At 46.6% G+C, this 144,179-nt stretch overlaps 1 pseudogene; it reads left to right on the top strand.

Annotated features, from left to right (window-relative positions):
- The first annotated feature begins 57,983 nt into the window (after positions 1-57,983).
- Positions 57,984-109,260, top strand: LOC144146712 (uncharacterized; annotated as a pseudogene).
- Positions 109,261-144,179: the final 34,919 nt, after the last annotated feature.

Here is a 144,179-nt window from a genome sequence, read left to right as displayed (position 1 = left end):
GCTTGGCCACTTTTTAGTAGAAGAGACAAACCAACGCAGGTCGAGCGGCGCTTCGTTTGGGGAGTCTGCTTGCAAACCCAGCCACCAATTCGGAGTCAGCTGAGAGAAGGGATGTCTAGTTACCTGCGTAGATATTCAGCCAATACGCCGAAGTGAGTAATCAATGGAGGCCCACGCTGGTGGCAGCATGAAGAAAATTGCAACCCTGAAAACACAGACACATCTCCCTGTTCACGGGAGATTTTGAATATAACTATATTGCATACCCCTTTTGCTGCATGGGTTTCACATAACAACCATTATTGCATGCTCTCCGAATAAGCTGCACCGGTACTGGACGATTTTCCTGGGGAGTTTTAAATTTCAACCTAGCGCCACTCCAACTTATGTTTGAGCTTTGAAAAGGTTCGGCTGGGTCTCGTCGACACAGATCTCAAATAGACCATCCAGCGCCTGTTGTAATGCTGAGATCGACCCGATCCGCTTCTTGCGGCCGCCACGCCAGCTTTGACACTGAACATTTAGCACCGTGGTTTGCACAGCAGCGCCTCAGAGTTTCAAAACACACGTAACCGGGTTCCACAAAGATGTTTAGGTGTGCCTAGCTTTGCTTGAGGATAGGGTGTTGAGGATTATCTTCTGTAGGCAAGCCTAGAAGACTATGATGGGTCCTCACAGAAAAGGTTCTACCTGCCTTTCGCCCAACAACCCACTACACCTGACTACGTTTAGTAACGAATAAGAACACTCCCAGTTGCCACCGGTATGAATTACTTTTTTCCCGTCCACACGTGCCTGCTAGCCCAGAGAGAACGCTTGGAGGATTGGGGAGTCTTCAAACATAACGGCGCAGGTTGCCACCTATGCGGCCGGCAGGAAACTGCGGACATTTCCTAATCGAGGGTAATACCATAGTCCTTCAATGCTTCTCTTGTGATGAAACCCCCGGCCAACTTTCGTACGGAGACAAAGACTACCGCGAGTGGCGCCACCCCAGATCGAAAGGTATCGGGCGACCGCTTCTGCTCTGAAGCCAGACCGACAGGCAGGAACGCAGTAGAAGCATGCCCGTTTGCACCAAATTTTTTGGCCACTCACAAAATGAAGAGTGAATTTCAGCGGCCTACGGAACATAAAGCGAAATCGCACTGCTGATAAGGCGGCGATCGTCTGTTTTATCTTACTCCGAGGTCCGTTCCTTGCGAAAAACGCTCTGACAACGTCCCCGGTTGTCCTCCGATCAACACCAGCGCCGCGGCGCGGCAGCGTATGACGCTCTTCCTTAGCGTGACGGCAAAGTTTCATGACCATAAAGGTATTGAATGACCCTGGTAATACTGTGAATATCTTCTGGGACGAATAACTGGCAGCTTTTACCGAATGATGGTACCTGTCATGGTCCGCCCTCCAGCGTCTTAGTTAACCGGCAATTGAGAAGGCGCCTCGCCACTGCATGCTCGGCTTGATGCTATACTCATATGGACAGCTCAATTGGATGCGACAGACCACGCAAGAGCTCAAGGCCTGCTTGGTGGCCCTTTATGGGAAAGGCCGAATGGGGCGTGAGCGCGACGCGACCCCCACAGGCTGAGACATACCACCGCGATTCACTTCAAAAAGGAAGCCAAAAACGGCAGCAATAAAAACAAAAAGACTTCCAGCCCTGGCAAGGGTAGTGACTAGCTGGTTGAGATACCGAAGCGAATTACAAACCTTTCCTTCCACTAGGCCAGACGGTTTACATCTCCGCCCTACGCAATTTTGTCAGCCCACTTTTTTCAGCTGCGTAGATTTTACAGAAGTATAGAGATATCAGTTTTGTGTTGTGAAAATTGAGACGTGCAACAAGTGAAGGCTCACCCGAATCCGGTCGGAGTTCAAGTTGTGACAAGACAGTTGGTTACCAATCACTCTCTGTATGTGCTACCAGATCATGTATATATGTGGATATTATTGCGTATTTTTATTTTGTTGTCGGGTATACATATAATGGCGTGCCGGCAGTGGGCGGGGGAATGTGATACGCGGGTTGCCAGCGAGTCATTTTTTTGTATAACAGTGTTTTTTCGCACAACAGTGGCCACGGTTTCTAGCCGCCAGTCGTCTGCAGATCTCTCCTAAATAATCGCTCCATCACCCCAGAAAGATCCGGCCACCCTCGTGCAGGAGTTGGCGGGCACCTAATAATATTTCCAAAGAACTTTCGGCCCTCAGTCCTCAGCACCTGTTGAGCACCCAAGCACCGAGCCCCCCACCCCCCCCTCCCACCCCCCCCCCCCCCACCCCTTCCCCCCTTGCTGTCCATTAAGGCATTGATGCTAAAGCGGCGCATACCACTAGTTAAATCCAATAGGAATCTCAGGATGGTCCATAAAGCAATTTTCGTAGCCTTCGGACGTGTCGTAGAATACATGATTTTTGTTTTAATGAACTGCTACAACCATATCAAAGTAATTGTGCGCGGATATTGCATCTTCGAAAGGACACAATTTTGCACGCCAGCCAATCAGTGTTTTCCCTAAGGATACGTTGTAGAAAAAAGTATTATCTAACCCGTTATTGTGCAGCAATTTACTAAGTATGTGTGGAGATCCCGCTCACCCATGGCTTATCCAGGAGCGCCTTGTTAAAGAACCACTAAATTATGGTACCCTGTTTGACTGAGATGGACCATAAGGCATCGCAATTTGGTGGTTTTATTACTCGATAGCAACCTCGTAAATCTCTGTTAAAAACCCGCAACTGCTGTTTTTTATTTTATTGAGGAGTTATGTTTGAAAATAGAAACTTTAACGATGCGGATTATATATAATTCACACCTTTGTCCGTCATAGTGGGTTTTCGGGTAGGTTTATTTTCTTTAGCGTTCGTTTCAAGTACTGTTTCGTACACTGTTGTGCTTTTTTTTCTTTTGTGCTGGCGTCAGCAAACTTTTGGGAATATTTTTTTACGCTGTAATTATTTTGTCTTGTTTTTTGTGCTTTTTTTGTGTTGGCTACGGCTACTTTATCGGAATATTTTTAATCTGTAATTTTTGTCGTGTTGAATGGTTTTCCCCTCACATTTATTTTTCAATGGCGATGCTTTCTAAACTGACAGTTGAGCCGCAAATGTGCATAGAAAAATTTGATGCTCGGGCGGGACTCGTGTTGCCATATGTCGGGGCTCAATACACAGGCTACAATCATAGCTTTGGAAAAGCGTCGTGGTGAGGCGCGATACAATTGGCACGCACAGCTTTAGAAACGCGTCGCGGGATAGTTCGCTCAGTCACTGGCATCGACAAGTGGTGTAGTTTTGTCGGTGCAAAGTGAATAATGAAGCCAAATGAAAGAAGCCAAAAGGCTGTGAAGCGACAACGTTATTCAACTTAGTAATTAGCGGCCGACACGCCAGACCACAGAAGCCCAATCGTTGGCACCGAAGAAGTTCAAACCGTTTGCGCAAATGCTCGTCCCGCTGCACCCTCCGCTACTCTTGCAGCTTCTATGCAAACCGGGTTCGCAAGCGTACATTGTACATACTTGAATGGCCGAGTAGTCCTTGCGTTTTGAAGGGCTAACGATGACACTACGAAGAAAACATGACGCAATCTCGGAACACAACCCCATAAAAAATGACGAAGCAGCAAAAATTTCGTCATTCTTGCGTATTTCGCTTTGTTTACAAAGCAAGAAACGCAAATTCTTGCGGAGGTGTTAACTAACTAACTAACTAACTGACTGACTGACTGGCTGACTGACTGACTGACTGACTGACTGACTGACTGACTGACTGACTGACTGACTGACTGACTGACTGACTGACTGACTGACTGACTGACTGGCTGACTGCAACGGCTTACTTGCACGAATGCTTTGCTGTGTGGACAGCCAATGCACTCGCCATTTGTACAAGTGCGGCACGCACACACACAGCTGGCTGGCGCTGCATCTTTTCAAAGTGCTACGAGTTGTGCCGCGCCTCCGCCAGATGGCACCACGGGTCCCGCGACCGAGAGAAGACGCAGTGAAACATCCCCCTCGCGAGGGTCACGATCAAATGCAGAGCATTTCCGGGGGCGCAAGAGGTTAAGTAGTTTGCGTTACGTTAATGTTGTTGCACTTGTGGCAATTGCTGACGAGAGAGCGCTCGTCAGCAGTAATTTGAATGAGTCAACGATATAAGGCGCGTTCGTAGCGGCCCATTCTGTGTCGGCTTTGTGGCGCAGTGGGTAGAGCACCATGTACATTGCGTTCCGCCCGCAGTGTCGAGGGATCGAAACTGGGCGCCGGATAGTACTTGTTTTTATATAGTAGGGACAACGACGGTGCGGACTACGGACGTCAACGCGGGTGACATCGTGTGTTACTGAAATGCTCTGCATTTAAAAGGCAGCGGCTTAGTTCAGCTAACCTTGGATATGCAAACCAAACTTGGCTTAGTATGGTTAAATCTTGGTTTCGCGTGGTTCACATTTGATGTAGCTGTATTGCTGACCACCTCTCAAAGGCGTTCGCTCCTGTGCAACGCTCACAGAATAAGTCCCGGCGAACCCGGCATTAGCCGAGTGGAACGTGGCGAATTCATTCACGGCCAACCGGCCGTTCCTCTTCGTCAGGCGCGAGACGAGTCACGTAGCCCGAGACGACCCAGTCACGCATGCATGGGAGGCTGCGGGGGTGGTCAGCTGCCGATCAGCTGATTGGCCGCAACGGCGGTGGCGGCCTGAGCTGATGCTGAGCAGAATGACGGAAAAAGGTGCCTTGAGCGCAGCACCGAAAATACGCCCGGCGAATCACGCGATACGCTTCGAGGGGTGTGTCCACAGGGAGTGTCCCCGGCGGAGTGCCTCCTAGCAAAAGCAGCAATTGCGCACCTGCAGAGAAACAGCTGGACGAAAGGAGGAAAACTTTGCTTTAAGATTTGGCCGAGTCTCCAAGCATAGCCATACATAAACTTAGCTGAAGCAAGAATAAGCTAAGCGGCGCCGCCAGCATGGTTGCAAGGCTGTTTCAACAGTGTGAACATACGAACTTTTTGTGATTTTCGTGGTTTCGCCCTGTTTATGTAGGTTTCGGCTTGCCACACACAGTAAACCTGGATATAACGAAACTCTGTGTAACGAATTCCTGATTTTAACGATGTTTTTCAAATCTCCATTGCCAAACAAATTGAAGCCCCGGTGTTTTTGACCTCTTTGTAACGAAACGTCGCAGCGTTTAACCTGGATTGAACGAAGACGGCAAGATGAGCAGGCATCGTTTCTGTCACTTTACTCAAAACTCGGAAGGAGAAATCAACTAACTTAGCGAATACTAGCACTAGCGGAAGGAGCCAGCAGCAATAATAACGTCTGGAATCGGATATACACGAAATTCGCAATGATGATGAGGATGATCATGAGCGCAGGAGCTAGCTCCATCCTGTGGCTTACGTAGGAGGTACTTCTGGCTGTGGATGTGCCGCCCGAGGTCAGATCATCTAGCAAGAGTGACTAGCTTTCTCGGTTTTTTTTTCCATTTCACCCGTACCACTAAAGACCCTGCGATTCCATGTATGAGTGAGGTTTTGGTTCCAGACTTAAGTTTGGAGGTGCTAGGCCGTCCTGTCGGCGTGTAGGTGCTAGCCCTCCTGTCGGCGCTAGGCCGTCCTGTCGGCGTGTTTGGAGGTGCTAGGCCGTCCTGTCGGCGTCTTTACTTCTATCAATGGAATCGGTTCGTCGGTGACGAGTGGTGCTGCTCGAAAACGGAATGTCGTCTTTTCGAGAAAAGTGCGCAATTTTAAATGCCGTCTCCACTGGCGAGAAAGAAGAATGTTGCTACTTGGTATAGTATCAAAGCCGGCACCCTGTCAACAATCCTGAGTGCAGTAAAGAGCCCCAACATTGCAAAAAGCACCTTTTCGGCATGAGTTTGGTTTTTGTAACGCGTTAAGGCACCGAAAGTGCCAAAGGGCGAAAGCGATGTTTACGTTAGGCTTGTAATACGGCGGTAAGTGACGTTGCTTCTTTGGAGCGCCGTGTAGTTCCTAAGCTTGTGCGAAAGCAAGAGGCGCAACCCAAGCAGTTCTCGCTGTGACATAAGTACATAAAGGGTAAGTTCACGTGAATTCACTGAATTCTACCATTTCGGCTTCACTTTTGTTACATTCCCGCGAGTCTTCGGTCGAAACCTGCTTCTAACAAAAACGTGAATGTAGCGAAAAATTACGAACTTTTGTCAACTTCGTTGCTGCCAGGTTTAACTGCAGCTAACCAAAGGCCGGATGAGATAACTTAGGCAAGCGTCGGCTACGGTAATTCTTTGCAGTTGGGGTTGCTTCGATGTTTAGATTGTTTTTTGATGGTCTTTTATTTTATCTTGGGGGATTCTGTAACCTTATGCCGCTTTCTGCTCGGAAAGCTAGATCATAAGATGAGGGCCTAAGCTCAATAACAAACGCCTATACGTGGGTCATTTTGGGAAGCGCGCCAGCCGCACAAAGTAATATTAAACATTGATAGCATAAAAACCTATAGCCTACGAACGTGGGTATGCGTGGGCCCTAACTTTCATGAAACGGCCCGACGTTAGCTTTGAAGATAAGATTGGCAATTTAACCACGTCAACTGGAACCCGAAGCATGACGTATAATGGCGTTAACGTTTCTTCGCACTTGCTTAGCCCAGCGTTAAAATTACATAAAGCTAAGTCTGAATATGTGACAAAAAAATCTCGCATGCCCACGCAAGAAGATTTGAATATGACGATAACAGAATCCTCAGTAAACTCTTGCCTGGCTTATCTATTCCGATTTTGCTGCTAATTCAAAATTGCTTCGAACCTTTCGTAGATGCCTGAAAACAAGATTCACGATCCTTTTTTGCCGATGTCGGGCCAGGCCGTGATGGGCACCTTGAAAATAGCGAAATGATGTGCACGTAACAGTTGTACAAAAATACATCCTCGTGTCTGCAAAAAATTTACATAAAACATTTATTCGGAGAGGATACTGCAAGCAAATGACTGCACCTGGCGTCGCTTTCGATGGGGTTGCACTGTTCGCTAGACATTTGGAGGTAAAGTGAAAGTCCGCGCGGCACATTCACTTTGTTTAACCCCCATCACACGTATGGTGATGCACCAATTGGCGCACACCGAGCGGCAACCTCAGACACGCAGGGCGGGTAGTTATTTTGACATAGGCGCCAAGAAGGCGACCCGTGGTTCCTGTGGACGCCATTATTCACTGGCTAGACATTCGCTTTTCAAGACCACCCCGCTGTCTCATTCGCTTGAGGTCTATATGTGCATAACAAAAAAGGTGAAAAAACAGAACAAGGGATAAAATAAGTGTTTAAATAGGTAATGTCTCAGCAAGCAAAGCATCTTTTGCTGCCGAGTAAGGAATGGAAAGAGTACAGGGGTATCAAACTTCCGCCTCAACCCAACGTGGGTTGCTGCTTTCAGTGTCCCTGTAGGTTTGGGTGAAAAGTATTTAGACCAATTGGAAACGTGAAATATGCCTTCTTCGGCCAGAACGCAGAATTTGTAAAGCCAAAGGCACAAACTCCCTTCAAAAGCTACATGTTTCACCTACGTCCTTGTAAAACAGCTCTGCTAAATAATATTAACGCTAACGGCTTAACCTACCCATTGTGCGAAAAAGGCCAGCAGTTGGTGTTGCTCTCCAGTCAAGAAAATGCCCGCCGTGGTAGCGAGTCACGATCATCAACATCAACAGCCCATTAGGTCCACTACAGAACAAAGGCCTCCACCATCGACATCCAGCCTGTCCTATCTTGCGCCGCTCGAGTGTATTCCATCCTACGGAAGTTCTTTATTTTGTTGTTCCACCAGTATAACGGCCTTCCCCTTCGAGAACCGTCTCCCGATATCCCCATTGTCACCCTGGTAGTACACCGATTGTCATTTTACCTTCCTCGCCAGATTAAGTTGATTCTTTTTATATTTTGCTGTATCTTCTACTATAGTTTGCTCTCTCACCCAGGATGCTAGTTACCGCCGCCTTACTATATTTTTACCTTTCTTCTTTCCACCGCCCGCTAAGCCGAGCTAAGTTTGCTCTCAAGTAGTTTATTGAGGCGCCATGTTTGCGATACACAAATGTCGTCCCCAGCAGGACGCATTGGTTGTATATTTTTCTTTTCAGTATTATAGGTGGCTTACTTTTCATTATTTTGGGGTGTTTGGCGAGTTCACCCTACCCCATACCTCTTCTGAGCCGGATCTCTTTCTCGAGGCTAGGATAAGGGCAGATGACATGACCGTGGTAGTTTCAGTATTGTCACAAATAACATTTGGGACTTAGATTGATGAAAGTTATAAAGAAGGTGTATTGGGTTTAAACTCAAAGCTGCAGCCCAGTGTTCGTTAGGACAAGCGCCTGCCCATGGTTATCGTCTTCTTGGCTCCCTCGCTGATGGTGGTAATGGCGGAATTTCTTCCCTGACTTGCAGGTGATGATAGTGGCGGCAATAATATACTTGTTCTTGCGTTTCATTACAACTGCTGAAAATGGCGCTTTCAGCATGTTGGTTCATGAGTACTTTAGTTTTACCCACAATTTTAAGGCCCATGGCCTTGCTGTCTCAATTTAGTTCCGGAAGCTTTTTTTGCAGGTGTTCTGCAGACTCAATTAGCAAGACTATATATTCTGCAAGCCTCAAGTGGCTTACGCCGTCTACGTTTATCTGTACTACTGTGTTTGCCCAGTAAAGCTTCCTGGATACCGTAAAGCTTCCTGACAAGTCGTGAAGAGTTCTGGCGAGGTGGTATTGCCCTGTCCTACAGTGTTACGGATCGGGAATTTCTGCTTGGTTTGTGGAATATTACCCTACCCCGTACACCTTTCATAAATGTCGACTAGGAATTTCATGTAGGTCTCTTATACCCACTGGTCTTTCAATGCTTCCAGCAAAGTTTCAGTGCCAACTGAATCTAGCGCTTTCTTGCAATCTATAAATGACCATTTATATGGTTTACTATATTCTGCAGATCTTTCTATCTCTTTATAGACGGCATAAATTTTATCCGTTGTTGTGTATCTTTTCATAAACAAGGTCGGATTTCAGGTCTTGTCTGGTCTGTTCCTCTTCTTCTGAATCACGCATATATGCTGGCCTTTTCCGTCAGGACACAGAGCTCCAGCTAAATTAGACTCGCAATGTAAATGGTGACTAAATAAATAAGAAGTTTGATCTTGTTGGCACTTGAACCCATGGATTGACGTTCGCACAGCTGCCCGATGCCTTGCCGATTGTGCTATGAGAGCACGTGGTGAGCAGCGCAACAACAAATTGTTCTTGCTTTTTTCGGGGCATGTGCCCCCTTGGAGAACACGTTCGGAACCACGAGCGTTTAGGGATTGTCAGCCTTTTATAGAATTCCAGTAATTATGAATTGGGAGCGCAAAACTTGTATAATAGATTGTGCCCCGTTTCACCTGAACGTGAGAACACGGGAGTACAAGAGGTAACCACTGGCTCCGCGGTACTTTGATTCTAGAAATGTAGCGGCCTAAGAATGCCTTGTTCATGATGCAATTCGCGCACCAAGATAAGGGAATGCAATGGAATAGATAGGCGCAAGTGTTTTTTGCGCTGTTACTACCTGTTTCTGATATTGCACTCAACATCACACAACCACACAGTATATAAGTTAAAGCTGATAGTATGTCACCAACACTACTAAAAACATTTACTGATGGAACAGGTAATGTGCCTCCTTCCCATGAGTCGGCGGGATTAGTGAATTAATTTCTGTAAGTGTGGTGATGCAAACAGGGGTGTTAAGAAAGAAGCCGGTGGAAGTAATTCCAGCCAAAGGAACTAGATATGAAAATGAAGAAACAGACATCAACACCATGAATCAGTAAAGCACTTATTAACATTTATTGCCAGGCTTTCGCATTGAAAGCTTGTAAGCACACTGAGGGGTCCCGAGCGAGGTATACTGTGTTTTAGGGTAACCATCGGGGTCTTGCCCTCGTGCCATGGACATGACCAAGACAACGAAGTGAATTTGTCACACTTCTGTTTTCATTTCCACTGCATAAACTGGTTTAAGTACGCAAACTTTTCATCGTTTATCTCAACGTTGAAGCGGCATTTATTCATGAAGTCTGAAAGGAGCAAATTACCATGCGAAATTCGCGATCAATCACAGCAACAAACACCAGGCACGCGCACTTGAGATGACATGTGTTTGGACGATGTTAAAAATTCAAATTCCAACGAGTTTGCCGTTCGGTTCTGTGAAACGACATGCTTGGAATCCAACGCTGTTATTGGCTGGTCTTTATCTATATTTCAACAATAGGCATACCGCGCTTTTGCAATGTCGTCTGCGGGAAGCTTCAGATAAGCCTGCCAGCACCACCTAGAACCGTAACCTCCGCTAGCCGAGACGTACGCTGTGGCTGGACGCCCTCCACGTCGTCGGGCACGCCCATGCGCGATGCACTTTGCTCCCACATTTGGAGGCTACCTAGCATATCCTTGTGCATTAAGAGACCTGTTCGCACCAGGCCGTGAGTTGGCTGATTCGGCGTTGTGCCCGGAAGCAGTCCGTGCTTTTGTCAACGCCGCGCCAACGAGAACCAGCCGGCGCATGAGTGCCAGTCTGCCCGTATTCTGCCACGTCGCTCGTGGAGCAATGCAGGTTGCAGTGCATAATTGTGAATTCAATAACAACAACATAACTCAAGTACCAAAAATCACTTAAAAACATTCCACAGACATCTACGTTTGAATTCTAGATGTAAGGTGCTATAGCCATTCTTCGACTCCCAAGGAGGGTTTTTGTACGCAGTTCTGCATTTCCGATCTATGCTTCGCCAGCACTAAAGATCATCGAAAAGAGAAAGACTAGCAGCGAGGGATTTTAATCTCCCTTGCCCAGGAAAGGCAAAGGCTCTAAACGCTTCGGTGGCTTCATATATGAGCGTGGAATGTTGCGGATGCGAGGTTTTGGTAGGTTTTAGCGAGGAGGCGTCAGTGTCAGTGAATCGTGTTTATTCGGTGGTGCTACGTCGGTTAGAACAATTTTGCATTTTTCGAAGAGAGAGAAAGTGAGGGAGAGAGAGAAACTTTTGGTCGGAAATACATAGTTGTCGTTGGAAATTGGGGTAAAAAAAAAGGCAGGTAGCTCAAAGGTGCCAGCTGAGTCTACGGCACCAGGTGTAGCAGCTCCTTTCTTTGCACTCTCAATCAGTTTGTGGTTAACTTTAACGAGCTGGTCAAAGCTGCCTCCCGTGTCTCGAAGAAGTAGAATATGTTATTTGTTTTAGTTGTTCTACCCTAATCATACCCTTGGACTTGGCTAGGTAGCGTGGAAGAGGTACATGTTTCCCCAATTTTAGCGCAGTCTTAAGGTAATATCTGGTGTTCCCACAGAGGACCTCATTGAACATCGATTTTCAGAATCTTGTGTTGGTTTTGGTCCACAGAGACTGCAATTCTTCAGTATTGCGACCTCGTTGTACCTAGGGTAATTATGCTGTTCTTCAGCATACGATGAGGGTTCGTTCTGAACGTTTTTTGGGGAGGGCAGTGTGGTAGTTACGGTCACAAGGAGCACGGTATGTGAGTTCATGTGCCTTTTTGTAAGTGCGTCCTCCTCTTCCCGACCATTAGGTCTGGGTTCCAAGGTGACGCTACCTTTCTCGGTTGTGAATGTAATATGTTACCGAAGCGCTTGGCATACTTCTTTCTAAAAACAGTATATTGTCCTTTGAGAGTCTGAAATTTTACGCTTCTATTCGATACTTCCGCTTTTCGGATTGCCAAGAGGATAGCGGCAACTTCCGCTTGTTTGTTCCTGTATGTCTGAGGGTGATGCAGTCTGAAAGAATGCCAGAGTAGTCAACTGCATCAATTGAGGCCTCGTGCTTTTGTGCATGCCGGGGGCGGTGTATACATGGCCCAAGGACTTCAGACAAGAATATGCCGAAGTAATCCCACGATGTTTAGAAATTACGTCAAAGTCCCGTTATCGCACAGAGCATTTTATTTGGTGGGCCTTCGTTTTGTCAATTTTTATGCTGTTCACTGCCTTTCTATCTTAATTAGCACATTGCATATATCCCGTTTTCTGTTGACCTGTGTACTTGATCACTACAGCGGGTCGTAGCTCCTACTTGATTTAGTAGTTTTTTGTGTTTTGAACGAAGCTTTGGGGCCCCGATTATTTTTAAACTACAACAAAGTATAACTTAGTACAACTTACAGTGATTCATTAGGCTATGTTGGCTGTTTCAGTGTCATGACAATGGACCTTGTCGAACACCTGGATGCTATTGCCTTATTACAGTTGGGAATGGACCTTACCCATGTGTCAAAGGTGGTAATTTAAGCGAAGACGCCTTCAATCACTGGAAATAAATAAAATTAGCTCTGGTGACTTGACATACCACATATAAACACATAATAAATCTGCGGTGGTACTTTGAAACAAACTGAAATGTCCTATAATAATGGTTTATATCCACATCGTTATTAGAAGTGCACACTTTACTGGCTACATAGTGAACGTTGGCGCTTCGGGATACTGATCCGATATTAGAACGTTTTGTCACTACAGGGAGTACAAATGTGTCTATAGTGTGATATTGGTAGACCAAAGTTCAAAGTTCTTTACTTTGTGTTCGTTTTCTTGCCTATCGTTCTTCACCCGGGCATTCGCTGTGTTTTATAAAGTAGCTATTGAATGTCTAACCACAATGTAGTATTAGAAAATAAATCGCTCTTGAGTGGTCGGCACAGCACGCTTTTCGCGAAAATAACCCATAATAACCTTTTCTAGCGGTACACAGGTAGATTACATGGGCTAAATACAGCTGTTTCTTCACCTTGCTGAGAGTATCCCTAGGCCTGTAAATATATATGGCTCAAATTAAATATGTACATCAGCATTCTGCAGAATGCATTTGTTCTTGTTAGATGTAAGCAAAATATGCGCAAAAATGCCTTTCAGATTTCCATCTTTTCTTGCCTTTTTATTGTAACATAGTACAACTACTTTAGATGTACGTGTATTTGTATTTTTAAGATGTTGTGTGATATCATTCAGGAAGATGTGTTTTACCTAATTGTAAATACCATCAGACCATTAAAACTACAAAGGAGAAACTATTCGAATGTCTGTATTTCCCATGTAAGATAAGCATCTCTCCTGCAACCACAGCCTCAACAAGGTGACACGGTACGTTTCTCAGATATCTGAATACTCATTACACAACAATATCATCACGGATAATCTGTAGTGCGCTTTGTTCGAGGTGTGTGATATTGCAGATGCATGGACTGCAGATTCCACGGTGCGACATTTTATTACTAACCATTTTTATCAGGTGTACATTTGAACCATATAATATATTTCTCAGTCATTTGGAGATATTGTCAACCGCACAAGCTTTTCTTCCACACCAAAACAATTTCAAACTATGTCTCAAACTTTGCGCCTGTTTTCAGAATACCCGCTTAAACCGAAACCACCGTCTTTCGAGGAATTTTTAAAAGGTGTACTGTTTTTTTACTCTATTGTTTTATGTGAACACTGGTAATAGATGAGGGCGCTTCAGAAGAAGACGGCAGGAGTCAAGTATCGGCAAATCACCCGCCGCGGTGGCTCAGTGCCTGAGTCATTGTGGTGATGAGCACGAGGACACGGGTTCGATGCTATGCCGCTGCGGCCGCGTTTTTGATGTTGGCGAAAAACAAAAATGACCATGCGTACGAGATGTCGGGTACGTTAAAGATTGCCAGGTAGTCATTATAATCTGTAGCTCTCCACTAGAGCGCGCCTCATCGCCTGCGTTGGATCGGCGCGTTAATCTCTACAATCAATCAAGTAGACGCAAATCTTTTTTCTGTGCGGTCGTGACGTCAATGTATAAGAATGGGCTCTGCGATTTCTCCGATGGCCCGGATTGAAAGAATGCGTAAAAATGCGGGCAAGCTCGTGTTTACAGCTTTACACGTAATTGCAACAGGAGTAAACACCAACTCTTTACGTCACGTTTTTATTGCTTAGATTGATGCCTAAGGGATGAACTATCATAACACAGTAGTTTAAATACATCACCGGACGATAAATTAGGAACTCTAACGCAGCAAAAACCGCCGTCAACGGGTGCCCTATCAAAAAGCCCAGAGTTCGCGGACGGCCAAAGTACGCTACGACGTGATGGTTTCCGCGGAACAGGGCCGGCGCTATCACGTGGGTATGCGAAAACAAGTGACGCACCTACTTCGCGCCAGACGGTTGCGCCTTGCCATTAGCCTGGTGCCGGTGTGGACGTCATGGATTATGTGAACACGCGGCTGCGTCACCTCACTTGCTCTACCACACCATGATGTCACACGATGTCGATTTCGGTGGAAGCCTCCAGCACAGCAAGTCTCGTCAGTGTGACAATTGCAATCAATTTAGGATAACTTCCACGTAACGCATCCTCTTCATACTTTACGCAGCGTATCCTGGTGGATAAAGGAAACGAACTGTACAATAATATAAGCCCAAAAAATTGATGTCAGTACAACTTTAGGATTTGTCTTTACATTACCCTCGGAATTCTGGCAGTGTCGTGCCTCCGCGTAAATCTGCAATAATATTATAGCGAAATGGACGAGAGGGCGACCAGCAATGACGATAGCTGATCAAGAAATTTGCCCAATGTAGTCTCAACCCAAAGGTTGACACAATGAGAGGTTTTTGCCTCATCTGTAAAAGGGCCGGTTGGGACCACCCACCCTTCGGAAATCACAATATACCGTGTTTAGACCACCTACCTCATCAAGAAGCGAACGAAAAAAAACCCGGGCTGGAACAAAAGAAGTCAGATAAGTCAGAATGGTTCAATCAGTAGCCATGAGTGTACTCCCTGACGCCATTATTAACCTAGGACTGAAATCAATAAACGATAAATTCCTAAATACTCTAATTAGCGAAACCTACAACATGGCACTTTGGCAACCCATAGTCAATACAAAAGCTGGTCGAACCAGAAGTGCCAGATATGTGAGTCGAACTAGCAAACCCTCGCAGGCCAAGCCAACTGGAGCCGCTCACACTTTACCAACTGGCAACGTTACATCGCGCTAACTTTTTCGCAATGGTCTATTGCAAATGCACAGTCAAAGACAGATCTCCCGTGTAAATTTAACTACACAAATGGAACTCGCCAGCTTTCCGCGAAATTAGCACGCATCCATTGAAAGAACAGACGTGGTTTCAAAGCAGTTAACGCCAAAGCGGCCAGATTCAAAGCAGTGCACCATTCGTCAAAACCCATTACATGTTGAGATTTATCGACGGCCGCGCATCCGAAACAATTATTTACCGAGCAGATAGAATGTTGCCGCAAAGCGTGCATTGGGTTTGTTTATTTATGTTTTGGTCTTGCCACCCGCCTGCACCGGATAGTGTTATCGATATTATCTGCGGGCAAGTGATGCGCGTATTCTATTCTTTATTTTTTAAACCGCAAGTGTTATCGCCTTTGATAGGGACAGTATTTTCAACTAATATCACCAGCCTAGAACAATATTCGTTGATATACAGTGTTCTGGATGTAATTTGGCGGTTCGAGAAACACTCGCTCCGAAAGATAAACGCTAGCATAGCGGATGCGGCGGCATTCAATTCGCCGACCGTCGCATGCACACGTCACTTTGTTGACTGCTGCTTCGCTGCGTCTGTATTCTTTGAGTTGTTACTGGAGTACAAGTTCGCTCTAAGAAGCCTGATTTCCTTCAAGACAAATGTGTCGCCTTTGGCTACGTGACATCTGGTAGAGGTGCTAGGTATCGATACCAGTACCTGTCGCATCCGCTGTGCTGCCACTGCTGGGAGGATGACCGCATCTATCGTCCCTGCCCATAGGAGAGATTCGGATTGCGTGATTTTCCCGTCAACGCACCTCACCCCTTCTCTATTCAAAGATATCGTGAGATGGACGAGTATCTCTCTCAAACCAGACGTGGCCCAGCCCGCTTAAATCAGTCGCCGTTTCCCTAACCATACCAGTCGCACAACCTACGTAGCAATGCTGAGCTCACACGTGAACGGTCCCCCCGTTCACACAGGGAAAGTAAAAGCAGCAACTTCTGGAGGTGAACTTGCACATCGGTGGAAAAACAAAACCCCTACAACGACGCACAGACGCGCCGAACACCATGATTCGCGACGTTCCCTCAGCCCGACGACCCGATCTAACCCTGACGTAAGTACCGAACTCGACGGCAGCCACACAGTGCAACGCGTACCCGACATGACCGAGCCTGCTGGTTGGAAGTCGACGACAACGACGACGGATAGTTCCCGATTGGGAAAATGGATCACCGAAGAACGATGGTGTACCACCCAAACGAACGGACTAACGGAACGTTTTAACAAGAAGATTGCGGAAATGCTGTCTATGTACGTCGACGTTGAACATAAGACGTGGGACGAAGTGCTCCCGTATGTCACGTTCGTGTACAAGACGGCCATGCAAGAAACTACGCGGATGACGCCGTAGCAGCTTGTCTAAGCCGGGCCGCCGACTACGACGCTTGACGCCATGTTTCCGCACATAGAAGACGGCGAGCTCAATGCCGACGTCTAACGATACCTTTTGCACGCGAAAGAGGAAAGCGAACTTCGTACAACGAACCAGCAGCCAGTGGATGCCAGCCGCTACAATCTCCGACGTTGAGACGTCGGGTACCACCCAGGGGATAGTGTGGGGGTTTGGACTCCCATCCGACGATGCGGACTCAGTGATCGCCTTCTGCGACGTATTTCGCATACTACCCGATTCTACGATGTGTTGGCTGACTTATTTAAGGAGTGATCCCCGGCGGCTATTCCGGAACATCACGACGACGCACCTGACCCGACGTTGCCCACGTTGTTTACCTAAAAACTTACAACGCAAGATGATGGACTGTTTTAGTATCGGGTCGATGCACTCTTTGAGGAGGGTAGTGCAGAGAAGTGTTCATTGGATGTGTTTATTTATGGTTTGGTTTTCTCCGCCCGGCTCCGCCTGGTAGTGTTATCGCTGTTATCTGTGGGCCAAGTGACGCGCATGTGTTGTTGCCTGTGATAGGAAGAGTATTTTGAACTAACTTCACCAGCCTAGAATAATTTTTGATCTACAGTGTTATAGTTGTAATTCGACGGTTCGAGAAACACTCGCTCCGATAGATAAACGACCTCAGAGCGGGTGCCGCGGTATGCGATTCCGCGACACTCGCCTGCACACGTTACATGGTTGACTGCTGCTTCACCGCCTCTGTATTCTTTGAGTTGTTAGGAGAGCACACGTTCGCTCCAATAAACTTGTTTTTCCTTTAAGCCAACTGCGTCGTCATTGGCTATATGACATGTGTGTTCGTATTCGAAGGTTTCCACGTACGTTTGGCAACAATCAGGACGTGAGACAAGCACTCGGCGGTAGAAGGAGCGGTTGCGCTTGCAATCACTGCAACACCGGAAACCAAAGGGCATATCACAGTGCTCACAGAATCGCAAGCGCTCTGCAGAAATATCCAAAAAGAATGAATAAAAAGGACGACGCTTTTTATAATATTAAAAATACTTCAAGCACACCGAAACACACTAGAAATCTACGTAGTGATGACACCGAAGCAAAAATTTCTAGAGGGTAACGTAGCAGCCGACGCCAAAGCTTAGGGGCTCCATCAACTCGCCCGAGAAATAAAATACCGGACAGAGGAGTAAGAGCCACGCGCCATCACCAGCTATAGCGACGTAACGCACTACTCTAAAGAACAAAGAAAGCGGTTCCCTGACCCACACAAGTCACTGAACCGAGACCAACAATCAATATACAGACAGATACAGGCTAGGTCCTTTCCACACCCTCTCCTTCAAAATAAGGTGTTTTCTGAACGCTACACCCAAAATTGCCCCTTTTGTAAAAAAGATCTCGGCACGCTCCGCCACATATTCGGAGAATGTGATTTTACCAAAAACACCCCTCCACCCCTCAACCATTCCCCCACTACCCCCTCCCTCACCGAGCGATGGGAGACCTTGCTGATCAGCCCCCCTCTGGAAGACCAAATAAAGCTGGTTGCCAGGGGACAAGAGGCCAGAGAGGCATATAGGTCTCAAGAATAGGAAACCACTCCAATCACCGACGCCGGGAGAAGACGTCATAAAATCGGTTCAATAAAGTTGTTTCTCTCTCTCTCTCTCCATGTGATTGCGTTAAAGCGAACACCCATCCTAGATATACAAATAAAACTAGATGTACAAACTTTGGGGCCGGGAAAGCATTCTCTATAGAAAAAATTCACGATGACTAACGATAAGAAATAATGAATTCATCTAACCTACTATTACAAAGCAAAAATGGTTCCCCAAAACAAGACATCTCGTAGCCCCTTTTGTACACAATTATATGCATTAAAGATGTTTTTATGCTAACAAGTGCGTTAAGCAAGTGTATGTGCTTTGCAATTAAAAAAATTGTAATGAGTTTATCAAATGCAGTTTAAATTCAAATTTCCATATTGTTACGTACGATAGAACACCAAGGTAAGGGACTTGTATTTAGGGTGAACTTGTGCCAGAATAAGACGAGAGAAAAGAGAAAAGGAACCCTAAGTCTCTCTCGACCAGCGAGAACACACCCCAAGGACAGCGTCGTCGCCCTGGTGAAGGCTTGCCACGCGTTCTAAGAAGCTCAACCAGTCTTCGTCGTCTTCGAACAGATTACCTTGGAATGCTCGCGGCGTTCACGGCAGGTAAAGAACGAACTGGCCTTGCCCGCTGCTCAGGCTGGTCATGGTGGCTGAGCTGAGTGTGCTCCATCGCTCTTCTTGTTGCGGTGGGTACAAGCCCGAGCTCAGGTGAGGCCCCTTGAAACCGGTGACTGCCTCGCAAGAGGGACGGGTGTGAACTCGTTGGCTGCAGTCCGACATCGGGTAGTCGTGGCGATGTATGTAGATGCTTCACAGGAGTCTACCCTGCACCTTCACCTCAATTTTTCACGTATGGTTGAAGACAATGGTGAAAAAAGGGCTTATATTTAGGAACAACGTGTGCCAGAACAAGACCAGGAAAATGAGAAAATGAGCCCCGCGTCTCGCTCGACCTCCGAAGACACACTCCCGGCGTTCATGGGTTGATCTCTTGCGCCATCTCAACCTTCGTGGTGCACGTGCGCGTGTGCCTCTGTTGGCGAGCACACACAAGTTTGCGCTTCCGGCACCGAGTCTGCGCTGCCAGTCGCTGCCAATTCTTGCGCGTAGAACGCGGTTCACTTTGCGAGATCTCCGAAACCATGCGGCATCAAGCCCTCCTCAAAGCGGCATCGTCTTGAAGCCTTTAAATTTATTCAGAAATCATGACATAGCACAAAGACCAGACGTGAGGGAGTGCGTGACAGAAGTAAAAAAACGCTACGCTAACAAAAAGAAGGAATGAAGTACATTTATTTGAGCAGTCAATGTTGTTGGGTTAACCACCCGGTGGGGACTTCCTTAGTCCAGGAAGCCCTGGCTCTTGCGACCTGTCTCGCCCGGTCTGCGAGATGTTGTTGGTGATCCGTGTTGGGGCTGGTCAACCCACCCTCCCGGTGCTCAAACTCACGAAAGAAAAAATAAAAGTTAAGTTTTAAAACAAACAAAAATCCCTTATCATTCGCTTGAACCACAATCATAATAACATTCAGTGTTTGTATACAGTAAAAATACCAGAAACTAAGAAGTGAGTAACAATAATGGTGGAGCGGTATTACCGAGCAGAGTACGGCTCCATCCGTACCATGTGGACTATATCAGCTTGTAGATGGCGTCGGGTCGCCACAGCCCCATCTGGGATGGCCTCGTAGCTCACGACGCTGAGTCGGCGTAGCAAACTTTACGGTTCGAAGTAGCGGTGGAGTAATTTTTCGAAGGCGCCCGGGCGGCGGAACGGAGTCCCCACCTAACAAGATCTCCCGGGTTGTACTTCACCTCACTTCGACGTAAGTTGTAACTAGCTGCATCTGTCGTCTAATGTCTGTCAATGTGATCTTAAAATTAATGTATTGAATGTGATATTGAAAGTTGCTGTATAAGAAAAACGAACTGTTATTATTGATGGCCTTCAGAAAACAGTGGCTTTGCTTGAAGCTAAAATAACTGATATTGAGGACAGGAGCAGGTGCTCCAACCTGGTAGTTTTCGGCATACCCGTGGAGTCAGAAGAAATCGGGGATATGTTGAAAGAAACAGTGCTGACGGAGATTTTCGCAAACAAGCTTCATGTACAATGCAAATTAGTGGGCAGGATTCATAGGATTGGAAAGCCCGGTAGAAACCGGCCAGTTACCGTATATTTCCAAGATTATGACGAAAAGAAGCAAATCAACTCGAATTCCCAAAAGGTAAAAGCAACAAACATATCGGTTCAAAACGATTACTCTAAGAAAACTCTTCGCAAATGGAAGCTGCGTTGGGATAGCGCGGAAGATGAAAAGAAACAAGGCAAACAGGTCAATTTAGTGCACGACAAACTTATCGTTGATCGAGACAAAATTGTATGAAATGATTAAAAAAACGCACGCAGCATCGTAAATAAATCTGTACAATTGGAATCTATTCTTCTTGGCAATAGCCCGAATATGGTTATGATAGCGGAGACTTGGCTGGGTGACGAAATCAGAGATGACGTTTTTTCCCCACTCTTGTGGTGTGAATCGTCGTGATAGAAACCGAAGTTGGGGGCGGTGTTGCTCTCGTCGTAAAACTAGCTATTTATGCGACAATTTTGCATCAGATCGACAATCACGAAAGCATTACTTTAAACGTGTCCTACCGTGGGTGTTCTTTCCTCATTTTAGCTGTTTAACGTGCTCCTGATTCGCCTCCTCGGTTTCTGCATGACTTACACGAGCACATAGTATCATTCAGGCATGATAGCGTATTTCTGGTGGATGATTTTAATCTCCCTGGTGTTAATACGGACTCTTCTTTCCCTACTCTCGTACAATCCCCGCGCGCTTCATACCTTCTAGATATTATTGTGTGTCATATTTTGTGTCCACTAGTAAACTATCTTTCACGCGTCAACATGACATGTACTTCTATAATTGACCTTTTTTTCTCAGTAATTCAATTGAAAAATTTGCTGTCTTCGTTCAAAATGGCCTCTCTCATCACTGTATTGTGTCATTTTTATTCCCTGTTGAAGCTCTTTATACTGCTGATCGAAATAAATGTAGCCACATCAAAGATGTTTCGCTTGCACATGATGAAACTGTATTAGATTTCTATAACTACACCAGAGCAAATTTTACGGTTGTGATGTCCTTCAAATGTGGGAGATATTCAAACAGTTGTGCTTGCATTGTATCGACCATTTTATTCCGGACAAGGTGAAAAAGACGTGTAAACCAGCCCCTTGGGTATCTTGTGATTTACATTTGAAAAGAAAACTAAAACGCCTGAAGCGAGGAGCGTCGTCTTATGACGTTATGAAGCCACCTAAGTAGCCCTCATTCAAGCCGGGGTAACTGCTAAGCGTAAATATTTTGAATACAAGTTACCCAACCTTATTAAATCTTCCCCACAAAAATTTTGGAATTTACTGTCCAGCCAAAAAAACAATTGAAAAATTGCGTAATAGTGACGCGCTTCTCGTTGAGAATTCGTATATCGCTGATCCTTTGAACACCTATTTTTATATTGTATTTCCCTTAGTTTCTCAGCCAACGCCCGACCTTGTTCCTCTTTCCAGAGCTAATACTGATATCGTATCCACGTCGTGTGTAATTTCAATGCTTCTTAACCTAAAAACGAAGACATCAGCTGGCCCTGATGGGATACCGAACGCTTTTGTTTCTCGATATGCTGAAACGCTATCACATTTTCTTGTAGCAGTTTTGAATGCTTCATTACCTTCTGGTGTATTACCTTCTGACTGGAATGTTCGACGCATTGCCCCTTAGTTTAAAAATGGCGACTTCATGTTTCCTGGTAATGATTGTTCGATTTCCAATACCTCATCTTGTTGCCAAATTTTGGAGCATTTTATGGCTAACTACATCACTAAATTTTTTTAACGACAACGGTTTATTATCTCTTTCCCAGCATGGCTTCCGAAAAGGCTTTTCTACAGCCACCCAGCTAACCTGCATTGTTCACAGTTTTGCAAGCGTTCATGACAAGTCCGGCCAGGTTGACATAATTTTCTTAGATTTCCGTAAAGCTTTTGACCTTGTTTCCCACGCACATCTTATGCGTAACCTGCAGTCAATCGGACTTCCTGTGTTCATAACAAACTGGGTTTCTCCATATCTATCCAACGGCATGCAATATGTCAGTGTTAAAAATAGCTGTTTCAAATCTTTACCTGTGACATCCGGCGTGCTGCAAGGCAGCGTATTAGGTCCCTTATTGTTTTTATATATATCAATGACATTGTTAATGTAATGACTCACCAAGTTCAAATCAGATTGCGGACGATTGTATTGTGTTTAACAAAATAACTTGCCCCGAGGACAAAGTCAAATTAAATTCGAACCCACTTAACGTTCATACATGGAGCAGAAAGTGGAATATGGAATTAAATGCAGAAAAATCTGTATGGATGAAAATTACCAAAAGGAAACATACTTTGTCGTTTTCTACGAGCTCCCACAACAACCGCTTTTTGAGGCCTGTGCCTATAAGTACCTTAGTGTAACGATTACAAACAAATTAGGCGGGAACGAACATGTTTCTAACATCTGTACTTCTTCATTTCACAAGCTCTACCTTCTTAGACATAAACTTAAGTTGGCTCCTCCAAGTAATAAACTACTCGCATACACATCGATGGTAAGACCAAAACTTGAATACGCATGCTAAGTCTGAGACCAGCACCAGCTAAAAAACATTCAGGCTCTTGAGACAATACAGCGCAAGGCTGTTCGATTTATCTACTCGAAATATCGCATGACTGACTCTCCAACTTATCTGATTAAAAAACTTGGCATCCAAGCATTGCAAGCACGTCGTAAAATTGAGAGACTAAAATTTCTTCACCAGCTGAAGACCCAGAAGCTTGGAAGCAACCCTGACCGGTATATAATTAACTATTGAAAGGTGGACGTACACGGCCTCGACACAGTGAATCAATTACCCCCTACAGTGCCAGGACAAAAACATTTTGAAATTTGTTTTCTTTCCGCTCACCATATCTGAGTGGAATGATCTGCCCATATCTGTTATCAGCTGCATAGATGAAATCGATTTGTTGGAAAGTTGAAGTGATGTCTCTTTGTCTGTGTGTGTGTGTGTTCTTTTTCTTTTCTTCTGTTGCTATATTTTTACCCTATGTGTCAGTGTGTTACACTGCAGTGATTCTGCCCCTCCTGCTTGGACCCCTTCTGGGGTCTGCAGTATGTCATAAATAAATAAATTATTAAAATCGAACAATCGGGCAGGCTTTTTCAGCGCGATAGTTGAATAGCTCGGCTTTTATATTTACTTCGTTGGTGATTGAACAAGGTAACATCGCATCCAGCATCGTTCGCGCGTCACGGCCATAGACGACACGGAAAGGGGTGAATTGAATTATCACTTGCACAGCGGTATTTTAATCTAATGCTATGTACGATAGTACTTCATCCAATGCCTTGTCCTGGACATCTACGTACATGGAGATTACGTCAGCTATTGTCTTATTCAGTCTTTCAGTTAACCCGTTGGCCTGTGGGCAGTAAGCCGTCACCTTGTGTATGCGAGGTGCCGCCCCGTATGAAGGTGTTTTGCCTGAGTTGCGCCTGAAGGCTACGCCCCTGTCCGTGATGACCACAGGTGGGACGCCCTGTCGAAGCACAATTTTATGTAGAAAGAAGCTAACTATCCCGGAGACTGTGCCTTTAGTTAGTGCTTAGGTCTGCGCTTAACGTGCCAGGTAATTGGTTGTCACCACAATCCACCCATTGCCCGATGACGAGAGAGGGAAAGGTCCGAGAGTCCTAAGCACCTAATTCGGTAATGGCCAACACTACCACAAGAACCTCCCTTTTAGTCGTCGAATAATTCGACTCTGAACGTGAAAGGGTTAGGCTTGCATAGGCGATCACTCTTTCGGTACTTTCTTGCTGTGGGACAAGCACGGACCTACTTGATGTTGCTGGCATCCGTATGAGGCTCTGTTTCTCCATTCACATTGAAATGCGCCATACAGGGTGTGACTGCAACCGCTGGTGCAACTCGTCGAACACTTTCTGTTGATTTTCGTGCCACACAAACTTGACGTCTTCCTTGGTCAGCGACGTAACAGGAAAACACGCGACGCCGGCCGTCTTTTTGGGGTCAGGCCGAACTCCCTCCGCAATGATGACACAACTAAAGCTCGGTGAAACCAAAGTGTCACTACCCCGGTTTCAGCGACAGACTAGCTAAGCGCACTGCTTCGAGTAGTTTCCTGAGCCTGCTGCGGTGCTCTTCAAATGTTGTCGATAACACAACAATGTCATGTAAATGCACAAGACAAGTTTGCCACTTCAAGCCGATAAGTGCGCGATCCATCTTTCTTTGGAATGTGGCTCGGGTGGCACACAGGCCGAACTGAAGGAGCTTAAATTGATAGAGACCATCCGCGTGACAAATGCCGTTTTTTCGCGGTCGCTATCGTCAACCACCATCTTACAGTAACCGTTTCGCAAGTAGATGGACGAAAAGTACTTAGCCCGCCGAAGCCTGTCCAGGGAGTCATCTACGCGTGGCAACGGGTGAACGTCCTTTTTTGTCACATTATTCTGTTTCCTGTAAGCAACACAGAAGTGCGGTGTTGCGTCGATTACTAGATGCTTCGATGACTGGATGACGTCGTCGTCGAGCACGGTTCTCACTTGGGTTTGAATAGAGAGTTATAGCAGATCGGAAAAACGGTTCCGGTACGGTAACGTCTACCGTCTGGACGCCACCGCGCATGCGCAGAACCCTACCGTATACCGGAGCGACTTGGCCGCGCGGTACCGAGACATACCGTGTCCGTCGTTCGGAAGCGGGCGGCCGCTTTGGAAGAGTTTAGGATACGTACGATTGGCTCACGCCTAGTCGAACGGATTGTAAATATGAGATCGCTTAAGAAAAATGAGGTTGCAGCAAGTGAAATCTACGCGATTCTGACAGCTCAAGCAGCAAGCGAAACACGGTCCCGGCCCACCTGCCGTGGCTTGTGTCGTCGAACGACGCATGTCCGATAGCTTCTTTTAGGTTAAATAAAGGCGATACGGCTACTTAACTAGTATTAACAGCAACATGGGGCCCGTCTACAAATCGGCGAGTGAGGAACAGGCGGTATCAGTGCGAGGGACTCTCAAATACAACGAAAAACTAGAAACAGCCAGCCGTATGTACTGAGCTTGACCTACTGGCGCCATCTATTGAAATGGCGTAGAGTTAAAATTCCGCTCCATGTTCACGCAGTCGCAGTTCGAATCTCCGTAGGGGCGTTGGATGTTTTTTTTTTTTTCTAATACTGTCTTTAGCGCTTTTGAGAATTGAAAACTAATATTTGAGCACAGGAAGCGCCACAGACTCACGAAAAATTGCCAAACGACGTACGACACAAGTCGCTCCCAGTCACGGTAGCATGGCCGGTAGTTACGGTCTGCTATAACTGTAAAAACGAGCCTTCCCGGTACGGTCCCGTAGCGGCTACCGTGTACCGTACCGGAACCGTTTTTCCGATCTGCTATAACTCTCTAATATCTTCTTGCTCCTTAATTGATACGTAGTACAGCTGCTGCCCTATGCGCGTATTCATCAGTAATTATGCGGTGCTTAGTAATTTTTGTTCGTCCTACTTTCGATGAACAAGTAATGTATTCCTAAAATTGTTGCTGGAGTTCTCGAAGCTGGTCCTTTTATTTCTTTCACAGCCGTATATTGATGTTTACATTACGGTTGAATCGCTGTTTTCGTTTTCCACAATACTGACTTCTCCAAACATATAACATTTCACGACCTCTGTTTTTTCTCCGCGTAAGGTATGCCAGTACAAGAAATATATGATGGTGCTCGCTGCTAAAGTTTCTGACGAGAACATGCGTTCGTCTATTGCGCAACTGGACAATGCCTCCCGCCACACACAATCCCAGCTTGAACAGGAGAGACGTTGGAGTCGGCCACTGTTTCGCCATAGGGCATTCCCTCACACAAAACTTCAACCAGCAAGTTTGATCGCGCAGGTATGGTGACGTTGTCGCCGGTGATACGTAGCACTGGCGTACGATCACAATCGCATTCCTCGGTGGTCCATTCCGTGGCGAAACGATCCCGCGATTTAGAAAGTTGATGACGGCCTTGTACTCACGAAGTCCTTGCAAAGGATTGCATCTCGAGCGCACTCACGGAGGACAAGAAAACTTGCGACGAAAGTTGACCACTGAATATTTATCCGAGCAGTATACATACCAATCAGCGTTACATGTGCAATTCAGTTGTACAAATATTTCTCCCTGAACCTAAACAAGCCATGTTTAAAGGAGCCATGAGGAGAAACTACAAGTCTCTTTTATTAGAAAGATTTTGTGTTTTATAGTTCCCCAGCGCTTGTACGGATACAAAACATGCTTTATTCACTGAGAAATATATTGCTGCGAACCATACACGTCCGGGCTAAAATGTCGCCCATACGTGTATTGTAGAGCATTCAAGGTTGTCACAGACCACCATGCGCTGTGTTGGTCCGCCAAGTTGAACGACCCCTCAGGCCGTCTTGGGCGGTGGAGCTTGCACCTGCAATATATCGACGTTACAATCGTCTATAAATCCGGTAGGAAACACTCCGACGCCGACTGCATGTCCCGCGCTCCCGCCGACCCACCAGCACAAGACTCTGATAAAATACAGCGTCTTCTAATTTGTCAGGTATGCCTATATTTTCATTCACTGCCGTCAAGGCTGAAGACCCTTCCCGACTCCGCATTCCTAGTTAACAAGAGCAGAATCCAGCACCCATCGAAGACTACAGAATAATACGTACCCCTACCCCCCCAGAACCCTAGTCCATGCGATTTACACTACCCAATACCCGTCTACCCGCAATTTCTGACCAACGAGGGGAGTGCACAAAAGGGGTCTCAAATTTTTTCATAAGCCAAGTTGTGCTGCGACATGGATCCCCGGACGTCCTAATCACAGACCGCGGAACGGTCTTTACTGCGGAGCTGATCCAAGGAATATTACGCCACATCAACACGGATCTCCGAAGAACGACGGCGTATTACCCCCAAACGAACAGACTAACGCAACGTCTGAACAAGACAATCCCAGATATGCTGTCAATATACGTCGACGTTGAACATAAGGCTTAGGACAAAGTGGTCCCGTATATCACGTTTGCGTACAACACGGTTATCCAGGAAACTACGCAGATGACGCTGTTCCAGTTTGTCCACGGAAGACGGCCGACTACGCTGCTTGACGCCATTCTTCCGCATGTAGAAGACAGCGACCTCAACCCCCATGTCCAAAGATACCTTCAGCCTGCGGAGGAGTCCCGCCAGCTCGCTCGAGTTTGTACAACGGACCACCCGCTGGTGGATGCCGGGCGCTAGAACCTCCGACGCCGAGACGCCGAGTACCACCGAGGGAATTGTGCTTGGGTTTGGACTCCTATCCGACGACGCGGATATATTCAGAATATTCTGCGACGCTATTTCGGACTCTACCAGATTCTATGACGTGTCGGCCAACTTACCTACGAGTTGATCCCCGATGGTGATTCCTGAACATCACAACGACGCATGCGGCCCGATGCCGTCCACATCGTTCACTTGAAACCTTACTATGCAAAATGAAGGACTTAGTTTTGTTGTTTGCTCGCATTGTCATTTTTTTGAGCATCGGGTCGATGCCGCGAACCATGTATTGGTTTGTTTATTTATTGTTTGGTTTTACTGCACGGCTAGGGCGGCTCTGTTATCTGCGTCCCAAGCGAAGCGCGTCTTTCATTCTTTATCTATGCCGCACGGGCTATCATATTCAGATAAGCAGACTGTTTCATCTTAACGTCGCTAGCCCGGAATAATCTTCTCTGATCTACATGTTCTTGATGTAAATCGACGGTTCCAAACACAGTCGCGCCGAAAGCTAAAAGCCTGCAGAGCAGACGCCACGGCGTTCGAATCGGCGAAACTCGCATTCGTACGTCACTTTGCTGACTGCTGCTACGCCGCCTGTAGTCTTTGAGTTGTTAGGGGAGCAAAAGGTCGCTTCAATAAACTTGGTTTTCTTGAAGACAACTGCGTCGTCTTTGGCCACGTGACAATATATATATATATATATATATATATATATATATATATATATATATATATATATATATATATATATATATATATATATATATATATATATATATATATATATATATATATACATATATATTTATATAGCGAATAAGAAAATGGGGGGCTCGGTGAAAATAAGGCAGAAAATAAGGTTTGGCAGTCAAGAAAACCTCGGAAAGCAAAGGGGAGGTCGTGGTGGGTCATAGAAACAGATGAATAATTTTTTGAGAAAAAAAGAAAGTGGTGAAAAAATGCCCTCCAGGTGAGATCCGAAACCACGACCTCCAGAATACCGGCCCGGTGGGGTAACCACTACGCTACCAGCGGGGCTATTTCCCAACCACTTTCTCGGGTATTTATATTAAGGTATTTTTGTTTCCTGCACTTGGGGGTGGTAGCCAGCGCAACTCAGACTACTCGGGGTGAACCTTTCTGTGCAACGTTTCGCTCCATGGCCGAGCGGTAGCCGAGCGGTAGCTCGGCGTTCTCCCTCTTGGAAGTGCTCACCACCACGATGTTCTGCTGCGCGTTCAGACAAGCGACGTCTTTTCTCGAGCGGTAGCTCGGCGTTCTCCCTCTTGGAAGTGCTTGATTGATTGATTGATTGATTCTGGGGTTTAACGCGCCGACGCAACTCAGGCGATGAGGCGCGCAGTAGTGGAGGGCTCCGGATTAATTTTGACCACCTGTGGATCTTTATCGTGCGCCGAAATCTCGTAAACACGGGCGTTTTTGCTTTTCGCCTCCATCAGAAAAGCGGCCGCCGCGGCCGGGAATCGAACCCGCGACCTCGTGCTGAGCAGCGCAACGCCTTAGCCACTGAGCCACCGCGGCGGGTCTCTTGGAAGTGCTTACCACCACGATGTTCTGCTGCGCGTTCAGACAAGCGACGCCTTTTCTCGATTCGATGGCGGGGATCTGTGCCGCCGACGTTAGAGCTCGGCTGAGCTCCACTCGGGTAACGTCACTGACGCGGAAGCCTCCGCTTCATATCTTCGCGCGGCATGTCTGGCATGCGCGCTCCTTTCAACAGCTTGCCCTTAGTTATACGTTTCTCCTTGGGGTGACGTGCCCCACCGTTCCGGGCGCCCGCTCCCGAGCCGCGGCTGCCGCTGCTGCTGAGGCCGGTGACGTGATCCGTGTCCTTAGCGCCTTCTCGACTGTTGCGAAGTGCGGGCGTAAGGCTGAGGTTGCCTTCGCCCGCCCGCCGGATTCTTTCACTGGTAGTCTTCCAGCCTTGCGATCGCGTGCACTGGGCCGGGAGAATTTGGATGCCGTCCAGTTCCACTCCCAGGAGGTAGCCGTTTTAGGTCAATGTTCGCACACGTGAACACCGAAAAGCACTCGATATCCCACCGGCGAACTTCACGATCTCTGGCGAGGCCTCTGGCCAAGGCCGTGGTCGTGGTTAGGCTTAGCGGCGTGCTGTTCTCGTGGGTGCGAAAAAGTTTCTCAAAATCGCCAAAAATGGGCCCCTAGCTCAACATTTGGGTTGCCGACGATCCTCGCTACTTCACGTATCCCGTCGATACACTCTCATAAACGTGCGACTCAATTAACCGCCACAACGGGAGAGAAAAGAGCGGAGTCACGCGAACATGCGAACATGACAAAATGGCGCTCGCACGTGCCTCTCAATACCCGAGAAAGTGATGGGAAAACAGCCCCGCTGGTAGCGTAGTGGTTATCGCACCAGACCGGTATTCTGGAGGTCGCGGGTTTGGATCCCATCCGGCGGGCATTTTTTCACCACTTTCTTCCTTACTCAAAACATTCTGCTGTTTCTAGGACCCACCACAACCTCCCCTTTCCTTTCCGAGATTTTCTTGAGTGCCAAGCCTTGAATTCCAAACCTTATTTAATAGTTTCCGAAATATTTATAATTGGTCGGTGCACCGCACGCGTTATGCGGAGGTGTGGGTTCGACTTCCGCTCGCGGAAAAAACGGCGGTTTTTTTTTCGACATATGTTTTCGTTTCTTTATGACTCTATCAAACAAGCATGACAAACACACGTCATTCGGCACTATTAAATATATCGGAAACAGCCGAATAGCACTGGCAACGACGACTGCAACCTTCATATATGTCCTTACCGAGTCCCCCATCCCGTATCTTTCTGTTCTGCTACACGCATTACGAGGGCTCTGGATCCAGCAGTTCCGATACGCCAATTGCTTATCCCGACCTCCGACCACGTCTTACGTGGCGGCCGCTGGGAAAAAAGACGTCCTACGTCTCCCGCGGTGGCTGAGGGGCGGCGTTAGTTGTCCGTCTTGAGAGCACTTGTAGATATAAACCCCCGCTATAAAGTAGTGAGAGAAGCCGCTGCGGGATAGCATAATTGGTCAGTGCACCGCACGCATTATGTGGAGATGTGAGTTCGACTCCCACTCCCGGAAAAAACGGCGGCTTTTTTCTGGACCTATATTTTGGCTTATTTATCACTGTATCCAAGAAACATGACAAACACACGACATTCGGCACTATTAAATATTTCGGAAACAGCCGAATAGCAGTGGCAATGACGACTGCAACCTTGATATGTGTCCTTACCGAGTCCCTCGTCCCGTACCTTTCGCTTCTGCTATATATATATATATATATATATATATATATATATATATATATATATATATATATATATATATATATATATATATATATATATAGGGAGTAGTAGAACTTTGAAGATGGTAGAGAACACAAGAGAAGAAAAACTTCGAACAAGGTAAAAGCACGATTGTGGCCTACGTTTCAGCAAAGAGAACTTGCTTTCCTCAGGGCTTGCTTTCCTCAGCCCTGAGGAAAGCAAGTTCTCTTTGCTGAAACGTAGGCCACAATCGTGCTTTTACCTTGTTCGAAGTTTTTCTTCTCTTATATATATATATATATATATATATACGTGGCGGCCGCTGGGAAAGAAGACGTTCTACGTCTCCCGCGGTAGTCGAGGGGCGGCGCTAGTTGACCGGCCTCAGAGCTCTTGTAAATATAAACCCCCGCTTTAAAGTCGACAGAGAAGCCGCTGCGGGATAGCGTAATGGCGAACGCACCGCACCGGTTATGCGGAGATGTGGGTTCGAGTCCCGCTCCCGGAAAAACAGCGGATTTTTTCTCGACTTATATTTTCGCTTATTTATCGATGTATCAAAGAAACGTGAAAAACACACGTCATTCGGCCCTATTAAAATATTTCCAAAAAAGCCGAATAGCACTGGCAATGACGACTGCAACCTTGATATGTATCTTTACCGAGTCCCTCGTCCTGTATCTTTCTGTTCTGCTACATGCATTACGAGGCACTGGCTCCAGCAGTTCGGATATGCCAATTGCTAACCCCGACCTCCGACCACGGTCTACGTGGCGGCCGCTGGGAAAGAAGTCGTTCTACATCTCCCGCGGTAGTCGAGGGGCGGCGCTAGTTGACCGGCCTCAGAGCTCTTGTAAATATAAACCCCCGCTTTAAAGTCGAGAGAGAAGCCGCTGCGGGATAGCGTAATGGCGAACGCACCGCACCGGTTATGGGGAGATGTGGGTTCGAGTCCCGCTCCCGGAAAAACAGCGGATTTTTTCACGACATATATTTTCGCTTATTTATCGATGTATCAAAGAAACGTGACAAACACACGTCATTCGGCCCTATTAAAATATTTCCAAAAAAGCCGAATAGCACTGGCAATGACGACTGCAACCTTGATATGTATCTTTACCGAGTCCCTCATCCTGTATCTTTCTGTTCTGCTACATGCATTACGAGGCACTGGCTCCAGCAGTTCGGATATGCCAATTGCTAACCCCGACCTCCGACCACGGTCTACGTGGCGGCCGCTGGGAAAGAAGACGTTCTACGTCTCCCGCGGTAGTCGAGGGGCGGCTCTAGTTGACCGGACTCAGAGCTCTTGTAAATATAAACCCCCTCTTTAAAGTCGAGAGAGAAGCCGCTGCGGGATAGCGTAATGGCGAACGCACTGCACCGGTTATGCGGAGATGTGGGTTCGAGTCCCGCTCCCGGAAAAACAGCGGATTTTTTTTCTCGACTTATATTTTCGCTTATTTATCGATGTATCAAAGAAACGTGACAAACACACGTCATTCGGCCCTATTAAAATATTTCCAAAAAAGCCGAATAGCACTGGCAATGACGACTGCAACCTTGATATATATATATATATATATATATATATATATATATATATATATATATATATATATATATATATATATATATATATATATATATATATATATATATATATATATATACAGTCTAGTCACTTATAACAATATCCAAGTGCCAAGAAAATCCCATCGTTATAACCGATAATCGTTATAAGCGGGTCGAGAAAAAAAAAGCCACAAGAGAGATCAAAACTTTTTATCAGCATGCAAGTGAGGTAGTGCAACTACTCGTTTGCAGAAAAGCCATAGTCAGTCAGCTTTGACTGCTTCACGCGAAGCTGACGCACATCTTTTTCGAGAGCATCTAATTGCTCCACATAGCTGAGCAGGAGGTCCTTCGCGAAAATGAAGTCCTGTAGGGACTGTATCATTCGTTCTTCTTCACTTCTAGAGTGATTGCCGTGCGCTTTCTTTTCTGCTGCGACGGCGCGCAACTTTGCGAAGGAAGCGCCGCAGGCGAATCGGCCATGGCGTCCGAACGTTCAGTCCGACTCCGCAGTGAAACTGGTGAAACGTTGAACGGAGGCAGATGCGGAGAAAAAAAAGCACTCAGTTCGGGGCGCAGAAAAGGCGAGGGAAACTTCCGACCTGCGAGAAGTGCGAGCCGAACTGCCCGAACCAGCCGAACGTTGGTTCGGCCGGACGCGCGGACGAGGCCAAAGCAGCGGCTCCGGGAGGGGAGTCGGGAAGAAAAGCTGCTCCTCCTCTCGCTTGGCGCAGTCGACTTGTTTTCTGAGGGGTGGATGGGATGCAAGGCGCGTCGCGTGCTGTCGGCGCCGAGTGCCGGCGCCAGCGCCGGCGGCAGCTCGCATTTTCGGCGCGCGCGGTTAGCGGATTCAATCGCTATATCCGATATCGCGGTTCGGGAGCATCGTAATAAGCGGGTTATTTTACCATAGAAAGCATACAAAATTGGACGGTGCAATCGTTGTCCATCGTTATATCCGATATATTGTTATAAGCGGTATCGTTATAAGTGGATTCGACTGTATATATATATATACATATATATATATATATATATATAGAGAGAGAGAGAGAGAGAGAGAAATAGGAGTTCGCAGTCAAGAAAACCTCGGAAAGCAAAGGGGAGGATGTGGTAGGTCATTGAAACAGGTAAAGGATTTGGAAAGAAAGAAAGAAAGTGGAGAAAAAATGCCCGCCAGGTGGAATCTGAACCAACGACCAGGTGGGATTTTCTGGAGTCGTGGGTTTTCTGTCTGGACCGGTATTCTAGATGTCCAGAATTTTCTTATTTCTCTCTTAATTCACCGAGTCTGCCGCATTTCTTCCTGTATATATATATATATATATATATATATATATATATATATATATATATATATATATATATATATATATATATATATAAATATATTTATATATATATACAGAAAGAAATGCTGGCAGTCGACAACGCCAAAACAAGGCACAGGGGAATGGTTAGAATATTTTTTACCATTAGTGACGTTACATTATTATTTATAATTATTAATTGCGTGAGAAAGAAAGAAAGAAAAACACGCCGCCAGAGTGGGGACCGAACCCACGCCTTTCGTTTGGATCTCGAATGCCTTACCAATGCCGGCATTTCTTCCTGTATTTTCTAACGAGTCCCTCATTTAAAAACCCTATATATATATATATATATATATATATATATATATATACATATATATATATATATATATATATATATATATATATATATATATATATAGATATAGATATATATATATATATAGTTGAGAAAATGGTAGACGCACGAATAAAAACAAAAACAGTGGTGTACTGAAGTTTCGACTGGAGGACCAGTCTTCATCTTGAGTAACATACCACGTAGAAGCACGAACGCTTACATAGGTTCAGAAGGTGTGCTACAGTGCACCCTTGTTAAGAACATTGGAAGGTTTAGGCTATCGAACAGGGAAGAGAAGGCACTATACATGCGCGTACAAACTTTCGCAGGGTTCGGCTCCTCACAAACTCTCCTCAGGAACAAAAATGAAGATGCGGTACCGTAGACGACAAACTCTTTTCTTAAAAGCCCAGCACTATACAACTTCATCCATAAAAAAAGACAGGGTAGGAAGCCATTGAGAAACACTTTTCGTATGAATTTCACGGATAAATGAATGGTGCAGGGAACGTCTCGACTCACGAAATGCAAAGTTCAAGATCAACAAATGCTGAACGGAGGCTACCGGTGTCACTTCCATTACTGAAAATACCAATTACCGGCGGCGTGGGGAATGTCAGGGCAGTTTACAAGTTCACAGAAGTCACAGGAGACCGCACGTGCAAGCAACGTCACCAATTATTTAGCTAGGTAGGAAGTAGCTAGGTGTGTCCGGCGTGGAACCAAGTATTAAATCGGTCGCCAGTAAGGGCCAACAACTTCCGGTGTATATAATCAAAGCATGGCAGAGCATGAAGGAGGCATGCAAAGAAGTTAGTGATGAATGAGAAATTCTAGGGTGAACTAAACTGTCGAAGAAGCGGAGGGGTGGGGGAACCGGGCTCATAAAAAATGGTGCGTGACCGCGGACGGCGCGTTCGCGATAACAGATTTAACCCCCCAAAGGGGACTGCAACTGCGTTAGTGCAGGCATACTGGGAATACAGCTACTATTCCACGAAAAAAAGGAGAGAGACAAGGCTGGGGGGGAACGTTAGGTGGCCGGCAGTGTTCGTTATGGCGAATGAACTAAAAACAAAAACAAAAAAGAAAGAAAGAAAAAATGTGAAAATGGCTTAGGTACCCACCAAAGACGATAATTTCCCCAAACTCTCAATATTGCCTGAGGATGTGGATTTGAACTTGTAAATGAGGTACGATTCGCGGATTAGTCAATCATGGTGACAGCGAAACCCAGTTTCTAATATCGTGGCTCTGAGGTCGTCAAAAGAATGCCCAGGAAGGATAACGTGTTTTGACAATGGGAGAGATGGCAGAGTTTTGGAATGTGACTTGTGATTATTAAACCTAGTTCTGAACGACTTTTGAGTTTGCCCGATGTATTGTAGGTGGCACACCGTACACCCGAGGAAATATACCGCATTGGAACTATCAGTTCAGGTTTTCTCCGATTCTTAGACGAACGTCAGAGGCTGAACTGACCGCAGTATCCGTTGTGGACATTTGCCTGCATATTTGACATAGAGGCTTCCCGCAAGGACTGCATCCGCCGGTCGCCTGAGTCCTTATTTTGGATGAGGTCCGAACATCACTAATGTTTTTGTTTCTCCTGTACACAACCCTTGGGCGGTCGGGAAAAATATGTTTTAGGCGCTCACTTTGGGTAAGAATGTTATTGTGTTTTTTTAGTATAGACGAGACTTTGGTAACAGATGCAGAACGTGTTAAGACCAAGTTTGTTTGCGGGGTGTCGTGGGAGGTTTTGGTGCCTCTGAGAAGGTCTCACCAATTCAGCTTTCGTTCTCTGTTTATAGCGTTGTCAATCATTTCAACGGGATATTTTTTTGTTTCAAAAGTGCACTGCTTAGCTCCTGACAATTATCACTGATGTCCTCTTCCTTTGAGCACATTTGACGAAAACGATGAGCTTGGCAATAAACAATTCCGGTTATGCCATATTTGACGCGACTGCTTTGAAAATGTAGGTACTGCTGCTCTTCGGTCGGTTTTCGGTACGTTTTAGTGAACAGTTTGCCCTCTGAGACGATGTCGTTTACGTCAAGAGAATTAACAGTTGACGGGAAGTATTGGTAAGAAAAAGAAATGGAGGGATGTGCAGAGTTGAAAGCGTCCAAGAATGTTAGCTGGTTCGTCTGCCCGTGGGTCAAAATCAGGAATACATCCTCAATGAAACGCTTTAATAGAGTGGCTTTGAGCTGTGGCTATTCAGAATTTCTCCCTCTAGGACGCCCATAAATATGTTGGCATAGTTTGGCCCTACGCTTGTTCGCATACATGTGCCACTTATTTGGAGGTGGTGTTTTCCATCGAAGTCAAAATTGTTAATCTCTAGATTTAGCCGAAGAAGAGTGCTTAGTGTATAGCCATCAACAAGTTTGTAAAAGGTTGCTTTCCTGTAAGCGTGAAGTACTGCTCGGAATCCATTGTCGTGTGGAATATTTGTGTAGAGTGACACATCTTCCGCTGTAACGAGGTGTGAATTGCTGGGAATATCCAAATTTAACACGTCCGAAAGGAAGTGGTTAGTATCTTTAATGTAGGAAGGAAAACTAGGTGGTATGATGCGAATTATCTAGTCCACGTACCGACAAAGGTGTTCCGTGATGGTGCTTATCTCCGTGACGATTGGGCGACCGGGACTGTCTTTTTTGTGGATTTTTGGCAGCAAGTAAAACCTGCCGGCTACAGGATTCAGCGGAACAAATGAATGGCCTGTTCTTTCTTTCATTACTGCATCCTTCACCGATTGAGTGAGATGTTCTTTAACCGCTTCTTTATGTTGCGGGGCGTACTTCCCCAGCACGCGCCCGGCTAACCACGAACACACACTACGCCGGTAACGCGAAACTGACCCCAAGGCTTTATTTACCTTTGAATATATAGACATGGGCAACCGTGGAAGTGGAGCGCTCTCTCGATCGGTAGCCCACACATCAATGGTCGCCGTGGTGCCATCTGTCTTTATGAGCACACCACACCCCTCCTTGTTTAGGGATGAACACAACTGCCCTAAGAACACTTCCCTACACTTCACCACACAATCACAAGTCCAGTCTTCTGGGCCTCCGGATCACTCTCCCATACCTGGACAAACGAATAGACGAACTTTGAGACTGGGACTGGGTGAAGTCGCAGAAGACGGCGTCGGGCGAATTAACTCTGACCCTCCTGCGTTAGTGTCTCTCACGGATGGCTCACTCTCGGGTTGTTCTTCGGAGGCAGGCTCGAACAGACCCTTCGGCACTGGGGTGTTGAACACTTGGAGGTGGTGTAGCCGATTACGCTGGATAACTCCCTTCGGGGTCTCCACGACGTAAGAACGGGGACGTTGCGCTGGCCCCAGAACCAACGCAGGGCTATTTATGTCTCGATCCTAGACTTGCTCACCAGACCTGAGACGGCGTTGAGGGTGAGCCGCATGCCTTCGGTTTAAGTCCTGGGATTGCTTCCTTCGATTGGCTTGATCGCCCAGGTTTAAGAACCGAGATGAAGGCCACTGTGGCTCGAGCTGCTACGAAGTATTGGGAACTCTTGTTTGCAGACGTCTGCCCATGAGAAGTTGTGCAGGGCTTACCCCATTAACGCCTGGAGTGTCCCTGTAGGCGAGCAGTGCGAAGTAAGGATCATCCGACCTGAGCAGCAGGTCCTTGACGGTCCGCACCGTTCTCTGCATTTCGCCGTTCGACTGGGGGAACCGGGGGCTGCTGGGGACATGCTCGAAGCCGTAAACGTGTGCGAATGTAGAAGAGTCCTTGGATGAGAACTGTGGCCCATTGTTGCTTCGGACCACCCGTGGGATACCATGGCGTGCAAACACGCTCTTGACGGCTGCAATGACAGCCGGTGCTGTGGTCGAGCGCAGACTGATGACTTCAGGAAAGCGCGAACTGTCGTCGACCAGGAAAACAATCTTGACCTTTCAGGTAAAAAATGTCTACTCTAACCTTTTCCCAAAGAAGACTTGGAGTTTGAGGAGGCATCATTGGCTCTGCACGTTGAACGCGGGTTTCAGCACATTGGGCACAGTTAGACACCCGCGTCTCGATTTCGCTGTTGACTTCCGGCCACCATACGGACTCCCGGGCAAGAGCTTCGCATCGGTTGATAACCTGGCGCCCGTCATAAATGAGATCAAGCATAGAACGCTGAAGACGTACAAGCACCACAATGCGGACACCTTTCAGAAGTAGCCCCTCACAGACACTGAAGTCTGCCCGATACTGCCAGTACTTCTTCACGTGAAGTGGCAGCTTCGACTGCCATGGCCAGCCTTGGTGCAGTACTCAAGCACGACATTGCACTCACCATAGCTGGCTTGGGCATGGCACAGCTCGTCTTTCCGTTAGAAGATGAAGTCTGGGAAGGAGTGAAGCAGCTCTCCAACAAAGAACTCCACATGATCAGCGAGCTGTGGCGGAGGACTATTCTGTGGTGCACGCGAGAGTGTGTCCGCTGTGGCTAGAAGCTTTCCAGGTACGTAGAGGACATGGTACGTAAACCGCGTCAGCTTCAGCCGGAACCGTTGAATCCGAGGAGGCAGCAAGTCCACATCCATGGTCCCCATGAGCGCTAAGAGTGGCTGGTGATCTGTTGGAATTAAAAAGTTCAGACCACGGACATACTCATGAAAACGAAGCACAGCCCAGCATGCGGCAAAAGCCTCCTTCTCGGTCTGACTTTAACGACTTTCCGTTGGCGTGAGTGACCGTGTGGAAAAGGCGACTGGTCGAAGCTCCCCGGAAGGCTGCTCATGCAGCAGGACGGCACCAAGACCGAAGGAGCTGGAATCGGCTCATACTGTCGTCTTGTATGCTGTGTTGTACCGAGCCATGCATATGTAAGAGCAGAGCATTTTCATGAGCTTGGCGAAGGCAGACTGTTGAGTGTGTCCCCAAGTCCACTCGTATTGGTGCTCGTATTGGTGCTGTGGTTTCTGATACATGACGCAGAAAGCTTCCGATGTGGTTGACAAGGCTCAGGAGGCTACGAACACCTGAGACGTTTTGCGGTGCTTGCATGTCTTTTATGGCTGCCAGCTTGTCTTGATTAGGAGAGATGCCATCTGTACCAACAATGGCACCGATGAACTTGACGCTGCTGGCTTCGAAGGTGCACATGTCAAGGTTGAGCCTTACTCCTTCGTTTGTTAGCCTGGTAAGAACTTCTTGCAGGCGACGGTCGTGCTCCGCGCATGTCTTGGCGAAGACGAGAATATCGTCGATCATGTTCACCACCCCCTCTTGCCCTTCCGGGATCCTGGACATATGTCTCTGGAAGTACTTTGGAGCTGCCGCGATCCCAAAGGGAAGCCTGAGGAAACAGTAACGACCGAACGGGGTTCTGAACGTGGTGAATTCCTGTGATTCGTGCGACAGCTTGACCAGGTGGAAGCTGGACGTGGCATCCAACTCGGGGAAAACTGTGCCCTCCTCCCGCAGACCAAGGCATTGGTCAACTGTGGGTATCATGTGGCGTTCCCGCAGAATAACCTTGTTGACGCGGGTTAGATGCCCACAAAGCCTGTAGCTACCCACGTCTTGAGGACTGCTACCATTCCTGCGCACCAGGGCGTTGGTGTGTCAACACGACGAATCACACCGTCCCGTTCCAGCCTGCCCGACTCCGCCTTGATCGGATCCCGAAGCGGCAGCGCCAGGCGTCTGGGTACGCTTAACGAGAATGGAGTCGCATCTGGTATGAGGCGGATTGTGTATGCTTCGGGAAGAGTTCCAAGTCAATGAAAAAGGGTTGGGTCGAGGCGTGGTTGACCGCAGGTTTCTGGTGCCTCAGAAACATGGTCCAAACATTTGCAGACGCCAGGCGCTGAATGGCCGGAAAGCCCAGCAGAGGAATCTTATCAACTGCCAAGACTTACAGCTGCTGCTTGACGGACTTGCCATGCCACGTCAAAGTAGCATCGTACGTGCCTAGAACTGGTAGGACGTTATTTCCCGGCCCCTTCAATTTACCCTCGGGATTCTGAAGCTTGGTCGGAATGCCAAGACATGCACTCGAAACAACTGAGACCTCGGTACCAGAGTCCACTTTGAAAGACAATGCTTGTCCGTCTACGAGCACTTCAATGAACTTCACGTTCGGGCGACGCCCCCCCCCCGCGACAGCGTGAAGTTCCACCGAAGTGCCCGAAGGCTTCTGTTTTTGCTTCCCGCCCACTTTTTTTTTCCTTCATGCAGACCACCTCCAAGTGACCACTCTTGCCGCAAAACTTGCAGATGGCACGACGGGCGCGGCACTCTGTCCGCCGATGCGATGCGCACCAGCAGAACGAGCAAAGACGGGCCGGCCTATCGCTTGACGCTAGCTTCTCTTTTTGCACTCGCGTAGCCTCGACGGCCAGCACAGGAGATTCTTGCGAGTTGCGAATTTTACGTTCGTTATCTGCGTCTTCGTGCGGACGCGCCTGAGTCAGGGCTTCTTGCAAAGTTAACATTGGGCTTCGGCATAGCTGGTGCGATAGCTTGTGCTCGAGCAACCAAACTACGAAGCGATCCCGAACGAGCCTATCTTCAACAGCAAGCGATGCATAGTTACAGCGCTTTACCATGGTACGAAGCGCAGTGAAAAAGCATCGGCCGTCTCACCCGGTTGCTGTGTCCGCCGGTGGAAGCGAGCAGACTCGTACAACTCGTTGACGGGGTGGACGAAAAGGTCCGTGAAGGCCTTTTGGACAGCCGACAAGTCCTTCGTGTCGGCTTCTGACAGCGTTGTCGACGCAAGAACCGCTGTATGAAGTCCCGTTGCATAGGTGAAGTCCTCAAACTGGAGCAGCCACGCCGGCCAGGTACTTGAACTGTCGAAGCCAAACGGCGGCGGCGGGCGTAGCGCAGACCCGAGCGAGTAATGAGTGGCGGTGGAGGCAGCGGCGGTGGCGTCCATGGCGAAGAGCGACGGATAAGTGCCGTCGCGATCCAACTTCTCACACCATTTGGGGGGGCGTACTTCCACAGCACGCGCCCGGCTAACCACTAACACACACCACGCGGGTAACGGGAAGCTGACACCAAGGCTTTATTTACCTCTGAATAAATACACATGGGAAACCATGGAAATGGTGCCCTCTCTCCATCGGTAGCACACACGTCAATGGACGCAGTGGTGCCATCTGTCTATATGAGCACACACTACACTTTAAAGTCAGCTGTAGGATCATTTTCGAGTGGTTTGTAGAATGTCGAGTCTGATAGCTGCCTCTCTGCTTCTTTAACGTAGTCAGGCTGATGAAGTACTACAATTGCACCATCTTAGTCAGCTGGTTTAATTACAATATCAGTGCGGTGAGAGAGGGTTTTTAAGGATTTTTTTTCACTGTTGGAGAGGTTATGGCGGAAGGTAGACTGCTTTTTGTAAGCTTCAAGGTTGTCCTGTTGCAAAGCTTTGATATACATATCTAAGCACTCATCCCGCTTGGAAGCAAACATTTTTGAGGCGGTGCGTGAGCTGAGTGGAGGCATGCATCCCATACGTACATCAAGGCCGTCTGCTGAAGAACATGTGCCGCATGATGGAACTGCAGCTATGTAAGCGTGCATGCTCCTACGTTGTATGTTACTTAAGATGCAAGACTGGTCCACCAAAACCAGTGGAGGAGCAAAGCGAAAACTCAGCGCAGGTTAACGATCGCCAAGAGGTTAAAATTATTCCAGATCTGGGGCTAAGGCGCACCCCGTAGCCCAGGTGTAGCTTCGCTTGACTGCGTTAAACATGAATAATAAACTAACAAATAAATAAATGAAAAAATAGTAAATAAATTAGTTGATCCAACGAAAAACACACGCCTTATTCTGGCACTTAGAATGCTATGTGATGCAAAACCATTCGATAAACAATTACGAGAGACCTTACAACGGCCTACCTTTTTAAAGTGCGAAATAATTACTGCCGGGAGAATCAGGATGGACGCTGTAACGGTCGCGGTCATTGTTAGAGCTCAATGTCCCTTAAGTGAGTTGTGAAAATTGTTGGTGAGTGTGAAATATCTCTGCGAGATCACAACTGGCTAATTGCTTTTATAGGGTGCGTGCGAATGCTTTTCAGCTAACGATAACACTAAGCCACACAATTTCCCCAGCCAGGAAAAGCGTATTGCAGGTACCAGTTATAAAGCATGTTTTTAAATAATACCGCTAGGCCTATTGTTGAGCTGTGGCATGCGCAATGCAGACATAAGGCGCCCTGATCTCAGTGCTAATTAGTGTGCGCATGTCTGTCGTTTTTTTTGTGAATTACCAGCCATAACATAATTCGAAGCTCCTAACGAAGTGTCCAGGAGTCGAATAACGTAGCTTTGTGAAACAAACAATACACGCTTAGGCAGTGAAACAGTACCCTAATGGGAAGCGGTAATGCCTTTGCTATCACAGAGTAACGTTTGTCGCTTTGAAAGAACTCTTTAGAAACGGATAAGCCGCGAGGCCTAATTCGATAACCGCTTTAATTTTATTACTTGTGGGGACCACACATCAGGCGAAAGCATCTTCTTTTTCAGTATCCTCTCTTGGAAACAGATGACTGAAATTCACAAAGATTACTTTCACTGACTGAAATTCGTATATTCACAAGATATTTCCTTTGACATACAGTAGGTTTCCTGTACGTGGAAGCAGTGTGGGTCACAAATCTCACATTCGTCTGCTTTCACCGATGGTAACGTCTCTTTTATCGGGGCGCAGCGTAGACTTAGTGATGTAGTGTATTGCTGTTAAACTTTTGCTGTAGAAATGAGCCTGAAACTATTCTCCAGTAAATGCTTATGGGTCAAGAACGCTTAAACCAACATCCTGCTTTGTTATATTGCCTTTCTGCATAACAGAAGTTCGAGGAATCAAAGGCGCTATTTCACTGCTTTCTGGCCTTTAACCTCTCTCGCCTTTGCGCTGCTCGGCAATTGGTTTGCTATTTTGGATTTATCCTCACTGTCTTCTGGCGCAGGTTGCGCCTGAAATGCTAGACGTTCTATGAGAAAATAGTCTGATTTATTTGCCTTTTGCGTGATTGGCTATATCGAAGTTTCTGGCGGATTGCCAGATAATTGACGCTATGTACAGCTTCACGGATAATACAGACTATCGATAAACTACAGACTAAACTAAGCTACAGACTATCGATAAACGTAGTAGGCTTTACCTCTTGCATTTTAATTGACATGTACTTTCTTTTGATTCCAGATCTTCTGGCCTGTTTTTTTGTCGCTTTAACAAGACACCTAAATGTATTCTTTGTTTTAGTTGATGTCGATTCACAAAGGGTACAGCCATCAATGCTCTTCCACGGTAGTGCATGTGCCCCTAAACTCAGGATCATTGCTGTTATGAGCATTTTTGTCACAGAGTACTGGTGAAGCAGATACTTAGATAGCCGTTCTCTCTTTGTACTTTGTCATGTTAATGTCATTCCGGTCCGTACTGGTATTCATTTTTGTGGGCTACCATGATATTGTTTGTTTTTGTTGTTTCAATATGTGTTTTGTTGTTTTCAACTCAAATAGGACACGATATTCAATCTGCCCTTTCAACTCCCTGATCTAATCCGAACTTTGATCGACGTCACAAGATAATGTCGGTTTTTTGTGACCCCCGAAAACTTCATTTCTATTTTTACTCTTGCTATCACCAGACATCAATGCCAAATGCATCAATAACCTCTGCTTCTAGGTCGGGCATGTCAACGGCATCTTAAAATTCTCGGTTAATCTGCATCAAACAATGCGGCAATGCTCTGGTACCAATAATCGCGGCAATTTTTGATGCCAATAGTCGCGGCAAAGTTTCGTAGCGTGGCTTCGAAATTTTCTCCTTACTTTCTCGCCTAGTCTCTTCCGTATTGATGTATCTTTTATCCATCTACATGTGTGCTTTGTTCATCATTTTTCGGGCCTTCCGGTGCTGCATTTTGTAATGGACACCCTCCGTTTGGTCCACGAAGATTCCGGTTTCGACTCCTTCATCTTTCATTTGCCAATGTGGAACCGGTACTTTTCAAAAATGCTGAGTCCAGAGACGCCGGTTCGATTACCGCTTGCGGAGGCAGTTTTTCTGATTGAGGTGAAAAGTGAAAACGCCCGTGTCTTCAACAATGCGGGGCACGTTAAAGATCTAAAGGGGGTTAAATTATGGCTGCGCGGTCCGCTACGGCGTGCCCCATCACCTCTGTAGGGTGCGCGCGTTAAACCTCATTAAAAATAATTCTTTTCCAAAAAGCGGTTCATGAGATTTTTATTGTGTTTTTCCTTGTGCCCCAATGTTAAAACGGGTTGGTCTGAATTTTGCAGTACCGCAGCTTATAGTAACCATTTGCTTATTTGCATTTGCAATTTCTGGCTTGAGGTGCTTCTTTTCAGTCAGCTTAAGTGATTTCTGGGCGTTGTTCTATCTGAATGAGCTGGCTATGCAACTCTTTCCCGCGCTTTTGCGCACAGCAGTTTTGTTCGAGACGCACCTCACCTTGCTGTGTTGCTTGTATTCTGGCCGATGTTTACTGCGTCAAGACGTCCGTCTCAACTGGATTCCACTCCTCAGAGCCTTTTTTGCTAATGGTTTGCTGCCGAGACTAATTATTCAGGTGTTGTCAGCTGGCGGACTGGTCTACAACAGTGTCTGCTTGACTGCTATTCCTCGTGCTCTATTGCTCTATTGCTCGCATGCAGGAAGACCGTAGAAGGTGTAGCGATAACCCCAATCTTCGTACTTACCAGGCTGCTGACGTTTAGCGAGTGCTGGCGATGTGTCTCCACGATGAGTGTTCTATTGTCGGGTGGACTATTCCTGTTGTCTCAGTTGGTACTCCAAGTATAGTATTTATTAGGGAATAATGTCAACAATCATTGCCCGCCCATTTTGTCCCAGATGGAGACAGCCCGGATGCACAGAGCACGTTTTAAAACGCACTGAATATTTTCTGGTGGGCTCTTGCTTCTACAATTTTTTCGTATTTTACCTGGTGGGATAGGGCACAGACCGCCGGCTACAAGCAGAGAGTCCTAGATTCAGGAATCCACTCACTGGTTCGCAGTAACCATAATAAAAACGGGTCGGACGAATAAAGTTTTTTCTCTTTCTTGTGTGCTGGGGCACACGCTCGACCGATGCCCCACGTCGCCACACGCTTCGCATATCATATACTTTGCTTCGCTGTAGTAGATGCATTGGGTACTCTGTAGGCTTCTAAAACGATAGTGACTAGTGTGGTCCAGCACAGCCGTCTCACTTGAATTACCTTGGTGTAATTTCTGTATAGGAGACTCTTGATTACAACTTTGGCACCGCTGTAGTAAGGGCTACACTGTATTGCCGTTTCTGAGGGTCTTCGGTGGCGCAACGTTCGCGGTGGCCTGGTATATCTTTTCTCAGGTTGAGGAATTCTTTGCTCGCTTTCTACTTTTTGTCCAACTGCATGCTTGGGGAACATTTGAAAAGGACATTCTCGGTTGTGTGGATCTCGAGTACGCCCTTTGTCACTTCGTGACATGCGATGCCAGAAGCATGCAGCATAGGGTCGTACAACCCATCTATACCTTTGTCATTGTTGTCGAAGCCCTCTTGTACGGAAGCACAATCTTTATGCCTTCATTATGTTGGCGCAGTTGCCAGCGGTTGCCGGCTGTTGTATCAGCGGTTGCCTGCGCACCGGTCGTTGGGCATGTGAGCACCAGTTCCAGTGCCCTATCTCAGAGTGGAGAGCCACGTGGTCATTCTTCTATCTGCAAGAGCTCGGGCACTCTGTTGACAAATTCTTGTGAACCACCAGACCTACTCCGCAATTCCTTGAAACAAGGTGGAAACTTCTACTTCCCCGCTCCTCCCCTTTTTACGATGACGGTCATTGACAGAACGTCAACGTAAGCTGAGGTAAGGAAGCGGTATCACCAGTGCTTCATGGTGTGCCGACTTTCTGGTTAGATTTGGCTCGTGTATGCAGCCAGAGGGGACCAACCGTCAAAAAAGTCAGCCGGCCGTCCGATCGCCAAAAAGTGGTGCCCTTCGGCAACGGATGTTGAAAGACAGTTTACACGATCGCTCGTTTAGAACATTTTCTTTTCATAGAAAAAGAAATATTCTTTCATTGACAAAAAAAACATTCTCCATAGATACAAGCCGCAAAACGGTCTCGTTGCCATCCTTCCTTACTACGAGGAGTTTCATGGCAGACGCCTTAACTTGGAATTGGAGAGGTATTGCAGGCAACGCCACTACACCATAGATAAACAGATGAGACGACAGGACGCCTAAATAGTGAAGAGAAAGCAGAAAATCCCCTGCCGTCTCTAATTCGGTCATTAAACAGCGGTAGGCATAAATATACGCTCAACAGGTGCAAGAACGGTCGAAGAAACTTGAAAGCGTTATGGTGATCATAAAGGAAACCGTCTTAAGCATGCAGATCATGAAACCCTCTGGCAACACGAACCGCTAACAACGCGTCTCGTGCCTTCAATTTCGGATTCAGGCTTTAGTTTTCCCAAACTTTAGCAAGTGCTTTCGTGTCTATGGCATTCCAACCTAAATATACGCCGATCTTTGTGTGCGGCATGATCAAGGTGATTTGCATCACCCTACCGCAGTTATTTGCATCGTCGTAGGCGGCAGCACTAGAATCGGTTATTGTTATTTTCTGTTCTGCTTTTAACTCGCCGTCTCCCGCTAAGCTGCTAACAGGCGTTTTTTCTTTGTTATCAGAAAAGCCCCATTCAGCATGCCGTTTAAAATCAAAGAAGTCCTTAACCTATGGCTCTGTGTCAAAACGGTCAGTTGGGCTAGTTGCTGTTGAGTCATATTGGAAGAAACCGAAGCACAAAGAAGTCGAGGAGAAGAAGACGAGCAGCACTGAGCTGCTTATTGTCATTATACCTAAAATATGCGATAGGCGTTTTTTAGGACTTCAGCAGCGCGTGGTCATATGGGGGTGAAAACGGTTTATATAGTACCAGGAACACATCTTAAGAAGAATGTGGGGTTACGACAGAACGACCATCCATATATCAGCACAACCCTAAAAAACAGCAGCCACAAATAGATGTTCCCCCTTTTATACTACCAAATTTTACAAACTCATTTTGGGGGCCGGTATATCATAAACACTGCTTTGCGTCCTTCTTCACACTCTTTAGGGATGCCGTTTTGCATGAATGAAAAGCCGTCTTTATCTAAATCTTACATCACGAAAATGCTAGCTGTACTCATTTAGTTGGGTATACTTCGTTGACGTGCACACCTTAGGCGTAAAATTGCCGCTCACGTGTACACACATAATAAAATAATATGTCCACCACACCTCTTATGAAGTAACCTATGGGGTTACAACATAGACAACTGACTTTTTATCTGCTGTTTTTTGTTTGATGCTGTTGCGTCTTTTTATGGTGTACACTTTCAGGGATTAAGATTTTTAATATCGCAGTTTACTCTTTTAGAGTGATTTTTGATCGCTTATTGCTACGTACTCCCAACGTCAGAAATCAAAGTCCATACCTTGGAAATGCATGCTTCTTCATCTGACGGCATAAACATTTCGTACATTCCTCCGAAGACCGTTGGTGAGTCTCAACCTTAAGTCAACGTTAGCCTCTTTGTAGTTTTATTTATTTGCACAATATGCCGACCCTGGTTGGGCCCAGCAGGTTTTGTCATCGTTAAATACTCATCAGGCACGTGCAGTAGGTACATTTACACTAGAGTTGTGAAGTTTGCCTTCATAATCATTGACTTTTTTCCCCTGCCCCATACTGATATACAACCGGGTTTCAAAACGATTGTGGCATTTTGCGTATAAGTAAATTTATAGTGTGGATGCAAGTACCTGAGTGAGATTACGTAGGATTTGCGCGTCACAATGTGATTACATGTTTTACAGTGACAACCCCTGCACGTAATTCAGAAACTAAAAAATTGGCCGCCTATGTGCTCCTTTCGATGCAAATGCCGGTAAAAGACGACAGTCTTTATCGGCTTTTGCGAAGTAAATGCCTCCCTTCGCTTTCCCGCTCACCTCTCATGTTGTTCCTCTTGCGTCGCGCTCCTGCCAAGCAAAAGACGCCAAATGTTTGCTTATATCATTTTAAATTTCCCGCATTTCACTGCTCCAAACCGCGTGTCTCGATGCGAACTCTGCCGTACGGCGAATACGCGCTTTAATCGAGGCGCCCTACTTCAACGTTTATAGAACCGCGTTTCCCTACTCCGCGTGCGTTGCAAGCAGAACGTCGAACCTATCTAGTGGAACCTTGCGTAACTGTTTCCGGTTGATTTCTTAAAATGGCGCCAGAAGCTATAGTGGCGCGGGCGACAGCAGGCGACGGCGGAGTGAATTCTTTTTCTACAGTTGATGAAGTATTTATTTCGCAAAAGTGAAGCATGTTTGATTTTTTTATAAAGGAACACTGCAAATATCCCGTCTGTTTTGATTTGTTGTCTCATATTTGCGTAATGGCTTGTTCTTCTTCAACAATGTTGACAAGTATAAACATTACACCGGACATAGACGGGTACATTTAGCTGTGAATATATAAGACTATTGCGCGGGCATTGTTTTGCTGTAGCCGGGTGGCTGAATCGAGTCACAGACAGACAGACGGACAGACAGACAGACAGACAGATATACAGACATACAGACAGACCAAAATTTCTGGGTTTAAGTAGCCCGAGAAAGACTATCGTCTTTAAAACGAGAAGAAAATAAACAAGAAGAGAAAGCAAAAACCACATCTATCTATTTTAAATGTGCAGATCTGCACTTCTCATTGTATTCGGAAGAAGAACGGAAGAAAAACCTAGAGGTCTTTTTAAAGGCCTCAACGTCTGCCCTGCTACAGGCGCCGTCAACGAATTTCAGCTCAACAGAGACGTAGATAACTTTGCTAGATCTTTAAGACTAAGTGAATATTTCCTGGACAAGCCGCGATACACGGATGGCGAGGAAAAACTCCCATCTAGTCGTTAATGGACACCTCCGGCGCAAAGAGACAAATGCCTTGATATCTATATTAGGGCACTTCAAAGTGACATCGTGTCATCATATGAGAATCAAACACACTACCGCGAACACCTTTTCCGCAGGGAAGAAAAGGCACTGGAGGCTTTGAGCACCCGTACCGACATAATAATAAAGCCAGCAGACAAAGGAGGAGCGGTAGTGGTTATGAACCGATCAGACTACATAGCCGAAGGCCAAAGGCAACTGGATAACACTTCTTTTTACAGCATATTGCCGAACGACCCAACCCCTCACTTTAGAGATAAGATAAAGGAAAATCTGGACCGCCTTGTGAAAGGGCAAAAAATTACTGAATCGGTGCCGCGGCCTCCCTTACCACAAAGTCATGTACCTTGGAAGTTCTATACTCTACCTAAAATTCACAAAGAGAACTATCCATGACGAGCGATTGTGTCTGGCATAGGCACAGTCTCCGAATACATATTCAGTTTTGTGGACGGCTTGATACCAGACATTCCAAGCTCTCTTCCCTCCTACATAAGAGACACCACCCATTTCCTTGCCCAAATAATTAACCTCAGTATACCTGAAAACAGCCTTTTAGTGACCCTGGATGTCGCCTTGCTATACACAAACATCTCTCACGAAGATGGCATAAACTCAGTAATACTTTCTTATAAGGAAATCGAGCCGCTTAACAGAACAATCGATAGTCACACGCTTGGCGAACTCTTGAAAATATTTCTAGAACTGAATAACTTTGAGTTCAACAATAACCATTAGCTGCAAATTAATGGAACCTTTATGGGCACAATGATTGGTCCCAATTATGCCAACATCTTCATGGGAAATTTGGAAAACAAGTTCCTAGTTGGCTACCCGTTAAAACCGCTGTTCTATAAGAGATTCATTGACGACATATTTCTTATCTGGCATCACGGAGAGGAAGCTCTCCTTACGTTTATTGAAGCATTCAACAATGTCCACAGCGACATCAGGTTCTCTCACTCGTGCTCTGCCTGTAGCACAAACGTTTTCGACGTAACCTTGCAAATATCTGGCTGTAAACTCAGAACATCACTTTTCAGAGAACCCATTGACGACCACCAGTACCTAAACTTTCACAGCAGCCATGTTCGTCATTGCAAAACCGGAGTTCCTTACAGCCAGTCCATCTGATTCAAAAGAATATGTTCCAACCCGCAACACTTTGCCGCCAACTGTGACAAACTACGAAAAGATTTAATCCGCCAACAATATCCTCTTCCCGTAATAAACGATGCCATTGAAAAATCGAAAACACTAGACATACGCGATCTAATAAACAGCAGCAGCAACGTTCAAACTGATAAACCTCGAACCAACTTGGTTCTAATATATTCGGCCTCCGCTCCGAACATAAGGACAATTTTGCCAAAACATCACAACATACTTCTCGAAAGTGACCGAATGCGACGTGCCCTCCATGAACCACCCCGTGTCTTATATAGACGAGCATAAAACCTGAAAGACATCATAACTTCTTCAAAAACGGAAACTTCCCAATATCAAGGCTCTGGACCATGCAACAAACCCCGCTGTAAGCTTCGCCCCATGATGCCAAAAAGGCTTGTTGCTAAAAGCACTGCCACTAGCTTGTCTTTAAAATACGCGGAACCTTCGATTGTGACAGTGCTAATGTTGTGTACCTTCTTTCGGGCACTGTATGCAGCGCACAGTACATCGGTCAGACGGAAATACCACTGCGGGCACGAATTATTAATCATTGATCCCACACCAAAACGCTGCCCCACCTGCCGGTCTCAAAACGCGTCACTTGCCTGGGTCACTCTTTTGACAAATTCGCGGTGACCGTACTAAAATAGAAGTTTATAACACACCACGAAAGAGAGATGTTTGAATCATTTGTAATCCACAAATTCAACACAGTTGCTGGTGGAATAAAAGAACAAGAGCGCGCGTTTTCGTTTTTGTCCCCGTAACGCGTACATCTGCAGTCTTTTTTACTGGTACATACAACGTAAGAGTCGGTAGGTTGTGGTGATGTGAGAAATCGGCTCATTGTAATAATGTATAAACATTGTGTTACTTAGTAGTTGACCGTGCACACGTGTGTATGTATTGTGTAAGAATTGTGTAATAATGATTCTATACGTCATTCTTCTTGTTTCTATAGAAGATTGTTTCTATGCGTCATTTCTACAGAATTGTTTCATTACGTCATTCTTCTTGAGAACATTGATAATGTTTTGTCTCGCCCACTGTACCCGCGCATAAAAAAAACTGTCTTGTCACTGTTTATTTTGCTTGCTTTATCGGCCACTCAGTTGATTTCGTTGTTTGGGTTAATCAGCCGAGCCATTGGCCATTTTACTTCTTTCCATGGCCACTTGGGCGATTTTCTGCTTTGTTTGCATTAGGTTGCGCTGTTTGTTTTCTGCAAACACTTTTGAAAGGTAAATTCGATGGAGCGTCAGTTCTACCTTATCAGTGAGTTTTCCTTCCTCACTGAGGATCTACTCTAGTTGTCAGTTTTCGTGGTCAATAACACGATTCAAAAGGTGCTTGCATGCTTCATGTAGGCATAGCGCCCAACTAGCCTTAAGCTCTTGGGACATGTCGAAGGTGGCTGCTTTAACTTAAATGCGCAGCCCTTTCGGAACTACGTTACATCTGCGATACAAAATGAGGGTACTAACACGGCACTGATATCCCACCAGCTTTTCGACGATCTTCCTAGCCTTCAAAAAAAGTTTTGACACGGTTCGTCTGTTCTGACCACAAGAGTCACCTGATTTAAGTCAGTTCGTTTGGTTTTTGTTCACGACGGCCGAGGAGGGCCTTCGCAATTTGTAGCGTGGTCCAATGGAGCCTGGGATGAAGCCTGGGTTGCTGCCACTGGGTCCAATAAAGCCTGAACTGAAGCCTGGGATGCATCCGCTGGGTCCGATGGAGCCTGGCTGAAGCTGGGAAGCTGCCGCTGAGGAGGCCGTGCTGGTGCAGGGGAGGTCGGGGCCGGCTCAGCCGCTGTCTGGCCCGCAGAGTGCTGCTGCCACGTGTCGTCTGCGCGTGCGTATCTTCGACGCAAGGCCTGGTGCAAGTGGCTCGCCAAGATAGCCACACCCTTGATAACCATACCACTCTATACCCAGGATAACCACACCTTACGCATCTGCCATTAACTTTCTTGATGTTACAGTGAGAATATCGAAAAACAAGCTTGTGACCTCGGTGTACAGGAAACCAACAGACCGGCATCAAACTTGCATTTCAAAAGCAACCACGTTAAACACTGTAAACTCGGTATACCATACAGTCAGCCTCTGCCTTTTAGAAGGATATGCTCTGACCCAGCTGATTTTGTCTCCAACTGTCAAAAACTAACTAATGACCTAACACACCAACAATACCCACCGTCTATCATCAGTGATGTCATTAGGAAGTCTGAAAAACACGACCGCCGCCAACTGATAACTAACTCAAAAGCCAAATCTTTGAATACGACCCCCCACATTATTTTAACTTATGCCGCTTCGCCCTCCAACGTTAGCTGCATACTCAGAGAGCACCACAACACTTTACTTCAAAGCGAAAGGTTGCGAGCCTCCCCGCGCCGTGTACCGACGTGAGAGGAACATCGGAGATGTTGTAACGTCATCTAAGGTGAACACCCCAGTTTCACAGGCAGCGGACCCTGCAATAAGACTAAGAGCAAACTGTGACCCATGATTACTAAAGCCTCTGGCGCCACCAGCACCACGCGTTCATTCTTTTTCCAGATAAGTGGAAACTTTGTGACAGCGCAAACATTGTCTACCTTCTCTAATGCACTGTATGCCAGGCGCAGTATGTTGGTCAAAGTGAGAATCCATTTAGAATGAGAATCAACAACCACCAAGCACAGATAAAGTCTCTACCACATCTTCCCCTATCTAAACATTTATATAATCTAGGCCACCCCTTCCACGCAGTCACAGCCACAGTGCTTAAGTCCAATTTAAAAACGCATTATGACTGTGAAGCCCAAGAATCGTACCTTATATACCAGTTTAACACTGTCTGAAGACGCATAAATGAAAACACAGGCCGGTTGTCTTGCTTGCCCATTCAGGCACCGGAAAAGGCTGATGCAGCGAGCAACTGAGAAACTTTCTTTTGAAAGCGAAGCGCTTTTACTTCTTTTCTGTCTTTTTCAAACCTTTGTCTAGTGTACTGTGTACGTAATGTACTTTGTACTGTAAGTGTACTGCTTGTGTATTGTTGCCGTATCGTATAGGAACGAATTTACGCAGATGTCAGCATTGTACCCTTGCTTAATTTTTATTGGTAATATTTTGTGTCCTTTTGCACTGAACAATTGCTATTGGGAATATGATCTTTCACGAATGCTCTTCGAAAACTTCATGTGGCAATGCCTATCATCCTTTTAGATGCGAAGCATCTCTTCCTTGGGGGGATGTCGCGCATCCGTGCTACGTGCGCAGCGCCTCTCATGATTGTGGCAGGATGCCCCTCTGGATTGGCCAACCAAAGAATTCATCATGAGGTAGCTTCGCGTTCAACCACCGTCGTCATCTTCCCGTAGGAGAACCGCTGCAGAAGAAGAAGAAAAAGAAGACAAAGCTGCGAAGAGGAGGGCGTGTACGTTGCTCTCAGCCGGTGCAGCAACGTCAACAACCTTTACTTCACCAACGCCGACGGAGACTACCGATTCTACCACAGAGACGACTGTCACGTTTTGTGGCACGTCTCGACCAGCTCAGAAAAATGGACACGGGAGAATCGTTGGCACGTTTACCACAGCACACATTTATTATGCATAACTAAAACCACTAAGCAAAATAAACAACAAAGCAAACAAAGAACTCAACCAAAGCAATTCCTAAATACTGATCTGTAACAAACACCCACAAAAGCCAGCAACCCAAGCAAAATCACTACAATAAAGTCCCCAAAAAAGCAAACCGTCCCAGTTCCAGTCTATAATACGTCCATGTTAACAATCCTAGCAACAATAGTCATATGATACAAAGTCACCCGCTGCCTCTGGCGCTGACACGTCGTACACGTAGCGTGGCCGTGACACGCTGGTAGTCGTAGTTGTCCGCTGCCGCGGTGCCGGTGGTAGTGGTACCGACGTAGTTGTGCGTGGTAGTCACACGGTGGACCCCTTTTCAGCTACCCCTCGTGGTAGCCCTCGTAGTAGAAAGCAGCCCCTGGCCACGGGGCCTTCGCCGTGGAAAAAGGTAGCACCTGGGAGCTCCGGGAACGTCGCCGCGTGGCGACCGCCAAGGCGTTAGTTGACGGTGCGTGCTCGCTCTACGCAGGCGCCCGACCGTCGCCGCTGGGGCCACCAAAGCGTAGGTTGGTGGTTCAACGCGGATGTGGAAGCCGATGCCACGTCGGTCCACTCCGGCCCAGGCTGAATGGGTCTGGTCGATGGCGTCGCCTCGTACCCCTGGCTTATTCCTCGGACTTGTGCCACCTGACCTTCCTGCTGTGGCGTTCTTCTGATCTCTCTCTCTCCCGGCCTGTGCCTCGGGATTAAATAGCCTTTGCCCGGCCGTCGCGGCACTCTTGCATTCGCTGTACCCGTGTCCGCCGCACGGGTCACCACCACATTGGTCACTTCTCCACGTGCCTCCCTCGCGTCACCTCGTCATTATTCCGCTCTCTTCGCGGGAAATTTGCGTTCTCTATCTTCCTCTTCCTCTTCGTCGGCCTTTGGCTCCGGTATGACACGTCATCTTTATTCCCACGGGGGATTGCCCCCTTAATCATGACAATGACGACATAATCAAGAAAATGATGGACGAGTTTAGGTGCCTTGATACCACCGCTAACTCACCGCAAAACAACAGTACTTGCGTGCCTTTACCACCGGTGTGGACCCAGAAGCGGAATTCCCTCTGGCGCTACTAAACACCAGATCACTCAACATAACGGCAGCCCATGGGAACCACACGGAACCCCCATGATGCTTAGCATCCTCATCGGGGTTCTGCACGGGAAGATGGTGTAATTTTTTATGTTATTTACCCTTATGTCCACTTATGTTTCGGTATTTATGTGATCTAGCCTAAATTAGCGTGTTATTGCATTGTATGTTCCTTGCATTGCATGACCTTGCCTTTCTACGTCCGCCTCATGGATGGCTGTCACGTTTTACGCTGGAAAAGGCGTCCGCGTTTTCACTTTATGTAAAACCACGTGCTGTTTGGCGCGTTCTTCGAACCTTTTTTATCGAAGCATTCCCCCGCTGCGGTTCCCGCGCCCCTCCCGCTAAACCCCCCTCTCTTGCCTCAACCCCCTCTTCCTTCCTTCCTTCCTTCCTGCCTTCCTTCCTTACTTCTTCCATTCCTTCCTTCCTTCCTATTTTTGCGTCTGTGTGTGTTAACGCTTGCACTAGGCATCCGTAAATAAATCTGGGCTCTCACAACCTTTTCCCCTAACCAGTCAATTTCTAGTAAAAAAAACGAACCCCCAATTAGACCCCCACTTTCTTTCCTGCTGTGTCTACAGTGCCATTCACATATTCCTGTTATCCTAGAGCCTCGCCTGTCTTGATTACGCCCCATTTCACCTCTGTGCCCTGACACTACTCCAAATACTTGCTCCCGCCACCTTTTTGGGGCTTCGCATGCTTGTGTGTCACGTAGAGCCTACGTTTTCCTTCTTACATCTTCTTTCCCCACCCACAACTGAAATGTATTTAAACCCAAATTATCTGCAATATTGGTATACTTGAAAAAGACCGTCCCCCGGGCGAAGCATTAAAATTATACTGTTATGTCTTTCAATTTGACTTCTCTTTACTATATATATATATATATGAAATATATATATATATATATGACAGAAATAAAAATTGGCAGTCAAGAAGACCTCGGAAAGCAAAGGGGAAGGTGTAGTAGCTCAAGATAAAGAATTTAGAAAATAAGAAAGTGGAGAAAAAATGCCGGCCAGGTGGGATCCGATCCCACTACCTCCAGAATACCGGTCTGGTGCGATAACCACTACGCTATCGGCGGGGCTACTTTAGCCTCCACTTTCTGGGTGTATTTATGTTCAGGCGTTTTTGTTTCCTACGCTTGGGGGTGGTAGCCAGCGCCACTCTTCCTCTTCCTGAAACGGCAGTAAACTTATTTCCCTTTTCTACGTCTTTCTCGTGTGTCTCTGTCTCTACTAACCTTATTTTTGCGCGCTCTGTGTGAGTTTTTATCTTTGCAGACTATGTATATATAAATATATATATATATATATATATATATATATATATATATATATATATATATATATATATATATATATATATATAAAGCCAATCAGAATAGGAAATGAGGGGCTCGTTGAAATAACACTGAAATAAGCGCTGGCAGTCAAGAAAACCCCTGAAAGCAAAGGGGACGATATAATAGGTCAAAGAAACAGATAAAAAACTTGGAAAGGAAGAAAGCGGAGAAAAAATTCCCGCCAGGTGGGATCGAACCCACGACCTCCAGAATACCGGTCTGGTGCGATAACCACTACGCTACCAGCAGGGCTATTTTTCCTCTCCACTTCTGGGGTATTTATGTCAATGTAATTTTTCTTCTGTGCTTTTGAGTGGTAGCCAGCGCCACTCAGACTATGTATATATATATATATATATATATATATATATATATATATATATATATATATATATATATATATATATATATATATATACATAGGGAGCAGTAAAACATTGCAGATGGTACAGTGCACAAGAACAGAAAAGTTCGCGCACGGTGGAAGCACAATTGTGGCCAACGTTTCAGCAAAGAGACTTGCCTTCGTCAGGGCAACCTCTCGCCTGGCTGGCACGATTTATATAGGGGTAGGTCCCGACGTGAGATGAGAGAGGGAAGGAAAGAAGGAAAGAAGGAAGTGGAACTGAGAAAACGGATTGGTTTGGGAGTATGTCGGTGAAGATTAAGGGGAAAAGAAAGTAGCATCGTTTGAGCCGCGAAGTAGGTCACAGAGAATTCAGCCAGGGGTTCGCATTCCGGGAATTTTTCGGAGAGAAACGATGACAGGTTGTTTGTGGACCCACCGCACCACCGACCGAAAGGTTCTCAGAACCGCCAGAACAAGAACAGGAGGTGAGAGTAGGGTCCTTGTCAGAAACTATCTGCAAGCCTCAGGTCAAAAGAGAAGGTAGAGAAAGGGATTGTGATGAGGTCCAGGAAGGAAACAGGCGCAGAAAAGAAAACAGTGGAAGGAGACGGGGCCAATCACTGGCTAATGGGTAGGCGCCTCCAGAGAAGAGGAAGAAGAGGGGGAACGCGACCGGGCTCTAGGGCGGACGAGCGTTTGAGGTGCGCCTGCATCAGCTGCGAATACACCCATCGACGGCGCCCGTGTGACCGCGCCGGGACATCGCCAGGTACCTCGTGGTCACCAGCCGGATCCGTTACTGCACCGGGCAACAGCGCCGGGATCCCTCTCCTGATGTTTTCGCTGCGCCTGGTGGCTTCGCCTTCGTTCCGGTCAGCGTGGAGGCATCGAACCACTCGCGACAGAGTCACAACGGACTGCACGAGTGAGACTGTTCTGGTTTTCTTCACGCTTGTGCGCTTTCTCACGAATCGCCACCGAACTGCACTGCAAGGACTTCGTTGCGCTTTCCTGTCCATTTCTGTTTCGATCTTTTATTTCTCAATTTTGTTCTTTTTTCCCCATCCCGTTCTGAATATCCCCGTGCTCCCGCTCTCTGCAATATATTGCATCTACGCTTCACCTTCGCCTCTGTCGTCATTGACTCCGTGTGCTCGTCTCGTGGTTCCCACCACCGAACCCTGACTTCATCACAATTGGCGTCCACGGCAGGACCTCTTCAATAACATCTCGAAGAGGTCACGAGGCTTGTCCAAGAGGCGTGGTGGCAGAGAACCGACATGGAGGTGGAAAAGTTAGTGGCCAGCGGAAAGGAGCTGGGACTCCGCGATGCCGAACTGCGGGAATGGGTTAAAGCGGAGCAGGATCGGTTGCGCGATGAAAGGGCGGCAGAACGGGAAGCTCTGAAGGCCGCAGCAGAGCTCGAACGCGCAAAGCAGGAGAGCCTAAGGCTCAGCTTAAGGCTGCAGGAAGGCGCACAAAACGGCCCACAAGCTAAGGTCTCCGTGGCAGCCCAACCAAATCCCGTGCCTGGCATGTCGACGATCTCGCATAACTTCATTCCCCCATTTGATGCGCGCAGAGACAACCTGGACGCATACCTCCTAAGGTTCGAGAGGGTCGCTGCAGCTCAAAAATGGCCGGAAGATAAATGGGCCGTGGGACTGAGCACATGCCTCACCGGAGACGCGCTCTCCGTCATCGGGAGAATGACGCCAGAAGATTCTCTGGACTACCAAAAGGTCAAGCTGGCGCTCCTTCAGCGGTTCCGTTTTACCCCTCAAGTGTATAATGATAAATTCGGCCAGGCTAAAGCTGAGGACGGCGAGACGGGAACTCAGTTCGCTACGCGACTCTCTGGTTATTTTGACCGATGGCTCGAAACGTCTGGGGTTCCCAAGGCGTTCGAAGCGTTACGCGACAAGATGATCGCGGAGCAATTTTCCAAGTGTTTCTCGTCCCAGCTGGCCATTTTCATTAAGGAAAGGGACTGCAAGTCGACCAAAGAAATGGCTGAAGCTTGCGAACGCTTCCTTGAAGCACAAGCTCTCACAAACTTGGGACAGACCAGGGACGAAAGAAAAGAGTCGCAAGCAGGCCTTTCTTCCAAGAGAGCTCAAACCTGCTTTTTATGTGGAAAAACGAGGCACAGCGCGCAAAACTGCAGAGTAGTAGGCCTGAACATCCACTGCGGAAGCTGCGGAAAACAAGGGTATCACGCAGACAGCTGTCGCTCTAAGCCTCCTGATAAACAGCAGGTGTCGGCATGCGCAATTGAGAAGTGTCACGACAAACCGCAGCAGCACCGCGGGAATAAGGGCACATTGGCATTATCACGTGCCCAGCGTAAAAAGTAACGCCAGCTCCAAACGAGCAGTGCTGCAAGGCGTATGCCTGTTGTAACCGGTGAGATCTACGGACAACAAGTTTCCGTTCTGAAAGGCACCGGCAGGAACGCCGTCATCGTGCGACGAGACCTCGTCCCTGATAGTTGCCTTACAGGCCGTGCATCAACCGTCCGTTTTGTGGACAATACCACCAGGAGACCTGGAGAGGCTTTTACCCACATGGATACACCTTACTTCACTGGAAAAGTCCTGGCCAAATGCATGGCTAATCCCTTGTACGACCTCACACTTGGAAACGTACCAGGCGTTATGGACCCGAACACACCTAACCCCGCAAGAAGCCAAAGCAAACAAGACATCCAGCGACTCCAGCGGTGCTCGGTGGTGAAGCATATCTTACTTCGGCCGACGAGAACACCAGCCACGTCCATCACAAAGTGCAGCATAACCGGCCAGCAAGTCCCATCATGTTCGCCGGTGTTATAACAAAAGAGATGCGCCAACAGCAGCAGCTGGACAAGACGCTAGACAACTGCATGAAGATGACATCCGCAGAGTCCTCTTCGGATAAAGAGAACCCGTGCAAGTTTGTTTGGCAGAAGGGGCTGTTGTACCGTCGGTACTCGTTGGCGTCTGGCCGCCCCATACAGCAACTTGTAATTCCGTATCCTTTTAGAGACGCGGTAATGAAGAAGGACCATGAAGGAGTACCAGGTCATCATAGATTTCTAAAAACAAGTAAAAGAATTCTCCGGGATTTTTATTGGCCAAATATTTACGCCGACGTCCGAAGATTTCTTGGGACTTGTCAGCCGTGCAAGACGGCAAATCTGAAAAGTTAAGTGGGCGTCACTCCTTTGAGAAAGATGCCGACTGTTGGCCTGTGCGTAACGGAAAGTTTGTTTTCAAGAAAAACGACAAGCCCATAGTGCACATACGGGCCACGATCAGCATAAGCATCTGTTCGGAGGTCAAAGTTTTCAACCTTGTTTTGGCGTCTCTTCAGTGAGGTGTCGTGATCTCCAGACGATGCTTACTGCCAATTCGCAAAATCTGTTGACTGTGCAAACATGTTATGTTTTCTTTCCCTGCTCCACTTTTCGCCCACCGGTGTCTTCTGAAAGTGTGTGTGTGGCTTCACCCCAAAACACTTTCCAAAGCCGGGGGTAATGTGATGAGGTCCAGGAAGGAAACAGGCACAGAAAAAAAAACAGTGGAAGGAGATGGGGCCAATCACTCGCTAATGGGTATGCGCCTCCAGAGAAAAGGAAGAGCAGGAGGAACGCGACCGGGCTCTTGGGCTGACGAGTGTTCGGGGTGCGCCTGCATCAGCTGCGAATACACCCATCGACGGCGCCCGTGTGACCGTGCCGGGACATCGCCAGGTACCTCCTGGTCACCAGCCGGATCCGTTACTGCACCGGGCAACAGCGCCGGGATCCCTCTCCTGACGTTTTCGCTGCGCCTGGTGGCTTCGCCTTCGTTCCGGTCGGCGTGTAGGCATCGAGCCACTCGCGACAGAGTCACAACGGACTGCACGAGTGACACTGTTCTGGTTTTCTTCACGCTTGTGCGCTTTCTCACGAATCGCCACCGAACTGCACAGGAAGGACTTCGTTGTGCTTTCCTGTCCATTTCTGTTTCATTCTTTAATTTCTCAATTTTGTTCTTTTTCCCCATCCCGTTCTGAATATCCCCGTGCTCCCGCTCTCTGCAATATATTGCATCTACGCTTCACCTTCGTGTTGTCGCCTCTGTTGTCATTGACTCCGTGTGCTTGTCTCGTGGTTCCCACCACCGAACCCTGACTTCATCACAGGGATGAATACCTAGGTCAAGGAAAAAAGACAAAAAAAAGAAAAAAGAAGAAAAGAAAGAAGAAATACAGAGAGGGAAACCACACAAACTCACACACAAAAGAAAAAGAAAAAAACCCGACAACTGAAATGGCAGGGGTCGCCCACCGCAAATTCCTGGAACAGGCCTGTCCTGGAACGCAAAAACGAAAAGATAGCATTAAAGTTACGTACGGGGCACAAGACAAAGCTGGGCAAAAGCAAAAAAAGAAATAAAAGAAATGAAATGGATTTTCAAAAAGAAAGGTTGGAGGGATGCGCGCGAGTACTAAACTGGAAGCTGAGGAATGAAAACAAACAATTAGGTGACCAGGTAAAGATCAGAGCGAGGGGTCATATTCTTTGGATAAGGTATATGCCTGACAATGCCTAATGCTGTTTTCCCGGTGAATACCTCAAAGATTCCAAGTAGCCCCTAGACGCAATTTTTCATGCAGGTTCCATGGACCTGAAGTTGAGAAAAAAATACTATTCTCCGTATTTCTTGTCCCTAGGAGACTTAAAGTTTCACTGAAGTATACACAGCTTAAGGTCGTCAAAATTGTGGCCTTGTTGGTTTAAATGCTGCGCTACAGCCATGAAGGATTTGCTAACAGTATCGCCCGGTGACCATTAAGACATAGGCTCACAGGTTGACTTGTTTCACCTGTATACTGTTTGTGGCACATTGAGCATTCCAAAATAAACACAATGTTCAATGAAGCGGGCGTAAATCTTGAATTATTTTTGTGGACATAATTACTAGCTGTACTTTTTACAATGCAGTCTGTCTGCAGGTGCCTGCAAGTTTTGCATCTGAGACGGGAGCAGCTGGCTATGACTGGTTGCTTTCAAGGCCCTGTTTTAGCATGAACTAAATAAATTTTAGATTCCTCTTTCTCCGGTAGTTAACCATTGGTGCTTCCTAGAAAGTTTTTTTTTGTCTGTCGTCACTGGACAAAGGGGGTAGTATTTCCGCAGTATATTGTTTCCGTTTGGGAGGGAAAATCCTCTATAGCTGTAGCGCATCATTTCAACCAACTAGGCCACAATTTTGATGGCCTTAAGGTGAATACACTTCAGTCAAACTTTAGGTCTCCTATGAACAGGAAATACCGAGAATCTTATTTAATTCACAAATCCAACTCCATGTAACCTGCTGGAATTATGTCGCGTAAGTAAGCGCAAAATGAACAAGGACGAACGAAGTGAACGGGACACAGCGCTTATCAACTCATTTAATTTTCACTATGATGTCCGACTTTATACGGGAAGATACACAGCTAATGAAAGAAAGAAGGAAAGGGGGAGGAGCACAAGCAAGTGCAAAAAAACAAAAAAAGTGCAGGATGACATTTCAAACGGTCGCGTTACAAATGCACTTTTGCACGGTAAGATCTAATGATTTGATAAGTATTGCAGTTCTTTCTTTGTCAATGCTAAAGAAGCTGTGCTAACGCAGTTGTCTTTTAAGGAAACTATCTGGTGTACCTCGATGATCTCTCGTGTCAACTGATCCTCGTGTCGAGCTACAACCCTAGTCTTATCAAAAAGTGGCTTACACTCACAATCTCTGCAGTCTCTGCAGTGTATGCCCAGATGTCCTTTAATCTTATTATCTACATTATTCCTGTGTTCTCTAAGCCGATTGTTTAAGCAACGACCCGACTGTCCGACGTACTGCCTGCCACACGGTAGAGCAATAGAATAAACTGTGCCTACTGAGCAATTCACGAACCGGTCCCGATGCTGCGTTGCGCACTTGCTTTTCTTTTGTTCTTTTCCATTGACTCTGTTCATTAGCTTCAACAATTTGTTGGGAGCAGAGAAGACGCCGTGTCCCGTTCACTTCGTTTGTCCTTGTTGATTTTGCGCATACTTACACGATGAATGACCAACTCACCCAAGAAAACACTCTGAGGAATTATTTCGTCTTGGGGCAACTTAGAATCCTTGCGCTATTCACCGGGAACACAGCATTAGGTATTGTCTTGCATATGCCTTATCCAAAGAATACGACCCCTCCCGCTGCTTTTTACCTGGTCAGCTAATTCCTTTAGTTTTCATTCCTATCTTCCAGTTTAGTACGCACCCGCATCCCTCCAAGCTTTCCTTTTTAAATTCTATTTTATTTCTTTTATTTCTTTTTTTTGCTCCACTTTGCCTTGTGCCCCATACGTCACTCGAACTTTATATTTTTGTTTTTGAGTTTCAGGACAGGCTAGTTCCAGGAATTTTGGCGTGGGTGACACGTGCCATTTCAGTTGTCGGGTTATGGCTTTTTCTTTTGTGTGTGAGTTTGTGTGGTTATCCTCCCTGTTTTTTTGTATTTTTTTCTCTTTTTCTTCTTTTTTTTTTCTTTGATCTAGTTATTCCATCATTCTCTACCTTCCTTTTTGACCTGAGGCTTGCATATAGTTTCTGATAAGGGGCCTACTCTCACTGCCTGTTCTGCTTCCGGCAGTTCTGAGAACCTTTCGGTCCGTCGTGCGGCGGGTCAACAAACAACCTCTCATCCTTTCTGTCCAAAAAATTCCCGGACTATCAACCCCCGGCTGACTTACCTGTGACCTACTTCGCGGCTCAAACGATACAACCTTCGTTCCCCCTCAATCTCCACCGACATACTCCCAACCTAAACCTCTTTCTCAATTCCACTTCCTTCTTTCCTTCTGTCGTCTCACCTGGGGACCTACTTTTATATAAATCGTGCCAGGCAGGCGAGAGGTTGCCCTGACGAAAGGCAAGTCTCTTTGCTGAAACGTTGGCCACAATCGTGCTTCTTCCTTGTTCGATATTTAATTTTCTTGTATATATATCTGTATATATATATTCTTTTTATTTATTTATTCCAACGTCGTCACTTTTCTAGAAGATAACTGTTTTTTCAGCAATCATCAGCATAGATTCTGCAAAAGTCTTCCTGTGAAACCCAGTTTCTCAGCTTTACTAATGACCTATTTCTTGCTCTTGAAGCTTCTTCTATTGTTGACTGTATTTTTCTTGATTTTGCCAAAGCGTTGGACACCGTATGCCATAAACTACTACTGTTGAAATTAAGTAAACGGAATCTAGATACTAAGATTACAAAATGGATCGAATGTTTTCCCACAGATCGCTCGAAATTTGTAACGGCTTATGAATGCAACTCCCCTTACTCACCTGTAACTTCTGGCATTCCGCAAGGATCTGTTCTTGGAGCCTTACTGTTTCTAATCTACATTAAAGGGAAGCTGAAGCGCTTTCCAAAAAAATTGAGTTAGATTAACAGTTATATAGTTTCTTGCGCGCTGATTCCGGATATCACATTGAAATTTATCGTACATGAGTCCAAGTGGCATTTATCTTGCAAAAAGCGCGGCCCCGTTTGAAAGACGCGCGCTTTTCGTCTTTTGACGCCCCTGATTGGTTGCGCCCGTCATGACGTCAAAGGAGGACACCCTTCGGCAGCGCGGGTTGTCGGAAGCATTGCGAACGATCGCACGGTTTCCTTTGCGGCAATTTAGCTTGCAGTCTAGTTTTCGCACATAACTTGAAGTTTGTTTTATAATTTCCCGTGCTGTTGGTTCAATTATCTTGAAGCTTAAATTTGCTTTACACGACAGAGAACCCCAAAGCAGTGACTGTGACGTCGACTAGTGGGTTGCATCAAAATATTTTTGAATTAGGCAACCAGCATAGGGGGATTTTATACCTTATGTTAATATTAGGTACTCTTAACTGTTTTCGTATTATACAGAAAACCATTTATGCCGAAGATTAATGGGCGTTTTATAAACAATCTACCAGCGAAAAGCACGTACGTGCACTGCGCGAAAAAATAGCGTTCATGCGCTGTAAACATATATGCGAGACACATCTTGCCGGTACACGCATAAACCAACACGCAGACTCTGCTTCCGCATTTCCTTTGTTCGTTGTCGGCCACCCCAGCCCCGTTACTCATCCCCGTACACAGACCCACACGCGCGCGCCATTTCGGCAGCGGCGCTACCGCGCCTCCGCGATTGCTAGCTGCACTTCGATGAGTGGCGTCTTACTGCTTCACATGCATTTATTCTGAAAACACTGCAGCATACTAGTGCCTGCTCAACATTATTGGCTGTGGTAGGGCTTGATTTTCGCTTGTGCGTTGCGCATTCTGCTAAAATATTACGGCTACCTCGTTATAATAACAGACTAGTCGGACAAGGCAGTTACGTTGTAGTTACGTTACTTTAGGTAACAATCACCAAACGTTTGTGATAATGAATCGTTGGCCTGTTTCAGCATTTCTAGATTTAAGCACTTACCGCGCTAGTCGGACACAGGGCCGTATATTTACTCTTCGCTCCTAATTTTTTTAGTATCATCATTATATATATCACCGAATATCACTGGAGCACACTTGAGATTCAGTGAAAACAAGTGCTTGCCAGGTTATAATATGCAGCCACACGGTATCTTGGACAAAAATTAGGCCCCCGCAGTCAACACAAATTATGGCACGGTGGTGGTTCTGAGTGGTGTTTTTTTTTTAATTCCAGACAAACATCACCTTATCGTGACATGTATACTTGCAAAATAAGTAATCTGGTTGTCTTGGTTCTTTTACTTTGTAGGAATACTGTTTCCTCTTAGCCGGGAGAGAACTTCTATCAGGATTGACCCCGTGTTTTAGTTTCGCCAAAAAATTGTTTTTTTAAACACTGCCCTGAGCCCATAGGGAAAGAAAACCGACGCGTTTAACAAAACAAGTATTTCCTGAACAAATGTGACTTGGTTTCTGGAATGGAACGAAACATCCCCGGCCAAAGTACAGCAGTATTCCCCATCCTTCCTAAATCTAGAATCTAACGTCCGTCGCATCAAAAAAAAAAACGCATTGGAGCGGTTTACAAAGTATTTAACGTAGTGTAGTATATTCTCTGTCATCAAGCACACCCACCTCGGCTGTCGTTTCCGTAAGTTATCAAGCATCCCGGCGGGGCATTATTCTGCTTAGGAATACGGCATGATAACGTATGCCTCGTTTGGCGTTAGTGCATACTTTTTGAACACGAAAATTGTACAAATGAGTGCTATCAACCACAACAAGTATCATTCACAAGGAAACACGGCGAAAAGAGCATGGCCGAGGCGGCCGATCCGGCCGGAAGTCCAGGTATGACGTTTTTCAGCCGGTTTTCGCCCGCGCCCTTCGGTCTTCCGGCATCGCGCGGCGAGAGGGGGGTGGGGCATCGGGCCATTTTTGTTTGCTCTTTGCGCCGCTTCTATTGCATGTACTGCGAAAATATTTCGTACACGGGAACTATTCAATGTGTACTTGCTGCTAGTCAACTTTTCTTTTAATTCGAAAACCGCTTCACCTTCCTTTTAATGACTTACCTAGTAGCATTTCCTCTAACATAATAATGTTTGCTGATGACTGTGTGATCTACCGTGAAATTAAATACCTGCTGACCAATTTACTCTCCACTTTGATATTGATAACATTTCTTCTTGGTGTAATACTTGGCTAAAGAACCTCAACGCTTCTAAATGTAAGATTATAAGAGCTTCACGTCGAACCTGCGATATTTCTTCTGACTATGTACTGAATATTTTTTCTCTTAGCAAAGTTACCTCTTACAAATCAATATCTTGGTGTTACGATTTCTGACCACCTTTCCTCGTAGACTCACATTGACAATATTAAAAATAATGCTAACCGTACGCTCGGGCATTTACGACGTAACTTCTCTTTTGCACAGATGCAGTTAAAACTTCTTTATAAAACATTAGTGAGGCCTAAGCTCGAATATTCGGCATTTGTATGGGATCCACAGGTTAACATTCATATCATCAGCTTAGAATCCATTCAAAATCGCGCCGAACGCTTCATTTTGTGAAATCACTCGCGTATGGAAACCGTTCCTCGCATGAAATCAACTTTGATTCTACCTAGCTTATCACATTGCCGCAAAATTTCATGCCTGTGCCTCTTCTACAAGATTTAGCAATCTATGCCTTCGATTAGTAACTCGCTATTTTTGCCGCCATCATCCATTTCATCCCGCAGCGATCACCACTTCAAAGTTGGAATTCCAAGAAGCCGGAAAAATCTTCATTTTAACTCATTCATGCTCACTACAATCTCGAATTAGACCACCTGCCTGCTTCCATGGCAACAATAATCGACACGACTAACTTCAAGGTGACCTTACACGCGTACCCGTTTTGATGTTGCTCCATTTTGTTGTGTTGTTGGTGAAACGTTTTTCACGACTTCTCGCTGTAATGCACTGCCTTGAAAGTAAATAAAAAAATATATATACATATTTATAAATATATATATATATATATATATATATATATATATATATATATATATATATATATATATATATATATATATAACACAGAAATAAGGGTTGGCAGTCGAGAAAACCTCGGAAAGCAAAGGGGAGGATGTGGTAGATCATTGAAACAGATTAAGAATTTGGAAAGAAAGAAAGTGAAGAAAAAATGCCCGCCAGGTGGGATCCGAACCCACGACCTCCAGAATACCGGTCTGGTGCGATTAACAGTGCGGTCTGGTGCGATTAACGCACCAGACCGGTATTCTGGAGGTCGTGGGTTCGGATCCCACCTGGCGGGCATTTTTTCTTCACTTTCTTTCTTTCCAAATTCTTAATCTGTTTCAATGATCTACCACATCCTCCCCTTTGCTTTCCGAGGTTTTCTCGACTGCCAACCCTTATTTCTGTGTTATTTTCAACGAGCCCCTCATTTCCTATTCTGATTCGCTATATATATATATATATATATATATATATATATATATATATTTATATATATATAGGTCGGAAGTCTACAACGCCAAAGGACGCACAGGGTTGTTGTGAGGCTCTTTTTTCTACTACGATTAGAGAAGTAACGTTTTTTAGATATACATAAGAAAGAAAGAAAGAAAGAAAGAAAGAAACAAAGAAAGAAAAGCACCCGCCCAGAGTGGGGACCAAACCCACGGCTTTCGATTAGATCTCGAATGCCTTACCAATTCGGCTATCTGGGCGACTGTGTTCTGCTTCACTTTCTGGGGTATTTATATTTACTAGAACTGTATCTGACGCTTGAGGGTGGTAGCCAGCGCCACTCTGACTACACGGGGAGAAGGGGACCTTCTTTTCAACCCCTGGGGTGTGACTCGAACGTCTACAGCCCATCATGTGCGGGTAACTGGCGGGAAGCCCTCTTATGCTACCTAGGCATCAAGGCTGCCAGTAGGGCTAATGGACAGCAGACATCTTAGGACAATCTTAGGGCTAATGGACAGCAGAGGGGACTAACGTCCGGCACGCATATCCGCAGCTCCATGCACAATGACAAATACATTGCGTGTGACGTCGTGACGTATAACTTGAAATTATAACTTGAACCTTATTGTTCTCACATAAGGGTAAATCGGTAGAATATAGTAATAATAAACCAGATAATGAGCCAGAGTAATAAACTGTAGTGAAAACCCTTGATATTGATAGTAGACACAGAAAAAGCTGAACTGCAGCTGCTAGCCAGAATGAGACCTAATTATTTATTAAGTATTTTATACCAAGCATAAACGATAACGAAACTACCCATAATTAGTGACAGGATCATATTGAACAAATAAAACGCGCAGCATTGAAAATAACACTTAGGAATGAATAAACCAAATAGAGCACCCTCTAAAGTAAGTGACACAATAATGAGTGCAGTAAATTTATACACCTAATATATCAGTTTGATAAATGCAATGGGGAGGTGCATAAGAAAATAAAAAAACGACTATACTACGCGAACTTTGAAGGTTCGTCAGAAATGATCGAAGGGAACATTTAAACGCTGATGGACGAGCTTGTGTTTTAACGTACAATGTTGCTCGTTCTACATTATATTAGAAGTGAAACCGAATGTCTGTTTACCGAATTTCGGGTGCACCTTTGGAAGTAAAAAGTTATTTTGCCATAAAACGAATTTGGTTCATGTTTTATAGTGTAGTTCTACCGAGAACGTAGAGAAAGTTGGGTTTGTTGAAGAGGAGATAGGCCGTTGTGGCACCGGTAAATGCTACGGTGTCAGTAATTGAAACAAGTTTAAGATTAAAAAAAGGGGGGCAACGCGCGCATGAAAATTCAATACCCGGTTTTGAATGTCTGTAATGGTGCTATGTTGGCATTCTACCTTAGACCCCAAGACCCAATACAAGAGTTTACGTGACTTTGGAAAAACGCTTAGTACATGATGATTTGAATCCGTTCTCGAAATAATAGTGCACTTTTATCATTACCCGAACGCCATATAGCACTTAACTTTCACTTCACTTCACTTTATTTCCTTAAAGACCCCACAGGGGGGGTGTTACATAAGGGGTGGGTTGTTTAACACAGATGCAAAAGCCACAGGTTAACATTGCAGATGCATAGACACACTTTCAATAAAACGTGATGGACAGGTGATTGAAACTACATCGTGGGGAAGGGCATTCCATTCTTTGGCGGCGCGGCAGAGAAATGATGCAGAAAATGTTAAGGTGCCAGATGGGGGTCGGAAGACTTGAAGTGGATGGCCAGTGCGGGGGGAAATGCGTGCGGCGGGAGCGATGTAAGGTGGTTGGCGGAGTGAGCTGTGGTACAACTTGTAGTACAGTGACAAAGTAGCAATTCTGCGTCGAAGGGAAAGACTTGACAGGCCGGATTCATTTTTAAGGGATGAAACACTGACATCGTAAGAATAAGAAGAATGATTGAAGCGAGCGGCACGATTTTGCACTGCTTCGATGGCATTGATCAAATAAACTTGGTGAGGGCTCCAGATGGGTGATGCGTATTCTAGTTTGGACCGGATTAGCGACTGGTAGGCCACAAGACGCACGCGATACGGTGAGTGACGTAGGTGACGTTTTAGAAATCCTAATGATCGGTTGGCTGATGAAATCATGTTAGTGATATGCGTTCGCCAGGAAAGATCAGGGGTTAATGTTGCACCAAGATACTTATAGGATACGGCTGTTTCGACTGGTACGTTAGCAATTTCATAGGAAAATTGGAGTGGAGTTTTGCGGTGGTGGAAGGAAACGAATTTGCATTTGTTAGGATTAGGGCCATAAGCCAACGGTCACACCAGTTTAATACTTCATTAAGGTCGTTCTGTAGTGCTGCTTGATCAAATTTGTTGGTTATTTTGCGGTAGATAACACAATCATCTGCGAACAAGCGAAGGTTGCAGGATAAATTGTTAGGCAAGTCGTTAATGTAGATTAGGGACAAAAGCGGGCCAAGGACAGGTCCCTGTGGCACTCTAGACTTAACGGAAAGAGAGTTAGATTTGACGTTGTTAACGAAAACAAACCGAGAGCAGTTAGTCATAAATTGAGTAATAAAATAAGAAGCTCAGCTGGTAGATTTAATTGAGAAAGTTTCTTTAGTAGGCGCTGGTGTGGAAATTTATCGAAAGCTTTAGTGAAATCAAGAAAAATAGCATCAGTTTGGAGGTTACCATCGAGGTTAGCATGCAGGTCGTGAAGGAAAAGGGCTAGTTGGGTTTCGCATGAGCGGCCTTTTCGAAATCCGTGTTGAGAGGAATGAAAGAAATTGTTAGAATCAAGAAAATGCGTGATGTGAGTGGATACGACATGTTCTATGAGTTTGCAACAAACACTGGGTAATGATATGGGGCGGTAATTTACCGGGCAGTCTCTTTTACCTGTCTTGTGAACCGGAATGACCTTCCTACAGTTCCAGTCGAAAGGCAGGATACCTGAGGAAAGCGACTGGGAGAACAGCAAAAGTAAAAACTCGGCCGATATGTGCTTAGTGTTCTTTAACAGCTTAGATGTAATTTCATCGGTACCCGCCCAGAATGAGTTTCATTTTTTCCATTAAAGACAGGATACCATTGAAACCTATGTTAAAGGGTGGCATTTCAGGCAGATTAACAGGGACAAATTCTGTTTCAACAGGGTTGGATTCATTCGTAAACACAGACGAAAAGGCGGCATTGAATATATTGGCACATTCTGAACAACTTGATTCTTGACCAGAATCATTTGTAAGGGCGATGCGGGGCGTGTTATGTGGGTTTATTATTTGCCAGAAACGCTTCGGTGAATCAGTAAGTATTTTCGGTAGTTCTGTATGAAAAAATGAGTGCTTGGCGTTGCGCACTTCACTTGAATATGCTTTCTCGGCAACCTTGTATTTTTCCCATGCAGAGTCAGTGTTTTGATTCTTCGCAGCCGGAAAGAGGCGCTTCTTCTTCATTCCTTCCTTCTTGATTAGGTTAATGTGCACATACATTTCTGTAAACGGTAAATTTTTATTCCAAAGTTTGTGCATTGAGCAGTCGGAATGATGGCGCGATTATCCTATACAAGGTAGACATCGTAACAAGGCTACATGGGCAAGTTAAAATCCATGAATGTCGTCTTAGAGAGAATAAATAAAAGCTGATTTTTTGACACAAGTAAGAAATGTTAGAGAGGTAATGCTTCGGCTGTACAAATACAACAGCAACTTTTTCTTGAAATGCGCAAATCGTGATGCCGTCAGCTTACAAATTGCAGTAGGTTCCGGATGTCAGACAATTCGGCAGGTCGTTAATATAAATCAGAAGGGGCAATGAATGGACCCTTGGGCACGCCTTTGTTTATAGTTTGTTTCTCTCAGAAAGAACCTATGGTATGCTTACTGCTTGCGTACAATTATGTAAACAATTTTGGAGGAGCTGTAGTGCGGGACCATTTATGCCTAGTAAAGCCCGTTCACAAAAACGTATGTCGTGGTTAATACAGTCGAAGACCTTAATAAAGTCAATAGAAATGAACCCGACGTATATTATTTTATCAATTTCGGGTGTTAAGTTATCTCCTAATGCAATTAGGGCAACGTTAGTCGACAGACCACGGCGAAAATTGAAGTGTCATGGTGTCAAGGGGCGAAGTTTCTGGAGGTGGTTCAAAAGCAGCTGCTCCTATTAGCTCTTCGACCACTTTGCTTAGGAAGGCCAGAATCGAAACGGGTCGGTAATTACTGGCTATTGCCTTATTTCCTTTCCTAAATACCGGAGTTATTTTACTTTGCTTCAGTTTCTGTGCAAATGTGGCATTTGTGAAGGTAAGGTTGACGATGTAAGCAAGAGTATGTCAAATAATATCGGCAATTTTTTTATTACAAGATGCGTGGACTGTATGGTGGTTTTAAGATTAGCTATTGTCGTACCCACTTCACACGATGTTGTCGGATAAAGAAAAAATGACTGTGATGCATGATGCATACTATCGTCCTAACTCTTCCCTGCTGCTCTTGGTGAAAGCATTCTAAAAGCTAAAAGCATTCGCAATACCTTTGGAAATCGTAAGCACTTCTTCACCAAGTTCAATTTGGAGGTGCCACTATTTGCCGGGGTGTTGTTAAGGAAATTGTTTATTACGCTCCACTGCTTGGAAGCACAGCTGCCGTTTCCAGGATTTTATTTTAGGGGCGACGCACCTTAAGGCCAGGACTTGTCCGGCGTCCGGCGTCCGTGCTCTTCGGCCCAGCACCGTGTAAATCGAAACATCTGTGAGCAAAAGATTCAGAAAAGGTTAACAAGACCACAAGAACAGGTTCTCAAAAGGTTAGAGAGAGAGAAAAGGGGAAGGAGAGAGAAAGGGAGCGAGAGGGTGCCCCTGGAGAGCCGTGCTGCGCATGCGCGAGGAGCATTGGATTGGATTGGATTGGATTGAATAGAATTGGACTCGGATTGAATTAGATTAGATCGAAAAAGATTGTATTCAATTGGATTTTTATAAAATGAATTGTATTTGATTGAATTGGATTGGAAATTGTTTTAGAAGTAGTGAGCACTCTCACGGGTGATTTAGGGTAAGAACGATCCCCAGTTCTTCGCCCACTCGTCATGATTCACTTCGTGGAGATGCGTGAATTTTGGTTTCATGCGAGAGCGTATGAAACAGGTTGTCTAATGCTGTTCAGAAATCTCGGAGGGAGGAGCTCAGTTACCAATATATGCTGCCGAATATTATGTGATTACTACCATAATGTTATATTATCTGATTACTACCTTAATACTAATGAATTCCCTATTTCTACCGACACCAGTTCCTAGTATTGAGTGGAAGGTCATGTCTACGCTTAAATCTAATGCTTCATAACACGGAAATAGCGCAACCACCATAAGTTGATGTTTGACGGAGACAAAACTCAGGAGTATACGATTGAAAGCTGCAAAGGGTGTTTTCGGAGTCATTGAACCACGTTTTTATTAGGCAAACACCAAAAAAATATAGGGAATCGAAGAAAACACTGCTTGAAAGTCGTCGTGGTGCTTTCTGAGACTGCGATCATTCAAATGGATTACAAAGCGTTAAGTTTTAGTTGGTAAGGACAGACGCTGTTTTGCATCGATGTATGCAGTTATGGTTGCCTTGAAGTCACAACTGATCGAGCTAGGGAAAATTTCGAGATCGCCTTTGTCCCAAATTTTAAGCACTCCGCTTTCTGTTGCATAAACAGCCCTGATGACACAGTCACCGGTCCAGACAAAGTGCCATGCATTTTATTCCTTGAAAGTAAGAGCTTTGGCAAAGAGCTCTTAGTTGCCTTGAGTGAGGTGGTCGGTAACATATACGATCAGGGCGTCGGTTCCTGGAAAGCACATGTCGTTTGTTTGCAGGCGGGCCTTTCGCGCTTTAGCGATGGATGAAACGTTCTTTGGGGGAAGTGGAGCGAGCTATAACGAGTTATAAGGCGAATTTTGATGGCACTAACTGGACAACATCATGGTTGAATCTGAATCAGTTGATAGCTGAATCAGTTTGATAGCCAGGGAATAGAGCTGACATTCCTAAGCACAGTTTATTTAACTGATTTATATACTGCCCAACACGAAGGTGCTTTTATTACTTTCTGTCATTGCATTTTTATAAAACTGTCTTGTCTTTTATTATTTTCGCAGAACTCCCATATAGTTTTTGCATCCTTTCCTAAGTGCTTGTATTTCTTTCTCTAATCCACCCTTCTATAACGTGAACAAGATGTGCCTGTATTTTTTGCAAACTCCTGGAAAGTATATTATGATTTGTTTGATTTATGCCAAGCTTTGAGAATAAAGCATGTAAACTTATTTAGTGCTTGTATTTGTAAACTTTTTTTCGTATTTATTGTACTTTCAGTTGGAGTTGTAGCTGTATAAGTGTTATTTTGATGATTGCTCTCGCGTAATCTTGAATATTTCGTGAAATTGTTCATGCCGGCTGTGTGTGTTTGCTTGTGATCGTCGCCAGTCGTTGCCGCAAGTGGCCAAGGAACTCTGAAGCCGTCGCAGAACGGCTTTTACCCTGGTCACCTCCCACTTTTGTGAATACCAATAAATAAATAAATAAGGAAGAAAGAAAGAAAGAAAGAAAGAAAGAAAGAAAGAAAGAAAGAAAGAAAGAAAGTAACGCTTTGTCACAGGGCGCTCAACATTTTCCCCTGTTGTTTCTATTAGGCTAATGCAATCTTCCCTTTGGTTGCACGGCACTCTTTGTATTTCCACGTTGTTTTTACTTGAATATAGTTGAAGTTCCGCCACCGTTTCTTCTAGCGTTTCGATGCGTGCTGCCTTAGGATTTGTTCCCATCTGCTTTGAGCCCCACTTGCTCTTCCTTGAAGCTTTTCACCGTTTCGCTAAAGAACGATTGGCTTGCAATTTCCTTGTTGACGCCTTCTACAGCGAGACCACGGTTTGTTTCTAGCTTAGCTATGATGCTTTTCAAGACAAGATCGGCAACCTCATATGATTGATTGATTGATTGATTGATTGATTGATTAATTGATCGATTGATTGATTGTTTGATTGATTGATTGATTGATTAATTAATTAATTAATTAATTAATTAATTAATTAATTAATTAATTAATTAATTAATTAATTGATTGATTGATTGATTGATTGATTGATTGATTGATTGATTGATTGATTGATTGATTGATTGATTGATTGATTGATTGATTGATTGATTGATTGATTGTGGGGGTAACGCGCCGACGCAAAGAAGGTGATGAGGCGCTCCGTACTGGACATATAGGAATTAATTTTGGCCATCTGGGTATCTTTAAAACGGGAGCCAAAATCTCGTAAGAACCGGCATTTTTGTGGTCGCCGTAGACGCCGTGGCCGGAAATTGAGCCCGAGACCGCGTGCTCAGCAGTGCAACACCTTAGCCACTGAGCCCCCGCGGCGCGTAAGCAACCTCATGCAGTTTCCCGCTTAACGCATTTTCAGGGGGTCAAGCCGCTTGGAAAGCTCGATGTTCGTAATCATGGCATAAGACAACAGACGCTACAGCAGCAGTGCAGCACCTGTCGTAGCAAAAGTATACACTGAGCATCAAATAAATGCCTACCTGTGGAAGAAAGATTAACTGCTTAGCGCACGCTCCGGTGGCTCAACTACTGCTGCAAAGCGCTGATCCGTGTTTTCTGTGGGCTCTTTAGTTTGGCTGGCCGTTTGGTACATCTGGTGTTGCTCGAGAGGTCGCTCCGACATCTTTGCTTCTAAGATAGTCCTGCACAGGCGCAGGATCTTCTGCTACAGCATCCGTGGAGGAAACACGGCAGCTCTCCAAACCGAATCAAGTACGGCTATCACGATCCGTGGAACTGCGGCAGAAAGAGAAACTGCTAGTGCAGGCTCCAATGGCACGACTGCTGGTGCAAAGCGTCGATCCGTGGTGTGCGACGGCTCCTAATATTTTGGCTGGTTGTTTGGTGTAGCTAGTGTTGCTCGCCAGGTGTGCTGCGGTGTCGTTGCTTCCAAAATAATGCTGTCCAGGCGCAGGACTATCTTGGAAGCAACGACACAATGCAGGCGCAGGACAATTAAAAGTAATACATTCACGTTAGGTGTAAGACGCGAACCACTACCCAATACAAAAAATCTGCGTTGTACGGCAATCTGAGAGTAAGTGTTAGCATCGTAAAACTTGGAGGCGACATGGTAGGCTTCAGCCTCCGTACATGAGAAAGTTGTTGTTTCCACGCTAGGAACGTTATGCACAACTACAGATAAGGAAATAACCACCGCTGTGTACTAAATGCTGCTGATATGCAGCGATGCATGCTGGGCAGCACGTGCACTACAGGCACTGCCACCGGGGATGCAGTCTGGAGCCTGCACGAGGCAATGAGCGAATAATTCAAGTACGGCGAGCGAAACATAAGCAGCGTTTAAGCCACGAAATGTGGGACAGAATTATAAATGCCGTCAGAGGAGCTATGTACCCGCAGAATAGCTACTCGCCTTTATAGAATTGGGGATTTCTTAAAACGCAGGAGAGTATCATTCTTTCCTACGTTATTTTGTGGTTCACATAGCCAAACAATGTCTTGTTTTTTGTGCAAATGAGTGAGAGACTGTTGAAACACATCGCTCATTTGGTCAATAACTACGATCGGGATTACCCTGTATGTCATCGAGCTAGTATGAACCTTCTACAGCCAAGTGGTATTAGAACCGTTATTGGGAACACATGTTTTTGGAGAAGCAATTCTGAAGCGGTGAGTTTGTTGTCCTTTACTTGAATTATTCGCAAGTAAAGATCAATGACACGCCTAATTTAGACGCTAGGATGAAAGTATATTGTAGAATAACATCCATGGAGGCAAGTGAGGAGGTCACCCTCAGGAAAAGCTGATGTATTTCAAATATTTACAGAATTGTGCTCTAGGCAGCCATCTTGAACCCTCGCCTAGTCGTCGTCTTCATCACCTGTGCGTCTTTCTTGCTTTGCGCGTGCTCCATCGTCGTATTCTTAGAAAGTTCCAACGCTCTCCGCCCGACAAGAAGTTGTGTAGGTGGGATGCGTTAAATCGATGCAGCTACTATCAACAAATATCAATGTTTCGTAACTGTATCGTGTGTGATAGCCGCGCCAAGCGCGTCAGCCTACACGCGCCTGTGGAATGTTCTTGTCATCGCATCGCGGCACATGCTCGCTGTGTGCGTTCGCCTTTCCCGTGTCCTCCGCCCTCTCCAAATGTATGCCATAAAACTGGCCGCCGAATACACCCAAGGGCTCTTTTCGTCAAGCGGCGGCCGCGCCAACACAAAACATGGTGCCAGAAGCAGGGTGCGAAGCTACGTCGAACTGAACGGCAAGTAGCAGGACCAGTAGTAGGAACATTTTGAAGCCTCCCGAATTGATACACTTCAACGGCGACATCAGCACGCATTGGCAGCTGTTTAAACACAAGTTTCAATTCTTCCTGACAGCACCAGAAATCGGCCACACGTCCGGTGGAAGCCCAACAAAGACGGTCCGACTGCTGAGCCTCGCCGGAGACACCGCCTTGTATCTTTTCACCACCTTCCCTTTCCTCGATGGTGAGAGTAAAGAGGATTAAGATACAGTGGTGAAGAAGTTTGATGAATACTGCGCAACCCAGCAGAACGAAGTGCACGAGCGTTTCCTATTCCGACAACAAGTCCAAGCTGACGGTGAGCCATCGGAGCAGTTCATTGGGGACCTGAGGAAGCTGACCCAGTCCTGTAACTTTGGTGTAATGGAAGACTCAATGATTAGGGACCAAGTCGTTTACGGAACGAACAGCGAGAAAGTCACGGAGAAACCTCTGTGTGATAAAGAATTAACGCTATCCGAAGCAGAAAAAGTGTGTCAGGCGGCAGAATTGTCGGCGGAGCAGCACGAAGTGTGGTGACGGGAGGAACGGCCGGTCGACCGGGTCAAGAAAACTGATGACGAGCAACACTCTACTTCCCGGTGCGGTAGGTGTGGGCGTCAGCATGGTCCACAAACCTGCCAAGCGTTCGGTCGCACTGGCCTAAATTGCGCAGGAGAATATCATTTTGCGGAAAGATTCAAGAGCGCAAAAGTAGCAGAGGTCCAGGGCAGTGAGGAGGACTTCGAGTCTCGACGTTTCGATTGACAGCGTGATAAATCAGCGAGATTGGATCCTGCGAGCACAAGGGGCGAACGGTGACCTGACCCTGAAGATATACCGAGGATCGCAAACAAAACTTTTGCCGTACACTTATCGCAAGCTCAACCCGAAAGCGGAGCAAACACCCAGAAACGCAGTACTACGTTCCTACCTGCGAGCAGACATCAACCATCTTGCGATCATGGCGCTAAAGGTCAGCATCGGTAGCAGGACTGTCAAAATACCCTTTCATGTTCTGAGAAAAGGGCCGCAAGCGATTCTTGGCCTGCGTGCGAGTGAACGTCTTGGACTATTCACAATGTTCATATGCGAAATTACGACGAACACCAGTGAACACGTGGTGCAGGAATACCAAGATATCCTCACGTGTATTGGCTGCATTCAACGACACTATAAAATTAAAATTGTTCTGCAACTGAACAGAGTTCCCACAGTGCAGCTAGCCAGACGAGTCCCGTTGGCTCTCAAGGGACCACTGCGAGCTGAGCTCGACCGAATGGAGAGGGCCGAGATCATTGCCAAGGTGGAAGAGCCGACAGACTGGGTAAGCCCTTTGGTGACCACCACAAAGGACGGTAAACTGCGGGTACGCTTAGATCCCATAAAAATTAACCAGCGTTTGAAGCGCGAGCATTTCGAGATGCCGCGCGGTATGACATTGAGGCAGAGCTTGCAGGGGGAAAATTTTTTTCTCGTCTCGACGCCAGCTGTGGGTTCCCTCAAATGCCACTCGATGAGGAAACATCCAGAATATGCACGTTTGCCACCCCCTTTGGACTGTATAGTTTCCTCGGGCTTCCTTTCGGAATAGTGTCAACCTCGGAGATGTTTCAGAAGTTCCTTTTTGAAAGCTTCAATGCGATTCCGGGAACACCCGTGTACGTGGATAATATCCTGTTATTTGGTACCACGAGAAACGAGTACAACGACAGGCTACGGGCATCCCTGCTGTCCGCGCCCACAACGGGACCAACGTTTAATCAGGAGAAGTGCGCAGTAGGCATCAAAAATTTTTTCGGGGGGTGACGTAATATCGGGGCAAGGAATACGCCCGAGCCCTGCGTTTGTTTCTTTGGTACAACGAACACTGCCCCAACCGATAAGCACGCTGTACAAAGAATGCTAGGATTGGTTAACTATTTTGGGAAGTTTATACCAGCACTGGCAAAAAAATTCCACCGGGAGCTAATAAAAAAAGGACAGCATTTTGGAGTGGACTGCCAACCATGCGAAAGAAGGGGGTCTCGTATGTGGCGCGCTGAGTGAGCAGCCCGTTGTAGCTATCGTCTACCCCAATCGAGACACGAAGAAAAGCTCAGATGCGTCGGAAGACGGCATCGACTCGGCCCTACAGCAGCGGCATGGGGACAGGTGGAAACCAGTTGCCTATGCGTCACCGGTACTTACGAGTGTTCAGAAACGATATTACCAGATCGAAAAGAGGCGATGGCAGTGGTATACCGATGCAAGAAACTCCGCCATTTCGCATACGGCCGCAAAGTGAAGTTTGAAACAGACCACCGCCCACTGAGAAGAAAATCTCAGAAAGCGATTTTTCACATGCCGCCAAGGTTGCAGCGCTTCCGTCTTCGTCTAATAAAATGCGATTTCACCCCGCAGTTTGTGCCCGGAAAGTCCATGCTATTGACTGATATGCTGTCACGGGCGCCGGTTAGACTGCCCCGAAAGGGCGACGTTGAGCAGGACGTCGACGTTCATGATGTAAGTTTATGGCATTTCAGTACTTGTAAACGCGGCAACCTGGCGCAACCTGATACAAGAAACAAGCAAGGGCGGCTACTTGAAAAATGTCATCGAATGTCTTAAGACCAACAAACTCGTTACAGGCTAGCTGAATCTGTTTGCAGCGGAGGTTTCGACAGTTAACGGCGTGCTATTGAAGGGATCCAAGATTCGCATCCCAGCCAGTATGCGTGCCCAAGTTTTGGCAGAATTCACAACTGCCTTTTGCGAATAAATAAATGCAAGGCACGTGCCCGCCCTTTAGTCTTTTGGCCAAGGCCTCGAAACTGACATTGATAAACTCATCAGAAAATCCGCAATGTGTCAGGTGCATGTGTACAAACAACAAAGTGAGCACTTTTGATTCGTCCCGCGACCGAACGTGCCCGGTATAGAGTGGAGATGGATATCTTCCACCACGTTGGCAACGCGTATGACGCGTTTTCCAATTTCCCAGACGTGGATTTGCTTCGCGGCACATGAGCACCAACAGTCATTGAGAAACCTAGCGCAATGTTTGCCAGATACCGGATACCAGTGGGGGCATGCGCTGATAACGGACCGCAGTTCGCCAGCCATGAATTCTGGCTCTTCTCGAAGAAGTACGAATTCCCACTTACCACCTCTAGCCCCCGCTTTCCTCGTTCCAATGGCCTCACATAAAAGGGCGCGCAGGTAGTCAAGCGGATCATAAAGAAAACTACCGAAGGCAGCGATGACTTCTGGCTGAAATTGCTTAGTAACAGGTTCAGTACCTTGGAAGATAACAATTCGCCCGGCAAACTACTCCAAGGTCAGCGGCTCCGAACCCCTCTGCTGTACTTCAGTGAACAACCTCGCATTACTTTGCGAAAACATCAACAAGAACAGCCCACACGCTCCCTGTTCCCTTAGGAGAGGGGGCGTTGTTAGCATTCGTGACGGAACGTGGGCAAGAAAAGCAAATTTGATCCGTGCTGGTACAGCCTAGGTCGTACCGTGTCGTCAGCGAGGACGGGAAAGTTCTTCGCTGAAACCGGCAACATCTGCTGAAGATGAAAATACCTTTTGTTCCGCACACTTACTATGACGGACGACTCCGACGAGGAAGCGGACGACGACCGGATACCAACACAGGTGCACTGCACCACAGGAGGCTGAACAGTGGGGGTGCCGCGCCAAGCGAGCGCACCAGCATATAACCGGTATATACGTATACACCGGTATATATAAACTTGGATATAACAAAGTTGACAAAAATGTGCAATTTTTAGTTACCTGGAAGTTTTTGTTACATGCAGGTTTTGATTAAGGCTCGCGTGAATGAAGCAGAAAAAAAAACGAAATGCTCGACAACATAGATGGTGAACTCACGCTTGAAGGATTTATTTCGCAGAGCAAAACTGCGCTAGTTACGCCTGCTGCTTTCTCACGAGAATAATCTTTACACGGCACTTCAAAAAAGCAAGGTCACTTTCCCCCGTATTCACAAGGGTAACTTCAATACTACTTTTGCATTTTCACGCTTTACGGCACCTTAACCCGTTTCAAGGGCCAAACGTGTGCTTAAAGGATGCCGTTACGCGAACTTGATGCTCTCTGTGGCACTAACAATTGTTGAGAGGATGTTGGGTAGTGTACTGGCTCTGGCGGCTGCGTTCTTTTTTGTCGCGGGGCGGAGACGGCATTTTAAATTTCGAGCTCACCTTGAAAAGACAAACCTTTTGTTTTCTGGCAGCAGAACTGATCATCGACGAACCGACACCAGAGACACCAGTGAAGACGTGCGTCCACACGCCGACAGGCGGGCCTAGCACCTAACCGACACTGCACTCACACTGGAAACGCACGGTAGTTTGCGGTTTGCGGCGCGGGCGAAGTTCGCTAAATTGGGCATTTCTCCAGTCGATTTTTCAGAAAAAGCTCAAAAAAGAGCGGGCCATCAGCGTAGCAAATTTGTTACAATAAGTTTAACTATCCCCTCGCCTTCGTTACATAGAGGTCTCCAACACAAGTGTTTCAATGAGGCTGGCAATGGTGAACTAAAAAACGTTGTTAAATTAGGAATACTTTATAGATAGGTTGGTTACATCCAGGTGTCACTGTATTTTCTGGGACATGTATTTGGAGAAACCTTATCACTTCCTTTAGGAAGATAAATGAGAAGTATACGTCGTATAACTTTTGCTTCGTGGTTAGAAGAAGGCAATGCCCAGAACTGGCTAAATTATATTTATTTAATGAGGCGTCAACGTTCACTGCCCATAAAGATGCAGCACAACCGAAGGGGAAAAATAAGCATTGGCATAGCTTACGTGTAACAGCCGCAAGTTCGCGTCTTTACAGCGCTTTCGAAGAAGAAATCACAGTTACGCCTTTGTAAATTTGGCTTGCGAGGATTGCTTAGCAAGCGACAATAAAAAGTTAAAGGTGCGGAGGGAAGAAAGTGTCAATATATGCCTTTCACATGCCTTTCAGACTGCAAACAATATATTTACAGAAACTCGCTGGGAAATTCTATGGGGTTTTTTTTAAATTTTGCCTCTACTACACAGTACCACTTTAGCAACGATGCAGTTAAACCTGGCGGTTGGGCCGGTGCAATATAGAGAGAGAAGCAATTTTTTTGAATTCCTTAAGATGAAAGAGTTCGATTTTCCCGCCATTCTTTTCAAGCGTCGGCCAGGAGTAATTGACCTCTGGCAGCTGCTTCAGCTTCTTGGAACAGTAGTTACTGTAGTAGTTCATCGGAGCTAGCAGGGTAGTCTCGCATTGCTCCTAATTAAATATGTTTATTAATTGTGTGTATTTTTGATTTTCCGTGCATGCCGATATTATGCGTTTGAGGTCTGCCCTTTCACCCGATATCTTGTAAAGATCACTGACTGTGCCGGTGCAGTAATAGTTACTGTATTTACCGGATTCTAACGCGCCCCCGATTCTAACGCGCCCCTGATTTTCCTGGCAAAAAACCGAAAAAACTTGCACCTCCGTTTCTAAGGCGCAAGGAACTTTGTGAGCAAGAAAAAAGAAAGCGAGACAAACGGCCGATTTATTCCCCTAAGTAATCTCACTCATCTCACTCCTCGTCGCCCTCCGAGAGCTCTTTGTCGCCTTCCGCTGACCGCGACACGTCGTCCTCGGTGCCGTCAAGCGCGTTCGCGATGCCACACTTCTGAACGAACGTTCAACCATGTTCGATGGAATCGTGGTCCAGGCCTCGCATGCCCCTCCCGCGAGCTTCTCCAGAGGCTTACGCTTCAGCCAACCGCTCGTTGTGAACGCGTGGGAGCAGCTGGTAAGCCGCGGAAGCGGCGCACCTTCATTGCCGCTGCTGCCATTGCTGTTATCAAGCACGCAAGTGGAATAATTTGACGATTTGTGTGAACGCAGAAAGAAAAGCCTAGGCGCCTAGATCCGAAAGCTTTGGCGCCATCTTGAGTTGGCGACGGCGATGGGTGGAACGAAATTTCAGCTGTTTCGGCAGTTTCGGTTTCGTATCCGATTCTAACGCGCATGCAATTTTTCGGCCTATTTTTGCGGGAAAAAGGTGCGCGTTAGAATCGCGTAAGTACGGTACACAGAAGAGGGTTAGGGATAGTTCCTGTCTTTATTTGTCGCTAAACGAAGGCTTTGGATTTTTTTGTGCATGCTGGTACGTTTTCGTGCTGCATCTATAGTGGTACAGGATTTCTCCACACGCTGTGAGTAGCTCTCTGTCATCCGCTGTTTTCAGTGGCAGTGTGTCGTCAGGGCGTTTGGGTGCTCTGAGACTAGATCTGGAGCAGCTTCATGTGCGACTTCATTGAGGGGCATTCCGGATTGCGCTAGAGCCTATATTCATGCGGTTTCGGCTTCGGGGTCTCCTTTTATGTGTCTTATAATATTGTATGCGTTTGTCGAGATGTAGCCTCGTGAGAAGTTTGGGATTGCTGTTTTCGTATCGCTAATTATTCTGTTTGCCTTTCCGGTGGCTTTTGCGAGGGCTATTCCCGCCTTCTCTCCGGTCTGCAGGTATTTGGTAATACCAGTGCATGCTTTGACAATAGATCCCGTATTGTCCATAGCTACACATATCATAAATTTCCTTTTAAATTCTGGTCGTAGGGTCGTATCTGTGTATAGGGTGCCTTCTAGTTTACCATATATCTTGTGAAGAGCCTTCGCTCTCTCCTGTCTTCTTTCTTGGTTGTAAGTTGGAAGCATGTTCCTAGGGGTGCTGGATATGAGGAACGTTTCTCCTATTCTTGAGTCCATTTCTTGTTCGGTGTCCATTTTTTGCAGTGTTCTGGTTCTGCTGTGTAGTTTGTCGACAATGTATCTGCAAGTTTTGCTCCGTAACAGTCTCTCGTAGAGTGCTAGTTGTTTTGCTTCGACTATCTCATCCAGCGTGTTGTGTAGTCCAAGGGCCTCCAGCTTCACATTGGAGGTGCTGATCGGTATTCTTATGGCCATTCTCTAAGCTCGTTGAATCAGGTTGTTTAGCTTGGTCTTTTCTTCTGTTTTCAGTTTCAGAAACGTTGTCGTGTACGCAATTCTTTGTATTATGTATGCTTGTATCAGTCTTAATAGAGTTCCTTCTTGAGGCCACGCTGTCGATTGATTACCCTGGTATGAGCCTGATTGTCTAGTTTATGTTTCTATACAAGACGTTGATCGCTTCGGTGTTTGAACCGCTTTCGTGTACTCTCAGTCCTGATATTTTGATAGCTTTCACCTTCGGAATGGGTCTGCCATGTAGGGTAAGTGCGATTGTTTCATGTTCTCTTGGCGTTTCGTTTGTCGCTGGGCTGGTGATGGTGTGCAGGAAAAGCTCGTGCATCGATGACGTCATCGCGGGCGCCAGTACCGCTTCACCGTAGTTTCGCTTTGCCGCGCTCGATCAGGATTCGTGTCGCCACCTTTTGTAAGCCTGATACAGCTGGTACAGCAGAGATTTGAGAACGTGTGAATGGGTGGCTGCTCTATCGCCTGTTGCGACGAGTGGTGCACTTTGAACCATACGAAGAGAAGAAACAATGCCAAAAAGAAGCCAAAAGGCCAGGAATCGATAAGGTTATAAACTTCCTAATTAGTATCCAACACGCCGGACCACGCAAGTCTTACGGTGACCACGGAACTAGTTAAAACGTTTTGAAGAAATGCGTATCTGGCTGCACCTCCCCGCTACTCTTGGAGGTTCACTGCGAAGCCCATGGGCACACGTACGTTGTACTTATTTTAATAACCGAGTGTTCATTGTTCTTTGGGAGGAAGCAAACGACGAAACCATGCAGAATACATGTCCAAGTCTGGAAGTATAACAACTATAACCACAGGGAAAACTTGGCCGAGTCTGCAAGTATAACCAATCAAAAACTTAGCCGAACCAAGAAAAAGTCAGGTGAGGTTACCAGCTTCGCTGTTGGCCCCACCTTCGCACCACTAGTGGGAAGCTGCCCGACTTTTTTATGAAATCCATTGTAAACAATTGGTAGATGAACCATGTTCAACTGATCGAACATTCATTGCGGAATGCTTTGAACCTAAGCCGTGAATTTGTTTGTATTTTGATGAACGTAGAATATTGTGACAAGAAGAGGCCGACGCAGGGAGTGACGCACACCTGCGGGCCGTACCCTCTGAAGACGAAGTGCAGACCGGCGCGTTGTCCGGATCATGCTCTCGTTTTCATCGCCTCACAATAAACCATCTTGTTACCATCATCTGCCATGCTTTCTCTGAGTTGTCCTACCGCCACGTAACTATGTATTCCATGGGCAATTCTTCTGTACAAATTGATGGGCGGCTCGAATACAGCAATTATGTATTTCTAAAGATGTGTTTTATCATGATACTTCCGCAGTGTAAAATACGTTCATTTAAATAAGCAGTGCCGAATCGAATTGGCTAGCGGTGTCTTAAGCATTTTCATCTCGCCTTAACTGAAAGTTTACTTACTTGGCTTTGTAACAGATGGCAATAAATGGAGCTTGTTTTTTGTTTCAGAGCAGGGTAAATTGCGTATTCCCTGTTCTCCATAGACGAAGGAGCTAAGGGGACACTAAAGAGAAAAAGAACAAGTGGCTCTAGATTGATGGCTTATCTAACTGAGAACACCAATATAACTCTGTTACGGGGAGCTTTTCTAAAATAACGTAGAAAATAGGGAAACCGGGTAGAGTGGTGTCGCCACGACTGCCCATACTGGGCACCTTTCACCGAACCAATTAAATTTGCGTGACAAATAATTTGCACCCACCTGACAAATATTTGTTGCGAAGAAGTCTTTTTGCTTCTTCACAAGTTTATAAAACTCTAACCGCAAGTCTTCGTAATGTCATTTTTGAACTTCCGAGAATTGGCGGTGAGCGCGACCACGAGCAGCGCTACGAAAAGGAGGGTTTCCCCCGTAACGGAGAAACTACTGCGAAGACAACCAAGCCTCACGGGGAAGACGAGAATCAAGTGGTTCCCGGCACACGCAGGTACGGTGTCGGCACGTGCTCAGAACCACAATAAAACCACACACGCTCGTGCGCTCGAACTCACTAACCGCGCCGGGCAAAGTGGCGGAGAGCATTTGTGGCACAGCACACGACACCGAATGACTACCTACAAAGAAATTACTCAGGCCTATCGACTTGCCAGACGCAAGCTCCCGCCGCCCTGCAAAGGATTGAACAGGGAGCAGGCGGTCATCTGTAGGCAACTCCAAACAAAGACGGTCCCGAGCCCCTACCTAAAGCACAAGATGTACCCGGAGACATACCCTGATGCCACCTGTCGGGTGTGTCGCAAAGCTCCAGCAAGACTCTAGCACGTCGTCTGTGATTGCCTCGCATACCCGGACGAATCAAACGCAAGAACGATGCCACCTGCCTTCGAGGAGGCGGTGCGGACTGAAGACCAAAATCTTCAACTCCAGGCTGTCCAGCGAGTCATCGTGGCGCTGGCCAGGCAGGCGGACCCCGGCGACCCGGTGACGGGGAGCGGAGGACCCCTAGCTTGGTTGGGTACATCTGCGGTGACGACTCCGGCCAAGTCATGAAGACCTAGCAATAGGACTTCATTCGCAGGCCCCAAAGAAGTTTTCCCAATCCAATCCAAGGGCGTTTTCGTGACGTTGGCCTAGGGATTCTCGCGTTTGCCATATGCTCACTAGAGCTGGCTCCACCTGCTGTTTCTTAGCGCTCGGATGACGGTTGATGTTGTCCGCCCAAGGTTTTGCGGATGCGATACTTTTTATTATAATAAAAGAGCTAAAATCGCACATACATGCTCAAATCGTTATTTACAGTATAATTTTCGACACCGCTTCGTAATAATCATTGCCGACGTAATCCCAACCCTGCGAAGCCGGTCCTGGTCAGATAGTCGAAGCTAGGCTTCAGCTTCTGTATTCAGAAACCTTTAGAACAAAGAGAACATCCACTCTCTAAACTCGACAACAGCAAAAATGCAAGACCAAAACAAATTCTACACCTTCCGGGCTCCGGGCTTTGGCAGAAGGTGCTACGATTCCTGGTAATCGTAAGTAAGGTAAAACTGTTTCTCCAACCTTGCCAAACGCTCGAACGTATTGTATCAGGTCACTTTACGTTGTCGTAGCATAAAAGTGGGCCGAAATGCACTAAGCGGCGCAAGAAATCTAGGTTGAGTTCCAAATAACGTAGGGTGTGCATAGGCGGCTGCTAGAGGAGGCTTCTAGGCAGTATAAGGCTTATTAGGCAAAGTGGGTAACGTGTACGGTAAAATGAAGAATATGTTTCTTTGGAACTTGAGAGACATTTCGGCACTTTTTACAGCCATGCTTTCCCAATATTCAGATATGCGTCATAGTAACACTGCACTCAAGCGTACGAAGAAACGCTGGTGGAGGAGGAAACTTTAGCAGTAAAATCGAGCTGGTGAGTGGTCGGGTTCCTCAGTCCAGGGCAGGGAGTAAGAATAATTTACTTCAGTTCATGAAACATCACACCGAGTAGGCCATGATTTGTTCTTGGCGCATGAAGGAGCTGGAAAACAATAAATAGCTGCTTGGAGATATTCATCGGTTATGACCCTTCATAATACAGAAACCCGGCACGTACACTATCTCTTGCCTTTCTTAGCGAGTATGTCAAGCCTTCAACACTCTAATCATGTCATAACTGTTTGGGTTGAGGTTCAGTTTGTTAGTTACGATAGAAATTCGGGGTAGGAAAGTCGCCTTCGAGTACTCTGGACGACGTCGTCGGCGCCGTTTAGCGGTGGCTTAGCACAAACCTTCTTATTGAATTTGCATGTGAATAAACGCACGCTGGGAACATGCACCTTCTTGTACGCAGCCATACCAAAAACCGATTTCTAAAGAAGAAAGCGTATGCCCTACAGCCTGAAGAAAATATCCACACAAACTATGTGCGCCTCTCAAACATCTCACAACCTCCTAATTAAACGTGTGTGGCGGTGCAGAAAAATGAATGCATTGGACATACAAAAACATTCACGTGATAGAGGTCAACAACAAGGAATGAAATAGAAGACAACCGCTTTGCTTCCTGCTTTGCGATGCGCTTGTAGGGACGCGCTGCTTGCTGCGTAAGATTACAGTGTTTAATCTTCATACGAACATCTCAAAAATTCTTTAGGGGAGCCTACGCATTTTGCATGCATCGTGGAGCTCTGAGCCTGAACATCGCGAATAAGCTAGAAAGGAGGAGTTAACACACGATGATTAACCGATGCTGTGAAGAAAGTTTGTCTCTCCCCCTCGTCTGTTGCAAACTTGTGCGGAATCAATTTGAAGTTATTAAGAGTTCTCAGAAGCTGTAAAACTACCCGAAAAACTTCAAATACACATGTTGATGCCCTTAGAGATGAAAGCGGGTGATAATTAGGTCAGGCTTTGTTGCCCCTCACATGCGGGCTCCAGCGGCGCGAGTGTAGCAGCAGCGCATGTGTAGCAGACGACAGCGGCGCGAGTCCTAAGCCGGCGTCAGAGCCAGGGGGCGCCACTTAAAGATCACACCGCCAATATCATGGGACCTAAGCCGATACATCACCAGGCGACCCTATATGACATGTTCGTGGAGAAATACTCGGAGAAATACTCGGAGAAAAGAAACACCTGGAGAAATACTCGGCTCGGCCAGTACATTAGGCACACGCACTTGTAATATGACCCTCTGTGTGCTTGTGCTATGTAAGAAGGCATGTGAACGCTTATTTCTTCTGAACAGAGTATATTCAAGTGCACGCTACGTTTTTCGTACGTAACGTCTTTCCGGCTTCCGGTGTATTGCGCTATTTGTCCACACGTGCACTTGTACCGGCGGTAACGCTTGCGACCAGGTGTGCGGGGAATCATGAAGATTGGTTGGTTCGGCGACGCCGATATTACGCCGGCTTTTAAGATCAAATTAGTTTCTTCAAGAAAGCATCAATACTTACCACGGGTCGTTTGACCGGAGCACCGAAGGGTGTGGGAGTTCTGGAAAGCATGGCTGATTTGACCGAAACTTACCAAACGGCTTGAAATGTGGTAACGTTGTATTCACTTGGTAATATACTGCTTACACATCCTCGTTGCTTCGCTTGCTCCTCATCTATCGCGACGCAAGCACCGGCTACAGATCCCACTGTTTGCGTCGACCAATCCCTGCGAGGCGAATGAACAAGTGAAATACATTGTTTGATTTGAGATTTCTCGGCAGTAAAGGTGTCTCGGCACGAGTCGAAGGCTATCGGAAGATCATACTCGTTGGAACGCCACTGGATGGTTGTCACCAGTTTCTCTTTATGGAAATCAACATTCGCACCTATACCTCGCGCACAAAAATAATTATTGTCACAAGGTGATGACGAAGAGAGAAGCCCAGCGTAGCGGTATGCAGCTACCCTTTGACGAAGAAGTAGGTGTGGGTAGGCGTTGCCTACGCGCTTTTCGTCGTTTTGTCAGTACGGGCACTAGTTTGTTTAAAGTAGTACTGACACTAAATTTCTCGCTTTCAGTTTTTATGTTCTAAAGAATACCTATGAGTGGGAACGGGAGCAGTCTAGGCAGCAAGGCTCACGCTTCTCGCCTCTACGTTTTACAGGCCTTCTTTGTGCCTGCGGTGCTGCTTCGTTTGCCAAGAGCGTCTGTTTCGGCAGGCGCATCTACAATCTTTCCTGAGCTGGTGAAGATAACTAATCACCACCCCTGGGATCACAGCCGACCTTCGAACGTGACTTTCTTCATGCGCACGGACTTGGGCGAACCAACCTCACCTACGTCAACACCGTCCAGCCCGGCCTGTATAAAACGCGACCTGCCAGCCAGCCACCTCAGTGTGCACGGGAGCAGTATAGGCAACATGGCTCACGCTTCTCGCCTCTACGTTTTGCAGGTGCGTAATACTTATTCGTTATACGCAAAGAGAAGTGACAATCGTTGTTTGCTATTGCTCCCGTGCCCCGGGGCGTTGTTTGACATTATCGCCGACTCTTTCTCAATGTCGTTTTTGCTGCTATGCTCGGGTGAAGTGGACACCAATCCCTGTCCACCCAAGACTCGCTCTGCCGATCTTCTTCCACTTGAAAGTTTGCCCGATGACCCCGCTGAGCAGATGAACGTCGTGTTTCACCTACTTAACCCTTTGATGCCCAACGTTGCTCTGAAGCAACAACTCGCAAACTTTTTTTTTCGGAGACACGTAGCGCGCTTTTAAGTAGGTAGCGCCACCTCGTGTTAACGTAGTGAGTCCCTTACCATTACAAAAAAACAACAGATGGCAGCACTTATCCGTTCATGCTCACGAGAAGGTCACACACTGGCATTCCAGAAGTGCCGCGCGTGCCTCTGCACAAGGTGAGGTATTTTGCCTCTTATTCCAAGCTATGCACTGTTGTCCACATCAGTGTTGCATGCAACTCTTCATTTATGAGGTAGACAACACTCGTGTACAGGAGCATTGAAAAAACAGTTTACAGCGTCATGACGCAAACCGTGCAAAATATGATGTTGCTCAGGAGCAACGTTGGGCACTTGTGGGTGCAATGCGACAATAGGTTAGCTGAAGGCAGGGAGCTCTCACAGTTAAAATGCTGTATACACTGCACAATTTCATTCCATTCGCCGGTTTCCGGAATGATAAAAAGCTTACATAGTAAGGATTACATTCGGTGACACAGCTTTTGCTTTCGTGTTTCTATGCAGATGGACAGGTAAAGATCTCAGAGGCCTCTAACAGACGAGGAGATCCAGGAAATAACTTTCTTGCCGGATGGGGAAATATCCGGAGTAGATATCGACAGCGACCCGGATGACCCCGAATATGAACCAAGGCAAGAGAACTTTCTTGACCGTTGCCCTCTTGAATTCGTCACGAACCTTCATAACAACAATGCCCCAGAAAACGAGAACCGTACAGTGCAGAGCGGGTCTTCTGAAGTGCCGTCAGCCACTTCTTCAAATCGCAAAGGTTCTAAAAACTCAAAACAAAAGCCTCCCCGCAACTGGCAGCGCAGAGATTTGTCTGTCGTGGATACGGCGTGACGAAGTAAGCTATCTCTTCCACCAGAAGCTGTACTGAGTCCGTATGAGTACTTCGCAGCATTATTCGACGCCGAAATGATTGATACTCTCTGCTATCAAACAAACCTTTCCTCTACTCAGAAAAATGTATCTTGCATTGGAGTAACATCTGAGGAGATGCGAAAATACCTATCGATTTTTCTAATATCAGGAGTCGTACGAATGCCGCATTTTCGTATGTTTTGGCAGACAGGAACGCGGTTTCTTGCGGTGGCTGAGCTGATGTCTCGGAATCGTTTCGAGGCCATTCATCAGTGTTTACACATGAATGACAACCTGCAGGCAAAGCCAAGGGGCACAGACGGCTACGATCGCCTTTTCAAGGTACGCCCAATTTTAGACCTTTTGAAGCAAAATATGGAAAGGTAGCACCAAAGCAGCACCAGAGCATTGATGAGGAAATATTCCCCTGCAAGGGGAGATCCATTCTGAAACAGTACTTGAAGTGAAAACCCCACAAGTGGGGATATAAAGTGTTCACGCGAGCAAGCTCCTCTGGAATAATACACGACTTTGTCATATATGAAGGCAAAGGGACAACCAGCGAGCATGGATTTGGCATCTCTGGGGATGTCGTCATTGACCTCGCACAGTACGTGCAGCCGCACGTCCAGCACAAGTTATATTTTGACAATTGAAGGCCAGAGTTGAAGGCAAGAGGGTTTCACTGCGTAGGGACGGTAAAAGTTGACCGGACCGAGAAATGTCCTCTCGCCACCGAAGCAACTTTGAAAAGTCGGGGTAGAGGCTCAGTTGATTTACGGACGGACGAAAAATTAGGGATTGAAGTGATCAAGTGGTACGACAACAGTTGCGTCGTCCTAGTATCAAGCTATGCCGGAGTTCAGCCGACGGACACCTGCAAGGAGTGAAGCACTAAAGAGCAACGAACCATTGACGTTTCTCGGCCATTCGCTGTAAAAGAATATATCACTTTTATGGGCGGCGTAGACCTCGCCGATATGCTTATTGAGCTCTACCGCACTGACCACAAGTCGAAAAAATGGTACATGCGCATATTTTTCTGGTTCATCGACGTCGCCATCGTGAATGGGTGGCTGCTGTATAAGCGGCACTGCTTGCAACCGGGCATCAAGAAGAAATTTCCTCTTGTAACCTTTCGTGCACAAATTACGCAAGCTCTGGCCCTAGTAAACGCGAAACCACAGAAAAGAAATTCCACCACTGCAGCGCGAAGTCATCAAGCTCCTGCACGAAAAATCATGCGGCCTCTCACTCCACGGCCTGTTGTAGATGTCCGGTACGACGGCACACACCACTGGCCTCAGTTCGGCGACAAGAAAACCAGGTGCAAGTTCTGCAAAGCAGGCTACACATTCCTGTACTGCGAGAATTGCCAATTGCACTTGTGCCTTCTGCCAAGCCGGAACTGCTTCCACTCCTTCCACACAAAATAGTGCCTCAAATGCCCGATGTTGGCCAGGAGCAACAATTTATTACGCATGAATTAATAAGGCTACTTTTTTTCGTTCACCTGTTTCATGCTTATTTGTGTCTATTCAAACTATACTAAACATTCTGGCTTCCTAGATTGAAAAATAAAGGTTTGGGCATCAAAGGGTTAAAGATCTGCAGTCCCGTTTCATACATGCGGCTAAGTGTCAGGCCGATTTGGAAGCTGCCATTAAATCACTCCACGCAGACAAAAGAAAATTGCAACCAGCATAGAAAACATCCAAACGCGTCTCTTGACAGTAGAAGAAAAAGCTGAAGTGCGCGAGCGTATCTACGAGGATATAGCGACAGTAGTCACTAATCATGGTTCATTGCCGTCGCGTGTGGACGATCTTGAGCATAGATCTCGTCGAAATAACCTGATCTTCTATGGATTCCAGGACTCTCTCCGCGAGACTTGGGAGGAGTCTGAATCGCTCGTGAAGGGGGTCCTGACTCACGTTCTCCCCACTTTTCCGGACGACACGTTTGAACGCGCTCATCATTTAGGGTCTTTTTATTCTACTAAATCTCGCCCAATAATTGTTAAATTTTCAAGCTTTAAAACAAAGAACCAAGTACTTTCTGCACGCAAGAAACTTAAAGAAAATGACATAACGGTGTCGGAATATTTCTGCCCTGCAACGCGGGAAATTCGTAACAAACTAACTGCGTTTGCGAAAAATCAACCTGGCGAACCACTCTTTCACCTTCGATACAAAACACTCGTTCTTAACAAGACGCACTACATCTAGAATAAGGCTACTAATGAAATATCTGAAGACGTACGACGACCCTCAATCACTAACGATCAGCGTCGCTTGAACGCGCGCGCTACTACGTCCTCGTAGGGCCACGTGAGGGGAAGTGGTCAAGACCTGTCGCGTGGATCAGTTCTTTTTACTAACAATCGTAGTATCGTCAACAAGCGTGACTCACTAACATCGGCAGTTCAGACAATTAAACCAGACATTTTAGTATTAACTGAGACGTGGCTAGGGCCGCACATTTCAGATCATGAATTACTTTTTCCAGCACACCGTTTCTCTGTTTTTTGTTGTGACCGCACTTTGCGATCGGGGGGCGGCGTCCTCCTAGCCATCAATAAAAACATTCCATCACAATGTATTCATGTGCAAAGCAAACTACAAATAATATCGGCTATCGTCGAACTAACTTCCCAAAAGCTTATCATCGGTGTTTGCTACCGTCCACCTCATATTACTCCTACATTTATAAATGAGCTACACGATCTTATCAACCTGGTTTGCACGCGTCATACTAATATTTCGTTGTTCCTACTTGCTGACTTTAACATTCCAAACATATCTTGGGAAAATGAACCGCCCACATTGCAGCCTTTTTGAACCTTTGCTAATGACTTCTTCAACACGTGTTCAGTTTTTTCTTTATCATAGCTGATCAGGCAGCCAAATAGATCAACGCAAACGTCTGCCAATATTCTTGATCTTGTTATAACTTCTAGACCAGATTACGTATCCAGTATTGCGCACCTACCCGGCTTAAGCGACCACTGTATGCTATCGTTTGACATTAACTTACCACGCCCGAAATCTAAAAATAAGATTAAAACGGTTCGGCTTTACGAAAGAGGCAATTTTGACGCATTAGTAAAGAATTATCTGGTTTTCTCGACCCGTTCCTCGAAGATTTCGACTGTCGCTCGATACAAACTAACTGGGGCATGTTCTCTGACAAAATTAAAGAACTAACAGATAAGTTAGTTCTTTAACAGACATACCCACTCGCATCATAGTTTCTAATGATAACGCGCCATGGTTCTCCAATCACCTAAAACGCTTATCTAACCGAAAGAAACGTGTATATAAATTAGTCAGGCTGTCCCCTAGCTTCATTCAGTGGGCTGCCTACAAAGAGGCATCTAAAAATTACGTCACTGCTCTTAAAAAAGCTAAAGAAAATTTTTTGATTACTACTTTGCCATCGATGTTATCAACCGATACAAAAACGTTCTGGCGCGTTATTAACCCACCCAAAGATGGTGACTGCTCACCATTTGTTAATGAAAATAATACCGCTATTCCGAAGTGCTGAAGTTCTCAATCAAGCCTTTGCAGCAAATTTCGCTGAAAATACTAATGTCCCACTACCCTTACCTTGCAACTACAGTCACAAACATATGCCCCCAATTACCATCGATTCTTGGGGTGTTGAAAAACTTATTAAATCATTAAAACCATCCTCTGCTCCTGGATGCGACCTCATCAGTCCAAAAATTCTAATCTGTACTAATTACTACTCTTCCATTATACTAACAAAAATTTATCAACAGTCGCTCGATCACGGTGTGCTACCAATTGAATTTAAAATTGGAAAGGTAGTACCGTTCTTCAAATCTGGCAACAGGGACTCACCCCTTAATTATCGACCTATTTCTTTAACTAGTATTCCGTGTAAACTAATTGAACACATATTGTTTTCCAACCTAGTTAAATTTTTAGAATCGAACTCCTATTTTTCTGTGTCACAACATGGTTTCAGAAAAACGTATTCATGTGAAACGCAACTCGCATTATTCACCCATAAACTGCATACTTTTCTTAAACAGTCCGCTTGGCCGATTGTATTTTCATTGACTTTTCCAAAGCATTTGATAAGGTGTGTCACAAACTATTGTTGTTTAAACTACATCAGCCTAACCATGATTCCAAACTTCTATCTTGGCTTGAGTTTTTTCTTACGAACCGTTCGCAATTCGTATTCGCTAATAATCATAACTCTGAGCTAACACACGTCTACTTTGGTGTGCCGCAAGGTTCTGTGTTGGGTCCTCTTCTTCTCCTTATATCCATTAACGACTTACCGGCATCTGTTTCTGCTAACATTAATTTATTCGCAGATGACTGCGTTGTGTACCGGCAAATAACTTGCGCTGATGACATAGCCGTCTTGCAATCTGATCTTCATACTATTTCATCCTGGTGCAAAACTGAGCTCATGGAACTTAACTCTAGCAAATGTAAATATTTGCGTGTTACAAGAACAGCCCACCAGTTACCTTCTTATTTTATTGATATCTAAGATTTAAAGCATGTATGATCTTATAAATATCTTGGTGTTCACATTTCAGCTGATCTAACATGGGCCACTGACACCGAGTATGTAATTGCCCATGCTAACCGCATGCTAGGATACCTCCGACGCAATTTTTCAAGAGCCCCATCATCACTTAAATTACTAATGTACAAACACTCGTTCGTTCTTAACATGAGTATGCCGCATCAGTTTGGGACCCAAGTTATGATACGCTAATACAATCACTCGAAATGCTACAAAATAACTCTGTTCGACTAACTCTTGTTAACTATAATCGCACTGCTAGCATAACTTCAATTAAATGTAGCCTTCAACTACCGACGCTATCTTATCGCCGTAAAAATTTGCGTCTCTGTCTGTTCAATGAGATATTCTATCACCCACATCTACGTCATCAGCTTATTTTGCCTCCGCATTTCATATCGTCTCGTTTAGATCACGCTAATAAAATCGGAATACCATCGTCAAAGACAAATGCATTTTGTCAGTCTTTCATACCCAGGACTTCAGTCGAATGGAACCATCTTCCTGCATCAACCGCTGCCATTATCGAACATGAATTATTCAAAATAGCGTTAGCTAACCTTGTATAATAATATGTTCATTTGTATTTTGTTTTGTCACGCCTTACGCCTTGGCTAAAATTGTATACTAAGAAGCCAACCTGATATATTCGTTTTTACCTTATCATGCATTAGCTGCAATTGTATGTTTAGAAGCCATTTTAGAACCTTTTTACTTCTTTTTCTGCTTTTGTCATTCCTTTTTTGTATTTAACCACTCCCCTCACCAATGCCTTATGGCCCTGAGGGTACTGTAAAGAAATAAATAATAAATATTGGTGCAGTAATTGCAAAAATCGAACCGAACGCCATCAGCAACCAACATAAAATTAATATTAGCACTTTATTGCAACCAGTTTAAAATTCGGTCGCCGCGCGGGAGAATGGCCGTTCGAAGGCCAGCCTGCAAGCGGGCCAGTTTTACGTCACCGTCTCACCCGTGACGTCAGGGGCGTTCGCCGCATCGTCTGCTACGATCGCACATGGTCCACTCTCGCCCGCGCAGTCGACATGTCGTCTGAATCGTTAGACTCGGATCAGTCGCTGCACCCGACAGACAGGCAGACAGAAGAACTTTATTTGGCCAGGCGATTAGGTCGTCGTCCGTTTTTAATATCTCTGCGGCTCGAACCGGCGCAGACCATGATAGCAACAGCTTCTCTCTACTCTTCTAATCAATCTGATCGCGTAAAAGAAGTTCCACATGCGAGAAAGTAGATGTTAGTGAGGTGAAAATTGTGCTAGGGGTTGTTATCAGTGCTGAATTTAAAAGCGGCGGTCAGATATTTGCCGCGATGGTAAGCCTACGCTGACCGGCAGCGGAGGTTCGGCGCTCCGACCCAGCACTGCCGGCACCGTGGTGCGGCGAGCGGCCGAAAAGATTGCGCCACGGGCGCGCTAGAATCAAAACAGGCTACGCACATGTCTTGGTCACCGATCGCTGAAACGGCAATTATCGCCAAAATAAAGCTCCATATGCGAAAAAGGGGATGATAGTGTGGTGAAATGTTGTGTAAGGAATGGTCATTCGCGGTTGTACAGATACCGCCGATCAAATATTTGCCACGATGCTAAGCCTAAAGTTCCCAACACCCAAGCTGACTCGAGCAACGCCGAGCCCGCTGGCTTGTGCGACAATTCTTGCTGCCGCCGCCGCGCACGAACTCAGTCCACGTTTAGCGCTGCATGTCGTCGCGTGGAAAATAAGGCATCTTGGCGTCGTCGTCTATTTGCTCGGACAGGCTTGCACGAGCAGTACTTCGCATTCCGCGAGCTTGCCATAACACAATTATAGCACAATTTGGGCGAGCTCGGCGACACGCACCGCCGCGTCACCGCGTTGCGCGTCGACATCGCGCACCGCGCGGTTCCGGCACCGCGCAGCTATCGGCACTAGTGCAAGGGAACACCATGCGCCGGCCACGAACTGAAGAGCTAAGACGTCGAACACGCAAAGTGCCCAAAGTTTACAAGCATTGCTCACACAGGTACACCCCTGTCTCCTGCACAAACGAATACCACTGACAGCAGCAGCGCAGGATATCGTTTCCGGTATCGAAAACGATTATATGACGTCACCCTGAACCGGCCAGACACGCGGCCAATGTTTCGTCACGCCGAAGGCGATTTCGCTAGAGCTGCCGATTTGTGGAAGCTCACGGCCAGGAACAATAAAAATCGATTTTAGATGTGATTCTGGCCTCGGATCGCTGCAAACATTTCTTTGAGGCATCTGTACAAACTACTGAAGCCAGTTAAATCATTTTTTAGGCGTAAACAGTTGGTATCGGTACTCCTTTAGGCTGCTATTATTGAGATACCGCAGAAGAGATTTGGTATAGCTTGTTAGAGATAAAGTGGAAATTCGGGACCACTGCAATAAGAGTGTGATAAGAGGAAGGCGGTAGTGCAAAATCGACAAAGTGTATTTACAGTCTTTCAATACCGGTTCTGATTTACAAAGGCGCACTGCAGAAGAGACCGTGGACCAAGCAAGGGAATAAACTAAACGTGGGTCACCATTGGCGGCCTCTTGCTAACTTGATGATGATCCGGCTTCGGTACAGAGCATATACACTCCTCGTTATAGAGAATGTTCAGCAAGGATTTTGTTGGGCTAGTTGGTGTGATTCTTGGAAATCCTCGAGAAGCGACAAGACGACACAATGAAAGAAGGCAACATGATGAGCGCAACTAACATCTGATTTATTCAAGTGCTAACGTCGCCAAAATGGTAGATCTCTGGAGCATGCGCCAAATATACATGTGCTAATCGCCTGGGATACGTGAACTAACGCCATACCCTCCAAGAACGACTTTAATAAATATTAATCCCGGTAATAATATTCCAAGGACGAGTCTCTAAAGTATTTCCGCGGATCCTTTATATTCGCGCGGATCCTTTAGCAAAAAGGCTTCCGCAATATACGCAAAACATCGTCGCTGCCTCCGCCAAGACTGAACTTCATTCAGTCCAGGCCTACACCCCCTTATTCTGCAATTTCTGCATTGCTGTAAAGTCAGTTCTATCTTGATTCCCTAATGGGGGCATGTGCTCCACTGCACGACCATTCACTCAGCACTCAGTTTGGCTATTAGAGGCTTGTCTGCATGTAAGTGGAATTTCCTAAACGACGCCTTTCGCGCACAAAGTAGCGCACAAGTAGCCCACACTTTCAAAAAAAGGGTCTAATAGGTGAGGGGGACCACAGGTGTTAGAGACCTGTGGTGTTAGGGGGACCTGTGGGGCTCATGTAAACGTTGGACAGCTCCGTTCTCTCACTGCAAGCCAGAGAACCAGGCAGTGCGGTTGTGCCAAAAACATGTCAAGCCCTTTTTCAAATGCCTTAAAAGCGTGGTTAATGAAATTCCACTTCTATGCGAAAAGGGCTACATTGATAAAACTGAGCTCTGCATGAATGATCATTCAGGGGAGCATGTGCGCGCATTAGGGGACCATTTTAGTCCTACTAACTTGACTGAGCATTGCTGGAATTGTAAAATAAGCGGGTGCAGGCCTCCACAGAATAAGATTACGATTCTTGGCAAGGGCTGCGGCGGTATGGCCCATGAGATTATAGAAACGTGTTTGATAAACAATGCGCACAAGTGGCTTATTGACAAGTCTTTGGCTTTATACAATACCGAGTCAGATATTTTAAATTCGTCCTTGTAGGATATGACGTTAGTTCACGGTTTCCAGCCGTGTAGCACATGCATAGACAAAAGTGATAACAGCCACTCTGCCTGTCGTGGCTCGCGTCATCGCAATATACACAAGGCGGAACCGCTATGAAAAAGCAGAACAAAGGTAGGAGCTTTGCGGTGGTCGTCAATGTCTAGCAAGCATAATCATGCGAACTTCGCAGTTCCATATCTCGGAGTTCGGATGCGTTCCAAAAATTCCGCCAAACAAAACTGCGTCAAAACACGATTGCGTCTAACTCTTCAAAGCCAACATGCCCGCTGACTGCAGCCACTAAAAAGTTATTTATTCAATTTTAGTTTATTAAGCCAGGAACATCAATAATTACCACCTAATTATAAGTCCCCCTGGGAAAATAACTTCACTGTAGAGGTCATCTACGCTTAAATCTAAGAGCCTAATTTCCAAAAAACCTGTCTACCTAATTTTGGTCACTTTATGTACTAAACAGTGGAGAAGTGCCTCTACTTCGCTAATTATTGATTTTTTTTTCGACAAATCAAGGGCCACTGCAAAGTTTGGCCATTTACGCTTTCTACACGTACTTCCAACGTTCTTTGGCGGATTTTCTTGTTTTTTTTTTGTTTTGAGGGGAAATATATAAATACAAATTTTGGATTTGCAGATCACTTATCAAAATGTTTTTTTATTTTTATGTTTATTTATCTTTTGTATTTCAAATTTCTGTTCGACAAATTACGTTAATTTACCCTATTATAAAAATTACACTTGCTACTTCCACCAAATCAGCATTTTTTGCGGGAATGGAGGGCGTTACACGGTTTAATTTCGCCATTTTTACCCGCAGAGCGGTTCAGGCCGACACAAGTCGGTCCAGCGAAGAGAAAAAACGCCAACCGCACGTGAGCGCGTGCGTCGCGGCGACCGGACAGCGTCTTCGGTGTGAAGTGCAGGAAACGACCTTCACACACTGGCTTTATCAAAAACACAAAACTACCGAGTGCACGTAACCACTCGCCTCGCGGCGACTTCCCGGCATCGTCCAGGCTTGCGCGTCGGCTTAGGCCACATTAGGAGCTCCCGCGTTCGTTGTCATCGTGTAGCGACCGCCGCACCACTGGTTCGCACCGCCGAAACGATGGTAACGATGACCAGTCCCCAAAGAAAAGGAAGGCGCTTCAAGAGTATTTCGCCAACGTGGCTGTGCCGCCGGAAGACGGCGAACGGGAGGCCAATGATTCCTACTGAATAAAATACCGTGCATATTTGAATGGGCTTTGCTCTCCAGTGACGTCCAAACTATCTGTGCAATATTTGGGTCCAGCTGCTCCCTCAAACCTGGCATCCGCTGTCAGTGTGGGGAGAAGCCAGGTCAACCTCCCGCGCTGCTATTTTTTCATTCTTGGGCCATTCCATCTTTTCGCCAATCTAGGTCATTTTTATTCGTATTCTGAACGCCTTTTGGCGGACTTCTGTATTTATTCTTGGGTTTTGGGGGGAGACGTACAAGATTGATTGATTGATTGTAGGGTTTAACGCGCCGACGCAAGGAGACGTACAAGATGAATATTTTCAATTGTGCCAGTTCATCTATATAAAATTTTAACAGCGACGCTGTCGAGGAAGTCGACATTTTTTGTGTCCGTGGTTAAAAATAGCGAAACGTTTGCGAGCGCGGGACATGAGAGCAAGGCCGGCATTAAATACCTCATTCGGAGCCCTGTGTGAACGGATTTTTCTACAGTACCACGCACGCGCGCCTCCTCATTAGTGAAGCCTGCTGCGCAGTTAACCACACAGACAACGAAACATCGGCGAAAGTCCGAAGTGGTGGTCTTAGTACTAAAGAACTAAAACAGCGGGTGCGCTAGCTTCCGGTTTACACGCCAGGTGACACATTGACAGAAGGACAAAGTTTCAGCGTTAAACTTTTTGACAGTGGAGTGGGGGCACACTTTAGCTTTTATATAAAAACTGCACATACATTATTTCAAATCTTGTATTTTTTCGGTGCTTCATAAACATGTCTCGGCTGTGGTCTGGTGTGGGCGCACCACGTCTTTTCACACACGTGGGGAAAAGTCTAACGGGGCCAAATGATTCCTGTCAGTATGAGATAAACCCCCTCAAGTAATATTGAGGGCGTGCGAGATTTGTCAGGATAGATGGGTTAGTCAGCCTAAAGCGAAAAACAGCGTTTCTCGTTCTTTAAAGGGCATTTTTCAATCTGCTCTGTTTCTCTTTAAAAAGCTAAACCCACGCCACCGATTTAACACCTGATTTTTTTAGCAAGTAGCGCTGCTTAGAAATGTGCATACGAGGAGACAGCTGTAACGACAAGTTGCCGTAATAAAGATTTCCTTCAGTTGGTTTGCAACACGGCAGGGAGCAGATTTCAATCGAAGCCAAAGAATTCAAGATAAGCCTTCCACGGGGCGAACCCCGTAACATCAGCTTCTGCTCGATAAATAAAGATTTATTCTCTTTCTCTCTGTTAAAATAAGACCAACGCGGGTGTTAAGATAATTTCAGTAACCAGAAATACAATCTCTGTTTCCGAAGTAGTTAAACCCCTGTACGAATTTTTTTTTCATATCCATGCGCACAGTAACAAAAGCAGCAAAAAAATGTTCTGTAGCAACAGATTAAATCAATTTATTTTGTGGTTACTTCTTTCTGCCTCAGGTATAGATTACTTTTCAGGCTGATGACTTCGCGACAAGGCGCCCTTTCAGCATATCTTTGGTTCTTGCTTGAGCTTTTTGTTTCAGCAGAAGTGTCGAAAACCGAAAGTTTCACTGGAGTTAGTTTTATAAGTACGGCCTCCCGAAGCCTCTTAAGGCGGTTTCTCGGAAGCCGAATTCCACCTTCGCACCTTGTTTTGTGTGTGAAACTGTTGGCCCAGGTTTCTCGGTATATGCATCATCATTAGGGATGATTTAGATATACGCGCTTTCTCCCTCACTTCAAAGTGAACCACCGAAGTCTCTTATTTCAGTGGATGGAAGAGAGAGCAGGATGAATAGACAAGAGAGGGAGGCGAGGGGGTCATTCCGTGCAGGTCGGCGCCCACTTCTCGCCGGCGTCCTGTGTGACCGCGGGCCTCAAAGCGACCACCCGGCTGTTAACAAGACCAATAAAATGCCTAGCGCTCCTGTATGCGTGCCTCACGACGACCGCCCAGAGATTCCAGAGCACTTTTGTCAAGCGAAGCCTATCCACTTCGGGAGATTGCCTGAGATAACCCCCCCCCCCCACACACACACACACAAAGAAAACTTTAGCGTTCGCCGTAATCGTGCAACTCTTGCTTGGAACGAGAGAGACTCCAGCTTTCGCCGTAATCGTTGCAATACTTTCTCGGAACGGCAAAGAACGTCAGAGCGTGCACCCCTCTAAGTTGATATCCAATTATTATCACTGAAAAAATGAAAGACGCTTAGACTTATAGCCACAATGATAATAAAAAGGTACTTGCGGAAGGGCAAAAGAAAAAAAATCGGCTGCAATCATGGACTCAAACATTCCTGAAGCGCGAGACACATAGACGACTGTTGCACACGATTAGCATGCAACTGATCGTTAGGATTGATCGTTTGGACCGGTTTTGGCGACGTTGGCTGGTCGAAGCAAGCTCACAACGTGCGAATGGCAGCCATATGAAGTCGTGCCATCGTTCCGATTGTCGTGAGGTCAGAGCCAATGAGAGCCCGTTCAGCCGGCAACCGGCTTGCGTTGCTCGGGTCGCTCGGGTAATAAGAACTTTGGGCTTAGCATACTGGCGGATGCTAAGCCTATTCGCGCAACTGCGATTGACAATCCGTAACACAACTTCTCACCACACTACCATCCCCTTTCTTGCATGTGGAACTTTATTTTATCCTTTCAGCTATAACTGCCGTTTGAGCGATCGGTGACCAAGACATCTGAGTAGCCTGTTTCGATGCTTCCGCGGAGGTATCGCCATCTCTTGGCCGCTCGGCGCACCGGACGCCGGGGAGACCAGACGGACTGGTGAACCTCCACGGCTGGTCAGCGTAGGCTTGCATCGCGGCAGATATCTGATTGCCGCTTTTAAATAAGCCCTGACAACTGTCCCTAGCACAATTTTTCACCACACTAACACCTACTTTCACGTATGTGGAACTTCTTTTTAGCGATCAGCTTGATTCGGAAGAGCGGCGACATGCGGTTGCTACCGTGGTCTTCGCCGGTTCGTGCCGCTCAGTGTTCCGAGCTGGCAGGTGCGGCCGGCGTGTGCGCGGACTCTTTCCGAATGCAGACAACGCTTCACGATTGCCTGTTTCTTGCGAACGACGCGCGAAATCTACAAATTCCGCTCAGCGATCGCAGTAGTTGACCATGGAGAAAAAACAGTGGGCGGAGCAGCGCCGACGGCGCATCGCACGCGCGCATCGGGCCATGTGTCTCAAATTCCCGCGTACGACTAGTCGTGGCGACAGTCGTAACGATCAGTCGCATGCGATTCGCATGCACCAATCGTACATGTGTCTAGCGCTTGATGGTAGTGAAGGTTGCGTATGGCTTCGCTACCGTCCAGTCGTACGCGTTAGTGTAAGCTACCTGCATTTTTGTATTTTTCTTATTTTCTAGTTTTGTAAAGTCATGTTTGACTAATTGTGTCCATTTACGCTATTATAACTTTTACAGCTGTAACTTTGACCAATTCTGCATTTTTGTGAAAATTCAGGGCTGTTACATGGTCCTGGATGTGGGCGTACCCGGAAAAAAAATGCTTTGCAGAAATACTATTGTGTTAGCCCACTGCAAAGAATTGTTACGTGGTGGCGATACAAAGTGAAGACGAACCATGATCAAAAATAAGGAAGGATGTATTTACACTGTTTCATTTCAGTCATGAAATCCCATGCAATCTGCGCGGACACATCTTCTTCGTCATCAATGGAAAGGAATGACGAAAACTGCTACTGTATAAAACCCTGCAGCTACTCTAAAGGTTTTCACTTTGCACCACCATCCAAAACGGTTTTGCAATGCTTTGGTCCGGCTGCTCCCTCTTCTGTTGGATCCGCTGTCGGTGTTGGGAGAAGCTAGGTGTCACGCACGGTGTGTTCTACAGCCGGTATGATGTCCGATGTTCTGTTGCGGTATGTTTAACATCCCTCTTCTTGGTCTTCTCGTGGCATTACATCAGGCTGAAAGATTCCGTCCCGGTCGAGGACCCAACAGAGTGAAGAGTGCGGCGGGAATACGCTATATGATGACCGCAAATCATGAATTAGTGCCTGCCGCCACCGATTATGATGATTCCACTGGTAAAGCCTCGATACGCGAAATTACTTCAAGAAGCGGCGAAACGTCGAAAGTAGTTGGAACCACGTCAGACAACAAGGGTGGATGTAGGGCGTCTTATGTTGGTGTTGTCGCGCCTCATCTAGTGAAGGCTGGTCTTGATGTGCTGGTCACGGGCTGGGGACTGGGGAGGTGGATGCGGTGAAGCTGTGCGGCGGGGCAAAGGCTGCCCCAGAGGCGCCCGTGCCTAGGACGACTGTGGCTCGGCCGATACTTTTGTGAATATCGAACCATGATGGGGATGACTTCCTGCTCACTAGTAAAGATGTTACGTGGCAGCAATGCAAATTTGGAAAACCATGATAAAAAATATTTAGCCATTTACATACACTCTTCATATTGTGTCTATGAAAGATCCAGTGACGGCTATGGTGGGAGCGATCTCTCTCGGTTTATTCTTCTTCATTGATTGATTGTAGGGTTTAACCCTCCGGCGCGACACAGGCGATGAGCCGCACCGTAGTGGAGGGCTCCAGAATAGTTTTGATCACCTGGAAATTCTTAGCATGCGCCAAAATCTCGTACATGCGATAGTTTTAACTTTTCGCGTCCATCAGAAAAGCGGCCGCCGCAGCCGGGAATCGAACCCCCGTCTTCGTGCTCAGCAACAGAACGGTTTAGCCACGCTTGGCCTTCTTTTCTGGCCACCCCAATTTCTGCCTCCTCTTTTTTCTAATCAGCGATGAAACAATAGCTAGAAGACTTCCGTATAAACCTCCGTTGCTCATCTTCCTCACGGTTTGTCTCCAAGCTCCTTAAAACATACGGCCGGCTGGACAAATACCGTCTTGGTACTGAGGAGCAGGGAGAAAATTTAGCATGATTTATGGCGTTAAGCGACCGAAACGTCCGTTTGGCGTCGCCCAGAAGACGCCGAAACAAGCTGTGTAGAAATCTTGTAGTCAAGTCTGTGGCCTGATGAAATACATGCTAATGGCAGGTGAAGCAGAAAAGAAGCTTTTCTCAGAGCCCTGGTTGGCGAAAACATTTTATCATGTCACCCACTTTAAAGAAAAGCCAGGTGTTGCTTTGAAATTGATATTCAGAATTACGCGTATTAACAAACGTACTGGTCCGGGTTGTAAGACTACATTTCATCGTACCATTGATCTTTCATTCCAACAAGAACAGTCGACTGAAACAACCGTCCCGGTTTGGTTGTTCCAGCCAGCAACCCGGACGCGGTCCGCAACCAAGGGCAGCCCCGGAAGAACTCTTCAGAACAGCGTCCCGGCAGCTCGTCAAGGAACAGTGCACCTGGCATACAAGGTCAGCGCACCAGAGAGCAGTCCTTACGACCACTCACCCCCGGACCATGCCCCAACTGCGGTCAAGGAGCGCACCCCAGGACCTTCTGCCCGGCCAAAGCTGCGAAATGCAACTACTGTGGTTATTCCGGACATTTTGCAGTGGTGTTTCGGAAAAAGGCTACAGGCCACCGAAGGAAGGTACGACTTTCTTCTCTCCATGTAGACAAGAGGGCGTATTTTGTTGGCGTGGTGCACAGGGAGCACTCTAATTCTCGGTATGCTCAGGTCGTCATAAACGGCACTCCGGTGTTCGCTAAACTAGAGTCGGGTGCAGAAGTTTCCGTGGTGCCCTCAGCGTTTCCAGGATTGCCTACCAGGTTAGACAAGTGCGACATAACCTTAACAAGACCCGCGAATGAGCCACTCTATGTTCTCGGAAAGTTTATTGCCATTATCCAGTGGAAACAACGCACGGTCCGACTAACTGCGTACGTTGTCTCACCCTTACGCTCCATACTTTTGGGTCTCCCAGCACTCGAAGATCTCGAACCAATTAAGTTGGCTGACTCGGTCAGTTGCGCGTCAGCTATCGACGCTTCCTACCCGCAGCTTTTCAGTTCCCTGGGAGCTATGAAAGTTGAATACAATATTCGACTCAAGCCGAAAGCGATTCCCTTTGCAATTCAGGTTGCGCGTCGCGTTGACTTGCCCTTGCGGGCCCGAGTTAAGCAGGAGCTCGAGCGTATGGAGGGGGGTGATATAATCCGCAAAGTAGACGAACCTACAGAATGGTGCGCGGGTATTGTTCCAGTACTCAAACAGTCTGGAGATATTCGTATTTTCGTTGACTTGACGCAATTAAATAAAAGTGTACTTCGCGAGAGCTATGTCTTGCGAACGGTAGAGGATACCCTTGGTCTGTTAAGTGGGGCATCTGTGTTTTCAAAACTAGACCCTAACTCTGGTTTTATCAGATCAAGTTGTCGCCCGAAAGCCAATTGTCAACTACCTTCATAACGCCATTTGGGCGATACTGTTTTCAGAAACTACCGTTTGGGATAACGTCAGCACCTGAATTTTTTTCAAAAGAAAATGTCGCAGATTCTAGAAGGAATCCCAGGTGTGGTAAAAATGATGGATGATGCGCTCATTTATGGCTGCGACAAGGCTCAACATGACGAGCGTCGGCGTCAAACTTTAGAACACCTCACGGGTGGGGGCGTTGCTCTAAACAAAGAAAGGTATTGTTTTGAGTAACCGAGATAAAGTTTCTTGGTTGTGTGATAAGTCGAGATGGAATCAAGCCGGACGCTGAAAAGGTTCGGGCCATCAAAGAATTGGCGACGCAAACTAACGTATCTGATGTTCGACGGCTGCTCGGTATGACTAATCATCTGGCAAAGTTCATACCAGAATTGGCTTCGAAAAAGGCGCCCTTACGCCACTTGCTTTTGAAGGGTTCTGATTGGACGTGGGGACCAGCCCAAGAGCAAGCGCTGTCACACGTCAAGTACGTCATCACTTCGGGGCGCGTCATGGCTAACTATGATCCAAAGTACCCTACTTTTCTTTCCGCTGACGCGTCAGCATTCAATTTGGGGGCAGTACTTATGATGCAAATACAATCAAACAAAGGAAAACGACCAGTTGCCTTTGCCTCGCGCTCGTTGACGACTGCCAAAACCAGGTATTCCCAGATTGAAAAGGAAGCATTGGCAATGACATGGGCGGCAGAAAGATTCCAAGGCTACATCAAAGGTCTTGATATTGTGTGTGAAACCGACAACGAACCACTTGTATCCTTGTTGGGAAAATCTCCTTTAGATGTTTTACCGCCTCGCATTCAGCGTTTTCGCATGGGGCACCTGCGGTTCAGCTATGAGGTTGTGCATGTCCCGGGTAAGAGTGTTGTTTCTGCAGATATGTTGTCCAGAGCCCAGATTCGAGGTAAACAAACGGGTCATGCACTGTCTCTTGGTGACGTCAACAAACACATTTCTGGCTCTTTGTCAAACGCCGTCGAAGCTGACCTTTTTGAAAAAGTGAAAGCAGAACAAGCAGCTGATGATGTCTGTCAAACACTCATGAGATTCAGCTGGTAAGGGTGGCCGAGTTTCGCGTCGCTTTCGACCGTTTTGCGTCCATACTGGCAGGAAAGAGCGGCTCTGACAGTCGTAGAAGGTGTGCTAGTGAAAGGTGCACGGCTTGTAATTCCACAAACATTGCGCGCAGACATATTGATACGATTGCATCAAAGTCACCAGGGAATCGAGGAATGCAGAGCTCAAGCCAGAGAGTCGATATAGTGGCCTGGGTTGAGTTGTCAGCTGAGAGCTTTGGTGACTGATTGCCGCGTATGCGCAGAGCACAGTCAACAAAGGTCAGAACCAATGATCCTGATAACCACTCCACAACGTCCTTCGCAAAAGCTTGGTGCTGATATGTGCCATATTCAAGAAAAATCGTATTTGGCTGTCGTGAATTATTTTTCTAGATACCCAGAGATAGCATTGCTATCTTCGATAACAAGTGCCACTGTCGTCATGCACCTGAAAAGTTTCTTTGCAAGACATGGCATACCAGAGGTCGTTATGTCTGATAACGGAGCGCAATTCGTGTCGCAGGAATACAGGTTGTTCGCTCGCAACTACGGATTTCGCACTGTGAAATAGAGTCCCAGATACCACCGAGGCAAATGGGGAAGTAGAGAGGATGGTGTAAACAGGTTAATGTCTGATTACAAAAGCGAAGGACCCATACCTTTCTCTAATAGCGTACAGGGACACACCGGGGCCACTGGGAAAAAGCCCGGCCGAACTTCTAATGGGCAGGCGGCTAGGCACAACGATACCTGTCCATCGAAAGAGCCTTCTGCCTGAGAAAGTGAGCCTGAGTAGGTTGAGCAACGACGACACAACCACTCGACAGCGGCAGCGTACGTATTACTTCGTTGCCAGCGATCGAACCGGGCGCGCAAGTCTGGGTGACAGACTGCAAAGCGAAAGCGCGAGTCATGCGTCCTGCTGAGCGGCCGAGGTCGTATGTGGTTAGAACTTCCACCGGCGTAGTCCTGCAGAGAAACCGGAAATTCCTTGTTCGCTTTTTTCGCCGCCGAATGACGGTGAGGACGATGGAGGTAGCTATGATTTCCTTCAGACAGACAGTCGGGTAGAAATCGAACAGGGATGGATGCGTGTTACTGACAGCACGGTACCTGACGATTCATCTAGCCCTTTATTACCGCGAACTGACCCTCCAGAATAGAGAACGCGATCTGGCCGTCTTGTTCGACATCCAGACCGCTACGGGCTCAGTAATTGAATGCTTTTTCTTTTTGTGGCGGATTGTTTCTTTCTTTTATAAGGTTCCTCTTTCGCTGGCGGTGCGGCAAAGTTTCGTTGCAACTGACAGCGTATTCTTTAGGCAGGGGAGATGTGGTGATAGCGCCTATGCCGCGTATCGTGTGCCTGTGTTATCTGCTGCTTTCGCCCCGACGCGCCACGTGCAGTTTGTACGTGACATCACTGGTCACATGTGTGTTTGTTATATATCAACGCTTGTGGCATGGAATAAAGGTTGTCATCATCTCCCCGGCATCGTCGGCGGCTCTGTCCCTTTTCCCATTCTTGCGGCAGCCCAGCTGCACTCGGCCTACTTCTAGGCTGCAAGCCGACAATCCCTCCTCCCCCGTCTCTGCGGCGGATCTCGTCACTCCGTCGGCGGTGGCAGAGACGGAGACGTGAGATCATCTAACACAGGCTTGAGTTTGCGTAAATGTAGCACAAAAAATATCTTCCACTCATGTGATTTACCAACTCAACTCAACCAACCAAAATTCGTGGATCTTGCAAAGATTTAACCTAGAGCTTAGGAAAGAAAATGTACATAAAATAATAAAGCATGTGCTTCAGTGCATTACACTCCTCTCTGGTTTCACTATTTGTAGAGCCACGTGTGAGAATTCTAGTCACGTCGCATGGGTAGTCATTGTGGGCGCCGTTTACAGCTTCGCTTTCCAACACCCTTGACAGGGTGGATTGGCGCGCACTTTTTTATTCTACATTAAGGAACTCCAAACTATTATTTCTTCCTCAGTACGGCTTTTTGTGGATGATGACTATATGCCGTTCTATACCTAATACTGATGATCACCTTGCCTTCCCGAAAGCCCTTAATATTATTAACAACTGCCGTGGTGCATGGCCAATGGCTATTACTTCTTCTCAATGTAAAGTACTATCCTTCAGCCCGAAGAAAACATTTTGATTTTACTGATTGTAGGGTTTAACGCACCGACGCAATGCAGGCCATGAGGCACGCCGTAGTGGATGGCTCCAGATTTATTTTGACCACCTTGGGATCTTTACGTGCGCCGAAATCTCGTACACACAGGTGTTTTTGCTTTTCGCCTCCATCAGAAAAGCGTCCGCCGCGGCCGGGAATCGGACGCGTGACCTCGTGCTCAGCAGCGCAATGCCTTAGCTACGGAGCAACCGCCCCTAAGAAAGCAACTGTTACTTCTGATTATTTTATAAATAGTTTCAACCCATTACGGTTATTTTGGTAGGAATATTTCGGCGTTCATCTCACTGGTAATCTTTAATGGGCGGCACATGTAACATGCATATCCGCAAATGCACCGGGTACACTGGGATAATTACGTCAAAATTTGCAGAACGGGAGAGATAACGTCAACAAGCAAGCTTACTTGACAGTTGTTCTCCCGCAGTGGGAATTCGCATAACCCATATGTAGGTATTACTAAGCCTACCTGCGTAACATGTTCGAAGCTGTGCGAAACGGAGCGTCACGGCTCATTTATTGCATTTCCTGTCGCTACTCCAGTATTACGCAACTAACTATGACCTTTCATTACAGCATCTAAAATAGAAACACGGCGCACGGTTTATCTCCTCTCGCTTCAAAAGTATATTCACGCACATAGAGCACGATCCTCCCTCCACAATCATTCCCTTCATCGGTGTTGCCCTTCTCCAAATAAATAAATAAATAAATAAACAAATACATAAATAAACAAATAAATAAATAAATAAATAAATAAATAAATAAATAAATAAATAAATAAATAGGTAATAAAAAATAAATAAATAAATAAAAATAAAGGAATAAATAAATAATAAAAAACAAAGCACCTAAATAAATAAATATACCGCTGGGAAACCCCGCAAATCAGACGACTGAGAAGACTACGACGCAAAGCATTGTTGCCAGTGTGCGCGAAAAACTTTAGACACACGCCGTATTTGGGACATTCCTATCCGGAGATTTGACGGTAGCCTTGCACCCACCCTCACTTTATCCTCGAAAAGCCATAGGTGCAGGGGAATTCCCATGAATGCATAAAGATTCTTCACAGAATTTTGTACAGGTGCTTACGTTTTTCGGACCAAGTAAAAATAAGTAAAACCACACTATTCTTCATAATAAAGTAGTAAACATATATTAAGCAATTTCCAATATTTTCGCCTACATTTGTATTCACTTATTGACAAATGAGAAGAGACGGACCGCCGTTAGACAAATTTGACAAAACGCTGTTTTACATAGAGGCTAATACAGGAAGCTGCTGTAAACTTAACGAGTGTTTTACGCTGTTTTCTGGAACCGATGAATTTTAAAAACGCAAGATCCCTGCGTGTAGTAGCGCCATTAAGACATTCCGATCTATACATTTCAAAGTACTCCCAGATAGCTAGGGCAGTATTTCCACGGTGGCTGAAATATTTCCCGCAATTTTACATCTGCGATGTAGCGTTTGCTTTCTTGAACATGAATAGTTAGGCAACAATGTTCCTAAGCAATCGGCAGGTGATAAAAATGTTGAAGTATATTAGAGTCACCAGATCCTAGACTGCTTCGGAATATCCGAAGTGCAGATATGCGAGCTGTGCCCTATGAACCATATACGGGAGACAACTTTTGTATGAACCGGAAATTTAAATAGCTGTTTCCCAAAACACATAACACGCCTAACATAAGCGCATCAAACAAATATTGTTTACTATCACTCACTGTGTTGTTAACATTCAACGAATTTGCTGGTAAAAGCTTCCTAATGTGCGTCATTGTGAATATTATTTGAGTGATGCTCCCGAAAATTCAGCCCTGCCATATTGCCTCGAAATCGCACCGTGTCGAAGTTTCCGCATGCTCAGAAAAATGCCAACCTCGGAGCTTCATGGCTGCAACGAGATAGGTCTTCCCTTGTCATGCCGCGTCCCGAACAATTATGTCCGTCTTAGGACTAGAGGAGCCTGACATTGCTCCGTACAGCTCACCTACGTACACATGGATGTGAAGTCAATATTCACTACGCACAGGGCACCTTCTGTATTTAAGGTGACAGTATTGGCGACATCGCGGACCCCGAGCCTCCAAAGTAAACACCAACCCTAGCGAGGTGTTTACAGGTGGAGGGCAATAAACCCCGAACGCTGGCCAAGGCAGCCCTAGTCAAGCTCCAGCGGATTTGCTCCCTGTCGCTCTACGAGTCCATGAGCTCCGGGACCCCATTAGCCGTCTAGGCCAAAGATAATAAAGTACCCGCACCCCTGCTTTCTTTAAAAATCACATGGTTTTTCATTTATCTCCCTTTTAAAAATGGGCCTTCACAAAAGGCCACACCGAAGCACTAGCATAAGGTAAATCAAAACATTTTTATTAGTTTCTTGTAATTCATTCTGTAGAGAACACCCTGGTAGCAAATAAATCTGCCATTCTTTTGACGAAATGCTGTAAATCTGTTATCGGCTCACACTATGACGCTAAAAAACTCGTATCTGGTGATGTACTCGTTGTAGTGAAAAGGAAGAATCAGTGAGAACCTGGTGAAACAGATTACGCTGGCCGACTTGTCTGTCACTGTGACCCCGCAGCGGACCTTGAAATCCTCGCAAGCAGTCATTACGGACAAAGATTTAGGTACTTAGACAGAAGCGGAACTTATTGAGGCGCTTTGACCTCAATTAGTAACTGCAGGCGCAAGAATCATTATCTGGAGAGCTGATCAAAAAGGCCCACACAACACCTCAATCCTATATTTGATCGCAAAACACCCACCCAAACGTAAATTGGGCTTTCATAGCTGCAACATACGAACGAATGTACAAAATCCAAGGCTCTGCTTTAAATGCTAACATGGCATTTGAACCCAACCATGCAGAGCACATGGAAAATGTACCAAGTGTGCCAAGAATGAACATTCGTCAGGAGGCGGTGAAAACACCGCAACAAAGTACCAGAATTGCTTTGTACCGCACGCTTATTATTCCGAAATTGACCATAAATAAAAGCTGAATAGGAAATCATCCAGGTAGATGTAAAAAAAACTAAACGTTTATAGAGGCTCTGTGAAAGCACAAGCTGCTTTCGGCCACATCTTACGCAGACGTTGTACGTCGGGGGTTACGGCGGCGTTTGGTCAGCACAGCAAAAGAGTGCAGCCTCCTTGCTGAAGTGTCCTTTTCTTCTACTCCTGTTGAACAACCGCCTACTTCTTCTAAACCACCTGCATTGGTAATGGCGGTCTCGCCCCTTGGTGGCCTGACTTTGGCAATCCAGAATCGCAACGTCACTGCCACAGGGCAAAGTTGCCTATTCTGGCGACTCCGCCTAATGTGGCGAGTGCAATCGGCGCCGGGTTCATTGCCCCACCCACTGTTTCCGCTCCACCCGCACAATTCACACCTGAGGGCACGGAGGAGATGGACTCTGGAGGGCCCGCAGCAGTATCCATACTTACCCTATCACCTGCCACACCAGTGGCGATTCCGACGTCTACGATGGTTGCAGCTGAAACGAATTGCACCAGAAAGGCTGCTAAGACCAGGCGGCATGGTCCACCGCGCATCCCCCGGACATCCGGCAATGAAATAGACGTCGGACCGTTCCTGCCTGCATCGCAGTAAAAGGAACGGGCTGCGGCGATGTGGCGAGTGCAATCTCCGCCGGGTTCATTGCCACACCCACTGTTTCCGCTCCACCAGCACAAGGCACACCTGAGGGCACGGAGGAGATGGACTCTGGAGGGCCTGCAGCAGTATCCATACTTACCCCATCACCTGCCACACCAGTGGCGATTCCGACGTCTACGATGGTGCCAGCTGAAACGGATTGCACCCGATAGGCTGCTAAGACAAGGCGGCCCGGTCCACCGTGCACCCCCCGGACATCCGGCAATGAAATAGACGTCGGACCGTTCCTGTCTGCATCGCAGTGAAAGGAACGGGCTGCGGCGATGTGGCGAGTGCAATCTCCGCCGGGTTCATTGCCCCACCCACTGTTTTCGCTCCATGGGCACAAGGCACAACTGAGGGCACGGAGGAAATGGACGCTGGAGGCTCGAAGCAGTATCCATACTTACCCCATCACCTGCCACACGAGTGGCGATTCCGACGTCTACGACGGTGGCAGCTGAAACAAATTGCACCCGACAGGCTGCTAAGACCATGCGGCCCGGTCCATGCGGCGATATATGGTTATCAATGTTATCTAGCCCATGATTGCTTCTAGAGAAAGGAACCGCCCAAGTGGCTTTATTTCGAAATTTATATCCTGTATCAGGAACCTTTCTTAGGTTGCACAGTGACCGAAATGCGGTATTATTACTTTTTATTTTTCTTTTATAACTAGCCAGAAACATAAAATTGTACAATTGGGGTACAGGTACGATATTAAGGGACTTATAATATCGTGTAGTGACACATCGTAGGAAACGTTTGCAACATTTTTAAGTGCTTTCTTTTGAATAGAGAAAATGCTGTTTATATTATTCTTCGATGTTGTGCCCCAAACCAAACAACAGTAATTGATTTTGGAAGATAAAAGCGCGTTGTAAACCATAAGTTTTACTTTTATGGGCAAAATATGACAAAATTTGCACAGAATACCAGAAATCTTTGCCAGACAGCTCAGTACCCGCTTTAACTGCGAATTACATAGTAAGTGGTGGTTAAAAATAGCGCCGAAAGTTTTGAATTTCGAAACTACTTCAATCCTATCATTACCAATATGCAGGGTAAAATTGTAGTCTACATGTTTCTGATAAGGCGTAAATACAACAGCTTTTGTTTTCATACTATTAACTTCCAAGGAATTAACAGTACTCCAGCGGTTTAGTTTTTCTAGCGTAGTATTTGCACTAAAACACAGTTCTTTGGGGTTATCAGATTTTACAAAAAGGCTTGGGTCATCGGCGTAAATTAGGAAGTAAGTTTGATCCGTCATGTTTACAATATTGTTAATGTGGAAAACATAAATAATATTGGTCCAAGTATGCTCCCTTGAGGGACACCAGCAGTCAGAGTTTTGAAACTAGAGAAGAAAGTAGTAATTTTGATAAACGGTGTTCAGTCAGTTAGGTACGAATTCAAAAGTTACAGTGCAACACCACTAAATCCATAATACTCCAATTTTTCTGAGTCTACTTACCCGATCACCTGCGACACCAGTGGTGATTCCGACGTCTACGACGATGGCAGCTGAAACAAATTGCACCCGACAGGCTGCTATGACCACGCGGTCCGGTCCACCGGGCACCCCCCGGACATCTAGCAATGAAATAGACGTCCCATCGTTCCTGGCTGCATCGCAGTGAATGGAACGGGCTGCGGAAATGTGGCGAGTGCAATCGCCGCCGGGTCCATTGCCCCACCCCCTGTTTCCGCTCCACTGGCACAAGGCACATCTGAGGGCATGGAGGAGATGGAGGCTGGAGGGCCCGCAGCAGTATCCATACTTACCCCATCACCTGCCACACCAGTCCCAGGCAGCACAGGACTGCTCGGCCTAACTCAAGCCGGTGTACTTTGGCCAGTGATTTTCTGTACGGCCTTTTTCTGGCAGCGGTGTTCGGGCCGTGTCCAAATGTGGGCCTTTTGGCCGTATAGGGCCATACTCCCATTGCTGTCCAACGGCCAATGTCCGTCAGCCAGTCGACCGGTTTACGTTCATACGGCCAGATTCCAGCCGTAGGGCACCAGCCATTTCAAAGCCACCCGTAAGCGGCCGAAGTACGGCCACCGGAGGACAGCCGTGATGCGGTCGTCGGAGTCGAGCCAGACTAAAGCTGCCGGAAGTTCGGCCGTGCAACCCGCGTCGGAGTTCAGCCACAGTACGTTAACTGTACTGGGGCCAGTGGACGACCACTGCATGCAGCGCAAGCAGATGACTCAATCGCGCTGTCCAGTAGCACAAACCCATCATTTCGGGTCCACTGCACCCACATCAAAGTTAGCCCGCGCACACAAACCAGCCGTCGAACCTTCAGCGCAGCCTTGCCTAATTATCAGCGTCAGTTTATACCAAAATTATTTATTCAACAGTGCTCACACATGGTCGTTCCTTTAATTGCTGTGCCTCTTTTACTGTCGAATACAGCAAATATTCATTTCTTTGTTGAGCTCGAATAGATGTACTGTCCAGGTCCTGATATCTTCTCTGGGGCGGCTTACCTGTAATAAATGGGGAAGGAGGAGGGGAGCGGGTGGAAGGCGTATACTTTAATGGGCTGAATTTCACGAATATAAAGGGCCGCTGTTACCCCGTAAGACAACCTTCCTGAACACTTTCGTGCTCTGACTAAATCAACTATATTTACAATAGCTGCTTGATTAGTTTTGTTGTATACTAAACCGGCGCGAATGTCTTTACGAGGAGTTTCGGTACACCACAAAACACTCAGGAGCATTCAATATAATTTCATTCCCACAAAAAGTATGTCCAGTTTTTTCTCATTTTTTTTGCAAAGAAATTTTCTACTCGATCAACTTTTCTGAAGATCTTTTACAGGGCTGATCGAGGAGAGATCAAACAAGTACTTTCATTTTCAATCTATTTTTTATGTTCTTTTCATGAGGTACGTGCACACCACTTAAAAGTACAAAACAACTTAATTTTCTTGTAATGTCGCACTACGTTAAAAAATTCTAGACGCGTTGCGAATGACGCCATGCTTCAGGTGGCTGCAGGTGTATCACTCTTTGTCCACGCAAGTAAAGGCGTAATCCTAGAGTTTAATAAATTGTTTCAAACCAATAACATAGCAATGGTACTATTCATACAGCAAACCTTGCATACAGATACAAAAAAAACAATAATTATTTCATTAGTGCTGTTTGAATGCGTAAGGTTCTCAACCTGTCGGAGGCGAACTTGCGGCTCCGCAAGTTCATTTATTTATTTATTTATTTATTTATTTGTTTGTTTATTTATTTATTTATTTATAGATTTGTTTGATACCTGCTTCGCCCTTGCATACATTACAGCAGCGAGATGATACATACACTAAGCCTCAAATTTGAAACCAAATAACAGAACAATTCTACAAAGCGCGGTGAAAATCCTCATTATAAACCGTGGATACAATCATACGTGGAAGATAATTACACTCTTGTAGTGCGCAAAGCGTCACCTTTAAAGAAACGTTCATAATTTGCTTTAAGCTATAGGTCTCACTTTGGGATATGTAGAATGGCGCTTCCATAAACTTCTCATCACTTATTCCAGTTTTCAAAAATAGATATTACGAAAAATGTCAACCTAAGGTTTCCTCTGTGATCTTTCACGTCTTAGCATTAAACATTACGTTCTTTGTACTCATGATAAGCTGACAGTGCCAATTACCTAATACGGATCGCACAGCCCTATTCTGTATGTTTTCGAGCGTATCAACCAGCTCTTTGGTGTAGGGATTCCAGAAAACAAATGCCTACTATAACATAGAACGCACATGAGCGAAATAGGGTTGTTCTTTTAAGCTATATGGAGGTTCGCTGAAATTCGTCTCAGAAAGCCAGAAGCACGTGCAACGGTCACTTGCATGTTGTGAACGGGCCTATTTATCCTCTAACCACCCGTTAAATAAACTTCTAGTTATTTATATTCCCTTCACGTTCTTAAAGCAGCGTAATTTACGGTATACGTATTCAATTGTAATGAAGGTCTTCTTTTAAAGGTGACGTTAACACAAGTTTTACATTCAACGACTTTTCTGAATCACCACACCAGGATGTTATTAAATTCGAATCATGCTGCAGGTATTCGGAATCACGTTCATTTTCTATAGTTCTGTAAACTACGCAGTCATTCCCGAACATTTCGAATCAAGACTTGGAGGCAATAGTAATAACGTTTATATGTAAAAGAAAAAAAGGGGCCCGCAACTGAGCTTTGGGGAATTCCTGAGGTCACGGGAACATATCCGGATGAACAACCACTGAGAGCGGCTGACTGCTGTCTTAGAGAGAGATAGTGGGCTGTCCATGCAATAACCGATTCATTCACGTTATAGCCCGCAATGTACTAACAAGAAAACGATATGAAACACACCTTCAAAGGCTTCTTTTGCTTTTCAAAAAAATGCAGTCAACTACTTTAGGCTTATCTATTGCTAGAGCCAAATCGTGCGTGAACTGAACAAGCTGCGTTGAACAAGAAAAAACTGACGAAATCCGTGTTTGCCATGATGCTGGCGATAATGTTTAACAAATGAGTCATATCCCAAATGTAGATAAGCTCACATTCAAACACCGCAACAAAATTACATCCAGGCTTCATCATTGACAAGGACCTGTTGTCATGGCAAATTTAAATAGAAATTTTTTCTAACTAGGCAGTCATAAAATGCCATGAAGTAACAGTGCCCGACCTTAGCCTCTTCTATGTTCATCACCATCAAAACAGTGCAACATTTTTTTTCGCAGTATTATTGTAAGAAGAATAGCCGAAAGTTTTGCGCTTTTGCGGACCCTTGCCTTTCTTTGGTCGCGAGTCCTTGAAATGGCGCCGGTTGAGCTCCTGCGTGGTGGCCGCTTGCTCGACGCCCTTTAAGGCTAGTTAGTTCGGTGAACCACCGCCATGTAGGATCGGACATCTGTGCCGTGTTGATGTCTCCAATGCTCTCCATTTTTTGAGAGGCGAATAGCCTCCAGCTGATGCGTCGACGAAGCCGGCGGGCGAGGCGTGGTAGCGGCTATGACTGGCGAGGCTTAACTCGTCCGTCGGTGTGGCACAGCCTTCTTCTGCAAACAAATGGCATTCTGATGGCCTAAGATGTTGCCTGGTAATGTCCAGTGAGTCCTTGCAGCTTGCCCGTTCACCTAGAACACTCAATACTGCTTTACAACCAGTGCGTTCATTTAAAACGCAAAAACACGGAGTGCATTTAAAATGCATCTGCGCCATTCGGCCCCTAACGGCTTTTTCTTCACCCAGGGAAAAACAGGTCCTGCAAAGGCCGGCCTCCTTCCAAACACGTCTGTGCATGAATTCTCGGCGCCCAGACGCGTGCCGTTGTGCGGCAGTACACCGCATTCCGAAAGAATGACGTATAACCAGACACCTTACGTAGGCTGGTCTCCTCTTGAACACCGGTTCCCAAATATTCTGAGGCCGTTTGCTTGCCGTTATTCGGTCTAGGACCGCTAACCGAATGAAAAACGCACATTCTGTGGCCGTATGCTGGCCTGTCTCCCTTATAACACCGGTTGCCCAAAGAAAACGAATATTTTGCCGCCCGACGCAAGGTTCACCGTTGAAATAGTGAATGCGCGGCAGCCGCACTCCGGCCGGTCTCCGTTCGAACACCAATTGCAAACAAGAATATGGATATTCTGTGGCCGGTCGCTTGTCGTGCTTCGGCTGAACACCGCTTCCCGAAGAAAAAACGGATGCCCTACAACCGTACTTCGGCCGTTCTCTTTCTCAACATCGGCAGCCGAAAGTGAACTGAATATCTGGCAGCCGGGTAGCTGCCGTTGTGCGTCTGAACACGGGCCGCCGGAGAAATACCGAAGCGCTGGTTGCCGAATGTTGGATGTTCAACGTACCATCAGTGGCTGCCAGAACCTGGATGTTGGCCGGACATGCCATAAAGCGGCCATAGACGGGCCGGTCTTGGGTCACACTTTCTGTGCCGCCTGGGGTGGCGATTCCGACGTCTACGATGGTGGCGGCTGAAACGAATTGCACCCGACAGGCTGCTAGGACAACGCGGCCCGGTCCACCGGGCAACCCCGCGGACATCCGGCAATGAAATAGACGTCGGACCGTTCCTGCCTGCATCGCAGTAAAAGGAACGGGCTGCGGCGATGTGGCGAGTGCAATCTCCGCGGGGTGTATTGCCCCACGCACTGTTTCTGCTCCACCGGCACAAGGCACACCTGAGGGCGCGGAGGAGATGGACTCTGGAGGGCCTGCAGCAGTTTCCATACTTACCCCATCACCTGAAACACCAGTGGCGATTCCAACATCTACGACGGTGGCAGCTGAAACGAATTGCATCCGACAGGCTGCTATGACCAGGCGGCATGGTCCACCGGGCACCCCCCGGACATCCGGCTATGAAATAGACGCTGAACCGTTCCTGCCTGCATTGCAGTGAATGGAACGGGCTGCGGCGTCCAAAGTACCCGTAAACCCCAGAACGCCCCCTAGAAGAATAACAGTCCGAAGGACGAAACTTGAAACCACACACACACACACACACACACACACACCCACGCACGCACACACACACACACACACACACACTCACACACACATACACACATACACACATACACACACACACGCACGCACGCACACACACACATACACACACACGCACACGCACACAGATACACACACACGCACGCGCACACAGACACGCCCACGCGCACGCACACACTCCAGTAGGTCTTATATGTTGCAAAGAGAAAATATCACTCAGTGGAACTGTAGTGGCCTCCTTAAAATTTCTGGTGACACCTTCCAGATATTGCATTCCATTCAACCAAGTGTGGTGCCCTTACTTACAGATCTGGAGCTCCGATTTCGACGGCCTCCTATATCAGCTACCTGAATCCTTCATTCCTATGGGAGAGCGGAATGCATAACCCTAACTAGTTTCCATAACCAGTGTCTCTTTTAAACTATTGCAACCTATGATTTACTCAAATCGTGCCTGTTTCCTGGAATCTAGCCCTTTAGTCACTCCCTGTCAGGATGGATTCTTAACGCGTTGGATGGATTCTTACAGCATCAGCTCAGGATCACGGCTCACTTGTATAGTGCATTTTTGTTGTCTTCAATAAGCTTTTGACACAGTACCTCACCCATTACTTCTCCTAAAGTTAGTACGTTGAACATCTAACCAAACACACCTAAATGAACAGAATGCTTTTTGATTAATCGCAATCACTTTGAAACAAGTAATGACTGTGACTCACCTCTTTCTGAACTAACATCTGGCGTGCCTCATGGTTCCCTTCTAAGCCCTTTACCTTTACTGATATATGTTATTGACCTCCCTGACAGTATCAGCTCCTCCATAAGGCTATTTCCCGATGATTGCGTTCTTCACCGCAAAATGCCGAGCAAATCAGATTACCCACTCCTACAGACTGACCTCGAGACTGTCTCAACGTGCTGCAATAAATGGCTCGTGATTCTCAACCCTAACAAATTTCATTTCATGACAATAACTCGGCGAACTATTTTTACTGCTTGTATGCATACAGTGGAACCCCGACAATACGACTTTCAAGGGACAGCGAGAAATCGTCGTACGATCGGGTTGTCGTACGACCGGAGTTCCAGTAAATTCCGGCCTAGTAGACGGTCTCACGTGGTAACTGGGCTAAGAACTTTTTTAAACTAATATATTTAACGCGTTATCGCAAGATTGGCGGACCCCTAGCTGAAATTCTAATTTTTAAAAAAGCAACGCCTATGTTGCGCTCCCCTCCCTTTCATGGCGTCCAGCTAACCCAACAGTCCAGCACCTTGAACGCGCCAGATCAGACCGACGTGGTAGTGGTCGAGGATGTTGAGAGAAGAAAACGCGAGTGTGAAACCGCCAAAGCCATGCGATACGAACGATAGTACAAGGCGGAGTTGAAGAAAACGACATTTATCACTATTGGGTCAAAGAGTTCAAACAGTTATGTATTCAAAGAATATATAACGGTTTTTTTCCCAGAAGATCAAGCAACGCGAAATAGATAAATGGTTCAAACATCGCGAGTAAACCGGATAGGATTGAATTGAAAAACACTTTATTGAATAAATCCTGCAGTAGGTAAGGCCACGTTTACGGGCCTACCTCAACGGTGCTGTGCATTGCATCCCCTTGAGGCTGCCCCGCTTCACAGAGAACAATCTGCGGAGTCCGTGCCTTTCGAGTGCCTAGAGAATGTGCTGGATGGCCCACTTTTATCCGAATTGCTGGTTGATGCGAAGGCGATTTGGAGATCTGCGCGGTATTCTATGAAGCTGGCGCCGTCTTGGATGGTGGCATGGTCCCATAGTATGTGCCAGCGATTGGCCGTACCTTGCTTGCAGATGTAACACTGTGCGAAGGGATAATCGTCGGTGTACATGTGATGGAGGAGCGGTGGTGTGAGCGCCGACGCAGCCTGGAGGCGTCGTAGGTGTACTGCGTCTTCCTGCTCAGATATTTTTGGGGTGAGGGGAATAGCTGGCGAGCAGCCGTGATGTTCTTGAGGATTTCTCCTTATTCACTCGGTGAGGCTTTAGTCGCCGTCTACGAGTCCCATTCCGGATGGGCACCTGCGGGGAGGGGGAAGCGGGCGCGATGGGTGAGAGCGCGCGCTTCCCTCTGAGCCATCTCATTGTAGTTTGGTGCTTACTGTAAACAATCTCCCGCGTGGGCAGGGATCCATCTTAATTCCTTGAGCACGCCTGGCAAGATTGCTGTTCGCTGGATAATGCGGGCGGCTTGGGGGTTGATGCGTCCACGTGTAAAGTTGCAGAAGTCTTGTTGGTAAACCGTGTTGCGGCGAAATTTATAGCGTGGTCTTACTACAGTTACTACAGTTGCTTGCTGCGCCGCTCAGTGAGTGACCCAAATTGGCGGTGCCAACCATGGGTCGGCAAAGCAGAAAGAACTCACTCAAACTCAATCACAATTTTTTTCATTCACGCTGTACTCAATCAAACTCAGACTCAAAAATATTCCCCGCATTTCCCCGAGGGGAAGAATGTGAAAGTGCGAATGCAGGAGTTGAATTTGCGCGGTTCGGTAATGTTCGCGAAAGAGAGATCACACACACACACACAACTACAAATAAAGAAAGATGCATTTATTCACAGACACCTATTTGTGTTGTCGTTGTACTTGATTGCTAGAGCCGATCTCAGCTTTGAAATTTCGTGTCAGTACTCCTTCAAGCGGGTGCATTAGCCCTTCTCACGCCCGATTCCTGGCCAATCCCCCACGTGGGTATGTTCCATGCACCGACACCTATTTGTGTTGTCGCTGTACTTGATTGCTAGAGCGGATCTCAGCTTTGAAATTTCATGTCAGTACTCCTTTAAGCGGGTGCATTAGCCCTTCTCACGCCCGATTCCTGGCCAATCCCCCACGTGGGTATGTGCCATGTCAGCGGCCAGGCAGCGCGCGCCCATCTCCCCCCCTTGCCAAGGAAGACGAGGAGATTCCTCGCTAGTCCCCCACGTGGGTATGTGCCATGTCAGCGGCCAGGCAGCGCGCGCCCGTCTCCCCCCCGTTGCCAAGGAAGACGAGGAGCGCGCGCACCCGCATCTGTTGCTATGTGGACGGACGGCGGTCACCGGAATTCAGGGTCGCTTATAAAGTGCATTCGCACTTAAAAGCTCGTCTGTTCACAAAATTACTTGTACTCACTCATGAAATGCTCATTTGTAATCATACTCACTTGTACTCAAACTCATTTGTCCTCACGAGTATTCGTGCTCAATCTGTACTCATGAGTACTGAATCTGTACTCATGCGTATATACTCTGTACTCATGAGCACTCACTCTGTACTCATGAGTACTCAATCTGTACTCATGGGTACTCAATCTTCTGCACTCATGAGTACTACTCATTCTGCACTCATGAGTACTACTCATTCTGCACTCATGAGTACTACTCATTCTGCACTCATGAGTACAGAATCTGTACTCATGAGTATTCAGTTTGTATTACTCACGAATAATCAACTTATCTGCACTGTTAGCTAGGTCGTATCTCGAATAGAAGAATAAATAGAAAAAAAAATACAATGTTTAATTGATTAGAAAAACACAGGTTACATATATATCAGGACAGAGGAAGAAACGTCTGACGCGGTGCACTGTCGTACATGTGAGAGAGTGAAATGGAACGTAAGCACTCGCGTTGCGTCCGGCATCTCCTCTTGTTTCAGGAATAAAACAACGAAGACTAGGCCGGGTCGGGCTCAGGGGAGCTCGGGACTTGTCGGTGCGGCCGTGGCCGTAAACTGCGGTTTTGTGCGTGTCTTCGGGTGGCAGCTTTTGTCGTCCGTTTTCGTTTCTGGGCGCGCTTATACTCTCGTAATCGTGCTCAAGATGTGAATTGTGCCTGCCCGCAGGCTAAATGAAACGTTGAAAACGTGAAATGAAATGAAATGAAAATGAAGACGTGAAATGAAATGAAATGAAACGTCCGTTCGTATCCACATTATTGTCGGCTTATTCACAGATGCTTGATGCTGGCGTTTGTTTTTTTATTGTTCCGGATACTAGAAACTTTGTTGAGAGGGTGTTCGTCTCGTTGAGTTTCGGTGAATTTCAAATCTGCTTGATTTTATTGTGTGTGTGCCGTGGGATTGCCTTTGTCAGACCTGAACTTGGCAGTGTTTACGGCGTTGCGTTAGCCGCGCCGCTTTCGTCGGCGATTGTGTTCGTGTAGCTCGTCGCGTGCTTGATGCATGTGGGGGCGTAGACGTCCGGTTGGTCCGGTGGCGAGTTGCGTTGTGTAGGGATGGTATAGTTCAGCGCGTTGAGGACGTTGCTTGAATTGTCGTGTGCGTTGCGTATGGTGCGGGAGCCGTTTGGCTTTTCGTTTAGTGTGCAGTAGCGCGGCGTTTTCGTAAGGTAGCATGGCTGATCGGTCAAGGCTTGCAGTCGCAGTGGTTGTTTCGGAAGTGAAACCGTTGTGGTGGGGAAGCAGGCGTGATTCATGCCGTCCGTTCGGTCCCACATTCCTTGGCGTCGCAAGCGTGACTTCATCGTTAGGACATTCGATGCCTTCGTCTGAATCGGGTTCATTTGTTTCCGTTCTTGCCGTGTCCGTGTCATTGCTCAAGCCCTCCTCTTTTGCCCGTTCTTTCGAGAATGCTATAATCGCTATCTCTCCCTTACAAGCATTCTCCGTTCGTCCTGAGTCCGCTTGCTCGTGGTTGCATCCTCTTGTAGGAAATGGTGTTTGTCGTGCGAGTCTCGGTCGAAGCGTGGGTGCCGGGGATCTTGTTCGTTCTAGCTCGGACATGCCGCATGCGCTGGCCGTGTCGTTGCTCGTTGACGGACCTACCTGCACGAGTGTTATGTCGTTCGTCCGCTGGACATCGGGCTGGAGCAGCGGGTGTGGAGCGCTCGTACGTTCCGGTAGGGTTGCACTGCGTGCGCTGGGTCTATTGTTGCTTGTGGCCAGGTGATTTCTGCGGTTGTAACATTCGCTGGCAAAGTCTGGATAGCAGCAGTGGGAGCGGAGGATGTCGCGAATAGTAGTTTCCACCGTGTGTGCTGGCTTGGCGACGTTCCTTGCGCTGTGCATTTCGTTCGCCGTGGTCAGCCCCACTGGTTCAAGTTGGATGTCGTTCGTCGCCTCTGGTGCGTTTCGTGCGCTGCGAGTCTCGTTTTATCTAGGAAACGCCACTATAATTGGTGTGCAGTTGTTCGCCACGTATGGTGCATTTCGGCCGCCGTGCGTCTTGTTCGCTTGTCGTGGCCAATCCACCAATCCGGATGTGATGTCGTTGGTTGCGTGGACCGGCGCCAGGACAGCACGAGCGAAAAATGTACGTACTGGGTTCGTTGCGTTCCGTGCTCTCAGCGTTCCGTTCGTGTACGTCTGTACCGCAATAGCGGGTGCCAGGAACGTGGTGCCGTGGTGCCTTCTGGCTCGTGCACGCTGCGTGTGTTGCGCGTCTCGTTCCTCGTTGCTGGAATGACCTGCGCGTGGGCGATGTAGCTCATGGGTGATGTAGCAGAGCAACGTGTGTTCGTTATCTCGCACTGACATAACATTCGTCATCTCGCACAGAAATGCACTGACCTTCCATGCGTTTCCGTAATCGTGGCAATTACCTGGGAGAGATCCGGTGAGCACGCAATCACAATTTTGCATGCGTCGTATTGTTCATGTGCGTGCCGTCGTGCATTCTGCCTATGTCTGGATCTCGTGCAGTCCAGGCACCGTGGGCAACGTGCGGCCGGCTCTCGCAAGTTGTCTCTAAAAACTTTCTGGTTCATCACGAACTCTTAACAACTGACCTGATCATATTGTCAAGTTTCTTAAGATAGTTTTGTCGTACCTTGAGATAGGGCACTGCATATGTTATGCGGCTGATGACGAAGGCCTGCACTAGGCGGAGCGTCTCGCATTCCTTGAGGCCCCCGTGTTTTCCTGATACTCGACCGATCATGCGGCTGATTTGTTCACACGTGGATTTAAGTATGTTAAGGGCAACGGCGTTATTGCATTTGTTATTACTCCCTTTTAAAACGTCCACCGAACGTTTAACAGAGCTAGGGATGCACAATACGATCACTGAGCTCATAGATGCTCAGTACACGAGTCAAATCATGCGACTGCCAATGACAACTACTGGCAGGCAGGTCCTTGAAGATCTCCGCATCGCTCTACCCCCTACCACTGAAAAGACAGAGCGGACATCCCTCCCCCTTGGCGCCGCAAACTAATCGTTAAACCTCTGCCCCGTAATATGCATCCTGACCGAAACTCACGAAGAAGGCAAGGCCGAGCAACAGCCATAACAAAACAATATGGCACCCGTAAAGGCGTGTATTAGGTAGACGCAGCGGGGTCCACATGGGAGGGCATCTGTACGGTTGTGGTCCTGCATGAGGGAATACAGGTGGATGGACTATTGGTGAAAACGAGTAAAATTCAGTTTGCTGAAGAGACGGCTATAGCTTTGGCCGCTACTCACTCTAACGCAACGCACATAATGTCTGACTCGCAACAAGCTTGCCGAAATTTCATCAGGGGTCGGATAGCACTCCTAGCTAGAAAAAAATTCTCACAAATGCCAATCCAGAAATATCCGACACCATAAAACAACTTGTATGGGTACCTGGCCACCCGGGAGTAGAGAGGAACAAGGCTGCGCACACAGCCGCCCGAGCGTCTCTCCCCCGGAATTCCTCCGACTTCTTAGGCTCTGACCGTACGCTTGTACCTTACCGGCTAACCACATTCTCTGAGGTCACAACATACCTGCGCCACGGTAGGCGGGCGTTCCTGGTGCCCGCCAAGGGCCTGGATAGAACTGAGGTGCGCCATCTCCGCCGGGTGCAGACGGGCTCATTCTACAGCCCCGCAATGCTAAAACACATCAACCCGACCTTCTCGGCTTCGTGTAGTTTCTGCGGTCAGTTGGCAGACACGTATCATATGGTATGGGCCTGACAGTATAATCCAGGGTTAAAAGTCAAAGTAAAGCCAACGAGGGAGGGCTAGCAGGCGGCCCTGTCCGGCTGCTCGGACCTAGAGTCTTAGCGGGCTCTCGTCCAGCGGGCACGGGCGGCGGCTTCGACCAATGGGATCCCGGACTGAGGAATACCACCCAGGCAAGAAAGGCCAAACCGCCTCTCCCTCTCTTTAACTCTGTCTTGTACATTAAGAAAGTTTTTCCTCCGCCTCCTCCTGCTCCTCACGCAAACTCCTGCTCTCAAACAGCGCCGCTTGTAGGGTCCTCTGCCGTTTGGTGTCGGAGGCAGCGTGAAGTAGCGTTGGCACATTCGTTCGTTTGGAGAGATAGCGACGTTCTCCGTTGTCCTCTAGAAGACGGAAGACGATGTCGTCCTTACGGCCAGAGCAGGGTAGCCTTCGTAATCGTAGTGCGCTCACGAGCTGCTGTTTCTTCGCAGAGCATAGGACGTAGCGTTCCGTTGAAGACAGCAGTTTGTCGACCACCACTGACATGGGGTCAGGCGGTGCCTCACGTCTGCGTGCCGCACTGGTGCGGCACGCAGACGTGGTGCGGTTCGTCCACGTTGTTCGTCTCTTCGTCCGTTCGTCCTCTCATGGCCTCAAATTCTGATCCTGTGGACTGCAACATCTTAGCTAGGTCGTAGCTCGAATGAAAGGCTAAACAGAAAAAAATGAAATGGTTAACTAATTAGCGAGGCTAAACAAAATATGCGAGGCTAAACAAGGCATCGCACGCGTTCAACTGGATATTATGATGTCCGATTCACAACTAACAAACGTGCTTAGGTGTACTCGGATATTTTATTTCCATTGCTGGGGCAAATTCCACCGCCAAGCCTGTACGGTGGCGCTATATGCTCACTTCTAAATGGCACTACACGAGACCATTATACTAGCGAACCTTAGCAAAATGTTTCAAAACGGGAACCTAATAAAACCATATGGGCACTCGTACATCAGCCAAATTGTCGCTTGAATAAGCACAGCGGAATGGTGCGGACAATTTCAGTGAGACAAACGTCACAAACCACGCAGTCGGTTTGACGAGAGTTACGTAAATTAACTGCGACTTGAAATGAGCAGTTCGGCTCACGAAACGACTACACAGCGTGACATGCGTCTACGGAAACTTCTGAAGACCAAAAAAGAGAAACTTCAGTACGCCTAGTACGTGCAATGTTAGCAGCCTCCACCACCTCTCCTCTAAAACCACTGGAATGGAGCAAGCGCAATGAAGCCGCCACGCGTTCACAGGCCGCGTCAACAAAAATAACTGCGGCAGTCAACAAGTGCCATAGGAGTAGAGCAACTGCGGCCGCGTTTCCCGCCGGGCCCTCACCCACTCGTTTTTCCCTCTTCACCGTGACCCCTTTGCGAGCGACCGCCGTGAAATGCTTACAGCGCCAAACAGGGGCGGAGAAAAGGGGGAGGTGCAGTTTTCCTTGTCTAATTTTGCCATCCTTGACTGTTAAGCTGCACACCGGCACCGCTAAATGTTTGCGACTCGTACACGCGCGTCCGGACTAGCGGTCGTGATAAAACTTATTTCCACTACTGTACTCTCGAGTGCATATACTCAAGAGTGCAAGCACTCGCAAAACCAGTATTCATGAGTATTGTACTCATGAGTACTGTGTACTCACGAGTACTGTGTCTTCACGAATCCTGTGTACTCATGAGTACTCATACTCATTAGTACCGTATTTACCCGATTCTAACACGCACTTTTTTTCCGAAAAAATAGGCCGAAAAATCGCATGCGCGTTAGATTCGGATACAAAACCGGAACTGCCGAAACAGCGGAAATTTCGTCCCACCCATCGCCATCGCAATCTCGAGATGGCGCCAAAGCTTTCAGCAACGATTTTTCGGACGCAGCAAGCCTAGGTGCCTAGGCTTTTCTATTGGCGTTCACGCAAATCGTCAAATCGTTTCACTTGCACGATTGATAACAGCAATGGCAGCAGCAGCTCCCACGCGTTCAAAACGAGCGGTCGGCTGAAGCGTGCGACTCTGGAGAAACTCTCGGGATGGGCGTGCGAGGCGTTGGCCACGATCCCATCAACCATGGTTGAACGTTCGTTCAGAAGTGTGGCGTCGCGAACGTGCTTGAAGGCACCGAGGCCGAGATGTTGTGGTCAGCGGAGAGCGACGAGGAGCGAGATGTGTGAGATTACTTCAGGAAAGAAATCGCCCGTTTCTCTCGCTTTAGTTTGTCTGGGTCCCAAAGTCGCGTGCGCGTTACAATCGGAGGTGCAAGTTTTTTCGTTTTTTTTTTGCCAGGAAAATCGGGTGCGCATTAGAATTGGGGGCGCGTTAGAATCGGGTAAATACGGTACTCAAACTCATGAGTACTCATACTCATGAATACTGTACTCATGAGTACTCATAATCATGAGTAGTGTACTCATGTGTACTGTACTCACGAGTAGTGGACTTACCACTGTACTTACTCGTCATCATACTAACCTTTTTTTCTGGATGTGTACTCAATCACCATCGTACTCACTCCTCAGTTTGAGTACAAATGAGTACAAATGAGTGTACTCACGAGTGAGTACGCCGACCTATGGTGCCAACTGGTACGTGTCTCCACCCTCGCGGTAGAGGAGTGTCATTTGAGGCATAGAGCGTTGTGAAAAAAAGAAACTTGGATCGAGCAGGAGGGGAAAGCGGCTGCTCATTCATCGCCGTGGAGTTGCGGCGCGTGCAATTTCGCGTTCGTCGGCGGCTCGACGGAAGCTTCAAATTCATGGTACGCCTGCTATTTGAACTTCAACTTCTCGCGGTCGGCGCGTTCGCGCACTGTTACCGCGTGGGGCCGTCGCAGGTTACCAGCTGCTCACGAGTACCCGCCTGCTAGTTTGCGTCTGTTCAGCAAGTGGTCCTTCCTGCCTGCAGACCTTTGTACATCAACAGTGTGAAACGAGGGTTCATAATGAAGGCGGTTGGGACGACGCGGGGAAGCGGCATGCAATACCGTGATTTACATGCGCAGGGTCCGTCGTATGAAGCCGACCGCGTGCTCCCAAGCGTGAAATCATCGGGGTTTTTAATGCAGTTTCCATGGTGGGTTTGCCGAGATCGCGGTGATCCGTCGCAAAAAGCGGGTCGTCGTAAGTCCGGGAGACGTACAAGCGTGGATCCACTGTACCATTACGCAGTGCCCTACCAGCATGTATTTTCATATAAGCACCTCGGCGTTTACACTACCAATGACCTATCTTGTCACACACGTTGCCTGCATCGGTAATATTGCTAGTCGAGCGCTGGGCTACTTTCATTTTGTTTTTTTATTTGTGAATAGCCTCAGTGTTAATACATAGAATAGGGGAGTGGGTTACGAAATGCAACAAAAAAACATAGCTGCGTAAATACGAAATATGCAACAATAAGCAGTGTACAGTATCTCAAATTGCACGCTTGCGCTGCTGAGAACGAGGTCGCGGGTTCAATTCCCGCACGCGGCGGCCGCTTTTCTGATGGAGGCGAAAAGCAAAAAACGCCCGTGTGTACGAGATTTCGGCGCTTGTTAAAGATCCCCAGGTGGTCAAAATTAATCCGGAGCCCTCCACTATGGCGCGCCTCATCGCCTGCGTTGCGTCGGCGCTTTAAACCCCTCAATCAATCAATCAATCAATCAATCAATCATTAAATTGCACGTACACACGATAACATCAAAAGGAGTTTATTTAAGGCACGCCACTTTGTTAAAAATAAGGTTACACAATTGTATTATCAACAGCAGCAATAAATAACTCGGACTGAACAATTGCAGCAATATCACGGTGAAGGTGGTTCCAGTCTTTTGACGTTGACGGGATAAATGATTTAAAAAGTGGTTGTATTACATGAAATTTGGCCTAGTTTGTGGGAGGGGTCAAGACATGAAGATATATATGGCCTCGGGGTTATAAGAAAGTCGTGAAGGCTATTATGATAAAAGAGTTTATGGAAAAGGCAAAGCCGAGCGATTTTAAGACGCGTCCTGAGCAATGGCAGTCCCAAGTTTAATTTCATCGTAGACACACTGCGTGCTCGCTGATGGTTAGAAAGAATGAAACGCGCAGAGTTGTGTATCATTTCTAGTTGATGAATAAGTACTTCTACGTGAGGATCCTATATGAATGAAGCATACTCCAGTTGGCTGCGGACAGTGGATTTGTAAAAAAGCAGCTTGAGATATGAAGGAGAAGACTGAAAGTGCCGTTTGATATACTCGAGCATGCGATTTTGTTTTTGTTAGTAATAAAAACACTATGTTTTTTCCAGCAAAGATCGGTTGTTATATGAAGACCGAGATAATTTTACGATGAGACTGATTCAAGAGCAATATCATCCAAGTGGTACAGGGCCATGATTGTGAAAAGACGTGAAACGCACACGAACTTACATTTTTTAACGTTCAGCTTATCTGCCACGTGTTACTTAGTTGCAAATGGAATTTATGTCACTTTTAATAGCATAAATGTCGTCGTTAGTTTTTATTTCACGGATAAAACACAATCATTGTAAATAAATGAATCGAAGAGGAAACTCAGGTAGGTAGGTTGTTGATGTAAACATGAAAAAGTAAAGTTCCGAGGAGTGTTCCTTGTGGAACACCTCATACTACGAGGACAAGCGATGAGCCAACGTCGTTGGCTGTAACAAATTGTTGGACATTAGTAAGGAAAGTTTCAAACCACTTCAATACGTTAGTTTAAATTCATATATTTTGGAGTTTTAGTAGCAGTAACCGGTAAGAGATCTTATCAAAAGTTTTCACAATATAAAAAAATGCAGTCTGCGAAAGAACGACGGTCAATAGCTGGAAGTTGGTGAGTAAAGAGGAGCAACTGCGTCTCACAAGAGAATGTTTTGCGGAATCCATGCTGGGATGCGTCAAAAAATGAATTGGGCTCGAGAAAGTTGGAGATGGGCGAATAAATTATATGCTAAAGAATTTTGCACTGCACGCTAGGGATTAAAAATTGGGCTGTAATTTAAGGGGGAATGTTCATTTCGAGATTTGAACGATGGTACTAACTTTCCGAATTTGAAATTGTCTGGTAATTCTCCGGTGGTCACAACAGGGCCAAAGCCCTAGATAGGACTTTTGGCAACGATGTGGGGACAGTGTACACAGACACCGCAAACTGCAAACAGAAGAGAGCAACGGTGGCGGTGGTGACGACAAGAGACAATTGCCTCACCAGCGAAACCGTTCCCAAAACATCGATCCAAGAGGCGGAACAAGTGGGCATAGCGCTGGATATTACTCAAACCAAATAAAGTACAATAATCTCCGACTCACAGCAGGACTGCAGACGATACATTGCGGGAATTATGACTCCAACAGCACACCGACTCCTCAGCGTAAACCTCCAAACAGAAAGTTCGTGGTAGTATGGGCCCCACTACACTCCTCTCTCGCGGGCAACCATTTCGCCCACGAGACGGCCTGCGCACTGGGGAAACCAGGCCATGGTAGGCGAGTTTGACGCCACCTCCGCCGTCTCCTACCGAGACATTACACAGCACTACATGCTAGAACGACGGATCTATTCACCGCCACACCCCCTGTTAAGTAAACAGCAAGGATCCACGCTTCGACTGCTACAAACGAACACGTTCCCTCATCCGGTCTGATTTGGATGCTAGCTACCATGCCAAGTCATGGTAGCCCCCAAAACCGATTTACCTGGCAAGGTGTGTCGGTATATTACCATCGGAGCAAGTGGTGGTAAGGGATACGTCGTTAGCGAATTTCGGGGCAATGAAGTGCAATGCGTTTCATACATATGCGAGTATCGCGACGATGGTCAGTGACACACACCTAGCGCTACTACAAACCGAATGAACCATACTAAGGTCGTGTCAGAAACATTTGCACTCCCGTAAATACACCTCATTTGCAAACACATCTACTGCTCTACATAATCATCTATTTCCAATACACACACAGGGGACAGCTCAGCCCGGAACGTGCGGCAAAAGCACCTGCGGCAGTGTAACGCAGGATTAAGCGACCCGCGGCTACTTAGAACGACCCGTTCTGGCGCTTTCAATGGCACCCCTGCAGGCAACGCTTATGTCATATGGAGGCTCATTCGATACCTTACAATAGACAAAAGAAGGGTCTAGGAGGAATTACCCGCCAAATTACGCCAGCTTTTTTAAGGAGGTGTAACTGCAAAAATCAGCCTCATAATATTGCCGCGCGATTAGTAATCCCGCTGTTTTTAACCCGAAAGTGTTTTATTCCGGGGTACACAAACCTCTCTGACGTCATATTCGTCACGGGAATGACATCACCATAGAAGGTTCCATTCGCACGGCGGCGCTCGGTTTAGAGCCCACGGTCAATCTGGCCACAACGGGAGGTGTGAAACACCCTACCACTGAGCCATGAAGATTTTATATTGCTGCTTTTTACTTACTCACAGCAGCAACATTACATTGCAGGACAAACCGGCACACGCATAGCTTAACCATCCTTACATGTTGCCGGACTTTCGCATAAGCACAAAAGCAACGAGGCTAAGAAGTGGAACATAAAAAACGTACAGTACCATTATCCGCATATGCTGACGTACTTTGGCATACGCAGAAAAGCAACCTCGCCAAGCAGTGCAACATAAAAAAACGTAGATTTCCACCATCCGTGTCCCCGGCTGGCTTTGTTATAACATAATTTCATCATCGTAAATGGTTCAACCTGTTCCACCCATTCAGGTACGGAACCTTGAATTTTTTTCAACTTAATAAACAGCTTAACACTCTCGCGGAACATCTGCTTCGCTGGCGTAGTTTCCAGCTCGCCATGAAGCAATGCCATGAGTCCTCTCCACATGCTATGGAGGCCCAGGATCATCTGTAAATCGTACGGTACTTTATTCTCACGTTCGACAGCGAGGTAACGAATGCCATGTGGGTGTAATGGAAAGTCTTTATAACGACTTCTCTGTAACACATCCCAGAAGGGGGCCGTCATCCATCAGTGTAGTAACACATGATCAATAGTTTCTGGTTGCTTACATATTGTAAAATTCGTGCCGTATAGTACCTCTGACCCCTTTCTTAGTAGCCACGTTTTTACTGTAAGTGTCTCGGTTTGCAGCTTAAAAATGAAAGACACTACCCCGCTGTAACCGAGTTTCTTTTCACTCTTTTCAAAGCATTTCGTCCTGGGCCACCAGAGTACGAAACTGGGTTGCGCGGTTCATGGAAGAGGGCATCGCATACATCCTTATACAGTGGCCTACGTGAGACTCTACTCAGGTATTCCAAGGAGAAGCGAGCCGACAAGAATCTCATTGATAACACTATTTCTCTAAAATAGCCAACAATTCCTGCCTGCACGCGACGTGATGGCACCATGAACTGCGGCTTCACTTAAGCGCACTTGGCACAGCGTTCTCAAAAAAGGGTCAGCTGTGTCCCCAAGAAAAAACAACCGGTTCACCAATTGGCGGATGAACAGATGTTTTAAGCACAACCTTCCACCGCGAAATCGTCTGAAGAGGTAGTCTCTCCCGCACCTTTCCCACGTCTACGACCAAATGAATACTGCGAAAGCTGGGTGAATCTTCCGCATATTGATGCGTGTGCAATGTAACACTTGCTTTACAAACCACCCGTTCGATACAAAGAATAAATTGCACACAGTTGACGTTGCAAACATGGACAGGTTGCCGGTCTCCATTTGTCTCCGCTTCTCGCGTATTCCCTTCAATTGCGCCCTCCAGAATGGGTCGCTTTCCCTGTAGTTTTCGAGTGGTGTCCCCAGGTACTTGACCGGGTGTTAAGGTGGAAACTCAGCCGTGAAGTCATGTCCGAGTAGCTTTACGAACGCGCCTTATGTCCTTTCCTTCAACTTGTCCATTCAGATGGTGCTGCCTTCTAGGAGAGGTGAACCGAAGTAGTGCGTCATGACGCTGACTAGCTCCGATAGATGGCGCCTCAATAGGGCACCATGTAGCAGTGGAAGCTTCTGTGTTTAACCGTTCGAAGCCTATGTGGGACGCCACTCAGCTTGTGGAACGCCACCGCCGCGTTCTACAAGCTGACTTTGTCGCAACAAAAACGTCTGGCGTACACGCCTAGGAGCCGGACCAATGTGGTCCCACCTTTAACTAAGCGACCCGTCAGTAGGACGTTGGTCGCCAAGCACACCCAAAAGGCTGCTTCCTACCCGCAAATCATGCTCCTTTCGCTGTAGGGTACAGTGACTTCACCCTACGATTCGCCTTTACTCGTTCGGTTTTGCTCGCATTGTTTGCGAGCACCTGAGGTTTCAATTGGATTTACGCAATGCTCGGCGTGTGTAATCCAGTGACTAATTTGGATGCGTTTATCGGTGCCATACCGACGAAATATGAATAGCGATGTACAAGTTTATATCTATGCACAATAAACAGTCAAATGCTCCTGTGAAAACACATTTTACTTCTTGTTTTACCTATTCCTATCAAAGAACGACCAACCACATTCTTAGAACATCCACGCCCCCATAGGCGGTGTTGTCTAGAGGCATTCTATAAAGCAATGAACACAGTAAACAGAGAGTCGTAATTACACGCTTAATAACAATGCTATATGGGCAACAGGGCTAGTACCCGGTGATGCCTGGGTGACCATCTATACTAATCGAACGGGTATAAGACGTGTTAACGTATTTGTTAGTTGTACACTCTGGGAAATCGGGGGAATATTTGAAGTGTCCGACAGTCATTGTACTCTTGTACTCTTGGAAGCGTTGCTGCACTCCCCTGAAACGCTGCGGGGAGTTGGATGCAATGATCACTCCGCATAAGGAGAAAGACCAAAACTGACCGTATACTCTTCTTTGTGGGGAGTAGTGCAGCCCCAGTTCCGCTCCCACGCCAGTGAAGAATAAACCTGTGCAGCGTCTCCGTCTCTCCAGTGCGGAGAGTAAAATGACAATTCTTCTTGTCCAGTGCGGGAGCAAGCATGGACATGCGCTCCTACCATTTACGCACACCAATTCATCAGCGATGTTCTATTTGCATACGTGAATATTATATATTGCAGTTGTGTAAAATATGCTTGATTACTTCCACCGCACATTGTGAACGTGCAAGAATATGAATTCGTGTAACGATTGCTACAGGCGTTCAGTGACATAAATGGAGCAAGCCTAACAAAACTCAAAACTGCGTGTATTGATTTGCTTTTTTTGTTTTATTTTTCCTCTGTCATGGCTTCGTTATTGACATTTAAAAAATTGCATTTTACGCATCATAAAAGCTGTGCACCACGCAGGAAAGAATACTGCGCACCCATTTTAGCTGAGCTCCCGGCAATTTGGAGCCACGTTGTGCGCGGCAGCGTGCATTCCAAACATGCATGCGTGCGTAAAGGTCTGAATATATGAAGCGAACATGCAACCAAAAAAAAAAAAAAACGCCCGGCGGCACGCGTCCCAGGCCTTTGCAGCCTTTGCAGCCTGTCTCGGCCTTTGCAGCCTGTCTGCGACGTTTAATAATAAAAAGCGGTACCGCACACCAATGCAGGAGAAAGGTAGAAGTAGTTGCTGGTGCCATTAGGGTAGTTACTGGTGCCCTTGAGTTTTCGACGTAGACTATGCCCGGGGTGATGCATAAGTGAATTCATTGCACAGCAGTATTCTTTTTTGTAGTCAGACATGGTTCGAAAACACAACACGTTTTCCGGTCCTATTTCTGAAAATCTCTTACATGTTGTTTGGAACGCATGGAACGCATATTCCGTACGTTCCGAGCAAGAACCAAATTATGGGAACTCAACCGACCGAACTCCAACCATTAGTAAACACAAAAATACCCCCTATGTCGTTTCCTTTTTTCTCCTTTAAATGTGGGGTCTTTTACAGGTAAAGTAGATGACATGGCAACACTACTTAAAATGTTTGTCTTAACTTTTACCGCGATACTATTAACAGAGACGTCGTATATTTCAGCATCTGAAGTGTATACTGTCCAAATGGCTATCGGTATTTCTTCCGCAATAGGCAGATTAAACGTGCTGGTGCCGTTTATTGGCATGCATGCTTGCATATACAAACGTACAGAGAGACTTCCAGTCTGCCATACATGGACGTGGTCTAAGTAATGTAATAAAAATCTTTACCCGAGTTACGATTGGTATAGTTCTCCACTTGATGTGTTTATTCACTAATATCCCGAACAACTTACTTACAGCCGATGTTGTGCATACAGAGATTAGTGATCAGCTTAACTGCTCACCGAAAAAAATAATGCCCTCAATATGTCATGCCAACACATTCTGTGAAGAATATATTACCCCAGAAAATCTAGAAATTCAAAAATAGCCTTTCGGAAAAATACATATGTAGAGTCGATAGCGATATGAAAGGCATCGCGGAATACCGTGACTTTTTCCCGCACGGCAACTAATTTGGTAGCGAGATGGCAGTAGGTACTTGAAACCCCTAAGAATGTTAAATAAAACGCAAAAAAATTATAGATTCTACCCGTGGAAGCCTGACAGATTCTTTGACTATCGTAGTCGCCTGCCTATAAACAATACACGAGAGCTTATCGGTAATACGCTGTTTTCGCGCACGTGCACTCGCGCACACACACGCGTACGCGCACGCACGCACGCACACACACACACACGCACACACACAACACACCTATGCATGATATAAACCGATGATTGATTGATTGACGCACACGCATGCACGCACGCACGCACGCACGCACACACACACACACACACACACACACACACACACACACACACACACACAACGGATACCCAGATATCGCGCGAAAATGCTGTAACAGCGAAAAAAGAATTCAGCACGCTGGCTTTCACTCTGCCCGAGATGACAGAATCCTAGGCTATGGCATTCGCCTTTCAAGCAAAGGACCAATAAAGCTGTGTGCACAGGCAATCGTGGGTGTTAAACAACGTACGTTAAACAACTTTGTACTTGTACGATCGAGTCAAAATACATAGACCACATATTGAGAGTTTTCTATCCCGAAGACGCGACAACGAAGGCTGATTTACAGCTCAAAGCGCAGGCAGCGTCGGCCAGACTAGCCTTGCTTCAACCTTAGGCTAACGGCGCCGCCTCGCGGCGTGTGTCGGAGTTAGCCAAATTACACCGCTCCCCTTGCTCCCGCGCCGAATGGGACGACCGGAGCAACGGCGCGCCGCCGGTAGCGAATTGCGGAGGGCACGCTGGCTGCTGCAGACGGCCGCTTTCGAAGAGTCTGATAGACGTACAGCCGTTAAAATGCTTGTCTATAACAGCGATTTCAACTTCAACCAGCTACACCCGAAAAGTGCTGAAACATACTCGTTCCAAACATGTCGGAGGCAAAAGCGAAGGGCTAAGACTTCAGAATTCCGCAGTAGTTTTATTCAAATCCCGCTCCGGCGGAGCAGGATAGGGCTGAGAGTACGAACGCTGTGTTATAGACAAGCCTTTTAAGTGCGAATGCACTTCTTAAGCGAGCCTGAATTGTCCGCCGCCGTCGTCCGCATAGCAACAGCTGCGGGTGCGCGCGCTCCTCGTCTTCCTCCTCGTGTTCCCTAGCAACGGGGGGAGATGGGCGCGCGCTACTTCCTCCTCCTCTCTCCGCTCAGTGACTGCGGGTGTTGGGCGCCTCCTCTCCACTTCGGGCGGGAGAGCTCTCGCTCGCGTAGCGGGCGCTCCGCATTCCGACGCGTGAGGGCGCTCGTGTAGCCCTCGCCGTAACGGCGGGCGCTACTCTCCTCCTCCTCTCTCCGCTGAGTGACTGCGGGTGTTGGGCGCCTCCTCTCCACTCCAAGATCACGATATCCACCGTAATCGCGCAATCAACAACCGTGCATTCGCATTTACACACTCTCCCCCTCGGGGAAGTGCGAGGGAATTTTTACCGGCTGTACGCTTGTCCCGCGCCTAGTCGAGTTAAAAAAAACGGATTCCAAATCTGAGAGGGATTGAGAAAAAAATAGCATAATCTCCACGCAATGAGTTATGGGGAGTTGCAGCGTGTGCAGCGCCTCTGAGGATGATTGTTGCACGATGCCCCTAGGGATTGGCCAACCAAAAGTTCCATCACGAGATGTTTCGCGTTCAACCACCGTCATCACCTTCCCGTAATGGAACCGCTGAAGAAGAAGAAGGAGAAGACGACAAAGGTGCGAAGAGGACGGCGTGTACGTTGCTCTCAGCCGGTGCACCAACGTCAAAAACATTTACTTCACCAAGCTTAAATGCGAAGCATCTCTTGCTCCGGGGCATGTCACTTCGACATCGACAATATCATAGTACAATTTCTTACGCGCAACCGTACTTAAATACTATTTTGAAAATCTTGCCTTTAAAAACTTTACGCTGGCCACGACCTCCTTAAAATATCCAGAGATACCTCCCGTCACGTATTCAGTCGTAATCACAAAATCGGGGAGAACCCTGCCTAGCCTTAATTGACACAATGTATGAAGAAAAGGGCCCCTTACTTCTCTCATAAAAAGAAATCTATTTACTAGTTTTCACACAAATAAATGCGCTAGCCCCACTCCTCCATCTTTCACACGCCTGAAAAGGTTGTTACGACTGCACCTCTCCCAATGCGAGGCCCAAACAAAAACAGCGAACACTCTTTGCAACTTTTGCACGTTCGTGCGAGAGCAGTGGAACACCTGCATCACATACCACAGTTTGCATACTAAGAACAAATTACACACGGTCGCCCTACAAACGTAAACAAATGAGCCCCTTTTCATTTGCCCGCTTTCGCGCGAGTTTTTTTTTTGTCTGTTATCGCCAATATAGTTCGCTATCCCTATAAAACTGTAGGGGGCTCCCAGATACCTAACAAGGGTTGTTGTCCAGACTACAATGGCAAAAACGCTGGGGGTGGATTGCCATTCGCCATGCCAGAAACCAAGACATTTTCCCCAATTCACTAGGATTCCGGTTGTGGTACTGAACTGTTCTGAGAGCTGGACTACAGTCAAACGCGGATATAACGAACCCGGATAGAGCGAATTATGCTGTATATTGAACAAAAATATTTCAGTTACTGAAATACATGGGAAACATATTCCTTATAACGAAGTTCACATCCGATATATCGAACTCTGCGCGCCTAGAATGGGCGCCGAAATGCATGGCCTCGGATGGCGATTGAGATGTGGATTGGCCGCGACCACGGAGCAAGAGTTCCGACTGAGACATTGCGCCTCGCATGGAGCGACGTGACGCCCGACACTTTCCGTAACTGTTTCCGACGCGCGGGACTCACGACGAAACCTGCGCAGTCAGCGAGTCCGGACCAAGACAGCAGCATCGGTGAACTGTGGGAAGAGCTCCCCCACGTTCTCGATGATGTCGCGAGTGAAATCCGTCCGACGCTTATAATGAAGCGCTTTCGGCTGTCGATGTGCTCCTACAATGCTTCTTAGATTTTGGAGGACGCCAACTCGAACTGGTGCAAACAATGTTCAGTGTAGAGAATGCTATGCTAATTGAAGCCGCCAAAACGAAAGCGAAAACAAAAATCACCGCTTTTTTTTTTGCAAAGTAGGCAGTGCAGGTGGAAAGTAGCTTTATTATTTGCAATAAATGGATTATTTTGGGTACGGTAATGGCTACTTCACTATATTCGTTTTTGCATGCGGGGATGGTGTAGTTGGGGAGGAGGAGAGGAGGTGGGGGGCTCCCGGGGATTGCGAACTTGTAACAATAAGTTCGGTATAAGCGGGTTCGGCTATATCAAACTATTGGATATATCGAACTAATCGCGGTGCATATTGCTATCCGCTATAAACGGGTTTGACTGTATTCTATAAATTCTCTCTTTGTTTTCACAGAACACAGGAATGTCATCCGCATAAGCCAGCAGTTTCACTTCGGCCTCCAGGAGGCAGAGTTCACGAATCTCTATGTCGTTTTGGATACGCAAACACAAAGTTTCAATGCAAATACAAAACAATAGTGGGCTAAGTGGGCATCCAAGGCGCACCGAGCGTTGCACGTCAATGGGCGCTCCCAATGTCTTATTCACCACTAACCGCATAGTGCAATTTCGGTACGCCAGAGCCACCCCATCTTTGATAACAGAACCTACAATGATATAATCCAGTATACAAAGCAACACTTCATGTGACACACAATCAAAAGCCTTCTGTCTGTCTCTCTGTCCGTCTGTCTGTCTGTGACTCGATTCAGCCACCAGGCCAAAGTAAAACAATGCGTGCGCACTAGTCTTATATAGTCACAGCTAAATCTACCCGTTTAAGTCCGGTGTAATGTTCATACTTGACAACATTGTTGAAGAAGAACAAGACACTGCGCAAATATAAGACAGCAAATTAGTACCGAAGTGATTATTGCAGTGTTCCTTTATAAAAAATCATACATGCTTGACTTTTTGCAAAATTAAATACTTCATCAACTGCAGAAAAAAATTAATTCTGCCGTCGCCTGCTGTCACCCGCGCCACTATAGCTTTTGTCGCCATTTTAAGAAATCAACCGGCAACAGTTACGAAAGGTTCCACTAAGTAGCTTCCACGTTCTGCTTGCAACGCACGTGGGGTAGGGAAACGCGGTTCTATAAACGTCGAAGTAGGGCGCCTCGATTCGCGCGCATTTCGCCGTACGGCAGCGTTGGCATCGAGACACCCGGTTTGAAACAGTGGAACGCGAGAAATTTAAAATGATTTAAGCAAACGTTTGGCGTCTTTACCTTGGGAGGAGCTCGGCGCAAGAGGAACAACATGAAAGGTGAGCGGCAAAGCGAATAAAGCAATTTACTTGGCAATAGTCAACAAAGACTATCGTCTTTTGACGAGATTTGCAACGAAAAGAGCAGATACGCGACCAATTTTTTTACTTTTGAAATTGCCGGGTGATCGCCGCGAGGACCGTGCTGGTTGCGCGTTCTCGGCATTTTCTTGGTATTTTTAACTCGGACATGAGAATTAGGATTATCATACTAGCTTCACTGTTGCGGTGAGCGGAGGAGGTGCTTTCCAGGCAGTGGTTTAGCGAAGGTAGAAGAGGCGGGTGGCATGCGTGGCTATGGCGTCATATATCGCCGCCGCCCCCTCACGCCTGTTTCGTACGTCGCCACCAAGGTGAGCCCAGTTCCTGACATTCTCCAGACGCTGCTTTGTTCGCCGCTACTCCAAACCAAATGCCATTTGCGTGGTAGGTTTAAGGTTAGTTTGCCGCCTCAGTTACTCAATACTCCGAAACTCTCCTTCGGAATACGGGCGGCGCTAGCCACCCTGCTCCGTGGAAGCTGAGGGGCAAGTCGACGCACGCGGCACCTGGAAGACAAATGCTGAACTTCACTAAACTATTATTATTCGATTTTTTGTAAATAAACCCTGCTTTTTAATTTAAAATACATTAATTAGATGATATTTACGTGTTTATTCGCGGACAATATTTTAATGACTTACGTCAGCAGCAAAGCACTTGAGTTTTACTTCAACGTTCTGAAGACAGACGACAGGCTTGTCAACTTGCCCCGTGCTCGCCCTTACGCAGGGGGGAAACCAAGGACCGGCTTTTGATACAGTAAAGGCCGCTTATATGGAGCAGCGGGAGGATTTCAAAATAGTTCGATATAGCAAAAATGTCATACAGAAACTGAAGCAAAAAAAATGATATAAGCGCAATCATGCCGATGGAGTCAAGAGCTAACGCTAAGCTCTTACCACCCTGCAGTTCTCTATTGATACAACACTTTCTCGAAAAGAAAACATTAATTTATGGGGGAGGAAGAACTGCGATAGTGTAGCTTGCTTTTTGGCGCACAACGCCTTGCTGGTGACTGCTTGCTCCATGGTGTCCAAACAGTGGACTACACAAGACTGCTGCCCTCAATGGCACTGCAGTATCGCCGTAGCAGGGCCATGGCAGCGACGGCTTCGCTCGTGCTCAGAAGCGGTACGGAGTCCTCGGAGTCTTCCACAGACCACAAAATATCCTGGTCCTGCAGTCCCTTCTGTGCCCCTTCTCTTCCCCCTGTTCCACTTAAATTTCACGGAAGCAGGGGCACGATCCCCTATCTGCAGTGGTCGAAGGACCCCTGTTTCGTTAGTTTTGTTCCTTTTCGTTACTTTCTCACTGGCAGCCATGCATTTGCTCGCAGTGTGGTCAGCCTCTGCACCTTTGCTGAGAAATCTTTGCCCCTATCCTTGGAAAGCCTTTGTGTGTATGCGTGTGCGTGTGTGCGTGAACGTACGAACTCACCACGAGCTAAGAAAGAGCAAAAATACAAAAGCGCAGAGCTAGAAAGCATAGCCGCTACCAGAGCAGAAAGTCAAGGGGCACCCTTTTGTTTACTTTGAAAGAGGCGCCTGCCAAGAATGGCGGACCGGCAGCTCGCGCAAGCGCAGATCGCTACTGGAAAAAAGTCCACTCTCATACAGGGTTCAGGCCCTCCGCCTCGAAGTGAGTAAGAAACTCCCACGAGGAGTACTTTTCCACTCGTTTTTGCGGCCACATGCCACTCCTAGGAAGAGTAGCCCAATGCCTCAAAAGGGAGTTAAAAATGTGTCAAAAGCTTTTGCTTCTACACAGAGTGCGCCGAACTAGTCTTCTATGAGTCACCGTGAAAAGCTTAGCCAGAGACTGCAGAGCATGCAAGCGGCACTTTAAATAGGAAATACTGTTTTCCACACAATTTTTAAAGCCCAGCGGTAAGCTCAGGGCCCGTCGCTCTACTAGAATAAACGGAGTTGAGTTTACGTGTTCGTGAAACCAAAAAAAGAACCTAGTCAGATTTATTTATAGGATGTGTCTACCTGGAT

This window comes from Haemaphysalis longicornis, unplaced genomic scaffold (assembly GCF_048455015.1).
Source record: "Haemaphysalis longicornis isolate Haplotype H1 unplaced genomic scaffold, Haemaphysalis longicornis Haplotype H1 scaffold_7, whole genome shotgun sequence".
Taxonomy (NCBI): domain Eukaryota; kingdom Metazoa; phylum Arthropoda; class Arachnida; order Ixodida; family Ixodidae; genus Haemaphysalis; species Haemaphysalis longicornis.
The sequence above is the reverse complement of the archived record's forward strand: the minus strand, read 5'-3'. Positions and strand labels throughout refer to the sequence as shown.